Source organism: Calonectris borealis, chromosome 8 (assembly GCF_964195595.1).
Source record: "Calonectris borealis chromosome 8, bCalBor7.hap1.2, whole genome shotgun sequence".
NCBI classification, from domain to species: Eukaryota; Metazoa; Chordata; class Aves; order Procellariiformes; family Procellariidae; genus Calonectris; species Calonectris borealis.
In genome coordinates, this window is record NC_134319.1 from 20,683,147 (window position 1) to 20,805,042 (window position 121,896).

At 38.9% G+C, this 121,896-nt stretch overlaps 1 protein-coding gene and 1 long non-coding RNA gene across 11 annotated transcripts; both read left to right on the forward strand.

The window, feature by feature from the left end:
- The first annotated feature begins 47,177 nt into the window (after positions 1 to 47,177).
- PTBP2 (polypyrimidine tract binding protein 2) lies at positions 47,178 to 101,766 on the forward strand. Of its 10 annotated transcripts, none has more exons than XM_075156355.1 (14): positions 47,203 to 47,375; positions 49,024 to 49,054; positions 63,303 to 63,378; positions 75,949 to 76,121; positions 76,546 to 76,689; positions 80,073 to 80,237; positions 80,314 to 80,424; positions 89,355 to 89,550; positions 97,176 to 97,315; positions 98,763 to 98,796; positions 99,242 to 99,334; positions 99,717 to 99,933; positions 100,036 to 100,113; positions 100,262 to 101,766. In XM_075156355.1, exons 1-14 carry the CDS (start codon positions 47,368 to 47,370, stop codon positions 100,392 to 100,394), a joined length of 1,599 nt encoding a protein of 532 aa, XP_075012456.1. In that variant the 5' UTR covers positions 47,203 to 47,367; the 3' UTR covers positions 100,395 to 101,766. The 10 variants fall into 10 exon arrangements, with proteins under 10 accessions (XP_075012461.1, XP_075012456.1, XP_075012460.1 ...); XM_075156359.1 differs by having other exon boundaries at positions 47,204 to 47,375; positions 100,265 to 101,766; XM_075156360.1 differs by lacking the exon at positions 63,303 to 63,378 and having other exon boundaries at positions 47,178 to 47,375; positions 97,161 to 97,315.
- Positions 101,767 to 103,969: 2,203 nt separating this feature from the next.
- Positions 103,970 to 120,028, forward strand: LOC142084982 (uncharacterized). Its single transcript, XR_012674511.1, has 4 exons — positions 103,970 to 106,761; positions 110,610 to 110,741; positions 112,420 to 112,771; positions 118,272 to 120,028. It is a non-coding gene; the product is annotated as an uncharacterized LOC142084982 (long non-coding RNA).
- Positions 120,029 to 121,896: the final 1,868 nt, after the last annotated feature.

Consider the following 121,896-nt stretch of genomic DNA (forward strand, 5'->3'; position numbering starts at 1 on the left):
CACCATGTAGTTACCCAGTGTGTGTCACAAATGCTCCATAGTAGGAGCGAGTGGCATTTAGCGCGCTTGTGTAGATATCTGTGGAGGCTTTAGACTGCTGGAGACTTACAGAAGTATGGTTTCCTTTTCAACTTAGAAGGTAAAGCCTGTGATGCCTGCAGGAAGAGGGGCTGCTGGAGGGAGCAGCTGATGGCATGTTTTCTCCCCTTGCTTTTCCTTCCTGGGCTCTAGTTGCGTGAAGCGTGGGTTCTGCTCTTGCTCGAAACAACAGAGCTCCCCCCAGCTATTTTTTTTTTCCAAAGATACCTTTGGAAGATGAAAAGGATAGTCAGACCTTTTCCAAGGCTCAAGATGAGTTTGGAGCTGGCAGTGTCAGGCTTGGAGGGAGCTTGCTGCTTCTTCCCAGCTTGCTCCCGTTGCAGCGAGGACAGGAGCTGGGGAGGGACCTGGTGGGGTTCTGCTCGTGTGCCTGTGAGCCGCCTCCCGCAGCTGCCCGTGTCCTGCCCAGTCCTGGCTGCCATATCACTGGAGGCACGGGGTGGTCCTGGCTGTCGGTCAAAGGCTCTCAGAGGCAGGGGAAACGCCTGGGGCGAGTGCGGCTGAGTCACTGCTGTGCTCCCAGTAGTGCTGGTCCTCCAAAAAATGGTCTGGTCTATCCCTGGAAGCAGCAGCACGCTGCCTGCCTCCGGCAGGTCCAGAGTTAATTCAGGGCTACCGTACCTATCTCCAAATGTAACAACAAATGCAACAAAGCTCATTTAAAAGAATAGGAAAATAACCTCCCAAAATGTTTTTCTTCTCTTAATATTTTCCTCTTGTTATTAAAACAAATCTATTGAGGATGAAGTAGAGTATATCAAGCAGTGAGAAATTCATCACTGGTACCTAGTCTTAAACACTTGATTTTCTTCTTTTTTTTTTTTTGAGACTGTCTTGAAAAAGTTGTCATAAACACCAACAAATGCAAAGCAGCTTTCAAGATGACTTTTTGTTATAGGCATATTCCTGAACTATTCATCTGTGTTAAATGCATTTTGCCTTGAATCATATGTCATGTTGCCAGAAAAGAGTTGTTTCCATGCCAACTCATTTGCAACATGGGGGAAAAAAATCAAAGCTACTAACATCTGCAAGATGTCAGTACTGATATAAGCCACTTGCAATGAAAAACACAGAACTGCAGGAGGGTTTGCCAAATAGGCACTATATATAGGGCAGAATGTCATAAACTAATCGCCAAACAGTGCATTTCCATTCCTTTTTTGGCTGTATTCTCGATCTAATCTCTTCGCCAGAAAAGGCTTGCAGCAAAAGGAGCATCAGTGTCTTCCACGTGCATTTCTCTTGTAAAGCAGGAATTACTTGGATTTTTTTTTTTTACTCAAGCCTCCACAAAAGCCACTTAATTTAAAACACATAAGAACTAGTACAAGAAACTGCTGCTTCACTTTCCATACTATTTCCTTTCAATTCTCTCGACTGCGGGGTCTCCTTTTATAAAGATCCTATTCATCAGCAAGATTAATGAGACCTGGTGTCTGAAACTGTGGATTCCATTTCACAGCTACTATTTCCTCTGCATTCTTTTTTTTTTGCCCCCTTTCTTTATTTTTTTGATAAAAGAAGATTGTTCGTTTGTTATCTAAGTGTTATGAAATGCCAGAGGCTGACGCTCTAAAGCCTGAGCAGTTCAAATATCAAGATATATTTAATTTTGAGATGATCCAGGCATTGCTGTATTGGGAGAGCCGTGTGAGGTGGCAGCACCCTTTTTTTGCTTGGAGGTATTGAAACAGTTCTAATTTTCAAAACTTTTCTTTAATACGATGATGCAAATCCATTATTTTATATCTAGAGAGTGTGTCAGATGCTGAAGTTGCCTGTTGCATGTGTTACACACCACGGGCATTGTCATCTTACCTCTGGCAATACTGTGTCATGGCATTTGCTTGTTGAGATACACGTGGTTTGGTTTCCAGGGTGGTGTGTGTCGGGACAGGACTGAATGCAGCCGCACCAGCGGACGGTCCTCCACAAACAAGTGTCCTGGGGAACACCTTGAGTTGGGGTGCCCCATACATACCTGCGCCAGGTCCCTGCAGCGGGCCCGTGCCTGCCCTCCCCGCTAGTCTTGAGCGTGAGCAAATGAGAAGATAGTCGCCTCACTGGCAAGGCTGCCAGCCAGCACCCTCCGCGTGCCGTGGGGCCGGTTGCCAGGCTGGTGCGGGGTGGCACGTCGCTTCCAAATGGCCGTTTGCAAAGCCTGTCCCCATGGCGCGGTGCTGGTGATCATGCGACGCGAGCCTTCCAGTTATGTGTAATTGCTAAATTTCACAAAGGAATATTCATGCTTTCTGAGTATTGCTTACTCCGTGAAAGCAATTACCAGAGTTGTCATGGCGGCGTTACACGGCGGTGAACGGAGAGGAGTTAATTTCATGGGAGTCGTCTTTGCATAAGAGAGATTTGAAATATCAAATTGAAACATTTATGGTAAAACCGTTTGTACAGGGAAGGTCCTGACTAGATATACTTGCTGGTAAGGTAGAGGGCAGTGGGAAATAACTGATCTGCTGTATTTCAGATACTTCCGTAATTTCACTTCTACTATTTTTAGAATGATAAAATTCTTATACGGATAATTTTTATACTTCATAAAGATCTCAATTCAAACTTGTATAACTTTGCTTTAATAAAATGCTTCTGCTGAGTCTTTAATAGAAGGTTATCACAGGCAAGCAGAATTGACAGCAAATGCAGGAATTGATTCCTACAGCGCACTATTTATTTCACTGAGTTTTGAAAGTTAAACCATAAGTAAGACTACTTAAGGATATACAAAATTACCCAGATTTTTTTTTTAATGACAATGAAATGCCATGAGCTTTGCTATTACTGAGCAGAAGTTAATGTTACAGCACCAGGGCCATATAGCACACACCTCATAATATTGGTTTTCTGTGCAACTTTTGTGTGTGTATATATTTGTATGTATATATGCACACACGTATCTTGCATGTATATTAATAAGCATATTAATATATGTAATAGGTTGGGTAAACAATGTGAAATTGGCTTCTGTCTGAAATACACTGTAGTTAAATCTTTGAGACAACTGTAATTGAAAGAGATTAGAGGGTATTTACTTTCTGCTTCTTAAAACGTATGTGCTTTGTACGTTGACAATAGCATCCTTATAACTAAGCAGTTGCTTTTTTTTCCTGTGTGTGTACTACCTCAGCAGAGCAGGGAAACATCTTTAGAAGAGGAAAATATGACTGTAAAATGATTCTTAAGAGTTCATTTGAACTCAGTCAGGCACAACACCTAGAAATGCTTTAAATTGGATTTTTTTTTTAAATCAGATTTCAGGTTGACAGTGTCCTATAGTGTTATGTTGAGAATTATAACCTGGAATTCTGTCGCACTTTGCCTGTTGCTGCTCTCAAACAAGTGCTGCATCTCTTTCCGTTTGCACAAACATTAATGCAACAAGAGTAGCTCAGTTTGAATACGCTGAGCCTTGAAGAAGATTGAGTATATTTTAAACAGGGTTTCAGCTTCAAGAAACTACATGACGAGATAATCTTTATAAAGAAGGGCTGAGCGCACTGTGTCAGTTTAAAAGGAGGACCAGCTCGGCGGGTACGTCAGGGAGAGCCCGTGAACTCCTGCCTTGCTTGTTACTCCCCAGGCGGGAGGAAACCAGCCCTTCATCTTCTCACCCTTCAGCCCCCACTAACCACGGCGTGGGTGAGGCGAGGTCGTGCTGCGACAAGAACAGCGCTGGCCTTTCCACGGCGGGGCTCAGGGTGCTCCTTGTGGGATAATTGGCACAGTTCTGTAATTACGGACACTTAGCATGAGGATGCATGTGCTCTTGACCAAAGGGGTTGATTGTGCCATGCTTCTCACTCAAAATAAATATTCAATACTGCTTAACTATACTTCTCAGGGAAAATGGCTTGCTGTAGGAACCCGAAGACACAAGTTTCCAGATTAGTATCCCATATGGGCTCAAAACGTAGAAATGTGTGCAGGGAAATGCACATTAGCAAAAGTGCATGTTCTTGAGATTCCCCAGCCTGTGCTATAGCTTCTGACACGTGCCACTGTACCTGTAGCACCCTCCGTTCTCGCTGCGGGTTTGGCTATGAATAATGTTGACCCAAAACATAAGTTACAGCATTAGGACACAGTCGTGCCCTAACAGACTATTCTGGTAGCTAGGATTTCTGTAGAGAGGAGCAACTCTCTCTTCTTGATTTTTCGGAAAGATGAATAAAGCAAATCTGCCATTGACTGTCTTCAGCCTTTTGCTTCATCTGAACTCCTGTGGTTTTCCCTGTCTGAATGTCAGATGGGAGTCTGTTGAATAACAACGGCAGTGCCGTTGTCCAGGTCCCGCTGTATCGCTGTGTTGAGCATTCACCCTTTATCTGATTCATCACAGTAATGTTTCATCTGAATTTGAGATATGAGCTGCTGGCTTTACTGCTTTGTCACGGCCGTCGCTAATTTGGAGTGACTTGCATTGTGGTAGGCTATTCAGTCTCTGTTTTTTCCTTTTAAGAGTTTTGATCCTGTGCCTGTCTGCTGGGTAGGACATTGTCCTCACTTAGCAGCAGCGCTTTACTGATTTTGCTGTGTTGTGATCACAGGGTTAGTTTTCAAATAACATTTGTGTCTACTACCTGCATTTCCTGAGGATTGCTACTAGGCTCTTTTACTGGAAGTACCTTCCTCGCTCTTGGCTGTAGGAGGGAGAATCTAAATGGGCTTGCTCTACTTTTAAAAAAAAAAGAAAAAAAAAAATTCCAAGGTAGTTTGATTTTTTTATCAAGGAATGTTTTTTGTTTCTATAAATCAGTTGCTTGTTCTAAAGATCTTTGATCCACCAGTAAGAGACGTTATTGTGGTTTTGATGTTTCCTGTGTGGGGAGAGCATGACGGTAAGGTCGGCAGGTGATGTATGTTGGTGCTCTTTTCCAGGAAGACTGTGGGCCTGTGATACCGGTTTGGTTTTGAGGACAGGTTGCATCCACAGCTATCCGATCCTGCTCTTTGGTGTCGCCCTTAAGTCTTTCTTCTCTTAGCATATTGCCACGGTTAAATTAATGTTGGTTTCTGTGATCTTTTATGGCTCCTTTTTATAATAAGAAAGTTTCATTATGCTTTCACCTGATAATTTAATATTTTTGATCTATTTCTGAAATCACCTTTGAACTTGGAGCCTGTGAGCATGTTTCTGTGACTTGGATGAGCTTTCAGGTACAGACTTCAAGAAAATACTTTTCAGAGGGTTTCAAGCCAATCATTCAAACGAGGTCTTTGCAAAATTGCTAATTCATCACTTATTTGAAACTGGAATGGCTTTTATACCAGACCAATGGTCTCAACATAACTGAGCCCAGGGTGAGCACCCTGTAACTGTCCTCTTTAGTCTCCCAATGGACGGCACACTGTAATCTTTGTGAGCTTATATTTCTGTATGTCTTTTTTTCTGTTGCTTCAAGTGAAGGAGTTGCTCCTTTTCCTTTAGAGAAAACATGCATATTCCTCAAGTTTTTGTGTTGCGCTTTTTACTCTCTTCGCTGAATATACCAGCTATTACTGCCAGTACTGAATCTGAGTTTCCTTACCATTTAAGGGCCCAGGATGTCAGGTATTATCCCAGGATATCATTACTCTTATTGACAGTATTTTTTGCTAGAATTCTTTCTGAATAATTATTTAAAAAAAAAAAAAAAGGCATTTCAGTCTCCAAGAACGGCGTTCAAATCTTGGCCCTTGCTTTTTTATTCCTAGTAAATCCTGTTTCTTTAAGTCTTAATTTGATCCTGATGAGCATCAATGGGAGAAGATTCCTGCTATAGACTTCAGTGGGTTGCACAGAGCTCTTGCTTGTGAAGCCATCAAGACCTCTCTCATCTTTATGTTCTAGTACTGATGTTAGTGTTTAAAACAAACAAACAAAAAAACCCCAGTAGATCAGGTTGTCATTAGCAATATACTTTTTCAAGGTGACTGCAGTGAGGTTTCTGTACCCATAACTTTTCAATTAAATTTTAGTTTAAAATAATCAAGGCACATGTTGCTCTTCCAGCTCTTTCTCACCATTCTGGCAGTTTTGAAGGAGTTCACCTACTATTTTCTTCTTTTTGTTCCCCCCCCGCAATCACCTTGTGCTATAGGAGCTGTGCACCTATATTTTGGATCAGCTGTGCTCCCTCCATCTCTAGTAGATAAGCAGCAGCTCTTGCATGTCTGCTCAGATGGGTTTGCTTTATAAGAAAGTTAAATATATTTGGTTAAATAAAAAAGTACAACACCAACAGTTCAAACATTATTTTTGCATGAGTTGCCCCTCCAAGATGTTTCTGAGATACTAAGCCTCCAAATACTGAGTTGAAAGAGTATTTGCTTGTACCATGATGAAATGAGGCTCTCGCTTCCTGATGGAACTCATCATCACACCGTAAATAGCGTCGTTCTGCAGAGACGCTAAAAGCACCGGCTTTGCCTCCTTCACGCAAAACCAGTGTTGTTCCAGCAGGCTATCTGCTACATGTAGAGGAGCCCCTACAGTAACAATAAATGTCATGCCACTTTCTGCTTGCAAATGGAAGTGTATTTGCTTTAATTTCTCTAGAACTCTGTGTAAATGCTTTGTTCTGTATCATTTCAGCACATTTCAACCTTCCTACCCTGTGTTAGCAGTTTAAATTTTCAGATTGGAGCACGGGTGTTATGGGGAGGGGGGGGAGGGCTAGAATTAATTCTGTGCTAAAAGAGCTGTTCTAAACAGAAATACTGCTGATGCACTTTCCCTTTTCACCTTACAGGGGGAGATTATGTATGCATCACCTTGGTTTTACTGTAGTCTGCGCAAATATCACTCTTGCAACAACTTGAGGCTATGCATGCCATATTTTAATGCTACAAATATGCAGTTGTTATGAGCATGCTTTACTGACGTGAAATGCTTTGATCAAAAGTGTGCTAGATATTGTGACTGAGCAGCACAGGATCACACAAAACATTAGTTGATATTGCTAGTGAAAAACAGAACCAAACAAAGCCAACATTATGCAGTACAGTCTACTCTGGAGATAGCATTCCTATTAAGATTGTGGCTATTAAGTTTAAAAAGACCAAATACATATACATCTTTAAAGTTTAATCGGGTCCTTGAGAACCTTATATGAGGCCATTAACGCTAAGAAGAAATCTACTGTCAAGAAATTGCAGTAAGGGACTAAATTGAAAGCAGAATGGGAGAGTCTTACTGCTACACTGCACCAATTATATCGCCACTTTTGTTTCTTCACTGCAAGACTGATAGGGACCTACAAATGCTTAGATCCCAAGGGATTCGAGCATGTCTGGTGAAAATTGGAAATCAATAGGAGTCTATAATCACAAGCAAACTGCATCATTTTCATTGGAGTGAGTGATGGCAGCCATCCACAGAGATGCCATGGACGTGGGTCCATCAAGCGTATTTGTTGGAGCCTTCTGCTCAATGTGAGAAGTACAAGGACCCGGGTTCTTGGCAAATTAAGCATATTACTTGCCTCTTAATTAGCAAGGGAAGAGGAAAATATTCACTGACCTTTCCATTCAGATGAGTATTTTGTAGCTTAAGAGGAAAGAGGAGGATTCATTTTCTGGATGTGGATTTTAAATGTATTGGCAGTCCTGCTGAGGAGGCGAACGTTGTTTAGTTTTCAGTCCTGTCCGTAGACTGCAAATTCATCTCAGGTCCGGCTTAAAGCAAGCTTCATCTCCAAAGCTGAGAGGTAATTTAATCTCCAGGGTTATTCTGTCCTGGCCTTTGCTTAAGCAAAGGCTACCAATTCAATGTGACAATGAGAATTACTATCCACTAGGGGCCAAACTATGCCCACCAAATGCTTGATTTCCTTTCTGAAGCACTTTTCTTCCCCAGTCATTGAAATCGCATCCTTTTTTTCTTCAGGTGTGGTTGGTTTTTTTTTTTTCTGAGCCCAGTACTTGATGTATTCAATTCCAGACTGTCCTTGAGCTCTCCAAGTCTCAGGCTGAATCCACAAGATACAGTTCACTTGTTCCAGAGAAATATGCAGCAATTATGAATATTATGACTGTATTTGTCTATAGGGCAGGCAGGCAAGATATAAAAGTCAGTCTATTGATGATGAACATAAGAGATGTCAGTTTTCAGAGACGGGGGAAATTATGTCTATTGAAGGCTCAAAACCAATTTTTTCAATGTATGTAATAGCTGAAATGATCGTGCTCACTGTGTTGAAGAAGGGATTGTGAAAGGTCTCAACAGGAGATGACTCGCTAAAGGTCTGATTCAAAGCTCAATGAAGTCAGTGGGCAGCCATTCAAGCTAGACGTGCTCCTAGACCATGTGCCCCTTGTATATCTCTGCTTCTTTAGTGTTTGAGAAAGCTGACAAATGGAGGAAAGCACTACTGAGATGCACCAAGCACACACCTGTTTAAATGTAGATGTTCTTTGTGGTCATTGGCAAATAAACACCAATGCTGTAGGCTTTTAACGGGAATTTGGCATAACCAGCATCCTATATCTCTCCACAGACTCCAAAAACAAGAAGTCTGAGGTTGTTCTTGAGCTTTTCTTTCTCCCACAAGGTACTAACAAATGAGCTATTGGATTAGTTACAGCTTTCATTAAAATGTAATTAAAAGATGTCATACTTTTATAGTTGGACTCAGCTGTAGCCAAACATATGGGCATAGTAAAACATTTCACAGAGCTGAAAGATTTTGTGGTCCTGCTGAGAAAATGATAGCCTTACAACTTCTCACTTAATTATTCTAAAATTAATAATAACAATTGTTAAAGTTCCCCTCATTCTAACAGAGTAGCTTTTAATATTCCTGGCTGAAATGCTCTGTGGTGAAGGTAGTTACTCTGCGGCTACGGAGAGACTCCAGAGCAGCTCAGAGTCCTCGCTCCTGCTCAGTGTTTATGAAGAGGTACCTTGCCGCTCTAAGAACATACATGAAACATTGCATGTGTTCAGGGGAAGGGACCTGAACCTCTGCCACCTCCAGCCTGGGAAGAACATGCTGGCTGCCAGGTCTGTTGTGCTTTGCTGCATTCTCTGCTGCTGGAGATGTGCTGTTGGCAAATTACTCTGGGATGGGGACAGGCTGGGAGGCTGCATATTTAGGTTGCTTCCCTGGAACAGGGAAATATGTCTGGGGCTTTATTCCAGTAATTTGAAGTTAGTTGTACAAAATCAAGTAGCTGCAAGAGGGGGGAAATCCATGCTAACAACCCAGTCCCCATGCAGTCAGGGCACAGGATCTTCAGTTCAGGTCATTGCTCAAGAGAGGGATCTGAGCAGGGGCTCCCCCATGCCACAGCAGTGCCCGCGAGGTTGTAGGTTTATACAGTTTTCGATGCTGGCTTTGTGCCTTTGCTGTGGATGCATAAATACCAGGGCCTGGGTGGTGAGGAGGGTGTTTCTGTGTTGGCGAGTCTTGCTCTGGGCTTCTCGTTAGCCGCAGCTCAGCGTGGCTGCATGGTCCAGCCCTGCCCGGCAGCAGGCGTGCAGGTCCCTGCCGAGGCAGGAGCGGCCGGGTTACTGTTTTGAGGGCGTTGGCAAGCCCTGAACAGTGGGGCCCACATGTGTATAAAGAAGTGGGTAAACGCTGCTGCCCATCCAGGCTGCTCCTCTCCGCAGAGTGGCTTTAGGCATAAACAAATGGTGCAAAGTTGCTTGGGGAAACTAAGCGTCGGTGAGGCAAGGGCCTCGGCGCTGATGAGTAACTTGCCTCCCCTGGCCTGGGCACCGGAGCGGGAGAGCCAGGCTGCCGCTGCCCCGGTTCGGCACTGGGGAGGAGGTGACGCTGGCAGCGGGGGGGTGCTGCAGCTGCCCCCACCTTGGGGTGCAGAGGCACCCAGCGTGGCTGCCTGCAGCACCCCTGCCCTGCCCTCTCCTCTGCACTGCCCCGCATGCCAGCCAGGGAGGGGGACACCTGGGAGGGACGCCTTGGGGATGGAGGCTTTGTTCCCTTCATTTTTCAGAAGACAATAATATTTCAGCTCCTCTGAAGATCTTATCTGTATGCAATGTCCTCTGTACTCTGTCCTGGGATCCAGCTAGGGTATTTTGAATTATAAATGCAGAGAGAGTTCATTCTCTGAAAGTATTCGGGGGGATGCTTGTTTATTCTAAAAGCTTCACAAATTTTAACATGGATCCAAAAATTTCATTTAAATATGCATTACTTATTGTTATTCACTTTTTCCACTTGCTTGTAAAACTTGTTCAGAAATGCGAAATCATATCATGTACCCATAGCAGGTGGAGGAAAAAAAAAACCAAACAGCCTCACTGCAATCTATTTGCATGGATTACCTGAAAATCTATAAGTAACTAATCTGTTCAGAGGAACCAGAATCAGCCTGTGTACATGAAAAATGCAGAAGTTGCAAAATATAATTTGAGATGGAATTAACGACTCTCCAGTAGCATTACATATTGCTAGTCTCAGGAAAAAAGACTTTGTCACCTTGTATATAATACTGGGATATTGAAAGCACTTGCTCAGCGTGGACACTGCAGTTGGTATGTGTGCAGCAAACAAGCCCTACTCTTATTAGTGTTAATATTAATTAATTGGCATTAATTGCTGGGTCACAAAGCAATGAGAACAAGGTAGAGGGGGCTCCTCAGCGCCAGCAGCTCCAGCACACGTGCATGCACCCGCGCACCCGGGACCTCACAGTGCCCGCGCCAAAGTCCTGGCCATCAGGTCCTCGGCTCGGCCGGGAGCCAGCAGCCCTGCTCTCCCTACCTGCGCACAGCTGGATGGCGCGAGAGCGAGACTGTCGCTGCTCGGGGCCAAGATAAAGGTTTTGGTGGGAGAGTAAGATCAGTAGTGTTGGCAGGATTTGAAACAGCAGGAGAAAGGAGTACATTTCTGCATGTTTGTGACTGGTACATGGAAAATGTTTCCACTTCACAAGAGCTGCTCTCCTGAAGAAAGCTATCAAAGTATTGCTTTAAACAAACTTTCTTATTCGAAGGACTGTACCAAACCTATTTCATCATGAGTGTGTGGTTTCCGAAGGGCCTGACTGTGAGCCCGAGCCCTCCAAACACTGTGAACCAGGGAAGGCTAGAACGTAAAAATGGCTAAAATATGCAGAAGTTAGAAATTAAACAAGTTGTAGTAAGGTCAGTTGTATTTGGGGTACGAATTCCAAATAAATGATACAGTGTGGGACTGACTGTTCAGATATCACGGACATCTGTCTGGAGATTATTCCCTAACAAAAGAGTCTCAGAAATCATTCATATAGTTTGTATTCATGTCAGGTTTTGGTCACAGACAAATTCACACATTCAGCAATGTAGTTAATCTCCTAGATACCCACCACAGAAGAATAGGGATTAATACATTTATCTTGTAAAACAATGCAGTCCTCCTCTGAATTACAACCAGAAATTAGACTGTAGTTATCAAATATGCTCAGTCAGGTTATGAATCAAGTCACCACGTTGTTAAAATTCCCGTCTCTTATCGCCTCCCATTTTGAAGGCTGCAGCCATCGGAACGTCAGCTGCCGACTGGATTTGCTGGAGGCAGGGAAGTGCCTTCTCCAGCAGAGAATTTCTGCGTGAGGGCAGAGAGAGGGCTTTGCCTTGCAAATGTCATCCAGAAGTCCAGAAAAGATATTGGGAGACGCCCCTGGACTCGGTGATCCATAAAACCTTCATGAAAGTCAATGAGTGTTCTGGCAAGGATTGAAGCCATCGTTTACATGGCATGCCAACGGTGATAAATCTGTCCCGCAGACACACGCAGGACGAGTGGGTGTCATGCTGCACGCCTGCTGAAGTCTCTCTTAAGCTCAGAAAAACTTATACTAATCTCAATCTAAAAAAAACCCAACCCAAAATAGAAATTAAAAAGCCACTGCTAGCTGTAAGGGAAGAAAATCTCCTAGCTTGTAGTTTTGGAGAGGGAAGAGAGGAAGGGCTCTCTCATTTCCTATTCCTTCTAAATGTATGTGGCGCATACATTTGTAAGTTAATGTTACCTTTGAGGAAATGCAACTCTTGCAGTGATTAACAGAATATTTATTTTCTACAAGCAGTGTTATAAAATCCACATAGTTCCTGCCTCCTAAATGATAATTAATCTGCTGGTGTGCGTTGCCCATCTCAAGACTTCAGCAGTGCAACGCTGGCATTTCTCATTAAAATGAATCCTGGAGGCACTTTGTTATTGTTTAGATAGTGAAAACCACTGGGTTTTTTTTTCCCCCGTCTGTATTTGTAAGTGTTAAATGCAGAAGGAATCTAGCACGTTCTTTAAAGGACTGCACATTAATAATACATTCTCGACCACAAAAAGAAAGTCAAATTGCTGAACAGTAGTTGTATAAGTCAACAGCGTTCAGGAAAAGGCGCTTTCCCTTTAATCTTTGCTACAAAGAGATGCCCTCGTAGTCGAGACAGTATCATCTAGAAGTCGACCGATTCTTGCTTTATGTGCTGCTCTGTTGTGCCTTTCAACAGTGCTTTAGGGGGTTATTTCAACAGCATTGTAGATGACAAGGCTTGGATTAGTGAAACTTTTCAATTCCATCTTTGTTTTTTAAAAGGCTGCCTGCTGTACGAGAGCGCTTGTATGGCCTTTTTATGCATCTCTGTCTCTTGCCATAGGTAATTATTTATTAATGTAAACGCTGCAAGAAAGATTGACTGTGTCAAGAGGAGAGCAAGGAAATAATAATCTAATAAAATTCTATCCTGATGCCCTTGTCTGATCCCAATATGAGAGTCAGTAGTTCTGTTTTTTACCACATTGCATCAGCTAATTCCCAAATTCAAAAGCAGTTTTGTTCAGCAGTGCTAAGACTATACCAAATCGTGCCGGCTATTAGGATCTTCTTTCTGTTAATTGATCAGAGTTGATAACATTAGTGCTGTTCTGCATAGAAGCCCGTGGCAATGCTGCAGTATTTACACAATGCGGAGGATTAGGGTTAGCGGAGCCGCGGGTAGTTGTCTGAAATCAGCTGTTGCATGAACGAAATGAACAGGGGAACGCACACTAGGAAAGTGGGTTTACTTTGGGCTTAGGTTTTGCTTTCACTCCTAACCCCATCAGTGCTGTAGGCTCCTATCACAAGTTTCTTGATTGGAGGACTACGATCTTCTGTCTAGGCTCTGGTACCTGTTGTCCATGATTTCTTGAACACTTCTTGCCTCCGCTGATATGGTCCTTCTCCAAGCTCCTGTGGCGGCAGCTTCCAGAATTTTGCCACTCGCCCTGTAAAGAAGCACTTTCTTTCACCTCTTTTAAATGACCTTCTTCATCTCCCACCAGGTGCCTCCCTCTCACACCGCAGGGATAAATTCTGAATAAATCCGAGATGCTGCTTTGCACCTGTTCCACCCACAAGCAGTTGACAGGCTTTATTAAAAACCAAATTTAAATCTTACAGCTCTGTGGAGAGCGAAGGAACAGTGAGGTTTGCGTAGAGTGGTGAAAGGTGGGGAGGTTTTGAGCTGTCAGGAAGCTTTGCAAAAGCCCTTAAATTACATATAAATTTTCAGTTTCAAATGGCTGAATATGGCTGCTTTTGGTCATTTCGGGAGGGTTGCTCAGATCATACAAAGCATCAGCTTCTTAATTTTACTTTGTCTTAAAATAACTGGCGAGTCCGTTGTCTCCTCAGTCACGCTGTACGGCAGAGGGACAGTGCGGTTTCATCAGGCAAAGTTTTCCTGATACGTGAAAAACTTTGGGTTAGTTACAAAGCAAAACTTCATTAATTCCTTCTTAGGTTTTAAATTTTTTTTTATTTTCTCCCCCAATGGCAAGATGCCCAGTGCAAATCAAATCCTTCAATTCAGTTTCCAAAAAAGAAGAAACTATCCTGTATGCCTGAAATATTAATTAAAAAGAAGCAAAAAAAGAAAGATTTGGACAGATCCCAAACCAGCTACTCAAATATAAACGTCTGCAACTGTCATATGAACGTCTCAGTAAATGAGACTATAATCCTTCCTTCCTAAAGTGGCAATACTACTTGATTAGCCCAATTAAGAGCGGATTTCTGACACAATATTACTTTAGGGTGTAGTTTCCTAAAGGATGAAAAGGTGCCAGTTTAGAAACAACTGTATGTTACTCACGTTATTAAAAAATAGAAACAAGGAATGACATAGTAAATTAACCACTGGCATTACACTGGCTTGAGTTTCCCTTCAAAGTAATATTAAAGATGTAGAGCAATTAAGCTATTTTTACACAGAATGAATTGGTAAATCAATATCCACCATTAAGCTTTTAATTTGCACAAGTAATGATTTGCACATGATCCCTGATGATGTATTTTGGTTTGTTTGGTGGTGGGTTGGTTGGTTGGTTGGTTTTACTGCTTTGTTTTAAGACCTTCTCTAAGCACGTTCTGCTTAGAGAGTGGACAGAGCGGTGACCCTTTCCTCCCAGCACATCCTTCCCCAGCAGGCTCTGGCATTCAGAAACACGTTTTCCTCCTTGAATGACGGAATATTGCAACATGGCACAGAACAGCTCAAAGCTAGAGCCCTTCTCCCATTGCAATAAAGAAATGCACAATTTCTAATATTATGTTATCAGGCCAAGGGGAAACAGTTCATTCGAACAAAACCCCTGGTAACCTCTAGTTCTTACGTATTAATTTGGTTTTGCTGCCACAGAGGTCCATTCGTTGATGAGAGTTGTTTTAAGAGGTCTGTGTGTTTAATTTTGGTGAATGTGCAGGTAAGCATCTCTGAGCTGTCTACTTACCCAGCTACCTGCATGTGGAAGACTGGGATCATTACTGATCCGAGCTCCCGTGTTTCAGTTTGTTTATTTTAAATACCCTACTTTGCTTCCCCATTACCACGTTAGCTTGAGGTCTCCTTGCAAGTACTCTTGAATTCTGCTTACGGCCAGAGAAAACCTCCGGGGAAGCCGTGCCCGTTTGAAACGCGGCGTACCAGCCCCGGGCAGTGCTGCGGGGCTGCCAGGGCTCCCTTTGGGGCGAAGCAGAGGATGGTGCCAGGCAGTGCCGGCAGCCCGGGGAAGTGCCAGGCAGCCGCAGGGTGAGCGCCGGCGGGAGGCACTCTGCTCTTGCCCCGGGCACGGCAAAGCTCCCGTCTGCGGTGTGGGGAGCTGATTTCAAAACCTTTCTTGTTTTGTGCAATATAGTGTAAACATTTTACAGGGTTGCTTAAAGTTCTCCATGTTTGTTTAACTTCATCAAGGCAAGGAACATTAATTTTCTGGGAAGATTTCTGCTCTGCACGATCCACAGAATTTCATATTGAAAGATTGTCTATCCGCGCAGCCACGCTTATTTTCCAGTTGCCCAAATTAAGACAATCTATAAAGAAATGTTCATTTATTAGCAACTGGTGTTTGACAGTTTATTTCATGTAAGCCTCCAGCTTTCCTTGGCAAGCTTATTTGCATAATGTGTTATTATGTCTAAATGGAAAACTAAATGCCTCCATGTGGTCTTTAAATGACAAGTGCTTGTCAGCTTCATGCAATATTCAGAAGTAATAGATCTAAATCACAACAGCACTCACTATGATGTACAAGGAGAAAAAGAAACAAAGCCCAAAAAACTTGTTGCATATCCTTCCCTGACAAATTTACACTTTGGTACAGAGTTGTCAATTAGAGTTTTCATGTGTTAAACAGTTGAGTTCAACTGTGAAGGCATTTACTATAGCTTTATTCTGCACTGCTTTTGAGTAATTACAATTCACGCTGCTTCCCCCCCCCCCCCCCCCCCCCCCCCCCGTTTTTCTCCCCTGCCTCTCAAACAGTGCAGCTCAGGGAATAATCTTCAGAGGACCTTGGCAAGATATACCCAAGAATTTCTGCCTTAATTACTTCTGAAAACATGAATGCTCCCTGATAATGGTTATAATAGCTTTGGAAGATCTGTCATGAAGTTCACATCTGAAGTAGTCCTTGGGTCTGAAATTTGCAGAGTTACATATTGAATTAATGTTTTCTTGAAATAGAAAACTGGCGCGTTTGTGTGTGGTTCACAACGCACACAGGTTATGAGAGGCTTCAAGAATGAAAGGTCTCTGACTCAATGCTCACGTACATATCCTCTTTACGCACTTCCCTTGCATGCATGCGGCGTGCTGCTCAGTCCCTCGCAGCCCCCTTCTAGTTGAGCACACCTGAAACATCGAAGCGGCTTCCACAAAAGAAGGAAAAGTCTAAACTCTGCGTTTTACGCCAGGGCGGAGCGTGCTGTGCTGGTACAATGAAGGGCTGGGGTTCAGCCCAGGAAAAAACCCTGGTAACAATTAATGGAACAACATGATACCATCTAGGGCAGTTCTGTGCTTTATCAGTGCTGCATCTCCTTTTGATAAATACTATTATTTTCATCTCCTGTTAAAGGTTAGAAAAAGTACACAGTATTTTACATATCAGATTAATTTTTAACTTTTAAAATAAATTGATATCTTGTTTCCCATTCATTGAGCTACATAGAATATTTTCAGTTGGGTTTGACCATTAACATATGCTTTTCAAGATAGCATTAACTGATTGAAATGTTTTGGAGCGGTTTGGTTACACAAGTTCTGTCTTTTTTTTTTTCTCTTTATACAACAAAAATCCAGAATGAAGATAAGGAGAAACAGAAAAATGTTAGAAAGAATTTGCTGTCTCTGGGATAAATCTGATGGGGGGAAAGAAAGAAAAAAGACCAGACACTGCACACAATTTTAGCACTAGTCTAAGACTCAGGAAAGATGTATTAATGTTGGACTGTTGAGTTTGGTGCTTCTAACTGCCCTTTCTGGTTGCTCAGTGTTGCAGGGCAAGGAGATAAGGAGATGTGGCTAAAAAAGGACAGAAGGAGAAGAGAGGAGACGTAAGCTGATAGAAGGAACACGTCACGTGCGGGGCAGGGCAAGTAGCAAGGACTTGTGTCACATGTCCCAGGCCAACTTTGGGTACCATCAGTCACTACCATCTGGTCATTTTGCCTCTTAGAAGCTGAACAATGAAGGCTCAAAGAAATGCCTGATGGTGCGTGTTTTAGGTTTTGGGAAACGATGGAGGTAGTAAACAGGCAAGCAAAAAATAATGACTGTGTTTCCCATGTGCTATCCCTTCTAGCCATCACTCTAGGCACTGTGGCCAAACAAGTTGTTACCAGCCACACACCATTAACATCAGCTACTCAAAAGTTTGGGGTTTGTTTATGCCTCTCCTCTCTGCACGTGCTGGGTTACCCTTGTGCACCGCATTCAAGAAAAAGGGACCAAGTTCTGGTTCCAGAAGCCAAGAGGGGCTGGAAACGCTCTGGGTTCGGGCCTGGCGTGGGATACTTGGCAGCGGTGAGCAGCCGGGGGCTGGCGGGGCTCCTGAGCAAGCCCTCGTTAGGGCAGCAAGAGGAGCTGCAGTTAATGAGGAGGTGGGAGCTCCCGGCTCGGCAGCGTGTCTGGCGGTGTGCGGGTAATTCCCTTCGGGAGGTCAGGGACAGACAAAAGGTAAGGGAACAGTTCATCAGTTTTACTAAAAAATATTTCAGTCCTAGGCCACGGCTCCACTCGATAATTTCACCAGCAGCTCTGATTGATGCAATCAGCGTAATTAAAGTGATCGTGTCACTCATAGCAGGCCTGGTGTCAGCGGGGCAAGAGGCGTTTCCAGTGCCGTGACCTGTGCCTTGCGCTGCCTTTGGCTGCCCGAGCTCAACTGGCAGCCGGCAGAAAGCTGCTGGGACGCCTCGCGCCGGGTTTCAGTCACGAAGGCACTTAAATAGGCAGCGTTCTGTGCTCCGGTGACCTGTCTTGATGAGGACACTCTGTCATTTGCTTCTCCTCGGGTTAAAACCTTCACTCACCCAGTGAAGGAGAAGCAAAAACGCCAGTCGCGAACGGCCAGGAAGGTTAAGCTGGTTTTGACCCGTCCTCCACCCGGCGCTCTCGTTAACCCCCGGCGGCAGCTCCCCACGGCAGGCCCCGGGGAAGATGGCGCCCGGGGGTGTCTCCCCGTGGGCTGTGACGAAGCGGGGTCCCCTGGCTGCGGCGGGGCTGCATCACCCCGATGCGTCTCGTGCCGTGGGCGGGCAAAGCGGGCAGGCGATCGGGCACCTTGGCCGATGGGAACCGTTGGGGGAATGCTCAGATGTTCTGAACAGCACACGCGTTAACTGGGAAAATCCAGACTGGCTCAGAAATAAGTGACAAGTAGCCAAAAAGGTATTCATAATGAATAACTTCATTAGCTGTATGACCATGCAAATAACACTATTTGCTGCAAAAATTAGAAGTAGATTGCAGACTTTGACAGCAGGTGAGTTGTGTGCTCCGTTTCCAGTTGTTCTTTCAGATCTTTGACTCAGAATACCGTCCAGCATTATGTTCTTCTGCAGCTTATGTCCCTGGGTACTTTCCACAGCTCTTTTAAAAAGTAACGTAAGAGTTATCATCTCATCTCAGTGTGAACGATGTTTGTAGGTGCATGAAAATGAGGATAAACTGCCTGATGTTAGAAAACAATAAAATACAAAGCTTTCTACTGCATCAGTATGTACCTTTCCCTTGCCAAAAAAATAGGTAAAATTATCTGAAGGAAATGGCAATCAGACTGGATCTCAGAGTAAAGTGTCCAACAGGGTGAACTTTTCAAAGCACCACTACTGATTTTACAGCTATTAAAACCCAAGGCATTTCTTAAAAAAACCTCACCTTTTTTATGGTACCCTTATTTGCGATTAATTATGTATGTAAAATTCTCAATAAAGAATGCAGCATTCAAGGAATTCATGTTGAGTTTCAGTAGTTAGTCCAGTGATATCAAAATGAAACAGGACCAACTTTGTAGGGGGCAATTATAACACATTACGGTGTGAATTGCACACTGTGATTAAACTCATAGGAGGTACTCAGCAGCAGCATTTGCTTTGAAAGGGGCACTGATTACCATTTGTACTATGCATTTTGGTAATCAAAAATCATTATGGAAAATATTACATCAACTAAACAAATACCCCCTTAGCAGCATGAAAGATACAGAATTTTTTTTTTTTAGAGTAGCCTTACGCATGTAAATAAATAATTTTTTTCTGCACGGGACTAGCACTTCATCAGCACATCAAACCAGTATGCTGTCAGGCTACGGCAGGACCACGTGCTGCAGAATGAACGGTTTGAAGTTAAAACACCTCCTGGGGTTGGGTTTGTCTTTCGTGTCTTAACTTCAGGCTGGGTGCAGTTATATTATAAACCATCATTTACTTGTGATTTATGAAAATAGTCTTGTGAAAGAATTAAACTAACAAGAGGTGTTAACGTTTACTTTGGAAGTCCCGAGTTATTTCTATTAAATGGCTTTCCCTAGGATTTAAGGTAGGGGAGTCTTAAGGTTTTTACTGCCTATAAAATACTAATGGGCCAGTGTTGCAAAGGTACTGTATTTTTCCGGCATGTTTTGACACCTAATATTTTAAGGGATTTGGAGAGAGCTTTTGTATCATGGCATTAACCAGTTTTATTAAGGTATTTTTGCCACTCGTTTCTGAGGGCATTTCAAACGTGCACACGCAGAAGCATGTGGCTTTTGCAGGACCGCGTGCCCCTCCCGGCCCGGGGCCGCGTCTCCCCAAATGCGGTGGGTTTCATTGCAAAGCAGCAGAGAAGAGTCAGGCTGACCACAGATCCCACCTGCAATTCCTCAAAGCAAAACTTTGTCGCAAGCTAAGAGAAACCGGATAGCTGCTCCCTCAGGGATTTCTTTCTTTCTTCTTCTCTTCGATAGGATGTAATCTAGAGAAAGTGTAATGTTAATCTTACAACATTTCTGGCAGTCGGGGACTATGTGATTGTTTTAAAGATGTAAACTCATCTTCACTGTATCTTGATCATCTTCCCTCCTTTTCATCCTGCCATACCATTTTGATTGCTTAACATAAGGTCTAATGTCAAGTAATAATAAAGCAATTACAAGAAACACAATTCATTCTAAAATGCATTAAGCAAGAACTAAATTAAGGCACATAATTAACAACAACAAAAAAAAGATACATTCAGGACAAAATGTTTTAACCCCTATATTTCTTCCAGCATTAACTACCTTGGCAGGGGAAAAAATATAGATTATATGCACAGACGCAGTAGGGCTTTTAGTGATTTATGTAGGGAAATTCACAGATCTGTCACGCACGATCCTTTCTATATAGTAATATACTCAGTTTAAACTGTCATGTTAATTTTTTTTTTCTTGTCCATCTGGTCCAATTATTAGAAAATTGTACTCGAGAAGGCTCCAATAACAAACATGAAACAGCTCAATATTTCAAGTTGCCAGTATTTTTCTCATATTTGTTCTTTTTAATTAGAGAGCATACCAAGTTCCAACCGCAGGACCCAGGCATTTATTAAGTGATAGAGAAGCAGCACCATTTTATTGACTAATTCCCCAGGCTTTTATTATGTTTCCTAGCAAAATGTGATTTATAGGAAAGTTAATAAAGGTACCCTCACCTACTGCACCTGGAGACAGGACATCTACAAGGGGAAGACATTTAGACTAATAAGTGAAATCACAAATCTGGGAGCTGAAATTGGATTTTATTTCTGGGAGTGCAGCAGAGAACTGATGCTGGCTTGGGCATTTAACATCTCCATTCTTAGCTGGCTTTGCCTATAAAATGAAACTAATAGTTTCTCTGGATTTTCAGAAACATTATGCTAACTGATTACAGAGTACTTAAAAATTTTTAAAGTTTTAACGCTGAAAAGCATCATTAAAGTATTGTTTCCTCTATATTACTTTTCATTTCCTCCCCGCAAATTTTTTTTTTGTTATTTAAGTCCTGAATTGAAAGTAATTACTTGAAAACTGTATGCTGTTCCCAAATTCATGTCAGATCTTGACTGATTTTTTCCCTTTTTACGGCATTTCCTTCGTCGTTTGTGTAGAAGCCGAGCGCTGTGCGTGGGGGCCTTCTGCGGGCTCTGCTGGCGCCTGCAGGGTGGCACCAGGACAGAGGCACGCTGGAAAGCTGGTCGCCGCTACGTACGTCAGTTCCAAACCCAGCTATGACAAAAATCATAGTACAACAGAATTGGACAAATGCAATTTAAAATAAATGCATTGACTCTGATTCTTAATAAGGTTAGGCATGCAATTGTGTGATGACTAATTTGTGTGCCTAATTACCATGATTGTATGTGCAAATCAAGTAATTATGGAAGTAAATAACCATAATCAGTTATTTTCATGGGTAATTATTCAATTTTATGCACAATGGCAATAATTGGGTGTGCAAATTAAGCATGCAATTGTGCATGCATATTCAACACACACTTGTGTGTCTAATCTTTTCATAAATCATCCTTTTTTTCTGAGGATTTTTCTCATTTTCTATCCGTTAATCTGGCGTAGCGTTACTGGGACATTATTGGTAGGGGTAAGGATTTGGAAACTCTTCTATTCCGAACTTTCCTGGCTTTTTAGTGGTTAATAATTCTCCACTGCAAATGGACTGCTCTCCTGAAAGGTGGCTCTTTCATTCTTGTTCATAGCGCGGGTGCACTTTTTTCCTAATTGGGCGGGGAATTTCTGAAGAGGAGACTGAAATAGATACATTCCATCTTTTCTTAAAACTTCAAATATGTAATTTTGTAACCTATTAAGAACGCTTCAAATTGAGGTTTTTTTGCACTCTTATACCCGATTACCTTGGGTTTTTAGACATAAACAATAGCGTCTTTGTCATCAAGAGGGACTTCATGCTGCACTGCATCAGAGGAGATGTCCCTAAACTGTCATTAAAGGCAAGGAACATGCTGTACCTGCTTGCTTACCACACGAGTCTGATTTACAAAAGCACTGTGGCACTGACCTAATTCAGTTCCCACTTAAGACGTGTAGAAAGAAATCCCATTGACCTCGATACAAGCGAAGTTTATCACTGCCGAGCGCTTCTAAAAATGTCACCCCATTTTTCTCTCTTAAGACCTGAATTTGTAGGCATATAATTATCTTTAAGCATATATGCTGAAATTCTTCCAGCTTCAGGAGCCTGAGACATTGTTGACCGTGATACGCCGATCCCCAGGCACCAGGTTGGCTGTTTCAGCGTCGCTCCAGTGAAGGTCTATCCCAAGCGAAGTTGCTGGGCTGCCCCCAAGTCCTGCCTGCCGTCAGGACACAGCACATGCAGCTCAGCCCCGACTGACAGCGGCTACTTAGGGATCTTGGCCATTTAGGGATCTAGACGGCTCCGGTGCCAAAGGAGCTGTTATTTATCAATATCTTTCCTCCCCATCTCTGCCTGGCAGGGAGGCAGAGGAAGCACCCTGACTTCAGTCTGCCTCAGGAAGAGTGTCTCACTGCTCTGTTTAACCAAGGGATTTAATTTCCATTGTTTGTCTTTTGTGTCCCTTTTTGTTCCCAATAGATTTCCCCAGCCTCATTGATACTAATCTCATTGTTCAGGAATCAGCAAAGGGTAATTAGCCGCTGCAATAATGATCTATCTGTCACAAGATCATGGCCTTTCATCACACACCATCCCAGATGTTTTCCAACTAAGCGCAGGAATCACTGTCGAAAAGGAGCACGACCGTCTCATGGTGTTCAGTGTCAACCACAGAGGCTCGGCGTGGCACGTGGGAGCGATTCCCACCACCGGTCCTGGGGGCATCCAGCCAGCACGGCCTCCCAGTCCCAGCCCGACTTGTCATCAAACCAGAAAGGGTTTCCTAGTGGGCAGAACCTGATCTTCTTTGTGGTTAAAAAAGGTGACAACAACAATCAAAAAAAAAAACCCTCAACCTGTTTTGATATTTCAAAGGAAAAGCTTTTTAATTTTATTTTTTAGCTATCAACTGACTTTTCTCAGCACGGTATGGTTTCCTACGGTAAAAGGCTAGAAAGGTCAAAACCAGAAGACATCTTGTTTTCATTGAAATGAAACCTCTTGTTCATGTGCAAAGCATTTCTCCCGGCTGTTTCATTTCATAGGGAATTTTTAAATTTTAGGTTTTGAAGCATTCTGAAATGAAAAAAGAAAGGCTGAAAAGCAGAACTTTGTATAAACCAAAACTGGTTTGCTGCGTGTTTTCCTGGCAGCAGTGTCACACCAGTGTCACAACTGGGCTTCCCAGCTTGGGATGAAACCTGCTGCCTCGTGTAGCACGTTCTGCTCCTGCCTCAGAGGCTGAACCGTCTCAACTCTACATGGTGTCATGCCCTACCGTGCTGATTTTTCCAGGCAACTGTGAGCACTTTCTGAGCTCTTTCTCTACAGAAGAGGTACAGAGGTGCCCAGATGTTTCTTGGTGTGTCTTCTTTAATTGCCAGACTAACCTGGCTTCCTACTTGATGAGCCCATCAGAAGGTTGCCTGCTCAGTTCTGCATTTCACATCATTGAGAAGCTATGTAATCTATTCTCTAAAAATATAAAGAACGAGAAACTTCCTTGTCATAAAAAGTTTAGTTACACCTTCAGGGAAGGGCTGTTATTTTTAAATTATATATATCCTACCCATAATATTACCACCTTTAAATATACCTATAGGCACACAAAATAATTTTGAATTGTAATCTCTAGGAGAAGATAGTTTTCAAAATATCCATAAATGAGGATAATTGTGCTAGGTTCCTACATAGTAATACGGCCACTGAAGTCGAAGTGGAGCGATAAATCACTAATTATAAACAATAAACACTGGATGTTGTCATTTTACAATTCTGCTGACTTCACAGAGCTGCAGCTGCCTTATGGAAAGTCTTGCTAAATGTTTCTTTGTGTCAGAACAATTCTACTTATATAGCCTGTATTTCCCATATTTCCTTATCCTTATTCTGAGTTACTGGAAGCATTTGCATTAAAAAAGTATCTTTGTTTCTTAAGAGTTCATCTGGCTTTGCTTATCATGCACATGCCGAGCAAATGAGATCCGCAGCAACAAGAAGCGCCTGTTTCCCAGGTTAAGAAGCCTTCTGCCATAATGAACAGGAGCGACCTGGAGATCATACCTGACCTGCTGCCCTGCCTTCTGCTTTTTCAGACAGATTCAGTCAGAGATATTGCTCCAGCCTGACAGTATGTGACCTTGGGGAATGCCGGAGAATTCAGGACAAATTGGAATTCCACGTAATTTATTTGGAGTTAAAATATTACTCTGGCCATTCATAGAAATCTTCCCTTTGAAAGAGGTATTGATCTCCAATAATGGCAGAATAAACAGTTGAACAAGAATCCTACAAAGCCAGTTTCAAATGTAGTTCTTCCTTAGAAATGGGGAGGTAGGGTGAGCTTATGCTTGTTCAGGAGCCTTTTCTGAATCACCTCGGTGTGAGGAGGCTGGGCTACGGTTCTCACACAGCAATTCGGGGATGCTGCTGTGTATAACTGCACTGCACAAAAACGTGTGCATTGCTGCTGTTTCTATTGAGGGGACACTCCCAAAGTCCAGAGAGAGACAGTTCAACGCAGTTCCAGACTAACAATGAATGCAATCAAAAGCAACACTGTAAACGGAGAGTGTTTGGCCTTTTAACTGACGCGAGGGTGGCTCTCACAGAAGTCCTGGCGAGCCAGGGGGGCCGGCGGGTGCTCCGTGCATGGGCAGCCCTGGGCAAACCTCCACCAGTAGCAGTTGTGCAGGAGGCGGCAGGTCCCCAGCGATGCTCCGGGCCCTGCATCGTGCCTCGGGGCAGAGGACTCCTGCTTCCTCTTTGTAGTGGAGGAGGAGTGGGGCCAGTTCAGTCCTGGCTTAGATGCAGCACCAACCATCCCTGCGGGGAGCTGGATCTGTCGGTCTCGGGCAGATGTGGTCCAGTGAAGTTAGGCAGCTGGGCAGCTGATGTCGGCTGTAGGGCAAGGGCTGAAACCTCACGGTAGACACTCTTTTTTTACAGCTCTTCTGTTGAAATTTAGTCTCTTCTTCCCTGATGCACCATCTCCAGAGAGTTACATATAGCTGGTACATATAGCCTAAAACCCCTGTCCGCCTAACAGGCGCTGATGCTGCGGGAAAGCAAGGAGCAGCCTGCCACTGCGCTGCCCGCTGAGCCCCCGCACCACAGCTGGCTTGGCAGGATAGGAACAGCGAGGAGCTCGAGGAGCAGCCACCTCTAAGGAGAGGCTCAAAATAATGTGATTGCATTAGTCGTTTCTCTGTTAAGGAACCAACGCCTGAACAGGAGATGATTTTGTTGCGAGCAGCACAGGAAAGGCAGGTGATTTCTCCTGGTGAGGTCGGGACCTTTTCTTTCTCCATAGCTTAACCAAAAGGAAACAAAATTATTTGCTGGAGAAGCAAGGATGTTGCCCCACACGTTTGGAAACAGAAATACAAAATAGAGCATTCACTAGGAAACAAAACCAATGTTAATTTAGTGAAAATGTTTTTAAATGCCTTTCTCTGAGAGGCAGCTAAAACCACTGTCATATGCCTTGAAAATTACTACTAATCAAATCATGCCCTTTTTTCCCCAGTAAAATGCTTTGCGTCCTGCTGTTTGTCACACTTGTCTTGTTACTCTTGATTATACCTGTTTGAGACTTCTGCTTTGACTTAAATAGAACAATGCTGTTGTCTCAGTGAAGACCTTACTTACTTCTTACGGCCACTTAATGCCATCCTGTGGTGCAAGATCATTCTTTTGTTTGTACGTTGCTCAGCTCAGCTTATGTGGTTGATACTGATGTCTTGGACAGCAGAGAGGAGGGTGACCGCTGAGAGAACCATGCTAAGACCAGTTAAATCTATCTGCAGTGGGTTTCTACTTCATGTGCATTTGAAAAGTTAGCCTCTGTCAGCAGCTAATTGTGCTACCTACTTCTTTTTTTATGTAAATGACTTCTCCATTTGCAGTGGCTGTGTTTCAGGTAAGGTGTGTACTGCAGAGGGCCCTGGAGCGGGCGTCTGTAGGTCACCAGGAGGTGCCACAAAGCAGAGCAATGAGAACAAGTACAACAATAAGAGCAATGTAAGTAATGAGTTAACCTAGAAAACTGGAAAACCATGAACTTGTCACTTGCCTGTGCTTATGGTACAGTCTCTGAAACCACGTAAGACACGTGGAATGTGAAGCTATGTAAAAGAAAACCTGTAATCTTTGGCTCACCCAAGAAATCTTAATTTCAAGACAGTAGAATTAGCTTCCATGTTTACTCCTTATTTCACTTGTGGTGGGGAGAACTTTAAAAATATGGAAATGGGAATTTTTAAGTTACTTAAGACCAGAGGTGCATTTGTAGCCGCTAGCGTGCTGTCTGGTAATGCACATGGAGAAGCAGGGGGGAAAGTCCTAGCCTTCAGACTGCGGAGCTGCTGAGGCAGGTAGCACATCCGTGGGGGTGTGCTCCCGCCGGCAGCGCAGGAGGGGAGGCAGCTGCAGAACCTCTGCCTCCTGCTTTACCAGGCTCCTGTTTCCTTCCCCCGGGTGCCTCGGAGAAGAGCCCAGCTCCTTAGTATTGAAAGCTAGAGCATCTTCCTCTTGTTCCTCACCTATAAAATAAATTCAGAGTGCTGCTTGGAGAGTAGCGCTGTACTGGTAAGGCAGTGAGGAGACTCTCTGTGACCATTTGCTTGAGGGCAGGATTTGCCTCTGTATTTCTCTTGCTATCATTTAGCTATAAAACACAGGAAGTAATCTTTTCCTATGTCAGAGGGATATAGGCAGCTCAATTAAAGTTTATGAAGCATGATCTGAGATCCTTGGAGCCAGAGCATTATAGATATGCAAAGCAAGACTTTAAGATATTCATTACTGTTTATGATACTTTGCATCTTATTTTTTCAAGCAGAACAGGAGCTTGATCAGGAAATAGGTCTGATTTCATGGGAAGGAACATGATTTTGAGGAGGAGAGAAATGTGGTAATTATTAATTATATATTGTAGCTTCCCTAGACCACCATTTCATCCACATACCTGGAATACGCTACATGGACTGGATAGTAGGACTTTATACTAGGATTTCTCTGTTTCAAAAAACGTAATGTTCATGTACACTTGTCCGTTGAAATATGCTTGAAAGTATTTTGTGATGTAACATCTGATTTTTCTGTTGACAGGGATCTGCTTGTGGTCACATAAAATACCTCTTAGCTTAGATCTGACAATGAACACTGAGGATTTGTTTACAAATGGTTTAGAAAAGAAGATTTACTTTAAGGGCAGCTGGGAAGACTCATTTGATTGGATTACAGAAAGTGAGAGCAGTAAATAAAACCTGATCCCCAATATTTAATATATCAGTGTCATGAAAGAAGAAAAGATTAACTGTCATGTCAAGATGCAGTAACTCTAAGTCCAGTGGCTGGCTATTTAACTGGTAGAATTAAAGGAGGAGCAAACAGAATCCATCTGCCCTCCCTTTGCCTTTCAGAAAACCCAGAAATGGAAGCTTTGAATTTTGACAGGTGGAATGTTTTCTGCTTATTTGCCAGCTCTTTCTCATCTCACTGATTTGAGTGGTCCTGCCAAGTTTCATGAAAACAGTATCTTTAAACTGTCTCCAGACACTCTGCTAGATCATTGCAGCTCCATTATTTCAACAGAGCTGTGTAATTTTGCATCATCAGAGCACTGTTCCTCTTTATTTATGCTCATCATTAAGCCAGGAAATCCTTATCTAACGTATCTGGCTGCATAGCACTCATGACATTATTAGGAGCAGGTGAAGCATCTCCAGCCTACTCTCATCCCCTAAATTGAATCTGAGTTTTCTGGTTCATACTTTGTACAGATTGTAATGCTAATGCTCTTTTTCTAACTTGATTTGAGCCTCTATCACAGCCCTGAATCAGTTGTGGAGCCCCTGTAGCAATGAATAAGGTAAATTACGTACATGGACTCAAAATAACAGGGTGATACACTATGACCTGTCACAAATTCTTTCTGCATTTATATGAACCAAAATACATTAGCAGTGAATAACATCCTGTTATAGAACTCTAAGAAGTGATATAAAACCAGTTTTGTTGGCACGTCACAGTAAGAAGCGGGATCACGACAGCCTATTTGATAGCACAGCAGATACGGTGGAAAAGTTCAGCATTCTGCCTCAGAACCTCCTGTCGTTTTCCTGAGATAACCTCATGTCTGCGACTTGAAAAAAACCCAACATTTCAATCTGCTTTTGGCTTGCATCAGTAAGTCCTGGTAATGAATGAATATTTGTTATTTTGCTTAAATATCAGGCATTTACAAAAATGTAGGAGCATGGTCATAATTACATTATAACTACATTTTTCTGCCATCTTTTCTTGGACTCTGTCAACAGTCTCCATACAAAAGAACTGCTAAAGGCACTTTGGTTGCAGGCTTGGTGCCGCCACCTCAGCTTTCCGGCTTTTGAGCTAAGATTTAATCACAAAGCACCGGTTGAACTTTGTGGCTATGTACTTAAAAGATGATCAGGCACCTTTAAATCAGTTCAGCCCATGGGCCCAGAGGAGAGAAAAGTCAGCTCGGAGTGCACACAGAGGCGCTGAAGCTTTTTCATCTGCATGTGGGCAAACTTTTATGCTGAAGCTATATTAAATTGCTAAAGGCAAACAAAGCTACTTTGTTAGGTAGTCTTAAAGTTTATTTTTACCTGATGATGACATTTGCATTGGGAGTGAGGTACAGCAGCAGAAAGCCCACAAGGGCAGCATCAATGGAACAGAGACTGAAAAGAACAAAAAGCCCCCATTCTTTTTAAGTCCTCCATACTTGTAAATGTGAGACCTATTCCTGCGATAAATGAAAGGGCCGTGAGCAAATGCACTAGGGGATGATGAAATAGCATAGGTGTATGAAATACAAGACTGAGTTTCCGAAGTTTGTTTAAAGCCAGGGCAGCCCGCCCAGCCTGGTCTGGCCTTGCCCAGCGTTTACCTAGGGAAGGGTGCCTCTCGCACTGCCCTGAGCGGCTCCGCAGGTCTTGCTGTCCGGTATGGTCTTTTCATAATCAATGGTGTATTAATAACTATACATCTCACTGCCTGCCCTACCCTGGGGCCCGCAGCCCCAGCTCCCCACCCCTTCCCATCCTTTCCCACCCCTTCCTGCTGCCATGGGAGGTGGAGCAGGTTCTCCTTCCCGATCTCCGTCCCAGATGGCCTGTTCACAACCAAGTGTAAAACACCAGTGTGGGTCCCGCCGCACAGGGGCTGTCTGTGGGCGACGGGGAGTGTGCGCTGGCTCCCCCGCGCTCGCAGGGGCACTTCTGGAGAGAGGTGTGAGAAAAACCAGGGAGCAGCAATGGAGGATTAGCTGCAGCTACAGGACTGCTGTCAAAGTATCCGAAAAGCTTGTTTTAAAAATCAATCTGATTGCACATAGGAGTAATTTCAGTCGCCTGCACTTCTTAGCTCTTATTTCGTGTATTGTGGTATGTGTCAGTGAGCAGAACTTAATAATACTTCACCCATATGAACCTCGGTGATTGCATGCAGCTTCAGCAGAATAACAAAATTAATTCTCTGATGACTTCACAGTAGTTTTGGGGGATAATAAGCTGACCTTTTGCATTTATTTTGTACATAGAAAACACTACTAATGCATTAAGACAGGGCTCTGCAGATTAACATTTTAAGTGTTATTACAAACAACAAATTCTGTTATTTATAAAGATTTAAAATGCTACCTACTTGAACCTGTTAGTGCACAAAATTTAAAACACAAGTATAAAAATATGTCATATAAGATTCAAATATTACAGGCTTCTAAAATTTACATGCTATGAATAGCAACTACAAATAACGTCAGTGAAAAATACAGATGATGTAAACCGCCATTGGTTTCTATTCTGATGATAAATCATTCATTAATCACTGTTAGTCTATTGCCTCATCTAAAAATCAGCTTATTTAGTAGCTAAACATAACAAATATCATTCTAGGTAGATCAAAACTTAATTTCCACCAGAGCTACAGTAGAGCCTTGTCCTAAGACTCAGTATTGCTTCTTATTTTCACTATTAAAGAATTGTTATAGCTTCAGAGAGAAATTTCTATGGATGTGAGTTACATGACTTGTTATAATCAACTGCACACGCTCGTCATTGCCTGCTCTGGGATATTTTCGTCCTCAGAGAGAGATTACGGCCAATGCTTGTACTATTATCTCAATTGCTTGAATTCTCTGGCACACTCTTTCTATTAGAAAAAGGTCTAAGTACACAAAAACACAGTCCATTTGTAACTCAGACGAAGAGACTAGTCGGGAGGTTTGCTGACAGCAAATTTCATTTAGCTAGTTTTACTATAAGCAACTTACTCTACATGTGCATTTTGCATTCAGATTGTTCTTTATTAAGATCCTTCCCTAATAATATGAAAATGCATTTATAAAGCCTGTAAGTGGTTTCTATAATAAGATTTTTAATGAGTTGGAATATTAAATTAAGTTTTGTAGAAATGCTTGAGGTGTTGTTATAACTAACTTACAAACTGTACACCATTAAGTTTATCATAAAGAGTAATTTTAGCTTCTCTTCACGCAACAATATACAGCTCTGAAGTAGTAACTATCAGCTGCTTTGCACTGCAAATTGTGTTTTGTTGGCTATTTAGCACTAATGTCTGTGGTTGTGATATCTGAGCCCTGCTGCAAGAGTCATCCAGCTGTTCAGTCAATCCGCCATCGTTTTATTCTTGGCTGGTCCTGAACTGCATTTTCAGGCCTGTGCCCTTTGCTGCATGACACAAATGACAGCAGCCCAGTGGCACCGCAGCCTGGTCTGCTGGAGACCGGTTGAGATCAGTTCTCTGTCCAGTGCGAGCTCGGAGATTCACATTCTCTCTCCTTTGCTTGTAGCTGAGATTCCTTAAAAATAAGAAACTGTGGAAATGTCCCCACGTTTGCTGTCTGAATGGCAGTGCCCAGTAGATGAAACACGTCTTAACCTTACACAGCTCCTGTGTAAATTAAAATGATTGATGTGATTGCATAGCAAGCAGCAAGTCAGAGTTTTACAGAAGTATTTTTGCATTCTGAGTTAATACTGAAGTGTCTGACATTAGATGTATAACTTAGATTGCCCTTTCATTACCATCTACTGGCGGTATGGGAAACCTATGCTCCTAACTTTTAAAAAGCAGGGAAAACCCTACCTCAGGGTCTTCCAGAGCAATTAATCCTGCTTGGGAGTTGCTGCCCTCTTTGCTCCTGGCAAAAATGCCATGTGTTACTGCACGATGATTGCATGCCTGGTCATCTAACTAGGACTCCATCTATGTCCTATCATTTGACCAAATGGGTCTTTCCTGTAATGGGGAATATTTCTCATTACCTGGTGGGTGATGGAATGGACTGTGCTCCACTGTTTGGGTAAGAGGCCAACAGTAGACAAGGGGTAAAACAATCTGCATCGGACCTAATTTGGATGCCAGAAGTTGTCTAAAACAGATGATGTGAGTTCCTTTCTTAGAGGTCTTCTAACTCATTTGTAAACCTATGGACACTTTCTGTTTGTTATTCACATTTCACTTCACTTCATATGCTCTTCATTTGTCTTCTCACTTCTTCTGTCTGAGGTTTGTCATACCTCAAAGTGGCAGGCCACTGAAAAATCTCCCAGTGAGTTGCAAGCATAACATATGTTTTGTCTTGATTTTGATTTTTTACTCCAAGAAGCTTGAGATGGTATAAGAAAAGCTTTATTCCTCCAAATCCCTATGCTGTGACAGTGGGCCAGTCACAACAGCTTACCCTGTCTCAACTCCTTCAGCTACCAAATGATGGTAATGATATGTACCTCTGTCAAGTGCTAGAACAGCATTATAAATAAAAACAAAGCATTACAATGATCTATTACATAGATTTAGCACCCAGCATTAGTTGAAGTTTCTAACCCCAGGGAAGCGAGGAGCTGTTGGCTATGCAGGCTTGGAAGTGTAATGCTATGTGTCACTCTGGCAAGATCTACGCCCTAAGCAGAGAAAACAACAGCTAGAAAAGGAAAAGATGCTTCATGCCATAGGGATGGCAATGGCTTTCTCACTCCAAACAAAAAAGAAAATCAAACATTTTTTATTGATAACATTTGGTTAAGGTATATTGTTACTGCCGCTCGCTTTTAATTAAAAGATATTAAATGCTGCCAGTGAACTGGCAGTGCTAAGGAACACAGAGCTGCTGCTGAATATTCAGCAAGGCTAACTGCAGCTATCGAGGCACCTACCGTTGCAGCAAATGGGCTGCAACATCAGATTTTAACATATAGGGGCAATGCTCTTAAACTGTGGTGTAGCTCAGCCGTACTGCCGCTCTTCATGAGATTGATGGGGATTCTGCTGCGCTTGCCACACTCCAGTGCAGAGCACTGGAGGGCATTCAGCGTGTTGAGAAAGGTCAAAACAAGACTACATCAGCTTCTGAACCTCAAAACTCTGAACTCTTTGCTACCTATTAGGACGAATGAAGAAAAGCTGTGTTTTGATGTGTGGCATCCCAAAGAATTGCTTGGGGCAGATGAGAAAGTTACTGCTACTTAAAGGAAGGAGCCGTTGTCTGCAAGCTAGATCTCTCAAAGCAAGTACCACAGCACAGCTCCAGCAAGGTGCCACTTCAAACAATAACCATGTCCTCAGTGAACTGGCTGGAGGTTCGGTAATGAACTGCTCATCTCAACAGTCATTAAAATTTTGCCACCCTTTAATTTGGTTAAAGGAAAAAAAGCTCACTGTTACGGAAGCTGGAATAAACAATGTTTAAAGAAATACACCATGGCCTGACATGTGCTCCCCGTAAATCACACTTTCTACACTTCAAAAGCTTGTAACATGCATTGTTCTAGCGTGTTGAGAGATATGAGAATCTCTCTTGGCAGAACATCGAAATAAACCTAAAATAAAGACAGCTCGATATGCAAAACTTCAGCTGCAGAGCAGGGGCTGCAGCGGTAGGGAAGGCAGAGTCTCCCAGACCTGGGCTGGGTCATGCATCAGCTGCAGGGAGGTTCTTCACTGTTTGGGGAGCATTCAGATACTAATTAAGTAGCTTGTTTACTCCTAGCTAGGGAACTTCTCTTCTCCTCAGAGCTTTGGATTGAGTGTCACCACAGCTGGGCTCCAGTCTCACCTGTGTTACCACTTGCTGGATGAGCCACTTCAACTCCCCAAGCCTGACTGGTTCTTTCCTGCGCCAAGGGCTTTGGGAGGACCCCACCTCGACTGTGAGCCTCGATTGCACCCAGTACTGTCACTGCAGCTTCAGCAGCTGTCTCTAATGCAAAGATGGGTAATATACACTCTTGACCTACACTTATTTGTGAATATTTTAATTTTTTGCAGGTCACTAACTGCCCTGTTTGACTTCGAAAAAATATTTTCCTTGTCTTTCTTTCTCACATAAAAATGGTATTCTAGACCCTGGCTTCTAATATCCTGGCTATATGTTATCAGCACTGATGTATTTAAAAATACGTAGAAAAAAGGCAAAATAAATGTTTAGCTATTTGCTTGTGTCCTCATCCATGCATGTTCATTCTGATAACTCTGATACAGTATTTGTACAAGCTATATTCTTCTTTTTATATCACATTAAATGAAGAGTGCTCCGAGAAAAAGGAAGACCTGTCCTGGTCTGGGAGGAAGGTGGTGCACAACAAGCCAGGGATTGACCCTCTTAATGTTATGTTGCTATTGATGATATACTTAAGTACTGCTTCTTTCTTTATAAGGATGTAGGCTGGGGCAAGGCAGTAATGTGAAAGACTGCCACAGAGTGTGACTCAGGAGATAAGTATGTAACTAAAAGCTTGCTGCATCGCAGCTATGGTCAGCATTACACCCGCCAGGAATTTCTTCTGGCAGGTCTACCAGGTTGTGAAAGAAAAATATTGTGGAAAGTTTCTGTTCCCCAGCTTTCCCTCTCACCTGATCAGAAATCCCATTGCATAAATGTAACAGTTTCAGAGAGGGGCTTCTGTAGTTGCTTTTCTTCTCGGTCTTTTCAGGAGTGCCGTTTTCTAGTTTTTGTTAAAATTTTAATGAAGGATGAATTAATACAGTGTATAATGTTTTTCAGTTACAAGTCATGTTAGAATTTATGCTCCAATTACATTTAAATTAAGTAAAAAGCTGAACATAAGAGCAGCTCTCCCTGTCTTCAAACTACTTTACTCTTGTGACTTTATTAAAGGTCCTGTGTATCCAGAATTAAGAACAACTTAAATTCTGCAGCTGGATCTGTGGAGTCAGTGCTGCTCTGTACTGACTTTCAGCTTAATTAAAATCTGCATGCTTTTATTAATAAGCTATGATAATTGCAAATGTAGAGACTAAACCAGAACATAGTTCTTTTCCAGCACTCCTCTCTCTTGCATCACCATCGCTTAAACTGTGCAGCTCGCCTTTCAATACCTAGGGAAATGGAGAGTGGGCACTGCAAAAGGGTTCCAGTAACCTGGATTTATGGATCATTACAGCTACAGAGATGGAATGGTGTGATTTTAGCCCCCAACCAATCTTCTCTCTCCTCTGCTTTGCCTCATGTATTAGCTAATTTAGGAGGCAATTTCAAAGTTCTCCTTCTGGATGATTAACAGCCTCTACTTTTTTGGAGATGCTTATTTCCCTTTGGTAGACTTGGCGCCAAAATCCCCTGTACTTAATGAGACTACTTAAAAATCACGACAATTGAGAAGTGATACACTTTCTTCGTAGGACAATGTCCAAATCTGCACTGAATCTATAAATGTGTCACACTTTATACAAGCCTATAATGGAGATTAATGCTTGTGGCTTATTTTTGGCTCCTGATAGACACTATGCATGATAGTAATCAACCATTTTAGGATGATAATAGATTTGGGGTGTTTGCCTTCATGTCCTACCTTTTAGAGATACTCTGGTAGTCTCTAAAACAGTAAAAAATCTTGATACTTGTATCGCTAAGCTGATGTTTCAGCTTCAGTTTGGTAAGGCAGCTCACACACCTCAAACAGCTAATATGTCAGGCTCCAGGAGTGAAATGGCTTAAAAATTATCTTTCTGACCTTAACAGTTGGGATAATTATATTTTTCATTGAAAGCTGAGCATATAGAGTGTAATACCACCGCAGAGGAAGGAGTCTGTAGCTGATCAGAATCTAGGCATTCTTGAATACTTGGGAATTCAAAATACAATTTTTCTAAGTCCCATAAAATTTGCTTTTTAATTTGTTTCTTTATGGAGTATTTTATTGTTGCAGATATGAAATTCAAAGTTATGACTGTCCTGTTACCAAAGAATCCCGCTATGGGTATTACAGTTTTGAAGGTACTGTTGTGGTTACAATGAGAGACTCGGGACTCAACCCTAAACCTCTATTTCTTCCCCTGCTACCACGCTGCTGCTCTGTGATTTGAAATGAATCAGTCTGTCCCACAATAAAAACATGTAATAATAATTATTATTATATGTCTTACAGAGGACTTGTGAGACTTAATTTATACTGGTACAGCATTTGTGATCTTTGGATGAAAGGTGCTTATGACATCTAGGTGCAGTGTGTTATTAAATCTTCACATCTTGTTGCAAACCTCTCCAGAATAGAGTGCTCCAGTCAAGCCTTCACTGTACGTGCCTGGGCACCTTCACTTTGACTAATACTCAGACTAGTTTGCTTCAAGAAGAATAAGCCCTAACACATGAATGCTATTAACTAGTTAATTCTGGGGAACCCCAGCCTGCTTTGTTTTACTTGTGTCCTTACACAAGAAAAATAGAAAGAGAAAAATAGAGCAAAACCAACTGAAAATGAAGAAGGCAAAAGAGTGTGAGAATTAGTCCTGAAGTTGTTGTTGACTTTGTATTTTTGTTACTCTCAACCTGCACTATTAATGCATTGTCCAGCTGAGTATGGTTTTAACAGGCCACTGCATAGGGTGTTGCATCTAATTCCAAAAGTGACAGGCTGAGGAAGCACGCTGCAAGTAAGGAGCAAGCTGAGGAGCAGACATACCTTGGATACTATAATGATAGCCTGGTGTTTTATTCTGTTGTTTACCAGTAATAAAAATGTGATGTCTGAATAAGAATATTTTGTATACTAAAACTTTTCAACTGAGCACGTATGCCTGCTGTTTCTCTACCATTAAGAACATGCCTTCAGCACTGTTAGACAATCAAAAGCCAGAGTTTGTAAGGTCTGGTGGTCCCTATGATTAGGTCTGGGATGATCTCAGCAACATTTTGAAATATAAATACAACTAAGAATGAAAATCAGTGCAGGGCAATTTGTGTCTGAACTAATAATACAGAGCTGAAAAAGGAGTCTAGAGATACGGAAACAGAGTCTCTACAGCTTTAGGACCGTGTTTGTGCAGAGCCGTATTTTGTTCAGCAGTGCATGTCTTTAATTGGAGGGAGCCGCATTGCCTCAGGTTGGGTTGGAGCTATGAGATATTTTGTGCCTCTGAATACCTCGTTCATCCTGATGAGCACTTGTATGTGTCAGTGGCCTTCATCCCTTCTCACTCACACCAGCGAGTTCCTATGCCCCGAGGCCAAGGCTTAACTCTGCCTGCCCTTGTGCAGAAAGCAGGAGGGATATGACTACCCTGTCAGTCCAATCTCTTTGAAAACCTGCACCAGGACGGCAGCAATACAGTATTTTGGTCACTTATCACAGGATGATGACTTCTACTTTACATGCTCTGTGTCTATAATGGTTGTAAATTACCAGTTTTGCCCTTTTAAAATAATATTTTACATCAGCTAAGTCACCACATTAGACAGCAAGCACAATATTGGACTGATATCTGAACTAAAAAATAAGTAAAGAACTATAGACATGTAAATTTGACATAAAGACGATTGCTATGGTCCAAGTCTTGAAGAGTGAACATATCACTGGACTGCATCTCATACTGCTGATGGTATTTGTTAAAAGTTGCTGCTGTTCATGGGGGGAGTTGAGATGATAGCTGCTGTTTATTCTCAAAATGCAGATATCTTTGTTGGGTTCAGACATTGCAAGAGGTTAATGAGATATTATGTCACACGTGGCCAGAAATTCTCTGAAGTTTGCAAGCAGACGGTTAGTAATGCAGTGTGACAAGCTGCTCTTGTTCTCCAGCTACATCAGCACTCCTAAAGGACAGCAGACTACACAGAAGATTACTCTCAAAATTATAAAGTACGTTAGTTTTGGGGATAGCAAACTGAAGTTTTTTTTTTTAAAAAAAAAATCCATTCTGGGAACATAATGAATTTAAGAACAGGATTATTTCTGACTTCCATCTCTAATCTGTTGCTCTTCTATTCAGCACCCATTTTCAGATTTCCAGAGTGAGTTGATGTGCCTTTTACCACGTAACGTTTCTGAAACTGTTTATGCTACATAAGAAAGAAAACTGTATCTGCTTTGTATGGTTGATAGAGCAAATTACAATTTTCAAATGGAAAATACCATTTAGTCTACAGAGGAATATTTGCGACCTCAGAAACATTTGGATTTTTCTATTATTTCCAAATTACAAAGACGAGAAGAGTTAGGTTTGACAAGGAAAATTACTGAGGTGCCCCTGATCTGTTGTCCCTACTTCGCCATAAGTGAGATTTTTGTTTGCTGTAGCAGGTCAGCTTTAAATTACAGCTAACATAGCATGAAATTCCCATGGAGCATGAGGACTTGAAAAAAACCCCAAAACATTAGCTTATGGATTGCTTTCTGGTGCTTTTTTTGCCTTGCAGCCTAAGGCACAGCAGAAGTCACTAGTTCTACTTGTGACAGTGAAGTCTCGTCTTAAGTTTACTCAGGCATTCATGCTCGTGACACCACAGCTCCGCGCTCACCAGACCAGACGTGCCATACCAGAGCTGCAGGGGTACCCACCTCTCCGAAAATCTTGTTTGGAGGGTGGGAGTAAATTTACCAGTCCGAGCTTGAGCAAGACCCTGGGAAGGAGCTTTGGTATTTTCTCACGGATTGATGTGAAGCACTGGATACAATGCCAGGAGAGTGTTAGATGCAGAAAAGCTCGACAGTGGCTGCAGTTAAGGACCCAGACTACAGCAGCTCTGGGGGCTCTCTGGGGGCTGCATGTTGGCTGCAGGAGGTGGGAGAACACTGCCGGCGCCGGCAGCATGGGCTGCTCTCTGCTTTGGTGCCCACGAAGGCAGGGCACTGCATCTACGCTGGCTTCGTGGGTGGCGGAGGAAGCCTGCAGCCTAGTTCAGGAGTTTTGGTGTTTGGAGAGGCATTGCCACAGAAGGTTTTTATGTGCAGCTGTTTCGGGCAGATTGTCTTCAAATGGTCTCACAAGGTATTTGTAGCTTTTTCTTAAATTCTCTAAGTGTTGACAGCTGCATTGGCTGTATTTATTCAGTGACTGAAAAGACTGTAATAGCAACTGAACGCTGTAATTGGTCCTCGCAATCTGGATTTTTTTTTCTGATATTAGCAAAAACACTATTCATGTCTACCATCTAGCATGCCAACAACTTCTACTTTTTGTGGTTGTCTGTTTTTCTAAAACTCAAAACTGGATCCCAGTTATAAGCTATCATTAAAGAACTCTGCCTTATAGGGTATGCCATTCGGGTCAAATTTGCCTTCTATGGATACATATTGAATCTCCCATGCTGCACGCCTCAGGAATCACAGTTCTGTGAAATTGATAAAAAGTATTTCAGCTGAGTAGACCTGAAAGAATAATTTCATCTAGAATATTTAATACAGAAAGATGTTTAAGTGATCCCAGTTAAACTGCTGCTAGACAAACAGAGTAGAAGAGTATGTAGAGTAAAGCAATTAAAAACCAGAATGCCACAATGCGTCACCTTAGCTGCATTTTCCTAAGAGTGTTTATGATACCCAAATCCTGAAGTGAGGAGTGTGTGAGGACAGCATGAGAAGATAATAAGGAAGAGTGGGGGAGAAGCTATGCTGTTTGATAACCACCGTATTTTTGAGTGTAGGAACTGTGTGAAGGTGGTTGGCAGTGTTGTAGGTTCACACAGCCAGGAGCAGAAGCTGACTAGAACGCTGCTTCCATGAGCCTCATGGGTAAGAGAGAAAGCGGCCACTCAGGCCGGCAAATATGCATTTTATCTTCTAACTTGTGAATTTCTCAGTTCAAAAGAGACTGTGTCTCTCTAGGCTGCTTTAAACGCCAATGTCTTGCCCCGAAAATAATTTTGGCTTGCCCTTGGCTTTGGGTCAGCTGCAGTTCAATCACACTCCAATAGCTAGTCTAGTGCCACAGCAGTCAGCCTCTTTAAATGATACTATGGATCCTTCTCCTTGCATTGCTCAAAGAAATGCCTCAACAGCAGTCATCTTAAAGGCCATTACGATTTAGCGTGGCACAATGAACAAATTGTCTTTTCATTGTTTCCTTTCTAACCTATATATAGGCTATTTACTTTGCTTTGTTGTCACATCCATGCTTCTACATCTCTTCCCTGTGAAGCTTTTAACCAGAAATGACTCCATGGACTGTGCTAGTTGGAAAAAAATTGGAAATGGATTCCCGTCCCGGAAAAATAGTCCAGATTCCAAAAACCCATACTAATCTGAACTGGAAAATATACTGCAAAGCTGCCATTTTCTGTGAAAAGTCCTACTTTTACAAAAAAGGTGTTACTCCATGGGAATATAATTCACAGAAATATTTCCAACAGCCTCCACTCCATGAACTCTCTTACTAATATCTTCAAAAATGAAGAAGCTGTTTCCAAGTCAGCAGTGTATATGAAATTGCCTGTCCAGTGATGAAGAAGATATTGCCACCAATACTTTTTATTATTAAAAATATTGTAATAATGTAGTTTAATAACTTTATGATTATGATAAAAGGTTTAAAAAAATCTTTATTCCTTCTTGTAAGAGAAGTAGTGGTTGATCGCCTCTGTAGTTAACAATGGTGCAGTCATTTCTCCCTTTAAGAACACCTTATACTCTGCCAAGGAAATACTGCCTTCAATGTTAGGAATGGTTTATTGCTTTCAAAGTTTTCATATCAGTTAAGAGATTTCATTTTCAAAGATTCTCACCCTGGAGGAATGCCCCTTTGAGGATTTCCTCACAGAAAGAGGTGCCTGCTTTGAAGATTTTCATTTTTTAAACAACAGTCACATTTCTGGGGTGTCCTCTTTGAAGACATTTTTCTGTAACACTTAAAAGGTTTCCATTTTTAATATCTTTCACCATGGACAGCATCCATTTGAAAATATTCTTCCTCTATGATATTCCTTTTGATAATTTAAACAGTCTTGTAGGAGTCCATAAAATAATCCCTATTAAAAAAGCCGAGGAACATAATGCTGTTCCTACATCAAGTGCAAAAGGGTTTGGAAGCACTTCTGTATGATGGGAAGGTATGAGAGCACAGTTTTGGAAAAATTGGACAAAAATAATTCCATTTTCTAACATCAAAGAGTAAAGTGGAAAGGTGAGCTCATCTGTCACTTACATGACCTTTTAAAAATTACTGTGAGACACTTTTTACTCCTTTTAAATTATTTGAGTTCAGAGTTCAAGTTCTGGTATTCCTGAAATCAATAGCAGAAGTCCCATTTCAGTCCAGCTGTGCAAAGAACATTCTTTGAAATTGTTGTGAGCTTTCTTTGTTTGAGAACGTATTGCTTTAATTTACTATGTTATTGGGGATTCGGAGTCTTTTCCTTGCTGGTGTGAGTTTTTTAAAAAATGTATGTTTTCTCCATTTCTTTTTTGTCACCTTTTTAGTAATCATAATTATCATGTCTGTAAAACTAGGCAACCTCAGACCTTGTACAAGACTGGGCTTACTGTGTATGTTACATAAAGTCTTCTGTCCGATGCTGGTCTGTGAGTTAGACAAAGGGTGAGTCAAAATACATCTAAGCAGCCCCTTAAGCCCACATCTAAGCCTAGTTTTGGGATATTTCCTCAGGCTGTGGCTTAAACCTCTGGCCTGAGCTTGTTCCTGTCTGCAGGGCGCAGAGCAGGAAGGGCTCTCAGGCTGCAAATGAGCAGCTGGAAGCAGGAGGGTTGGGGTCTTGAGGCTCTCTGATAAAAATGACTGTGAGTCCATCTAGATAGCTTCAGTGCAAAGTCAAGCCAGATGAGTTTAGATCACCTGCAGCAGTGGATTTGCTTTATTTTGCACTGGAACAGAAGAAAAGTCCCTCCTGCCAAAGCAGGCGTCTCGTATGAGGAGGTTAATCATTGCCACCTCTCAGCTACCAGTCACCACCCACCTGCTGAGACATTATGCCAGACTGGGCACTAATTTATACAAAGCAACAGCTTGCCAGGGAGTCACTGGGCTAAATGCTTGAGCTCCGTTAAGTTAGCCATACCCTTACGTAAGAGTACCATTACCCAAAATTGAGGTATCTTTACTTCAGCTCAAAAATAAAAATCATCTTGAAGTCCCTAAATTTGTACTTTGTTGGATCCTCAAATGGAGAGCCTTTGTTACCTGCAATACTGACTGGCAAAAGCTATTGTAATAATAAGGGAGTCTCCAAGAATTAGAGCCACTCTTGTCTGATTGTGCGTCTTTTATGTAACCCATATATAAAAATAAACATCAAATAGTGATTTTAAAAGTATTGTGCTTAGAGATTTTTTAATGGGTTGTATGACTGTCCAGTAGGTGGGACAGCTATGCTGTCTGCAATGTAAAGATCTAGGCTGGTAAAATCACATATCATTAAGGGAGCAGTCCTCATCAGTACTGGTCAGCCATATTACAGTCAGGCAAAAATTAGGTTCTCACAACTGATTTAATTACTTTACTAACATACCTGGATAGCAATCATAGCTTTAGTGTTGGACTATTTCACCTGTGTCTTGTAGAGTGCCAGGCCACACCTGTTTGTGATTACAGAAGGATCTTTAATTTTTTTTAGGTCAAGAAGCAGAGAATTTCCTAGGCTTCATTTTATAACCTCAACAGACAACTTTGCATTCAGAAAAAAATTATTCATTTCACTTATTTTCCATGACAGAATACAGCACTGTCTTCCCAGAGCTCCAGCCCTGGCTGTACACGACCCACAACATGATCTTCACTCCACTACCAGTCAGCTGAGGCAAAACCCAAGAAAACCCTATGGTATGAAAGATGTTTGCAATCACCACTGGCATATAATGTTTGTAATAAAAAGTAAAACTGGTCTCCAGCCCTGAAGAAAGTAAACATACGTGTATTTAATCACAGTGGTAGAAAAAGGTGAATTTACTCTGGAAAACAAATTTCCAGGTGGATATACTACAAGCAAGAGAGGGAAAGTGGGCAGGCAAATAATAATCTAGTTGTCAAGAACGGACCTGTGGACCTGTATGAATTTTTACTGATGTACAGTATGAGCTATGTGACATGTTTTGGTGTTTGGGATGGTAGAGAGCAGTAACAGTCCCAGCCCACCCAAGATAAGCTGTCTTTCTAGCAAGGGTGCTAGAAATGAAATGCTGGAGAGCAGCCTGTAGGATTCAGACCAGCAAGACACGTTCTGAGCTGAACTTGAAAAAGAGACATTTAGTTAGGGCACTGTGCTTTAAAGAGCTACTCGATACCTTCGAAACTTAGTTCAATAAAACAAAGTAAATCAACACAGACTGCTGGGAAGAAATGTTGATTAAGGATATTGTTTACAGGAGCACAAAAAGATGAATAGCTACTAATAAATGTTGGGACTTTGCTCAAAGGCATCTGGGGAATTTATGAAGTTGATAAGAACTGGCTTAAGATAGAATAATGTGGTTTAATATAACAAAGACTGGTAAACTGAATGATCAACCTTTCCCATAATATCCAGAGGATCTGTTGTACTAAGCAACACCATTCAATGACACTACTGTTAATAATATGAGGAAACTAAAGAGACAGGGCTATTTAGTTTGGTGATAGGGACAAATGAAGAGTTTTTACCGTGTAAATGCATCTAATAGCAAAAAGTATCATATTCTTTGAAGGAGTCACTAAGTTTGAGTTTTAGCATAGTCTGATTGAAACAGCAAGATATAATTTCAAAAAAAGAATTTGATGAAATTCTCTGCCCAAAGCTCTTGAGAGAAACTAAGCTGATAGAAGATTAACAGGTACATTCTTTGATATATTAATAACTTATTAATTATTAGTTATTAATACTAGATTATTAAAAGATATTAAATGAAAGGCAGGAAAAAATGGTCTATTTTTTACAGTAGAGGGAGGTCACTGTTAGTATACCATTGGGACCTGTGCTGTTCAGCATATTCTTAAACGATCTGGAAAAAAGAGTGATTATCGAGCTGACCAAGTTTGCTGATGATGCTGAATTATTCATGGTAATAAAAACAAAAGCTGACCGTGAAGAATTGTGGAAAGCTCTCATGATACTGTGTGACTGAATGATAAAATGGCAAGTTAAATTCTGTGCTGAAAAATGGAAGTAATATGCAAGGAAACAAGCCAAACTATACATGCAAAATCCTGGAATCTAAATGAACAACTTCCACACAACAAAGAGTGCTTGAGTTGTGGGGGGTTCTGTGAAAACATCCGCTTATGACTTAGCAGCATTTAAACATGCAAATGAGATTGGTATGATCAGAAAAAAAAAGAATATAAACCCAGAAATAAACCAGAAAGCATTTATTATGCACCTATATAAAGCCATTGGATTTGTAACTTGAATAATGAGGACCATTATGGTCTTCTCGAATAGGATTAGGAAAGGTGTAGAAAAAGGCAAAAAAAATTATTGAAAATATGGAATGATTTCTAATAGAGGAGACATTAAATTTACTAGGACTCTTGAAATATAACTGAAGATGATATGATGAAGGTATATGCATTCATGAACGGTATGGTTAGGTGAACACGGAAAATTATCTATCTTTTTTTTTTTAAGAAAAGAACTGATGGACATTGAAGGAAATTACCAGGCACTGGGTTTTAAACAAAAAAAAAGAAAATATTTTTCACACAATGATTTCTTAAATTGTGTAACTTGTTGCCCTAGAATGCTGTGGATGTCAAAAAGTGCTCCGGGAAATTCTTGGACAAGATATTCTCTGAGTGTGGATGCTATTTTTTTTTCCCAGCAACTCCAGGGACTCAATTTGGGACAATGTACTGCAGAAAATATCTTTGTGTGCTCCCTAATTCCTACAATCTTTCACTAAGCATACACCACTAACTACTCATACTGCTGCTGAACTACACAGACTATTATTTATTATCTGTTCTTGAAATAAAAAGGAAACAACCAATGAAAGTGAAATATCTAAATATATCAATGATCAATGGAAATTATTTTGGGAAACAAAATATTATTGCAGCAATAACATTACCAGGATTTAAAAAGTGTGGAACTTTTGTACAGCTAATAATAATATCTACACTTAAATTTTGGTTAGAATAAAATGGATAGAGGATATAATCCCTCATGTTTCATAATATAACAACTGAATGTGGAGGGTTTTGTTAGAGGTGTTTTACTGAATGGTTGCCTATTACTGGACATTTTAGCCGCCTTCTGAAACATCTGGTGCAGGATTTCAGCAGAAGGTTCACAGGTCCTAAGGACAAGGGGGTGTTTTTGGCGACAATTTTTTTATGACCTTCTAAAACCTTTGCTGAAAGACAAAGCAAAGACATACTCTAGCAACAGAGAAAACAGATGACCAAGTCATTGTTTATACTATCACAATGTCCAAAATATGGTAGACATTTTACAAGGCATCCAAAAGCATACTAAAAAAATTTAATAGGCAATCTAAAAGGCAAAGCTACATGTAGAGGAAAGAGGAATACCACACTGAACAAACAAATGAGCAGGAGGATGCTATGGTATTTTATTAGTAACATGTGGATTGTCGGTATCTTTTTTTCCCTTCTAAAATTAAATGCTCTAGGTAAAATCCTGATTGATTAATTATCACTTTTATTAATAGGGGGACCAGAGTTTTGCTCTATAAAGTCACATCCATTATTTCACCAAGATTTGCAAACTCAGTTCTAGTGTCTTTTCTGCTATAAACACTCAACACACGCTCCTCAGTCTCCCTTATATGGAAAAGCATCTAACTCAGAGAATAAACAGAATGAGTATTAGCTCACTTAATCAGATGGATTCTGGTAGGTGTCATGAAAGAAGGAGAAAACAGGAATATTACAAAAGAGATGAGAAACACAGGTTTGAAGATGGCATTCCTATAAATGCAAAGGAGGTAAGCAAGACAGGTGGTGAGATAGATAAATTAGATGGAAAGACAGATTTTCTACTAATTGCTAAGAAGTAGAAGGATCAGTACTTCTACCAATACAAAACCAGACAAGATGTATTTAGATTTATAAGGGGGGGAGGAAAGACAAAAAAATCCCCAATACAATGTGGCAGCGAACAGGAGTGAAGGCAGTGGCAAATGAGAGAAACCAACTATAACCCCTACCTCCAATGGTGCAAAGCCTACTAAACATGTCAGAATCTACAAAAATGATATATACATGGAGTAAATATATAAAAATGCACTGGATTTATAGAGATGGTTATAAGCAATTCTAAATCTCTGAAGTCCTTGATGTTACTTTCAAGCATAGTACTTCTTCAACACATGCAATCAGTAAAGAATGCTACAACCAGATACCTTTTTTTTTAAAATGTAATAATGTTGAAAGCAAAGAAGTGAAGAATAGCATTTGGCATGATGAACTTTATATACAATCGAAGCAAATGAAATGTTTAAGAGGGATTTTATAAGAATGAGAATAACAAATCATTTAGTCAAGTGCTCAGTGATGGGTGCTGAAGACAGTCGCTGAGAGAGAAGGTAGTTGCAGATATCCAAACGATATTGGCATTTGGGAGAAGCAATATTAGTTATTTTCCACCTAGTAAATTGATTGCTGCAGAGAACCAGAGTGACTTTTCCAGAACAGAACAACAAAAAGTCACAGAGTAGAATGAGAATTTGCATGTGCTCCTAATTGTTAAGTTAGTTACTGGGCTACTCATGGAGTCAGTTAGGAGGGTAAGACAGGGGTAGTAAAGCATAGTGAAAATTTTCTAGTTATGGAGATATGCATAGTTTTTTGGCTCTTAAATTCTTTATCAGGCTTCATTGCAATAGTTTCAGTGATGGACTCCAAGGGACTTACACTAATCTGAAAAAATTAAAGTGCAATCAAGTAATGGGCTACCTCCTCAAGATGTATTTTTGAAACCAGTATTGCCAGATCAAGATATAGAAAATACAGAAGATGTTTTGAATACTTTTTAGTATCCTTCTGGGTTTGGATCTTTTAGGAACATTTGGATGACATTTTCAAATTTTCCTTCATAGGTACAAAATCTTTAGTTTGACTTTTTGTTTGAATGCAATCCAGGATTGTCCCATGAACAGCTCTTTCTAGAAACTCTGTACCAAACATTGTAAGATTTGTGATGAAATATTAAGACCTGGCAAAAAATAATGGGGGGGCGGGGAAGCATATTTCCTAATGGCCAAGTACAGCAAAGAGTTTGTATCCTGATATGGTAGTTTACCATACCAGAGAACCACAGCTACACCAATCTCTGTGAAGAAACAGCCTAACTCACTGCAATAGTTAATTTGTACGTTCATCTTAATTATTTTTTGAAACAGCATTAGTGGTCAGCTATGTAGTCAACAGGTTGTTTCCTTATAAATTACTGTGTAGCCGAAGGCACCGAGCGATCAGGACAGGGCTCCCTGTCAGGGCTGGGCCCTCTGAAGGGGCGGGCTGCGCGGGGGTGCCCGGGCCCGGCGCGGCCTCTCTGAACGTCCTCCGTGACAAGAAGGGACAGGCTCCCGGCGCTGGGAACTGCTGGCACCAAGTGCGGAAAGTCTCTCCGCGCAACAAGTGCGGTCCGGCGGGTCAGTTGCGGCCCCGGGCGGGGCGGCAGAGACCGCCGATGGACTAAGCAGCCCGCGGAGCGGGCCCGCCCCCACAGCCGCCAGCGGCCTCGGGCGCTCTCCCCGGCCAGGACCGTGAGCCGAGCTCCTCTGAGGCGACCTCTCTCCCTCGCACACACAGAAACACTCGTGAAGCGGTGCAGTTGAGGCAGGAGAAGCGGGAGCCCCCGCCTCGCCGCACGGCGGGCGCCGCCGCGTGAGGAACCCACGATCGCGCCCCGCCGCGCTCCCCTTCCCCCTCCCCGCTTCCCGCCCCAGGCGGGGCAGGCTCGCGCCGCCTCACGAGCCGGCTCGGCCCGGGCAGCTGATGGCAAGAACTTCAGCGGCGCCGACGGCGCATGCCCAGTGGGCTGGCGCATGCTCTGTAGTGGCGAGGGACGAGGAGCGGAATCCGGCACTCGGCAACATTCGGCGGTTTTCGTGCAGGCCAGGCCGCCATTTTCTCACAGTCTCCCCGTACGCGTTGCCTGCGCGGCTGTCTGTCCCGCTTGTCCGCGCTTTGTCCTGCTCGGCGATGGACGGGTGAGTAATGGCCGGGGCGGGGGGGGCGAAGGCACTGCCGCGATTGTGCCGCCGGTCGGTGGTGGGACCTGTCCCACTGCTGGGGGCTCGCTCCTCGCCGCGGCTGCGGGCGGGCGTCTCTGAGGGTGTGGGGAGCGGCCGCTGCCCCCGCGGCAGTGGGGACAGGCGGGCTTCCCGTCGTGGGACAGCTGAAGCCTGAGGCCCAGTACGGAGTGGGGGAGATAGAGGGGACTCAGCCTCTCCGTAACGCGGGCCCCTCGGTAGGGTCTTCCGTTTAAATTGCCGAGAGCTTTGGGCCGCCCCTTAATTAGTGTAGTGCCCGAGACGCCGGATCTCGCTGTAAAGAGGGAGCGCGATCTACCCCCATCCGTCCCCTCCAGAGCCTCTTGTTCTCTTCTTCTCCCCCGCCTGTGCCTTCTCTCCCCCCCCCAGCCGTGGGGTGAGGAGGGGCGATCTGTAGGGCTCGGGTTTGTTTTGGAGCTGGCTGGAGGGGAGGAGCAATACCAGCTGGAGCCAGATGTCGAGCTCTTTTGTTTTCAGAAACTGCCTAATAAGCCCTCTGGCTTCCCCCCGTCCCCAGGTAGAAAGATGCCTTTGTGTATGCTGGAGGCTGGCTGTAAAAGCCGAAGAAGGGAAGGTTTTGAAGGAGTCAGCCATAGTGGACAGCGAGGGCCGTCGGTCCTGGCCGGGAGCTGGGGTGGGCAGTCCCTATACACAAGGCCTTCTCTTTTTGTTGGACCTGGAAAATGAGGCTAGTGGTTGTAGCCTTCGTCACTGTGAATACAACATCTTCCAGCTTCCAAATTTCCTATTAAGTTGTTTACTCTGCTTCAAACAGAGAAGCTATCTTTTTGGTATGCTTTAAGCATATAACCTTTCAACTGTGAGAGTTCTAAAGGCTTTTTATGGTTAGTTGTGATTATAATGTTGGGAGTTACGAATCCTGTCTAAGAAAGTCTTGTCATTAATGAGTATTACATTGTGGAATGCTTTCACATATTCATGTTTTGCTTTCATTTTTTCTGGTGGGGACTTAAGTTTCTTTTGGGATTGTGTTGCACACTGTGAGTTATGATCTCACAACCTCTAAGAAAAAGATGTACCTTGACATACCTGTTGCAGAGTTTCATATAGGTGTACCTCATTAAATTTTATTAAATTTCATATAGGTGTACCTGCCAATGCATTCTTTTTTTTAAGCTAATTTCAAAAAATGTGTTCATTGCTTTCTGCTGTAAGATGATCTGTAGGGTAGGCTGTGTTGCTGAACTAGCTGTCTAGTTAGTAGGGGTGTCTGAGAAAAGTTCTGTACTTATATTTAAATTCTTTTATTTTCACCCTATGATCTCATATAGTCCAGAAAACCGAGTTTCCTAAATAAATTTCCTGTCAGTGCTGCTTTGGAGTAATGTTTACTTGAAACTTTGGACTCTTTTGGAGAAACCTATAAACTGGGGGAGCTCAGTGGCTTTTGTAGGTTTCTTTTTTTTACTTCCCCTCAGTCCTGAGTGTTCTTTGAACATTTTTTTTAATTGGGGAAGTTGTTGGCTATTTCTATTCCTCATTATTTTGGCATTGCAATACATTGAAAAGTTGGTTTTATGAGGATAAATTGGTTGACTTGTGTTCTTTTTTTCTTCTTTTACAGCATTGTCACTGATGTTGCAGTTGGTGTGAAGGTAGGATGTACACTTAGCAAATAAGGGGGCAAATTGTTGATACAAAATAAACTACTTTGAGTATCAGTAATTTCAAGTTGTAAGATTTTAACTAGTCATTGTCAGCTGATATTTAGTCAGCAGTACATGCTTTATTAACCAAAAATCCCTAGAGGTAAATTGGAGGCTTTATGTGAAAGACTTTTCTAGGCACTGAACTGTAAACAGTGGTTCTAGATTAATGTAGTGGTGTCAGCTTCTTATTTTAAAGCTTAATTTTGCAGATTTTTTTCAAAACAACACTTTCTCATTGTTGCATGGAGACTATAAAAGACATGTTTTCTTCTCTCCCCCCGTCCCATCCTTTTTTCAAAACAGTTACCACTGAAGTTAAAAAAGAAGTGACTGTCTGTAATAGGACACAAAAATATGCGAGGTAGAATTTGTTATGTAGACAGAGAAGTGGGCATTTGCTTTGCTTTACTTTTTATTTTTCAAGTTCAGTTATGAATTTATCATATTTGTTATAACAAGGGAGGAGCTTCCAAATGATTGTTAATTTACTATTTATTTCACTTTTGTGTTCAAATCTGTTGCAGGAATTAGATCAGTACTTCATAGAAGCAGACTGAGAAATAATGAGAATGCAAAGATATATGGGACAAGGGAACTTTAGATTATGTTAATGAATGCATGCAACCAATTCTATTTCAGTGGTAGAAGTGTAGAAATTTTCTAGTTAAGTCTCCACATTTGTCCAGGGACTTTGTAGCTATACTACGTAGCTGCCTTTTCACCTGAAGCTGATCTGTGTTAACTGCTTGGTAAGCCAGGTTTTGTCTAGTAAAGCTCTTTGGCTCAGATTCAGTATTGGTCCTGCTGGATTTGGGCTAGCTCTTATATAACACAGCTAGCCTGTAGATACAGCAGCTATTCTGTCAGATGTACCTGTATTATATTTCTGAGCAAGCTTGCTTCTAGGAGGAGCTGTAAGAAGTGAGTTATATAGATTCTGGACCCATCTGGCTCCACATGTTCATGCAGTGTTGGAGGCAAGCTTAAAATGACTCTCTGAATCAAGAGGAAAGTGTAGTTATTAAAGTACTTCTGTGGGAGCTAATCCCAATCAGAAATACAAACTGGCATGATTGTTTCTCTGTTGCCTGCCTCTGTTGTCCTCCTCTGGGAGGACAAAGTGTTGATTAAAACTTCAGGAATGTATTTAATAGTTTGGAGGAATACTAAAGGAAGTTCAAGTCTTTCAGAAGTAAACTGCCCCACGTGAATAGCTTTGGGGCAAAACAATTTATAAATTGCCCTCAATCATGTCTAATGAAGAAGCAATGTCAGGTAGACCACATATTGCTTGAACCTTAAATTCTGACATTCTTACTTCAGGAGAAGTAAATGGATTCAGTATTCCTTTCATTCTTAACTATGAGTGACTTAGAATCTTATGAGAATTTGAGCGTTCATGAAATATGTTGTGTGTAGTGCAATTCTGGAACCATATTTTCAGATACTAGCCAGACAATGAAATAAAGATACTTCAGATGACATAAATGCTTCTTTCTGTTGATTGTAGAAGTTATATTATGAATATAATATAAGAAAGAAGGCAAGACAGGTGTATCAGAGATAGTGATTAAAATAAATACAAGGAAAGGCACAGAAGTGTCAAAAAGGTATGCTCTTTACCTTGTAACTCTGGATTTTAAAAGGAAACAATGCATTTGTGCACAGAAATAGCGGGAATAAATAAAAAGGATGACAGTTTTCTGAAGAAATCTGTTAATTATGGGAGGAGTAAACTGGATTGTATTCTGGAGCTTCTGTAATTATCTCAAGATACTAATAAGAATGGAAAAAGGAATTTCTTACTAATTGCTATATGTGGTTTGGGTAGCAGTCTAATGCTAGCTTCAGTCATGTTTTGTGGAAGGCCATGTGAAATACTTGTCCTGTATGTTTTCTGGTGACTGTTTGTTGCTCTTGCTGAACTGATGTTTTAAAGTTGAGGAATGCTTTACCTATAGGTGGTATATAAACATCTGGGAACATTCATCTGGCCTTTCCTTGGCTGTTATCTTTTCTTTGTAGTGCTTTGGGAATGTGTAGGGAGCAAGTTTTGAGTCCAGGGAGTTGCATCAGCATTTTTAATGCTCTTTTGACACTTCTATTGTGACTGGATAGCCGTTGGAAGTGGGCAGGGATTTACCTGTGTGAAATCAACTTTTCCAGGATAGTTGTTTGACTTGATGCTTTCTTGAGATTTTGCACCTACTGTATATATGCTGGTCAGTTATTCAATTACACTTGGAGAAAGGGTTTGTGACGTATGACCGGGATTGTGACATACGATCCTTCTGTTTGGAAAATTTGCTTTATTTTATCATCATCGGTCATGTCGATGCAAATTGGAAAATTATTAACTGGTCTGGCTGGTTTCTCTCTTAAATAGAAAAGTGAACATGTTAGTTATATTTTTAAACCCATTTGTGAAAGAGTAATAGTAGAAGTTAACTACTGTAATCTGGGAATTGTCTTTGATTTTAAAAAGGGCTTTTGAGCTTTGGGGACTGCATGTGGGCAAGGCAAGTAAAAAGTAAAAAGAATACTTGCTTATAATGTTTTATTAACAGTTTTATAGTCTCAGAGTTACCTGCTAACGAGGCTGCTAAATTTGAAGCTATTACCATTTACTTGTGCTGTATGCTTGGATTTGATTTAAAACATTTTTGTTCATTAAACTGTCGAATGTTCAATCTTGATTTTATTTACTTATTGAGTCACCAAAAATTAAGACCAAAAGCCGAGGAAAACATAAAACTCCAAATGGAGGTGGAAAAAATGACAAATACTGTTTGAAAACTTGGTTTACATAGAGTAAATATGGGGATTTGCGCAACTCAAAATATGCGGTGGGAGCATGCTTCCCAGCTAAAATCTGTCAGAGGAGCAGTGTGCTTTAATTTCTGAAAGCGTTAGAACATGTCAAAACCCAGTCATCTTGTAAGTACATATGAAATAATTCGGATTTGATTTGGCCTGCAATGTCTTGTTTTGCTTACCTAGAATTCCTGGAGGCAAGGAAATGTCACTCTGCACACAGTTCACCCCTTACGTTACAATTTACAAAATAATACAAAAAGAGTGAACTTTAGCTCTGATGTTACTTTGTGAACTCCCATTGTATATAAGAAGTTTGTGTAAAGTATTTTTGAATAGAACAGAGCTAAGGATTCCGGTAATGATATTATATTACATAGTTCATAGATTTTTTTTTTTTTTAATTTTCAGTTTCTTGAAGAAATTCTATATATTTTAAATGTATAGATTTCTTCATGCATGGTTTTAAAAATTGCCATATTACATAAAATGTTTGCTTTTTTGTTTTAAAAAGGTACGTCTCAGTTGCTGTGTTCTTATTACATGATGTCCTTAGTCACTAAAAATGAAATGGCCTGCTAGTTAGCTTCTAGTCTCAAACTTCTCATTGCTCACTGGCTATATAGATTTGAGTATCAGAATCTAATAACTGTAGTTTGAAATGTTGTCTTGTGTTCTCTTTACAGTTATGGTTTAATCTGGATATGTAAACTGATTTGGCACTTGGAGTGATAGAGCCTTTTTCAACTGTTGAAGTGAATGTATGAAATATATAATGTATCTTTTCTCTGGAGTAATTAAAAGAATCTTCGGAGGGATATAAAATGTGATGTAACGAATATACATCACACAGGTGCAGGGAATAACTTAGGTGAACTTATGGTGCATATTGAAGAGCATAGTTCTCTTTTACTGTATTTCAGTATGTGCCACTTCAGTCTAATGTGTCGTCTTTCTCCTGGATGGCATGCGTAGCTGTGCAGTAAGTGGGGCCTGAACAATTGAGTGACTCATTTTGTGTATGTGCATTGCACATTTCAGAATGGCTGAGGTGTACTTCTACCTGATGGGAGAAAAGAAGCAGTCATTCCTTCATGGATGTGTTATTTGGTACAAAGCATTTGGGAATTTGTGACGATGTTGACACTGCTTTGGGCTACACTGGCCAAAAACTGAGCTTCAGCTGCCAATTGTGGACAGCCCCAGTTATACCTAGGAGGGTAAACTCATATATTCATGTAAACATAGTTTTGTAATGTTTAAAGATGTGGGAATGGCCTTTTTCCCCAAAAGTCAGCGCATTAGCCTTTGCAGTATGCTTAAGAAAAGAGGGCATTCTTGGTGTGTATTTAGTTGGTTATGTTAGGGTTGGGTAGAACATGCTAAGAAGCACTGTCCTAGTACTTTCTAATAATTTTCCAAACAGTAATGTGCCACAAAGTCCCCCTTTTTCCTAGTTGCTGAAATTTAACATGGGGGAATACAGTAGTGTGGGGGAAGGGCAGTAGCTAAAAGCAGAAGAGGTATGAGCTTATGGAGAAAAGGAAGAGAGCACAAAGTAGCAGTGTTTGTAAGTACTCTTGAGGCATTGTCCACTCTTTTTTAATAACTCAAGTTCTGAGGGGTAATCTCTTCACTTAAAAAGTTATAGAACACTGACACTTTTTCGCTACTAATAACTTGAGAGTTTCCTTGTGGTGGAAACAAATATTGTAGATATATTGTGACTTTTTATTTGAACTGTACACTGTATAATGAAAATATGTGTTGAAAAAAATCAGTTAGAAATTCTAGCAAGTTGTCAGAAGATAAGTTTAGCCTAAACTTCAGAAATGAGAAAATGTATTTAAATAGCTTTTTCCTGTCAGCTGCTTCTTCTTTTTCTGAAATCTAATTTGCCTTCACTGTCGTCATTCTAGATACTTATATAAAAGGAAGGGAGTGGTAGGATAAAAAACTGTTGGACGCATTCATACAGATAAATGCCATGTGATGGTCTGTTTTATTGTATTTAAAATATCAGAATGATAGTTTTGAGCTATCTTTGCATGTCTAATATAATTGCTGGTAGATTGCTAGTAGATTAGACAAAGAGTCTGCTAAGGGCAGTGATATGAGAAAAATGGGTTGTTTGTGAATTGGAGGAACTGTTTTAATTTTTAGCTAGGATAATGTTTTTAAATCAACTTTTGTGTTCAATAATACTTAGTCATAGCAACAGTAGACAGCAAAAAATGTGCAGAACATTCTAGCAGTGAAGTAAGCATGAAGTGTGACCATGTTCAGAAGTTTAGCACTGGCATCTGGATTTGTCTTCTCAGCAGTGGTATGGGGAACATTTCCTTGGTGCCAAAAAAATAACTTCTTACAATGAAAGACATCTGCTCTCTTTTTAACAGTAACTTCTGTAAATTGACCCTGTTTGAAATGACTTTCATATTTATTCCCAGAACAGCCTACTGCAATTCTTTTTTCTTTGTAACTTTGTTTTTTTTCTTAGTGCTCATTCTGCCACCGTAATATATGTGGGAAAATAAGGAGAGCTGAAAACGGAGAGAAAGGAGAAATGTTGAAAATTAGTTTGTGCTCTGTAGCAAGTATGCATCAATGTAAGGAAGGCTTAGTATACCTATTTGATATGTTTTGATGTCTGTCGCTAATTGGAAATCACCTATTTTTCATTTGTAACAGAACACCTATATTTGCATCTTAATTGAGGGGGTTGTAGGAAGAGAAATGTGATCACTTGCACCATCTGAAAACTATGAGCCAATACCAGCATGAAAATACCTTTCCCATTTCTTAGAGCTTTGGGCCATGTTTTCACAAGCAAATCAAGCTGCATTCCAGTTTTCTCTATCACTGTAATACTTGTGCAACAAATGTTTGGGTAGCCATTTCACAAACCTCTCTTGGGAACTTAACCAGGATAAAGCTAAGCTGACACAGTGAGTTACATCTTTTTAGTCAGATTTGTACCAAAGCGTGTGGTTGCATAAATGCTTGTAGCTGTATAGAATTGGGGAGGACAGAATAGGAACAAGTTTCTGGGGCCAGGGAAAAGGTAGGACTGTTGCTTTTGGTGGTAGTTGGTTCAAATGAGGTTGTGGTTTCACAAGCTGTTAATGGGACTGTGATGTTTGATTTAGGGGTTTGGGTGTTTTTTATAGCTGCAAGAACATACAGCCATTTTTAGCTTTTCATAAAATCAGTTTTTCTATGAATGTGTAACATGAGTATTGAGTTATAGACAAGATAGCACTAGCACTTCTAATTTATTGCAAAATAGCAGAGAATCAAGTAAAAATGCCTTCCTTGTGGATCTTATTTTGAGATGTAGAAACTGCTACTGAAGGACCAAATCTGTACGTCTAGGTGCCATCATCCTCTAACCAGAAAGCTAAGAAAACATCCAGGTAGTAGCTCTAGCGAGTTGTTCTTACCTATTCTAATTTACTACCAGTTATGTACAGCTGCTTCAGAGTAACACTTTCTTTCCCACTGACTGGAAAAGGGGAAACATAACCCCCATTTTTAAAAAGGGAAAAAAGGAAGACCTGGGGAACTACAGGCCAGTCAGTCTCACCTCTGTGCCTAGGAAGATCATGGAACAGATCCTCCTGGAAGCTATGCTAAGGCACATGGAGGACAGGGGTGTGATTCGAGACAGCCAGCTCGGCTTCACCAAGGGCAAGTCCTGCCTGACCAACCTAGTGGCCTTCTATGATGGAGTGACTACATCAGCGGACATGGGAAGAGCTACAGATGTCGTCTGTCTGGACCTTTGTAAGGCCTTTGACACGGTCCCCCACAACATCCTTCTCTCTAAACTGGAGAGATATGGATTTGATGGGTGGACTGTCCGGTGGGTGAGGAATTGGTTGGATCCAGAGGGTAGTGGTCAACGGCTCAATGTCCAGATGGAGATCGGGGACGAGTGGTGTCCCGCAGAGGTCTGTATTGGGACCGCTGTTTAATATCTTCATCAAAGACATAGACAGTGGGATCGAGTGCACCCTCAGCAGGTCTGCAGACGACTCCAAGCTGAGTGGTGTGGTCGACACGCCTGAGGGACGGGATGCCATCTAGAGGGACCTGGACAAGTTCGAGAAGTGGGCCCGTGTGAACCTCATGAGGTTCAACAAGGCCAAGTGCAGGGTCCTGCACCTGGGTCAGGGCAACCCCTGGTATCAATACAGGCTGGGGGATGAAGGGAATGAGAGCAGCCCTGCTGAGAAGGACTTGGGGATACGGTGGATGAAAAGCTAGACATCAGCCAACAATGTGCGCTCGCAGCCCAGAAGGCCAGCCCCTCTACTCTGCCCTGGTGAGACCCCACCTGGAGTACTGCGTCCAGCCCTGGAACCCTCAGCACAGGAGAGACATGGACCTGTTGGAGCGGTCCAGAGGAGGCCCACGAAAATGATCAGGGGATTGGAACGCCTGTCCTATGAAGAAAGGCTGAGAGAGTTGGGGTTGTTCAGCCTGGAGAGGAGAAGGCTTTGGGGAGACCTTATTGCAGCCTTTCAGTACTTAAACGGGGCTTATAAGAAAGATTTGGACAGACTTTTTAGCAGGGCCTGTTGCGACAGGACAAGGGGTAATGGTTTTAAGCTAAAAGAGGGTAGATTGAGACTAGATATAAGGAAGAAATTTTTTACAATGAGGGTGGTGAAACACTGGAACAGGTTGCCCAGAGATGCCTCATCCCTGGAACCATTCAAGGTCAGGTTGGACGGGGCTCTGAGCAACCTGATCTGGTTGAAGATGTCCCTGCCCACAGCAAGGGAGTTGGACTAGATGACCTGTAAAGGTCCCTTCCAACCCAAACTATTCTGTGATTCTATGAAAAGTGCAATAGAAAGTCTGAAATGCTGGGATAAATTACCTTGTTTGTGTACTTCCTCCTAGATGTTTGAAGCGTCGACTGGTGTTGGACAAGACTCTTGCCTGCAGTCTTTCATTACAATTGAAAGTTTGAGGGTTTCCAAATGACGCTGGGTGGCGTGGTTTAAGTGGAGATTTGATTCTTTACTCTTCAGCTTTCTGGTTTAATAGTTCATCTTGATCTTCAGATGCTTTGAGAAATTTGACTCTTTTCCACATTGTATTTTGAGAACCTGGAGGCTTTTCAGAGGAATTGAGACTTGTCTCCTTTCAGTCTTAAAAGACTTTTCATATTCCCTTGGTCGGTCACTCTCAATTTCTACAAACTTCGTGTGTTTTCATAAATTATGTACATGGCATATACCATGTTGCAAGAAAAAAAGAATAAAGGCTTAATTTTCTCCTAGATCCTTCCTTACTGAAAAAATACGAGTGTAAAAATAGTGAAGTTAGTTGTTAGGATATATAAACAATATATGGTTGGTTGAGGACAGCATGAAAAAGAATTGAAGTGGGGAAAAAAGAGAATATAGAGAGTAAGTATGGAAAGGTGGTCATATTATATCCAGTTAACTTCATACTGAATTAAAAGCAAGTGGTGTTATAAGTGAGTTATTAAGCACCCATGGAGTTCATGGCATTATTTGATAAGACTTCATGTTAATATAGTTAAATAGTGTAGTCTTTTAAAAAAAAAATCAAGTAGACGTACTCCTTGTATGTAAGATTGTGATGAAGTGATAACAAGCTTACAGTTTAAACTGTATGCTTTGTAAAATACCTGTGAACCTGCATGGAATTTCTTTTGGATTGTATATTTGGACTTGGCTTGTCCTGTCCTGAATGAGTCTTCTGTGATCCTGTACGTATGAGAGGCGTAACAGTCTATTAATTAGGTAATTTGAATTACATGTTTTACAGTAGTGCATCTAGTCAGAGCATAAGGCGGATCAAATACTTCTTCTTCACTAAAGAGCAGTGTTTCATTAAAAATGTATCCTGTTAAAAATGAAGCATTCATTAAATTCTGATCCATCACATGTAAACTGAACGAAGTTTATAAATGCTGTGTTTGGGGGGTTTAAGTGTGTTGTCCTGTTGTTTCCAACATCGAGTCCCCAAAGTTAATTCAGACATTGAATATTGAAGCGGTGTGTTTACAAGTGTGTATCTGTTAGAGGGGAATGTTTAATGTCTGGGTTGGAATTCTCATATGCTTTTATTCTTCTCCCATACCGTCAGGTTTCTGGCTTTTTCTTTTAAATTGTTCCCAGATGTTGTTAGAAATGAAGTGTTTTACAATGCTGTTGGATTTCTTTAAATCATGAGATCTGTCTCCTGGCTTGTCATACCCCTTGGGAAATTCATGCCTGTAGGCTGAGAATGACTGTGGTAAATGCGCAGTACAGCTAAAGTTCTCCTCTTTTCTTTCATCTGGGTGAGGAGGGGGGGAGAGAGGGAAGTGGAGGGGGGCAAAAGCGTCCTGTTCTTGAGAGAGGTTTGTAATATCAGCACACTCGAATACCACAAATGGGAGGATTTATCAGAAAATGTATTTTTCAGTATCTTTGAGTGTATTCTTTATCTTTTCTAGTGGGAATTTAAGAAATTATTTTAGATGGTGCTGTTGACTTTTTAAAAAGTACAGTTTTGTCACTTGTTTACTGTTTCTTGTAGTATTGGTTTAGTGTTCTTGTAGTATTGTAGTGCATCTACACATGTTTCTAATAAGTCTTCTGCAATACACTCTGTTATGTTAGGTTCAGCCATAACTTCCGATCAGAGTCTCCATAGCCCTGAATTATTGGGAAAAGAGCCGATAATGTTTCTCTTTCATAAATAGTTGTCAAAAAGTACTTTGATGCTTAAAAGACTAAACCTCTTTGGTAACTCTCAAGCCAAAGTTGTTACTCTTTGGCTGTTTTTTTTACCTTGGGTGTAATAAACTGAGGAATGTTTGAAATATTTAAAGCCCTATCTGGAATGTGAGGAAAACAGTTGGCAAAGACTTCTAAGGAGTATATTTTAGATTAGCCTGGAAGGATAGTATGACTGTAATGACTTCCTGAAATTACATAGCTACTTAATATAACCTGTGATAGCATGAAGCTTTATAGTAGTCTGTTATGGTGGGGGGAGGGGAATTTGAAATCCTGCTATGTAAATCCAGCTTGTGTAGTGAGGGATTCTGAGTTAGCTGTGACTGTTAAAGCAAGGAGCTAGGAGATTAATGTGCTAAGCTAGGAGCTTTTTCTTTCTCTTTGTATAATTGATTTTGTAAATTGTAGAAGAGACAGTATATGCAATAACTGTGTTCACTTACAGAAATTAAGTGAAATATCGAAGTGGTATCTTCAATTTACAGTATATAAAATAATTTTTGTATATATAATTTTTAAGTTTCTCTGAAATACGTATTCAAAGTCCAAGTTGGTATATTTTTTATCTTTTTCTGAAAGTGATCCTACATGTCAGTTTTACGTAATTCCATTGGCTGAAGCATACATTAACATGCTGTTTTCACACCACAGATGGAAATGCAGAGGTGGGGGCAAGGGTGTGGTAGCATGGGCTTCATAGAAAGGACGGTATTGATGCTGCAACAAATTTAAGCTTCACTCACTGCAAGAAGTTAGTTTGGCAATTCCCTTGTTTATTTTGTGTAATAGTATCTTGGCAGATGCTTGTTTCATGAAGAAACGTTCTAGATATTTCTGATTTGAATAGTTTGTGGTTTAGCTTTTATGGAAGATTAATATAGATAAATGTTCTTGACATTGGTAGGAATAGAAATATGGCATTGAAAACTTGTGCTGTTGAGGACTAGCTGTCAGAAGATGACCTATAAATGGTATAATAGCAGTTTGTACTTCTTATTTTGTCCTTTATAGTCTCCTTCCTTCATGCTAAAATGGATATTCAGTTAGTCTCTACCATGTTGCTATTATAGGAACTTTGCAGTCTATGATGAAATAAAGTCATTGTGGTGGTTTTTGTTTGTTTGTTATTTTAACTTAGATTTGGACATTTCTGTGATCTATGTGTTTGTGATCTTCAGTCCTGTTATACAATCTCAAACTTGCTTTGATTCTTTAGAACACAGCAGTTTGCACAGATGGGGAAAAGAGTTAAGTGAACGTTGCTCTTGGATCTTCCATTCTTCATTGAATCTGATTCGCTATGTTCTTCAAAGATCTGAGTTTAGTTTCCTTATCTCTGAAACATTCAATAGAATTTACCTAAATTAGTTTAAAGGTTTCTTTGCTTTGCATGATTTGCCTAGCAGAACTGACGTGCTTGAGAATAAGACTAGCGAATGTTCAAGATGCTTGGGAAATGGGTTATAATTCTGAAATTCATGTGTGAGATAGCGGAGTGATGAAGAGCTTTGGCCTTGGAGCAAAATGCCAGTCCTTTTTGGCTTAGCACCCTCTAAAAGAAGATGCACGTAAAAACAAAGCCAAGCACCCCAAATGACAAATTGAATAAAGTCTTATCTCTGCTGAGTAAATGTAAGTAAAATAAGTATTTATGTCTATGCTGTAATTCAGGAGGTGCTTGTGTCACATAGTAGTGCCGGTCGAAGAGTACGCATTGGTTTACTTGAAATGCTATATTAAATTGCTTTACTAGACAACTGTCATCTTAAGATAACCCTTTTGAAGTAAATGACAATTATCAGGCAGTTACTGCTTTTGATTTTGTAATTTAGCCACTCTGTGTCCAAGTACATCATAAGTCTTTTGCTGCATAGGTGGTTTTAAAGTTACATACTGAATGAAGTGCAGAGGTGTCTAGGCTGCCTAAGAACCAATAAGGAAAAATAACCATGTATATGTAATAAGATGATTACTCACACAGTAAGAGATACCTTTTTCTTTTACCAAAAGCTTGGCAAGTATGTATGGGAATGATTAGCAGACGTTTGCTATACATTTGTGACTTCATGGTGAACTGCAAGAACATTCCATATACAAACCTGTACATCTGTGAATCAGACTTGTAAACACTGATTTATGAGAATAAAACAAATGTAGAATTCATGATACGTGCCGATATTAGGAATTCACAATTACTTGTTCTTCTGAAGCAAAACTGTTAAAACTTTTTCAAGTGTAATAACAAAATCTTGTGATTGACTCTGAATGTATTCATGTAATGCAAAATGATATGTTTCAAAATGAAAACTCTTTTAACTGTTAATGAAACACAAATACAGTAACTGAATATCCACTCTATTGAGTAATTTGTGCTCCTTTTGGATTTTTCTGCTGTGGATTAAGAAATTAACAGCTTTTTGAAAGCCTGATTTACTAGGAACCAGAAGTTTATGTAATCACTCTTGCATTCTGCTAGTCAGCAGTTGCTGATGTAAGTAACTTTTTGAAGCTGAAGACAACTCAAATTTGAGATATTTCAGAATTGTAAAGTTCCTGCAGATTTTGGGAAGAGTGTTCGTTTGGTACTGGGGATGCTTCAGCTGTTTACATAGTAACTGCTGTACCGTTACAAATTAACACCTGGCATATTAAGGAAAAAAAAAATTGCTGCTAAATTATCTTAATATGCCTGACTATGAACTGATGCAGTCTCTGGTGCTACTTCTGCCTATTCAGTTGAGCTGTCCAGGCTACAGACAAGGGCTTCCAAGCAAGGCAAGGTGGATGGATAGCTGCGAGCAGAAATAACTGCAGTTATCACTGAGTGAGATAATACTGCTAGTAATCTTGAACTTTGCAATATCCTACCCATGTAAATATTACGGTAGAAAAATAGAACATTAAAGAGAAAGAAGGAATGTTTATGTTTCAACTTATACTGAGTGCCTGAGTTAGTGTATTATATTTACAGTAGAAAGCAATGTGGTTTGAATAATGGAGAGTTTCCATAACTTCTCTAACTTGTTTCTCAGTTTTGTCCAGCTAAATTTTTCCTTAGTTATATCTGATTACAGATCTGTTTTTGTATTGAGAAGGACAAGATGTGGTCCTTCTCATGGTCCTACCTAATCTAGGTATTAGGCATTACTCAATTTTAAAGGAAATCTGTTGTTGATTTGATAGGCACAGCTTTGTTGATTGCTATGTACCCTTACGAGCTTAGAGTATTCAATAAACTGTATAAAGATTCTTCAGAGCTGATGCTGAAAACTAAGTAAACTTTAATGGCTCTATGTGTGCATACACATATATACTATTTTTAAGAGCTTCTGGATTTCAGATGTGGATTAAACAAACTTTAACATACTGTTCTGTGTATGGACACACATACAGTGCACTATGATAAAATGGTAAAGGTTTGATTTTATGCATCTTGCAATCGTGCTGCCTAGAAAGGTGATATCCTCGGGTTATTTTAGTATGCAGTATTGAGGTGCCCTGTAAAACATATTCACTAACTATTCTTGAGATTCTATTGTAGACTCCACAACAGAATTAAAAACAGTTATTTTTATAAAGATGGGTAGTAACTGTTTTCTTTCTTCATTTCCATTTTAGCAGTGACCTGAATTAGTGTTAAGGGTGCTGGGGAAATACTTCTGAAGTGGGGAAAGAACCAATAAGAAATTAAAGATAATCTTCTAAAGATGTCAGGTTTATTCCCTTTTAAAATTTTTTTTAATGAAAGATCACCTAAATATTTTGTGGGCTTTTTGAGAGGTGAAGTCTTGAGGGATGGAGGGGGCCAGGGGGATAAAAGAAAAAAGAAAAAAAAAAAAAGGCATGAAAAGAAGCAAAGGCCTCTTCAGCTATGTCAAATGCCCATCTTGCAAATAATTTGAGAGGAAAAGATTATCTTATACATTTTCAATATAAACCCTCCTCTGATTTTTGCAAAAAAAAAAAATTTCAAAAAGACCATTTAATTGATATTTGTCATGTTTTAAGACTTACAATGAAGATATAATTTCCTGCCCTAAATTGTGTTTTGCAGGACAAATGGATGTCCCCAAAATGAAAATTGATCATTTCCTATGAAGACAAGTCTTTTTTTTTTCTTTTTTTTTTTAATAGGGGTGTTAGAATTGAGCTAAACTCCGTATTTCTATTTGTATAGATTTCCCTTGTAGATTCAGCTAGATATAATAATTTAATATATGCGTATATTAAAATATTAATATTTTAATTTAAATGGTATTGAAATAGACTAAATATATTTAATTATTATAAATATTTTAACTTGAAATGCTGGACAAAATTATTGTTCAGCAGTTCTCATTGTATCTGGAGGTGACTACATTTCAGTGGTGGATGAAACAACTGTGCTTAAGCTGCTCTTATTTCAAAGATTGCCATGTAAATATACTGCTTTACTTAGGTTTCAAGTTGTTGCACTTATCTGAATAGAGGAAGTCTGCCAAATCTGAATAGGTTTGGTTATGCTTGCTTAAGTTTCTCTAAAGGTTTTCCCTGTCAAACTGACATTTTTAATATCATCTTTAAAAATCACAAAATAGAGGAAAAAAAATCTCTTACTGTCTCTTTCTTTTTAGAGAGGATCTGACGAACTTCTTTCAGGCAGTGTACTCAATAGCCCGAACTCTAACATGAGCAGCATGGTAGTTACTGGTAAGTGATGCCCTTTCAAAGGAGAAATCTGTCATTTATACTTGGACTCATTTCCTGTTTACAAGGGGAAGACACTGAAACAAGAATCCGTTGTGCTATAGAGGGATAAACTGTTGGCATGCATTAGATTCTAGTGACTTTGTATATACTCACAAACCTTGGGTATCTGAGAAGAATAATCCTATTAAACAAGAGGCAACTTTCAGATGTCTGTACACTAAATTGTTGGTGGGTGATGGGAAGAAAAATTATGCTTGTCTTGTACAGCTGCCTTCAAAGTAAGGAATCAGAACTACCAAGCAAAGGTAAACAGCTGTATGACATGAGCTTTTTCACACATAGACATCTGTGAGTCTGGGCATTACAGGGAAGAACACGGTGCCAGTTTCATAATATAGAATGGATTCAGGAAAACAGAGTTTTGCTGTGTTCTGGTTTAGACTGCTAAAGCAGGAAACTTCACTTTGCTACTTCAGTCTGAGATCGCAGCAGTAGAATCTCAGAATGTCAGTGCAAGTGAGCGTGGTTGTTCTTTAGTCAAATTTCTGGCAATGCTAGATGGAAGGGCTTTTCATGAATTGGCACATACTAAAATGCCTTCTATTGCAGTTATTGCTTCTGCATGTTGAATGTGCATTGAGTTCCCTTGGAGGGCTCACTTCAGAGGTCTTGCTTTTTCTCTTTTTTCTCTGCCCCCCTTCCCCCCCCGGCATTTTTTTGTTTCTTTCCTCAGAGATGTGGAGGAATTGTTCATGGCATCAGAGCGTTGCTGGGCTTTCCAAACAGTTGCCTGGTTCACTGCTTTAAAGTGCGTGATCAATTTTTCTGTATTTATGTGCTGAGCAGTATAGTCACTGATATTAGTAGCAGACTCTTTCCTTTTAATCTAGTAGTAAAAGATTGGGATTCAGGGTGCAATTTCACATGACATTTAGGGTGCTGTGGTGGCAGCTGTTGCCAGAACGGGTAGTTCTGTGCTTTCTCATCTTACATCCTTAGCACAAACAGAAAAAAAAAACCCAACTCCACATGTTCCTGCTCCACTCTCTATGTTGGAGTGCTCATACACTTGCAGAATGAGCATTAAACTGTACTGCTAAAAAGTGTAGTTTTCCCTTGGAGCAATTTACTGATCAGTCGGGTGGCTGCACAATTGCTAGATTCAGTGCAATGTGGGATAGTATGGCAACAGAAGAGAGAATAGAACTGGTTATAGAACTGCGTTGGCAGTTCTATAACCAAAGGTGAGGATCTTTGGAATAGATGAAAAATGCAGTGTAGTGCATTCATAGCCATTTTAGAACCTCAGAACATTTGTTTATTTCCCCTGCTTTTCTTACTTCTTTCTGGTTCTGAAAGAGGTCCCTCTTCTTGTTTTCTTTTTCTTGATGTCCTCTGCAGTCCTGGATATTAGTGCTTCAGCAGCTTGCTTTACTTAAATGAGAAACTAGAATGAAAAGGAGTTTGGGTTGTATGTGTGAGGGTTTGGATTTGGGCAGTGGGAGGGGGAGGGAGAGCACTGTTACCAGGATAAAGTCCTGAATATTACCAAATTTTCCATATATTTTCAGATAAACTTTTAGTTCAGGAAAACTAAACGCAAGTTAATTTATCAAAGGAAAGAAAATTAAAAGCTAAGGGGAAAAAATTGAAATAATTATTATAATTTTGAGTTTTCAGAAGAAAAAATACAGGAGCTTGTCTAAGAAGCCTCAAACTTTAATTAGAAATTATTTTCTCCTCAAAAAGGTCTTAAAATGGAAGAGGGTGCTTTGATTCCCTTATGTGGACTTGGGAGTTTGATGTATTTAACAAATACAGATTCTCCTCCCCACCTTGTTTTTGTTTCCTGCCTTTTTAAGCTGATTTAGGGTTTGGATTTTGTGTTGTTGTTTGGTTTGGTGTTTTTTTGTTACCAAAGAATAAGCATTGTGAGAGAGTTTTCAAATTAATTGAGTCTTTACATTTTATACAAGTAAGACCTCTTGATATGTCTCTAGGCATCCAGAACCATAAATGACTTCTCAGAAACGATCTCATTAACAAGGAACAGTGGTCTGAGTAGTGGCCTGGTTTCTGTGGTATCAGTTGCCGGTTATAAAAGTTTTCATATTAATTGTGTAATATATAAAGGAGGTTGGTGGAAAGATAATCCCAAACAAAAAACCCCAATCTGAATGCAGTATTATAATTCAAACCATTCTCTATCGAGGTCAGTGGAAAGGGGACTAGTTTGGTTTGGGTTTTTTGTTTGTTTTTAAGCAGTTTCTTGGGACTGTGTTCAAATTTCTCTTCTGCCTGCCTTTGTTATATAGCATTAAAAAATCTGTAGAATAGGCTAAATCCACAGTTCAGTGTTATTTCTGAATATATCTTCCTATGGCTGTCTTGCTTATTGTGAGCCTGGAAGTTTTTTTTCCAGACTTGCACAGTTTACAAGTTCAGATTGTAGACTCAGAAGTAATTAGATCTGAAATGGAAACCCATATGTTAATTTTTCTGTACCCATCTCCTGAAGCCAAATGAGTTCAAGTATTCTTTATGTCCAAATTAATGTCCTCCTTTTACTTTAGTACTGTTGTTACTTTTCTCTTTAGAAGAATTTAAAACTTTTGTGAACAGAGTTTTTTTGCTGTAGCCAGGGCATGATAGTGATGAATCTTCCTCAGATTTTCTGGGGCTTAAGAGAATCTGTAATAATTGATTAAGTTCTTTGTAAAGGAGACATGTTGTAGAAATCGGCCTACTCTGTAACTCTCAAAATTAATACTCGTTCTTGCCCTTTCATTCTTAGAGTTTGGAAGTGTCATGATTTTATGAGACCTGGTCATTGTTTTCTGGAGTAAACCTATTCTGCTTTTGACCTTGGTATTTTCAACATCTGATCCCATGATACTTTTCCTAGATGAACAGAAGAAAGAGGCAGTTTGTCTTTGTAATCCTCTGAGCCTTATTGGTAAAAGTATACATATACAATCAAAAAACCAGTTGTCACTAGCAATGCCCTAGCAAGCCTAAACTTAGAGCAAAAAGATGTGAATCACAGCGTCATTTCTTTCTAAACCTCTGCTATAGAAATATTAACCTAAACCAAATTGCCTAAGTTGTCAAAAAAATGACCTGTTCATGGAAGTGGGTGTTTTTGGTAGAACTGGGGGCTGTGTCTTTAGGGGTAAGATTGGAGATGAGGTTTTTAAAAATGATCATCCTACCCTTTTATGGTGGTAACAGTTCCATTAGCTTTTTTTGGTATTCAGCTGCCATTCAGTTAGAATACTGTAATATTTTAATGCTTTTATGAATACTCTTGCTCTAATTCTTTCTTAGTCAGAGAAAGGCATGAAAGATTCATGCTTTCTCTGCCCTGTAGGGCGTCTTACATATGAACCCCTCCCTATTTTTTTGTGAAAGAAACTTGCAAAATTGTTGGGCAAATGTTTGATTTGCATTCTTACTGATTATTTGAACCACTGGTAATTTGATAAACAATATGGAATTAAGGCAAATACTAGCATGTTGGCCTGCTGTCCAAAGGATGTTGCTCAAAACAAAAGGCTTGATCCTTGAGCATTTTCTAACAGCTTTGTCATCAGTATCCATCTTCAAGACTGCACAGATGAAAGGAAATTGACAGTATGTTATATTAACATTCACTACAAGTCAGGTTACTGTCTTAGTACTGTGTGTGTCTTTTGTAAAAGAACAGCCTTAAAAGAAAGTTAGGCTTGGATATTGAGGATGACTTCTGTGTGAGTTCTTTTACCACTTAATTCTGAACCCTTGTATTTTCTGTTTTGGACATAATTTGATTACTGTCCTTATTGTTGTGGAATTTCATTTCAGTTAAGTATTTATATTTAAATATGCAAGAATTGGTCGGACTCGAAGATCTTAGAGGTCTTTTCCAACCTTAATGATTCTATGATTCTAATTTCTTTTTTTCCTGAATTAGTTTGAGCAGTATGGCAGAACATCATTCTGTAAACATTGAGGGAAGAATCCTATCTACTAGATCAGAATTTGTTGCAAGGGAGTACAGCTTGTAAGGTTCCAGGTCAGCAAATATCTAAGCTTTTCTAAGAAGTTCTCTTTTTGATGTTAGATGTTTAAGTTTCTGAGTTTTTTAGCACCAGCTGACATGGATATGTTGAAGTTGTATTGTCAGGCCACAGGCCTTCTACTGCTTGAACTACTACTAGTGTTTTCCTTCAGCTTTTCTGAAAATATTGTCAAAGTCTATTCTTATTTTCTATCATAATCTTGTTTGGTTCCAATGTCTTTGGAGAGCATAACCCTCTCAAAAAGATCTGTGAATTCATTTTTCTTCGTGTTGATGCACAGCAGAAAATTACTAGAAAGGCAGTTTGGGTAAACTAAAATACGATTTGGTAAGAGGATTCTGAGAAACCAGAGCTGAAGCCAGGATATTTAAAAAATATTTTTGACTCTGGATGTTTTTAAAGACATTGGTTATGCACATTGTAAATGATTGTACATAAATAACTTTTTTCACCTTTCAGTGCTGTACGTTCAGTAAATACGTAAGTGCAGTTGCTTATTCTGCAGCTTTTAAACCTAAGAAAAAAAGTCCCTTCTGTTTAAGAACTAGAAAAGCCATTTCCTCTGTGATGGGTTACTTTTATGCCAAACTTCTTGTGGGGCTTTTTTCTTTTCAGGTGGAGGACTTCTTAATGGAAGTTGTATGAAGATGCTCGTGCCATGAACTGTATTGCTGAAATCCACACAAAAAAATTAAAATTTTTAAGGGATGTAGATAAAAAGTGAAAGATGTTGGTTAAAGTGTTATGAAAATTGGCTTGTCAAAGACAAGGGATTGCAGCAGAATTGGCACGTTTTTTTACTTAGCTGCCACCAATTTCATTGTTCACATTTGTGTGTTTAAGTTCAATTAGTAAAAACATTTCAAAAATCATTTTGCAACTGAGCTAACCAAACTCCTGGATCTTTAAACGATACCATTAATCTTGATCTTGTTTTTACTTCATTAGCGGGAAATGTTAGCAGTGACATCGGTAGGTAATTCATTGTATTAACAGAATACTTAGCACTGAGGCATACAAGGTAACAATATTTCAAGTACTGCGTTTAACTTGGAAAATAAACATAGATGTGCTGTTTTTGATGGCACATAAAGTAAAATTGGTTATTAGTTAACATTAATGATGCCTAAACATAGGTAATTTATTTCTGAAGTTTGCAAATTGATTACAATTAATAGTAATTGGAAAGATTTGAAATACAGCACATGTGATTGGAAAGTATCATAATTTAATAATAGACTATAATTTACATTTTTCTAGAGTTACACATCGGCATGTGCATCAACTAAATTTTAGTGCTCTGAATGCCTGAACAATATATCTTTTAATAAATTAAGAAACTTAAAAAAAACCCAAAAGAAAACAAAAACAAACCCCAAAAAACCAAACCCCTCAAAAAGCCTCAGGATGGGAGAAACAAAATGTGGCTATTATTATTAATTTAGTTAATTTGTGTCTGTGTCACTATGCCGTGGTAATTCATTTTTGTTCCACTTCAGTTGCATTTCACTCTAGCCCTTAAATATTTTAAAGGCCAAAGGGAAGTGCATTAGTTTTGGACTGTGCAACATTGAACAGTCACTATACCAGATTGTAAGTGTGTTATCATAGTTGCTTAGAAAACTTGCTCAGTGGGTTTTGAAACAGAGGTGCAGCCTATGTGCAGATGTGCCAGTTAAAAGCTGTGTAGTTAATTTTTTAATTGCTTGACCATGTTTACTTATTTAAGCTCAAATTCCTGATAGGCAGTATTCTTTGTACTATGAGGTAGTTTTATTATTGATTGGTCAAGGTTTTCCTTGCACATGGCCCATGTCCATGGTAAAAATCCCCCCTATTACTACTGGTTAATGCTTTATTTCAAGTGGTAAGACTTCTACAATGTAGTAGTGGCCCAGCAAGGCAAGGATAATGGGGTGTAAAGTACTTTGAAGTACGAAATCTTGCAGAACACACTCCCCCCCCAGCCCCAAAACAACAACAAAACCCCCCCAGCGACCAAACGAGCATAATTAACACTGAACATGTAACCTTTAATTTTAAGGTTAACAAATGCAGATGTCAGAGAACTTCACATTCTTCATGTTTTTATATTATTTTTGAGTGTAGTATCTCCTTTTTTGTTCTTTCTCTCAAACATTTTAAATTCCAGATTTTATCTTTAGCTTGAACTTTTGAAGATGTCTGTACTAAAACAAAGGTCCTGTTTTTCTTGTTTTGGGAACCTGTTGGCACCTGTGGGAAGAGTTTGTCACCGGATCAGACCAAAGGTCGTCTCTTCCTGCATTCTATCTGTGACATCAGGCAGGGTGTATATATTTAAGGAAAGAACCTCAGAAACGAAACCACAATGATCTATGTTACACCCTCCCAATTTGTGGTTGTCTTGTGGTTTCCTTAGATGGTTGTTTTATGCAGATGATTGTGTTTGGTAGCCACTGCAATATTTAATCTTTCTGTCTGGTCGTAATGCACAATTTTACACTAGGTCTCTTTATAATTCCATTGCCTTTCTCTTATTCAGATACTTCCTGTGTGGATATATGTCCTATGTTCTACTTGTTGATAACATTAAATGTCATATATTTAGCTAATGTGAAACAAGAAGTACTTTCTACATTAGCGACAACAATGAATAATACTGTTAGTAAGCATCTTGTCTTTAATGTATAAACTGATTGTATTGGAGCATGAAATAAGTGTTTCAGGAAAGCCTATTTACACTTTTTTTTTTGTAGTTGGTTGTTGGTGTATACTGACCAACAGTTGTGAAACAGAGATTGACACCTGCACAAAGGATGTTTATTTATCAATTATTTCACTACTGCAGATATGCAGAGATTTATAATCAGCATCTTGTGATGATTTTTTAACATTTTTTCCCCTTATTTCCAGGAAATAATAGGTGAAAGCAACTTTTTATTGTATGCAAAATCTTTGCCCATAGCTACATAGTTGCATTTCTATATTAGGAGAATGTGTGAATATGAAAGAAGGTTATTGTAAAGGAAAAGTACACATTTAAAATAAAGGCTTCATATGTTTTCAAAGTAAATTATGTACTTTTGGCCTCAGAACACTTTAGGTTGTACTTATTTATTTCTCGAAAAATAAAAAAAATTGTGTGCAGGGAAAAACTCCTCTAGGATGAAATCTTATTAAAATATGTTTTCAAAAATAGTTATCAGCAGGAATTAAGTTATTCACTGTTCGCTAGGAGTTATGCTGAACTTTAAGATCTGTTTTTCTGCAAAAACTACTTGGGAGTATTGAATCTTCAGAACTTGAACAATTGAATGTCACAGACTTACAGTATGCCTTGTGTACATTGCACTTCATTCTGTTGCTTTTATATATAGGTTTCTATTTCTGTGTTTAATAAAATAGGAGTTTCTAACTAAAAATGCCAGGGACCCAAGTTGTTTAGATAATGGCCATTTATAGGCTTTGTCAAATCTTTAGCATTCAATTTCAACAACTTGATTTATGCTAAATTGAAGGAACTCTGTGCAACAGGGATGTTGTATGGCTTAGGTACCAATTACATTTAGACTGTAGTACCCTATTTAAATGGGAGAATAATGCTTTGATTGCCATTTGTGGAGATGAGATTTTGTTTAGAAGTAGACAACTGATGTAATACGGAAAAGGGATTTTTCTTCTCCTTGGTGGAGAGCCAAAGAGGGCTCACATCAGTGCAGTGGCTGCTATGGAACAGTGTTTTTTTGGTAGTCTGAATTGAATATTCAGGGTTAGATTTCGGATTTTTTTTTTTTAATTATTTTTTTAACTATATATTTAAGGCTGTAACTTGATTAGTAAATGAACTAATACTAACACTGTGTTTTAGTCATGCTATTATCACGGTGATTCCCCCCATTTCCCCTCCCCGCCTCGATGTAGATACTGTAGCATTATGTTCTTCAGTGCATCTTTATATTTAAAGTGCTAGTGGCAAGAGGTTTGAATTGGACAGGCTTTTCAAGTCTGGTGAAAGCCAAACTACCTGATGAAATAGCTACTTGCCAATAAGCTTCCGATTTAATAGCAGTTCCTCAGCAGTAGTTACTAGTTGGCTTGTGAGTTTTCCCCCTCCAACATCCCCTTGCCCCCTGCGATTTTCTGCAATTTTGTCTTTCTCCTGCTGTATCGGGAAGGATCTTTTGGGTTGCTTGTTTATCTCCATAGACTCCATTTCTACCACAAGACAATGTTATTCTTTTAGTACCTTGCTTTTCTTGACTTACCTTTTAACCTTTATGGACACTGATTGTGCTGATACAGTTTGTTAGAGAATGAAGGTGTTTTAACAGTAGCTAAATTTACCTTTCAATGGCTCTGAACAAGTTGTGTTCCCATGTTTTAAACGTTGTAGTTTTCTATTCCAACTGCAGTTTAATGATGTGTCTCCAGCTGAAAAGGACCATTTAAAATGGCAAATAAGAGACTAAAGTTAGGGAGAAAGGTTTCGTACAGTGCCAAAACCTCTTAATAATTGTTCTTAAAGCTAAATTTCATTTGTTCCACAAATGTTTTGAAAAATTCACTTGTGTATGTGCATGCATATTTAGTATATGACACACACACTTTATTACTGCCATTACTGAAATAGTAAATTAGTGTTAGGCTCTGCTGGCTGGATAATCAAAACTAGAAACAGTACATGTTCTCTTGGCTTTCAAGAAAAGCAGTAATAATGGATGTTGTGTTAATTTCTTCCATCTTAAAATCCAGTGTTAAATATTTTGGGATAAATTTTACTTTAAGAAAGTGGCCTTCATTTGTTATGAATGTTACCAGTTCAACTTTCATTGTGCAAGGTATGCTTCTGCCAATAAGTAATAAACAACTTTTGTCATGGTTGCTTGCTCTACTGCTGAAAACTTTTTTGGGCATTTACATAGCATTGAGAATGCTTGTTGCCAGTCCCCCCATCCTGTCATCCCTCCCCCCCGCCCCTTTTCTGATTGCCGTACATTCTTCAGTGCATAATTCTGTATCTTTTTGTGTATATCATTTTAATATATTTATATATCTACTTTCTCACTTAAACATTTTAGCACAGGCACTTGTCTATATAGCTCTTTCTTACAGTAAGTAAAAAAAGTTTAAAGAATAGCTTAGTAGATGTTTCGTTTAAGATAGTTTAAAAAATAAAGTTGTGTGAGAGGCTTGTATACCTGAGTTAAGTTAAAGCTGTTAACTGCACTTTAGGAAAAGATATATAGATAGAGATATATAGTATAACAAAGTATTTCTTTTAAATTTGTTCTTTAAACCTACTGCAGCAAAAGTTGAAAAACTGTGTAAAATGCAAATACTAGATAGCAATGCTAATAGATGGGAAAACAATTTATTTAGGTAATACAATAATTATTAAAGGAACATTTCTTTGCAAATACATATATGTGAGTGATTATATACTGGCCAGTGATACTTTTACTAGCAACATTGGGATTACCTAAAGCCTAATCCAAATACAAGCTTTAGTTTAAAAGAAAAAAAAAATCTTGGCATTATTGTGTGGAAAAGTTAGTATGTCAAAATTATATGTTGAAAACCACACAAAAAACAAAACAGCTCTGTAAGTACTGATCTGAGCATTCATGGTGCATACTTTTCTGGTGATGTAATAAAAACAGAGGTTTCTTATCAGTTTCAGAAAATCTTAGTATAAAAACTTTATTTTCACTTTCATATTTCTCATTGTTAATGTTTCATATTTAATTTTTGAAACTTGTAATGATCAGATTATTTAGAAAGCTTAAGTATGAAGGGCATTGGAAATCTAGTTTCAGTATCACTGTAATTCTTTTATTCTTTGCAAGCTTATTTGTAATGTGTTGTTTGTAATACATTGTTAAGCCTGTCACACTTTATAATGTTTTCTTCTACTTTTTTGTAGAGATTTAAATTCAGAACTAGGGAAGACTATTGTGTAATGAGCTTCAGGTGAAAAATAAAAGTACTTTTTCATAAACTTTGGCTGTCTGTCGCTTTGAGGATAAAGTGCTATATTGTGTAATTTTGAACAGGTGAAATCTGGCTACCTGGAAGCCCGGTCTCACCATGTTTTCTAAAATGATACAGATTAGAGCCTTGTGTAGACTAAGGATGGACTTCAGATCCTAGTTCAGTGTGTATTTTTGAAATTTTGCTCTTCTGTGTTCCATTAAAATTTGTTCTTCTGTGCAGCAGACCAAAATAAAATACATACTATTGCATGGATTTGACCCCTTCTAGCATTGTCAGTTCGAGATACTGCTAGCTGAATTTTGACCAGTTCTGATGTTGTTAGGTTTTTGTTGTTTTCTCTGCTATAGTAAGTTGGAAAAGACTTAGAAAGTGTTCCTCAGTGCAAGAACTTTCTGAAAAGCTCGGTCCTGGAATATATTGGGGGGGGCAGGAGCAGGAGCAGGAGGAAGTTAAGGGATGACCTGCCTCTAAGGCATACTATTTTTAACTAAGATAATGTCTTGAATTTTAGATTTAGCTAAATCTAAAGATTGATAGCTGAAGAGGAAGGTAGAAACATTAAAATTAGAATTAAGAGGTTTAGCTGTTAGAAAAAGATATAAGGGAGTGATGGAAACAGTTCCTGAAGTATAGATTTATCCTTTTTCCATCAATTCCTTTAATGGAAGTATGGAGAATGACCTTATTTTTGAAAAGTAAAAAGTATGTTCATAGGTTTGGTCAGAGAGCCCGAGTTTGCCAATTTTCCTAATGGCATTGGAAAGGTAGTTAAATGTTGTACCTAGTTTGACTTTTCAAATCCAGATCTGGAGTGTGGATGTTCTTGACTTGTAAAAATAAGAGTCCATTTCATTCTGTGTTTTTAATCTTGAGTAAGTTGGCTTGGTTTAGGCAAACTGAGTTAAGAACTTGAATTCTTGATTATGATTTGGGCATACCCTCAGCAAAACTTTCTGTGCTCAAGTCTGTCATAAATGAATGCAATATTTTATGCAGGGAATCAGATTAGGTGTAAATTACTTTCCTGGCACAAATTCAGAATTATATTCTGTAGTTACAGCTGAGTGATAATTGAGGACTTCTTTATTCTCTTCCCTCTGGAAATCGCAGCCATCAGCTTTCTTACGAAGACGAGGCTTTTGGAGGATTTAACATAATAAATGCTTCCTATTGATTCCCCTCCCCCCCATTTATTATTTCTACTTTTTTAGTGAGTAAATAAAAGTAGTCTTGTTCATAATTTATTTTTTTTTTTTAAATCCTCTTTGGTATAAGCCCTCAACCCATGAATTTGAACCCTAATAATTACAAATATTTTTCTACTAGTCGTAATTTGTGTGTTTTTTGGAAATACAGGTAGCTATTGAACTGCTCTTCTAACATGAAATCAGAGGTTGAATAGCTCACACACTTGCATGTTTTATAGCCAGAAGTAGAAGAAAGGAAGTCTTAACATGTGCTTCTCTCATATCTAAATGCATTCGGATTTCCAGCATTGATTATTCATTAATATCCATATATCTTATGACAGTGTTGTTCTTTAGCTTATCACTTTCTGATGTTGACTCCACTGACATATTTGTAGGCAGTGGTTTTACTACCTTTTAACCAAAGCAAATATTTTTTTTTTCTGGGCTTCTTTCCAAAGCAAGACTTCTTCCATCCAACTGGCTAGCTCTTTATTGCATATGTTCAAGAAAAAGGAACTCAAGCTGGAATTTTGCTGGAATTCTGGACAATATTCCAAAGAATATCTTTCTGGTGCTTTGTACAATGATGTTAATGCTTCCCTGCCTCTGCTAGGAAAATCTTGCCTGGCTCTCCCCCTCCTCCCGACCCAATCCATGTTGGCTGCATCATGTTTATTAGTTGATTTTTCCTTTTCTATGGGTGAGCTCATAGTTCGTAATGGACGTTTTTGTACTTGGTCCTTAAATTCTGACATTGTGGATTTCATTAGACTTCTGTGATGTCAGTCCTCTGGGTCATCCCCTTTCTTCAGTGTGATGCTTCTCAGCTTTAATAATGCTTCCTGTCTTGCTTTGATACTTTCCTACTTTTTGTGTCTGGTTCCTTAGTGAAACAATGCTTAAAACTTTCCTTTAGGAGCTCTTCTAGTAACTATTCACCATTCTTCTCCTCAAAAAAAACCTGGGTAACCTCTAATTGTTTTTCTTATGTACTTCAGAGTTCTTATGTGAGCCCTTCTGAGTCATAATTAATATTCTTACATGGTATCATATGAGATGCTTCACTGAAAATGAGATGAAAAGGATTTGCTGTGGTTTTTGTCTTGTTTAGAAAATGAGTTATCACAGAGGGCTATTGAGTTAGTCTTGAACAGTCCACCTTTCATGAAACTATGTAACATTTGTCTCTTCAGAATTTGTTCTGAAACCTTGAATTTTATTTAAATCAAACTAAGAGATGGCTTACTTAAAAATTATCTCATATTTATAATTAAAGGCATTTTTTAATAAAGCACTAATAACATCAATAAACTTTTCAAATAGAGTCTGAATATGTCTTTCAGCCAATGGTAATGACAGCAAGAAATTCAAAGGTGACGATAAAATGGATGGGGCTCCTTCTCGTGTTCTTCATATCAGGAAATTGCCTGGGGAAGTGACAGAAACAGAAGTTATTGCTTTAGGTTTACCTTTTGGTAAGGTAACCAACATTCTGATGCTGAAAGGGAAAAATCAGGTAATTTGTTGCTTTCCATTTTTTAGTATGCTTACTGTCTAATTTCAAGATATGCTGTTAAAATGCTATTGAAATAAGTCATATAACAGTAAGGATTAAAAAAAAAAGAGCCTTTGTTAGTTTAATTTTTTTTATGAACTTATACTGTCTTTCAGTAAATTTTTTTGGGGGGGAACAGGAGATGGTTGGCAGCTACATAAAGCAAAAAGTTAGCTGTAAGATAAATATTTAGTCCTGCATCTTCACAGATGAATTTTTGGAGATGAAGTAGCTTAGCAAATGAAGTTGGTATGTAGAGAATGACATCTTCTGAAGACTGATATTTGTTAAAATGTGTTATCAAACCCTTTAAGTGTTTTTTATAAGCTGCTAATATGAAGATTATCTGCTTTGTATGTACTGAAAATTAACTGTTTAATTACAGGCGTTTTTGGAACTTGCTACAGAAGAAGCAGCTATCACTATGGTTAATTACTACTCTGCTGTGACGCCTCATCTTCGCAACCAACCTATCTATATCCAGTATTCCAATCATAAAGAACTAAAGACTGATAACACACTTAACCAGGTATATTTACTGTTATGTAGTATTACAAATGCAGACAGTAGAAAATGAGGCATGGCATGTATTCTCGGCTCATGTGGCATATGTTTAAATCATTTGGTTTTGTCCACATTCTAACACTACTGTAGTCTTACCTATGATCATTCCATTTTGTGACATTGAAGGGGATTTGCTTTCTGTGTGATCTATCTATTACGATTAATTTTCTTAGTGTTTCCTTAATGTAAAAAGAAAAAGATTCTGAAGTGTCTTTTAATTTTAAATTTTTCATAGAATAAGTTTTCATCTTAGAGACTATAGGATGAAAAAATTAACTTTCTAATTCTGACACCTGAGATTAATGCCAATTTGAATTTCCCTAGAGATAATGACTAATGCCAATGCCTACGTTTCAGTGCTTTGAATGATCGCTCTGGTTGCACTGAGCTTATGTGATCTGCTGTTCCTGGAGAAGAATACCTTAATGATCACTGTAGAGACAAATACAGTTAATAACAAAAAAATGTTTTGCTCTTGCCTCTGCAGAACCTATTTCACAATAAATATAGATATATATGTCTGTTTTTAATAGAACAGGAAAATTAGCAAAAGTAAGGTGGTGACCATTTTGTACAAATTATGGGGAGGAAGGAGATATCAACTTACCACAAGTCAAATGATTATTTTAAGGTTAATTTCTTATATTTTCTTTTTGATGTTACAAAAAATAGTGTCAGTACTAAGTTACAGTTTCTGTTACTTGTGCCCTGTCTTAGGTAAGGTATGTAAATAGTAAAATTATAGCTGTTACCTTTAAAAACAATTTCAGGGTAATCTGTTGGAAGACATCTTGGTTCAGATCAAGTCTAGTGTTGATTTTTCCTGTTGATCTTTCTAAACATTCCAGTTCCTTAGAATCTTTTGATAGTTTGTCTACTAAAGGTACTTTTTAAAAATTGAGATTGATTCCCCCCCCCCCCCCCAAATGTCGGTTATAAAGAAAAATAAATACCTTTATTTACTTTTGAAAAAAGAGATTAGAGGGTGAATTCTGTCTGCACGTATAGTGGATGTACATACTCCCTTAAGAAGCTTTCTCTTACATTGTCCTCTGGCTTCTGTGGTGATACTGTTTTTGTACTTCACGTGTCCACCTTTTCAATATATAGGATGTGCTGACTTCTCAGCAGCTTTTGTGCCACCATACACATTAATACCCAATTTTAACATATTCCCAGTCTTTCAGGTCTCTATTTCTTTAATTTAGAACTAAATAATATAAATAAGTACTTAGCAGTAAGTATTCTGTAACTAGTACCTCATGAGGCATTCTATAAAACACAAGATGGTTGGATATTCTTTTTTCTGTAAGGAAAAATATAGGTGGTGCAGATATTGCTTGTAGTCTTTTTTTTTTTTTTTTTTTTTTTTTTGGAGACTCAAATTTTTAATCTGTATTTGAAAGCTTTCTCATCCAGCCAAATTCATTTTGAAATTGTCTTTTTCTGGATGTTCTAGCAGGAAGATATGAAGAAGTCAGGATGTTAGTACATGTAACTGGAAAGATAGGATAAAAAAAATTGGAGAAAAGTACAAGTATCTTAGTTATAAAGAAGAGCGGGAAAAAAAATGTATTTAACCAAGGGGTACTTTAAACAGCCAGGCCTTTAGAAATGATGAAAGTAGGAAAGGTTCCATTAAGCTATGCTATTCTGAATTTCTCAATAACAGTAGCTTCAAAGATTATTTTTAGTTATGTCCTCAGAATGAGTTGGCTCTGAATAAACAGATTCAAAAGGGACCGTTTAAGTTTTCATCTCAGCTTTATAATTCTATGAAAATCCTTTTCTGTGAGACATCAAAACACTATGAGAGAAGCATTTAACTCAGATTTAAAACAGACATCTCTTACCTTGTTTCATACAGTATCTAGACTCAGAAGAATTGAGAATCGAACGACCTCTGTAACTGTAATTCTCTTTAATCATCAGCCTGTCGTAAATGCATGGTTTTAGTCTTTCTGCACAGACATTGCAACATTTAGAAATAAATTAATGTTACACATTCTGAGTGGTGTAGCTGATCTTTTAAAATTCATTTCAATTTTGCAAAAATAAGAAAAAAGCTTTATGTACTACTCAAGTGTCTTCAAAAGTGGCTATTTATATATGATACTAAATGTTATTTTGAACTTGTTTGACAAAATACTCAGTGTCGTAATAATTTTATTTCATACATTAGGGAAAAAAGAACGTGTTGTTATCAAAAGACATTTTTACAGAGTTACAGTAATTAATGTTAAACATAGAGGTAAATTTTGTTTTCCCAACTAGTGTTCACCAGGTCTTTTTTTTTTTTTCCCCACTTTCCTTACTCATTGATTCGTTTCAGTATGAGGAGTATCATGTAAGTTGTGAGACATGAAATTGTGTAGTAGCTCTAATACCTTTAAAATATGCAGTATGCGTTAATATGGTGGTTATTATTTTTACCTGGCATGCTCACTTGTCTCTCTGTTTTGTATCGTTTTGCTTCATAAGGCTACTGTAATGAAAGTATTAAATGGAAACCCTTTTTTCTGCACTTTCTCAGAAAAAGACATCTAATCTTTCTGATACTGTCAGTTTTGGCATTGGAAGTAGTTACATAGATGTGTGTTCTTGTGATGTCGTCATCTGGTTACCTTTGAATTTCTAAAACCCTGCCTGTGTTTAAAAACCAAAAAATCCCCACACATGAGAGGATTTTGTTTTTCTTTTTATGAAAGAGGGTGGATAACAGACACCAGTTTGTTTACCTCTCTGTGGATACTACTTTCTGACACTTTCAGTCTTGTGTATTATTTCATTGTGTTAAAACTGAGAAGTTTGGAAGTGTTAGTTTAGCATTATCCCTTCCTATCAGAGCCTTCTACGTAATTAAAATGGCAGTGAAATGTTAACTGTAATACAATCTCTTGAAAAATAGGATAAATACTTCTGGTTTCTGTATGCTTGGGATTTTTTGTTGGTTGGTTTGGTTTTGGTTTTTGGTTTTTTGTTTGTTTTTTTTTTTTCTTTAAAGGAAAGGGAAAAGTCTGTAAAGAGTCTTGAAACCTACAAATCTTCACTTTCCTTATCCTTATTAGTAGAACAATAAGCTTGCAACCAGAAAGATTGATATTGGTGCCGTTTGAAGCCCCTCCTTACTGTGACATAAGGATTAATTGATGTTTTCATTTTTATTGTTTCTTCTCACAGTCGGACTGCATTGCACTTCTGTTGTGTTATGTCTGTAGCTCTGACTTTTAAATAAGTGGACTATTTTATGTTTCTGAAGTTAACTATATTAATACTGCTACTTAATTTCTAGATATCATCTTGAAGTATTAAAAAATTTGTCTTCTATCCTTTTTTTTTTTTTTTTAGCGGGCCCAAGCTGTTCTTCAGGCAGTGACAGCTGTGCAGGCAACAAATGCTCCCATTAGCGGGACCACTGTTAGTGAGAGTGCAGTGACTCCAGCTCAGAGTCCAGTACTTAGAATAATTATTGATAATATGTACTATCCGGTAACCCTGGATGTTCTTCATCAGGTAAGCCAGATTTCATTTTAACTTGAGCTATGATTGGGAGGAAATTGTGTGTAAAACTTTACAATGTTTTTGGCAGATATTCTCTAAATTTGGTGCTGTATTGAAGATAATCACATTCACAAAGAATAACCAGTTTCAAGCTTTACTGCAGTATGGCGATCCAGTAAACGCACAGCAAGCAAAACTAGTAAGTATAGTTCTCTTCTGAGGCCGGAGACCTTCCTGTGCTCTAAACATTTGTAAACTGTTAACGTAACAGAGTACTGACCATAATAATGTGTCATACTCCTCCACCACTTGTGTGAGTTTTTTGAGACCAAAAAATAACTGGGAGTTATTATATAATGTTGTTACATTGTGTAGAATTGGTGTTTAAGGATACTATGTCTAAAGAATTTTATACATCTATAATTATGAACAAATATTTTAATAAGACTGCACAGAGATTATATAATATGCAAGACTGCAATAGTGAAAATGTCAACCAGAAGTAAAAATGTAGGATGTAATATTGATGCATAATTAATTCACTGTAAGCAGCAAATTTAGTAAGCCCATTGGATCATTGTTGGTAGATATTTTCTAAGCATCAAAACAAAGGTGTGATTTGTGGATTGAATATAAGTTTGTGAAAGTATTTAATTATAGTATCCTAAAAAATAATATCTAGACTTCATTATAACCATAAATGCCCAGAAGAGAAGAGTGCAATCTTACTCATGGGACCAGACTATGAAGAAGCTTTGCGGCAGTGACAGATGAGAGCAGGATCTTACTTTTGTTTTATTGGAAACTCCTATCCTAGGTAGGAAAGGCAAGAACAGGTAACTGGTTTTATTCATTATAGCAGGAGAGAGCCTACGGATAAATTATGACAAAGATCAACGGTATGTTATCTAGACCAGGTGTTTTGAATTAATTGAATGGGATATGTCCACATCTGTGTCAGTAGGAAAGTTGAACCAAAGGGAAAGGCTAGATTTTTTATTTTTACTATTTTTCTTTTTTTTCAAGAGATAAATGGAATGAATTTATATTTTCAAACCTTCACATGCAGTCTGAGTTTGTGGAAGGCTGATTAAAATTGATGTGCTGGTTAAGTGTTGCTTGGCAGCATAGAAAGTGCTTATTGCCCATAGATGACGGAATAGCTCAGAATTTCAGGAAAAAGTGAAAAGCTCGGACCTCAGACTAAGTTGGCAATGCGTATCTCTTAGTAGAGGAAAGAAAAAAATAGGCTTAGTTTTCTGTTGTAAAGAATGATGACTATATTGAAATAAAGACCTTCATTAAATGGTGGAGGATGGTCATTTTTATCCTCATCACTAAAGGAATTACTGGGTATTGATTAAAAAACTGTGAGGTGGTCAAGACAGGGAATCACAAAAAATAAGAGACATGTTTTCAAAAAGCAGAGTGTAAATTTTCATGCTATTGAGAAAAATAAATTTAGCCATCGACAAGAAGATTTGCAACTTGATTTATGATGATCTACTCCTGAAAAGCAGTCTGGAAATATTTGTAGGTTTGGAGTACAATTTAAATTAGGGATATCCTTTTCAGAGATAAATAGTATCAATTATTCGATTGTGTCTCAGAGTAGAGGGAGATGCAGATATGTCACTGTAATATGTAAAAATTTGCTTGGATGGGATACACCTTTCAGGTTTTAAGTAGGTTTAAAATAGTAATACAGAAACTAGATCTTTAACCTACAGTTGCTGCAGAAAGTGACTGTAGTAATATTTGAAATATTTGATAAACAGTTGGATGCTAATGTGTTTGTTGCAGAATGTTGTAATTCAATCTTGATTCGTGTTTGGAAAGTTATTTTTCAGTAATAGATGTTAATGCTGCTTTGAAAGTGCATTTTTGAAGCAAAATATGACATCAAGTGATAAATCTTTTGACTTCGTTTTTTGAGTCTTACATATATTATCAGAAGATTTAATGGAAAGATGGCATCTGTGAAATGGACTGTAGTGATTTGGAAATTATCAGTGTAATTCTAGGAATATATTATAAAGAAGTGACAAAATAACAAAAGGATGAGGTATGTAAAAGTATGAAAGGAACCTGAGAATCTCTTGCTGTTGTTGACTTCTGACAAACTGATACTAGCTTGTGGGATACTGTATTGGTCATAATTTTTAAAAAAAAGCATGTATTTGTTTCTCCAGTTTTGCATGTTTTGATTAGGGTAGCTGTTCACTAGTGGTAGCTCATGTGTGAATGACTAAACTTCATTGAATAACAGTGACTCCTGCATGTAGTCATTGTCAGAGTGATCTTGGAGCCTATCTTAGTGACAAATTGAAACGGTCTTAGGTTTATAGTTTCATATTTTAACCAATCTATACATAAATAGACAAAATGCTAAGAGTAATACCAACTGCAAGTATGGAAGAATGCTAAATTTGAAGGAAGATTTGATTTCCCCACTAGCCTCCCAAGCTGAATAGAGTAAAATAATTACAGTTCTTGTGGTTGTGCTACTGTGGAAAACATGAAGTGCCACCAAAACAAAAATATCTAAAGGAAAAAAACAGTCAGATGGTAGGAGAAAACCCTCCAGTTTAAATACATCTGGAAATACAGTGGAAGCAAGAGGATGTGGTGGCTACATGTAAGTTGCATGGAGTTCAAAATTAAAAGCATGGTAAAAGAGTAAAGAAGTTTTCGATTTGTTTTCCATCAGTTGTTACCATAGAAGATAATGGGGAAATTTAATTTTCCACTGGCACTCTTCACAGGAAATCAGAATGTGGCCTTAATAGAAATTGAAGACTTATTAAGGAAGTTAAAGAGCAATTTGAAAAACTCAAGTGATGTAAGTACCAAGGAGAGATGCTATTCATTTGAAGGTTCTGAGAAAATAGTGACACTGACAGGAATGTACAATACGAAGCCTCTAGCCCTACGGGACCACTTTCGCTATTTGAATGAGCAAGTAGTGAAAAATTGCATTCCTGTTCCACTTGCTTTGTGAGAAACTCATTTCCTGTAAAAGTAAATTATGGCTACATTGATTCATGTTTCATCACCACCCTTAGATTGGATCATTATAGCTCGTTATACCGCAAGTAAAGGTGAAGACGACAAACTTCAGGTTCTGTGCAATGCAGCAGTCTAGCCATGGGTTGGAAAAAGTACTGAGAATGTGCAACAGTGGAGCACATTGAACTACTGTGCCTCTCCTAATGAAACAGAAGGTGATGTCCTGGAGATGTCTGTATGCATAAGGAGATATTCTAAGCATCAAAAATAACTCATTTTCATAGTAAATGATCAGTACGCTCAGCATAAGCAGCATATTAAATATTTGAATACCAGTAATCTGGTATACCATAGAAAGATTAGAGTGCCAGTGTTTCTGTCTGAACAGATGGGTAATCCAGAATGTTGTCTTTGTGTAAGTGCACCAAAAGTACTCTTGCCAAATCTTAGATATTGACAGTTATTAATGCCTCGTCTATGGAGGATTAACTGAGATTCTTACGTAGCACGTGACAGTCATCTTGACCCAACATGGGTTAAAAATATCACAAGTCTAATTGAGAGTTTCTGTTATAGTTGGCCCTTAGGTGATTCAGAGTACCTCTACAGAGATTCTGTTGAGGTTTGACTCTATGTTCAAGATGTCTTCTTTCCAGTTGTTTTGAGTGACAGCTTCAGGGTGGCTCTGCACTGGTGGCAGTCTGCAAAAGATCTCTGCTAGGGTACATTGCCCATGTACTAGGGTACATTACCCATGATTATTGCATTAAGGATTTTCGGGCTTGAATCCTAAAGAGCATAATTTGTGCTCAGAAATGATAAGTAGTGTTCAGAAGAGTGCTGGATTGCATCCATTGTATCAGAAGGCCCAGGAAGTGCAGCAACTGTGTTTGTGTCCTGGATTTTCCAATTTTGTAGAAAAGAGTAAGATATGCAACTGGTCCTTCAGTCAAGGAACTACACATAAAAAAAAAAATGTTATTTTTGGGGAATGGAATGTGTTTTACATACACTTTTTAGCAATAGAAACTTCTTGTATCCAAGACACTTGTGTCAAAAGAAATTAATTTCATTCAAATGCATATCCGTAGGATGCACTTGGGACACATCTCTCCCAAGAGGTACTTACCATATGACCTTCAGTTACTTTGAGGTACTTGTTTGATCTGGAGTATGTTTTGTAAGGGTTACTTCTTTTTTTTTAATGCCTTAAATTGTTACGCCCTTCAGGGGATCTTGTTTCTCCTGCTTTGTGTGCCTTGCGAAGAGAGTAGGGACTAAATCTCTCTCTCTCTTTTTTTCTCTTTATGAGTTTGGAGAGAAGGCAATGGTTTTGTTGTGTTGCCTCTCTCTGCCACTTTTTTCTCTCCACTCTAATTTGATTTTTCTTTATCGGACCTTGGTAAATGCTTTCAAGCTATCCTCATCCTGCAAGAGATCTATTTCTTGGTTTGGATCTTACAAAGAGAGTGCTAGATACATTATTTGTTGTGGCTTGAAGCCACATGTCTCCAGAAATATCTGCTAGCTAAATGTCTGGGCTCTGTTTTTGAACTGGGAAATGAGAATATCAAAACGTCAAATCATTTTCTGTCTCCCAAACTGTGTTCTTGTCTGTCTTCTAGGTACCGTATGTGAATTAGCTAAAGAATATTGTAAGTGGCATATCTCTTCCTGCTTTTTAGAGGGCTACTGTGACCATCTCCTGTAGGAGTTTTCATTCCACAGGTTCATGGTCTACGCAGGCCTTAGGAGAAGCTCATCAAAGCATAGTTCCTATGAATATAGCACTTCTCAAGGGACTCTTCTTTCACGGGGATTTTCAGGCATCTTGAACCCTGAAAGTAAAAAGAAGAGCAGTGAATTCTATGCATTACATCAGAAAGCCCTTCATTCAGGTAAGGAAATCCTGAGACAAGAAAAGATTCTAGGAATGTTCTTCCTCTGCTTCAGAGCCTACCGATAGCCTACCTGCACCTGCGTAGAGCTGCATCAGTCATTCAGGATGTTACAACATTTTGTAACTCTGTAGAGTACTTTTGCCATCTGAGACCACCTTTGCTGCTGTGTCTCTCCAACATCCACAATCACACTGGGAAATGAGACATCCTGGTGTCATGAGGCCGTGTTGAATAGATAGAAATTCTTACTGTCCTTTTGCAGAAAAGCTTGCGTATGGTTGATTACATCAGGAGCAGGAGAAAATACTGTTTATTGAACTCTTTTTTTTTTTTTCCCTTTTCTTTTTTTTGCCATTGGAACAGTCTCTTGTCTCACCTCTTAATCTGTGGGATCTTTTCTCAGTCAGCAGTTTTCATCTTTTCATCCTCCTGGCTGCTATGAACAAAAAGAAAGGGTGGTTTGATATTTTTAAGAAATGGGAGAGTGTTGTGTTTTGTGGTGCAGATCTCTATTTCGTTGATATTCCCTGTACGGTCATTTTTATGGTCTGTGACAGACAGTCATAGCGCTCTGTTCTGGATCCTTATGACTTCCCAGGATATTTCTGCTATTTTCTGTGGTGTTAGGCTTGCTTGCTTATTCTTGCCTTCAGTGAAAGGTGCTGCCTTGAGGCACGAGCAGATTTTGGATTCTTTGTGAATATAATCCTGGTTGTTAAGTTCCTTTCTAAATATTTTGAATGTTTCTACTGTAGCAGTTGTCTAGGAATACTAGCTTCTTTCCAGCAAACTCTACTATTTTGGAACTTTCACTAGTATTGGGGATTGTGATTTTCTTTATTTCTGGTTTGCTCCCTTTCATTAACTACTGTAGCTGATGCAGCATACTTAATTATTAGGAGTCATCTTTGGTTGGTTGGTGTGGGGCTTTTTTTGGTTTGGATTTTTTTTTTGTTGGTGGTGGTTTTTTCCCCTTCCAAAAACAACCTAAGTGGCTGTAGAGAAACTTGTATGGATGATAATGTGTTTGCACTGTGGAGTTGAGGTCATGCGCAGGAGTACACTGTGGAGTTGAGGTCATTGTGTCAGTTCAGGCATATGCCTCTCTCCTTGGGTTATGTGTCAGTCTGAATTGAGAAAGGAATTTTTGTTTGTTCTTTTACCACTGTTTTCTGTTGGTCTTCTGTGTGTTCTTACTAGCCGTCTTGTTTGTGTGCTCCTAAGTACCACAGCGTGTTTTTTCAGGAATCTGTCTGCTGACAAGCTCTTGGCAGGAGGTGAGCCACTCATCAGAATCATTTTCCCCCCCGGGAAAGTCAAAGAGGAGGGTACTCCTTATTAACAAGGGGGAGGGAGGGAAGGCAGGGGCCTGGAAAAGATTCAGTATCATTACACTCTTAGTATCACATGATGACGTAAGTTTTGATACTTCTGTTGTTGAGGCTTAAGTAATGGGTTTGCTGGCACAGGCAAGATAAAGAATGATACTCACATTTTGTAGAAGGGTCCCATGATACTTGATCTCCTTGGTCTGGCACGTGTGTGGTGTGGTACTGTGTCACATGTAAATGTATGTATAGTTAAAGGCTCAAAGAAAGAGAAGTTTCTTAGCAGTAACTGGAGTTCTTTGAGATGATATCTGTATGTACATTCACTAACAGTATAGCTACTGTCTTCTCATTTTTTTCAGGATGTCTGTCTGAGAGGAACAGGGTTTGAGGGTTTTTTGCACATTCTTTTATTGCCATATAAGAAGGAGCTCAAGGACATACACATTCACAGTTGTGACTTTATATGTGAATAGTTAATCTTGAAAAAACCCTAGTTGCTGGTAATCTTTCTTGCATTGTTGGAGGTGTGTGATGCTGCAGGTAGAGGTGGGCGGGGTGAGGTTTTTTGATTTTGATCTGTTGCAAGGAGCCTTTCCCAGAGTGTGACTACAGTGCTCATTAAGTGTGCGTCTCCTTCCTTTCCGGTTCAGGGTATTCTTTCAGACTGTCTGCGTCCCAACTGCAAGGGATTTCTCTTGTGAGGTATTCTTTTGTATGTAGTTTTGGTCACTTTGAATTTGTCAGAAAGAGGAGTTTTTGCTGTTTCAGTATAAGTTTTAGTTACTTATGCAGCTCCCTTTAAACATTGACTACTCTGGAAACTACGAACACAGGTATATTTTGATTTGTTTTAAGACTAAAAAATTTTCATCAACTTCACAGCCTTCTGCCAGGCATAAATCAGTGTGTCTACAGAGGTATAATATGAATATTGATTGTGTTTCAAAGACTTAGAGCTTTGCGTCATGGTCCTGTGATTGGACAAAGCTAAAGGATCCCGCCTTTTGGTCTCATTCATACCTAATTTTCTTCATTATGTGAATGGGTATTTCCTTGATGGCAATGGCATTGTCTTTGACCATAAGTAAGCTCTAGCTGCGTAAACTGGACCTACCTTTAATCCATGTCTTAGTAGATTTTAGAAGGTAAGAAGTCTTCTAAAAGTGATGACTGATTCTCAGTGTATACTTTTTTAAATGTAAGTGTTCAAGTGAGATTCTTTTCCCAAATATCAACATTGGGAGTCTTGGATTCTGCTTTGCCACTGTGTATAAAAGAGCTAGCAAATTCTGTATTCTGTAATGGTGACGCCCACCACCACCCCAACAATACAGAATTAATCCTCAGCTTGTACTCTGTGAATCAGGACAGTAGATTTTGCTTTGCCAATATTGTGTAAAGCATTGTTTAAGCTGAGTTGCAAGCGCAGGAGTTTCTCTTTAATTGCTAAGTATTTGTTGAGACAATGTCTAGATTGTCAGGTTTCTATACTTTTTTTTGTTGTATTATTTGATTTTCCCATTACTTGGAAGTTTAATAATACTGACTTACTTATTCTTGTACATTGAGTACCAATGGTGGTAATTCTTTTAAGTGATTTCATGAGCCCTGGAGGTGTCAGCTGTGATAATACATTTTGTACGCAGGGACAGCGTTGCTGGCCCAGACCTAGCAGAGGGGTGTCTGCAAGATATTCGGCTTCCAGATGCATCGCTGTATGAAAATAGCTATGTTGCTTCCATACCCAGCAGGCACACTAGGTTCATGCAGTGCTTGGCTCAATATACTAAGTCCTACCAGAACTTGAATGTGTTGGAAAGTGCATTGCAGAGGTAACCAAGCTAGCTGTGCAAGAGCTAGCTCAGGTCCAGAAGTGGTACATTTCAGTCCAGCATTAATCAAGAGAAACAAAAGATCTGATTTTTGTGTTTGAAAGTGTGATTTATTTGTTTTTTTCACCATGTGTATATATAAGGTAGTTTTATATTTAACATAATAATGTAACTGAATGGATTAATTTTTAAGATGAGCTGTATCTTCACTTCCTAGCATTTCTTCAGAATATAAACCAACTTAGTTACAAAAGTTTCCATTTTTTAATCTCTCATATGTAGCTGTTAGTACTTCAAGTGAAAGGAAGGTATGCTCAAAATGTAAATGGAATAAAATCCAGGTATATCAATTTGCCTGGTGTATAATAAAGATGGACAAAACATATATAATTAGACCTTTTTAGAGAGTGTTTTCATAGAGTTTTAAGTGGTATCATGTTAAGAGTTCATGTGAATTTCACTGTTAATAGGCATCCTTTCAGAAGTACCAATTAATTGTGAAAATAGGATTTTTTTTAAAAAGTGTTAGTAACATTAGGTTAGCAGATAAAGTTGCTTTTCTTTCAATTTTGGCACTAATTACCTTTAAGGGGAGAAGGAAAACATGCAGGAACAATGTAAATATTCTGCTTTAACAGATAGCTGTCTAACATGGTATTTAAGTCTAGATTTTTTTTTTTTCCTCAGGTCAACTTTCCGTGTAAAAGAGTACTTTTTTTTTTTTGAGAAATCTATTTGGCATTATGTCTGAATTAAAGCTGTACTATAGAATACAGGTTAATTAACTATATTCAACAGACACTTTTAAGTTTGACTGCATTAAAATGTCTCTTGCCATTTTGGTGCATAAACAGTTTCTAGGTAAGAGAAGTAAACATCGAGCTTCCTGGAATCATGTTAAGAGAGGTTAATGCATTTTAATCTTAATTGGTTTTAAGCTAGACAGTAAGACGGATAAATATCTATACGCTGACCTTGTTTTTAAAAAAAAAAAAAAAAAGTTGTGCAACCAACCTGTATTGTGTATTTTTTAAATAAATTGACTCCCTTTTCCAGGCCTTAGATGGTCAAAATATTTATAATGCTTGCTGTACCCTACGGATTGATTTTTCCAAATTGGTGAATTTGAATGTCAAGTACAACAACGATAAAAGCAGGGACTACACTCGTCCTGATCTTCCATCTGGTGATGGACAGCCAGCGCTGGACCCAGCTATTGCTGCAGCATTTGCAAAGGAGACCTCTCTTCTAGGTATGATTCTAACATTGTTCTTTTGTATTGCAAAGTCACTTGATGAAAATGTTTATTAATCCTTCTAACAATTAAAGATCTTAAATTGCAATAGTGTCCAAAGGCCCATTCAGGGTTCAGTCTATTTTGTGATCTGAATTGTAGTAACACGATTATATTGTCTTTAGAAGTCCTGCTTAAACAAATGAGAGAATGAATGAGAAAATGAGAAATGCACAAAGTATAAGGAAAAGTCAAGTTAGTTCTACTTTTATTCCCAAATCTGTTCTCCCCTCTTTCGTATGTTCCTGTCAGCTGCTACTGCCCACCTTGCCCGCCCTCCCACCCAAGTTACAGACTTAACAATTTGCATGTTTCATTCATGCTAATGCTTATTTGTAACATCAGATTATGAAAATAACATTTTGTTGGTTTCCTTCAATGAGGAAAGATCACGCTCTTTGCTTAAAAAAAAAAAAAAAGGTGCTAGTCTGTGGTTTCTGTAAATAAAAGGAGAAAAATCTGTAGTTGCACTTCTAGTGCTATGGTACAGAGTTCTAATATCTTGTCAGCTTTTGAGTTCATCAGAAGTAGTAGGTGAAATGCTCTGAGAAAGATACAGATATATCTTCTGACTATTAGCAAAATATTTAATCTATGCTTTGGGAGAAATTTCTAATTTTTTTTTAATTTATCACAATTCATTGCATAAGTTTCACTCCTACTTCTGTCAAGTTGCTGTTCTATGGTGAGAACACTTTTCACTCTTCAAAATTTAATGGTACTCAAACATAATCTCATGACTTTTAAAAAATCTGATTTATTATGTTGTGATCATTGTTCTTCCCACTTAGTCTTTTTTCTTATTTTTTCCTTTCATCTTTTCCCATTTTTCTTCTAAAGAAAACTTAAGAACAACATAGATTTCATCCCTTGTTTTTTGTACAGGATGGGCCAGCTTGGAGTAAGTCAGAGTTAATGCATTAAAGAGGGGCCTCTGCTCTCTGTGTGTTACAGAAGTTAGAAGGCACTTAGTGAATGATGTGAGCCCAGGAAAAGGGTGAATATTCGAGTTAAGGCTACTGAATGCTCTGCTATATCTGCCCTTTTCTGAAATCAGATTACTTGAAAGATACATTTCATATCTAGTTGTAAATTCCACACACACCCACCTCCCACAAATTTTGGAGTGCTTGACTTCAGCTCCTCCAGTATGACTTGCAAAATGGTGTATCACTTGTAGCTGCAGAAGTAGTTTTGGAAAGTAAAAAATACTGTAAGAATCTAAAGTCTCTGAAGAACCTGTAGCTAAAGTTTATTTTCTTTTTTTTCTCTTTTAACTTCCCAGTGTTTAAAAATTGAAATCTCTCATTTCATGGATTGATAGGGAAGATGGATGACTGTTTGTGAAGAAGTCTGACACTGTAGACGTGAATGCTGTAGAAAAGCCCTTGAGGCAGTTAGTAATTCTTTTGTTGGCACATAATGACTAGAACATAGACTAGGGGCTGCAGTATGAGTAGTAAGGAGACAAAAACAGAGTAAAGAAGTTGCTTATTAATGTAAGACCCATCATATTAGGTCTGTGAGGCAGAGATTTAGGAGAGGAGAGAGTTAAAGATTCATGATTTATAAAACAGTGCTAAATGCAGCGTTACTTAGGTAACTCTAATTCTGTCATTTTCCTAAAGCCTGAGAAGTTGCTTTCCAGTCTCAGGCTTACTAACATATTCCTTTGTATATAATGCTTACAGTGTGCATCAAATTAACAGGTTTAATTTGCTTAGCGTAGTGGAATCACACTCTAAGGATGCTTGGATCCTTGTATCACTTTGGATATGTTTAATAATTGGGGTTACTATACTTTTTATAGTTATCCAAGTGACTTCAGCTTTAGCGGACTTTATGTTCTAGTGTTTTAGGCTTGGAAGTCACTTAGATGCTTTTCTAATTTTTGTATACAAAACTATGTAAGTTTTCTAACCTTTTGATTTTAATCAGACTCATTCTTTTGTGTATATTAAAGGTTTTTGCTAGTAAAATTATGAAGATGACAGTCATATTAGCTAATTAAATATTTTAATTCTTACTCTCTGGATAGTCCTCTTTAAATGCACTGTTTTTCCAAGCAGTGGGAAAATAAAAGGTACATGACATGAGTAACTTTCAGTAACATTGCAGCTGTGAAACATTTTCAGAGCATCAGTGAAGTCAATCATGTTTATTTTGATAAGTAGTGGAGATTATATATTGTGGTGGTTTTTTTCCTTTTTAAAAGCATTAATCGTTTTGAAAGAGACTTAAGGGAGCTGGGTACATTTTCTAACTCTGCTCATGGCCAGTTGGGTGAGCTTGATATATTGTAACTGCATCATCTGTCAAATGGGGATGATTATACAGTGATTTTTTTTTTTGTTGTTGTTTGGATTTTGTTTTTTTTATTTCCTAGTTGCCTTTTATGTTTGTTTTTACAGAATTTGAGCTCTACAGCTGAAAAACTTTGCAAAAAGGCTCCATAGTACTGTTGGTGCCTTAGACATTTGGATAGTTGTCAAAATAGGAATGGTGCTTGTTTGAATACGGAAGAACAGGGTTCTCATTCGGGGCTGCTTACTGTGCAAAAAGGCACAAAACATAAGTGACATAAATAAGAAAGGACAAAGGATAAAAAAAAGTCAAAAGCCTAAATGGATGCTTGTGCATGCAATTTATAGCTGCATTTTTATTCAGATACTCAAAAGGAGAAGGGTGAGAACACTTAAAAGTTCAGAGAGTTATAAGATGGAGGTTGGCAAACTATGACGTGTGAAATACAGCAGAATGATAGCAGCGACCTTCCTTCTGCTTCTTTCTTTTATCTTAATATTTTATTTCCTTTTATTTGCTTTGAGTTCTTATTTCTGTAATGTCGATAAAGATGTCTTCAGAGTCTACTCAGTCAGTGTTTGCCATGCCCTATTCGCAAATGGTTCCCAAAGGGCATGTTTCTCCATGAAAGAGTGGCGCTCCATTTTGAGCTTAACGTGATGCTCTTCAGGTTCTTTTGCGTGCTCAAAAAGAATATCGTAAGTTGAACCTGTGGCATTCTTGTTAAAATTCTTGCTGTAGCTGTTCTCTTATATGTATATAATGACATCACTAACAGAAAATGTGGTAAGGACTCAGTTCTGACTTTTGCTTATGTTGTTCTGTTATATGCTGGATAGTTGTACAACTTGGGTGCCTTTTTGTTGTTGGCTTTTTAACAGTATACTGTAATTCATACGGCAGAAGTGAGGTTTAAGTTTAACATAATTTTGTGACTTGAGTTTTAGTGACAAGATGTGAGTCTCATTAGTCTTGGTGTTTAAATCTGTATTAATACTAAGCCATTACATATCTCAGTTTCCTTCTGGATGGATTAACCCTCTTCAGTAAATGTAACTTTATGATGTAGCGTAGTAACACTTGCAGCTTCATAAGCTGTTACGCAGAGATTTTAAAAGAACCTACTATCTCCCTCAAACCCATTCAGGCTAAGTATAAGAAGCAGGCAAGTACAAAAAAGATGGTGGTTACTTGACATAAAGCCACAAAAAAGGTTCATAACAGGACTAGGGACTAAATCCAGTTCTCAGTCTCAGTCTCTTATGCATACCTGCATTAAGATGACTACTCCTACTGCCTATGGTTTTCACACATAAATTCATCGTATATTTTTAGAATAGTTTTAATTTGCGGCTTATTAAAATGGCATTACTAATTTGCATTTCAGAAGTCATGCAAAAAGACACACTGAAGGGGAATAAATAATGTGACATGCTGTGTTTAAACTTCATTGAGGAAGAAAACTTCAAAAGGCTAGGAAAAAGGTGTATAATATTTGTATGTTTTCATTAATATCCGTAAAAAGCAAAAAGCTGTTGTCTGTAATTGTTGGAAGCCAAAATAAAGCTTTCTAATACTGGTTGATCATGTTGACAAAGTAGCTAACATTTCTAGTTTCAGATAAGTGCTCAAATCTTAAACAGTATGTTGCATGATAACTAATAATCATAATACAAGTTGTTCTTATTTTTATTTCTTAAAAATTTTTTCACTTGCTTAAATCAGAATGGCAAATCACAGTGCAGTGGAGACCTACAGAACAAGAATTGTGTTTTCTGTGGGGTTGTAATTTCTCTGACCTTTCCAAGAAATGAGGTCTATGTGTGCTATGTAATCGGTTAGAAACATATCAATCAAATAGATGATCCTAGCCTGCATGCATCGTTACTCATTCGTCTACTACATCCTCAGCTGTGATGAAATAAGGTGTCAGAAATCTTTGAGATTGTAAATTGGACATCTTTTCAATGAGCCTTGTTATCTTTTGGAAGAAGGAGAAAATCACTAATGGACAGAATGGGCTGGTTTCAAATGAATTATCAGAAGCAGATGGTTGATTCTTTTTTTTCTTTTTTTTTTCACCTCACATATGAAAAGATATACACATTCTCCCTCCCCTCCAAAAAAAAGTTACAGGAGATCTTACAGAAAAAAAACTTTGAATAAACAGCAACTCTATTGTATGGAACTGCAACAAACAAAAGATTTTAAGTAAGAACTACTTATAATTGCAAATACTAGTATGTAATAATACTTTAACTCCAGTTTAGATATTTGTTTAATATTACAGCTGGAAATATGTTGTTGTGGTTAGGGCTCCCACAGCTTTATCCCTTGCTGTCATCACTGGCTTGCTTTATTAGCACTTTCCACTAATGCCCCTTCTTAAGATTGTTACTAAATTAATCTATTTCAAAGGATAATAATTGAAAATATTTTTATATGAATGGTGTTGAATTAATCTTTGTTTTTAACTTCTTCAGTGGGACCAAAGAATGTCCTGTAGAGAGTCTGATGCTATGAAGAGTTTTGCCTTTTAAAGTATGAATTACTCAGCTATGCTCTGCCCAACTATGGAAAGAGCCATAAAACCTTCGCTAGTCATCTTTAGATTCCTTTTATTCCTAAAAATGCTGGACTGGCTTAAAGCTTCTAAGGTTAAGGAGAGGTGCCTAGATACACTAGAAGATTTGAAATGCTCTAGTATCTTGGCATTTTCTAATACCTAAATGATTGCTATTGACCTAGTATAAAATAAGTTGTTTCCCCTCAGGTGGACATCTGTCACACCTTACTGTCATTCTTCACATTTCTGTCTGTATGACCTCTACAGTAGTGTAAATAAATGTGACATTCAGCATATGCAATACAAAGCACTCAAAAGTACATTTCCAAAATGATTTTTTAGAATAGAACTGGATTTTTTAAAAGTTGTTTGAGGAGTTTAATTTGATATTCACAGGTTTCTGTGTGTATTACAGTCTAATTTTGGGAATAAACTTCTTTACTTCTTCCACAGGGGTACTTTCTTTAACTGCAACCTTTAAGTGTTTTTTCTTGAAAGTAAAGCTATATTCTTCAGCTTTAACCCAAGAGCAAAATATGCATCGTATTTATATTAGATTTTTGTCTTGCTATTAATATACGTAAGTATGTAGTATTGCACTTTCCTTTCACACAAAATGGATTCTGAGAAACAAAATTGCTATGCTTGGACTAGCCGTGGTCCATCTAATTTCATATCCTTTCTCTGACAGCAAGTGTTACTTCTGTGTTCTCTGATGGAAGACCTAGTGCAGTCCTCATAACAGTAGCATACTTGGGGGGAGTGCTTTCCTAACCCCCAGGTAGCTAGTACTTGTGTTACATGATGAAGCATATTATATGTCACTTTATTGCGTATTTAAAGTAACTGGCTGTTGTTTCCATAGACCATCTAATACAGTCTCAAATCTATTAAGTGTTTTTGCAGGGTGGAAGGGAGAAAGACAAGATAGGGTTTTTCCTTCTTTTTATGTATTACAGTCAATCCCACGAATACCACATATAATGCAATAAAAGATCATATTTGTTGCCTTTTGATTCAAGTAGGTTTTCCCTGTATCTTGTGGCATGAGAGATGGCTAGAATTGTCATTACTCAGAACTTTCTATTCCTCTGGTTTGACCCCTGAGTACTAACATTTTTAATCTTTTAAACTTTATCGGAAAGCATTCCATAGCTTTAATTTCCTTTCTTAGAACACTTACTGTGTTTTCTTCTGCATGTGCTTTGACAGGAAATGACCAGAAAATATTTTTCCATGCTTGATCAGTAATACTGTTAAGCACTGTCGCAAAGTAGTTATGGATGTCCTGTTCTCTTTGAGGGGTCATTTGTCCAGCCCAACAAAATATCTCTCTTTTTTTCTTTTTTTAATTATTTGTTTTTAACAAATTTGTGTAACAAAACATAAATAAAGAGTTGGAATGAAGATAGAAATCTTTTCTAGGAAATTTTAAAAAAAAAAGAAAAATTTGCAACCTTGCTTACTCCCCCCTTTTTGTCCCCTCGTGTGTTCCCTTTTGATACTAAATCTGGGATTATTCTTTTTTTAAATTAATGGTTGAATGTATTTACTATTATCTGCTTATTATCTGGGCATTGACTGAAACTGAAGAAATTTTCTTCTCTTATGACTTCCTTTAAAATAAAACTTAATGTGGGAAAGAAAGTAGTTTTAGGTACATAGTGTAAAGATTATATTTAGACTGTCTACCTGGCATACTGGAAGATTGGTCAAAAGTTGTGTTACCTTAGCATGATCATATAAACATTAGAAATTTTGCCAAAATACTGAAATCTGAGAACCCAACTGCAGTAAAAGAAAATAAAATACTGAAGTTATATTTCTTTATTGTTTTTTACACATTTTGCTACGTCAGTGTCCTTACTGAACTCTGTAAAATGTGCAAATAAAATTTTGATCAAATACAATAAAGCTGTTCCTATATAAACTATGTATAGCCCATATGTATCACAGGAACCTTTCACAGATCTTGGAAGTAGCATACTCGCCTAGTACCCCAGTGACTGGACCAGGCAAAACCAGCAGGTCTTTACAGGATCTGAGTTTCCTTGGAAGAAGAAAAATAAAAGCACAGCTGAAGGCTTAGCTAATGGTAACATGCTGCTTCAAAGAATTGGATTACGAAAGCCACAGAGCGTCATCAGCGGTGCTACCTTGAATCCTGAATTTTGAAGGTTGCCTCCTCACCTCATTTATGCTAAGGCTCTGAGAGATACATAGGCCTTTTCACATGACCAACTCCAGTGTTGTATATTTAGTCTGAAGCATCAAGTTGAAGTGAGAAATGCCTCTCAAAGGATGATGGAAAATAAGGATGTAATGTTGCAGAGAGCACAACGAGTGTTTATTCTTACTGATTTGATGAACATTTACTTTAGACCATTTTGATAAACTCACCACTTGAATCATTTTGGAGTACAGTCAAAACAGTTTTGGTGCACAAGAATGTGTATTTGAAAATAAAGTACTTTTTACAGCTCATCACTTCTTTGAAGACTTGATCTAAATCAAAAGAAAATATTTCACATTTCTCTCCCTTATGTTAATTTAACAACCCATTCACAACCCTTTGGATGACTTTAACAGTGGAATGGTCTGCTTTGTAGAGTGTTGTATGCAACACTTGTACTGATATAGGTACTTTTTTTAAACGACTTGTGTGTGTTTCGTAAAATATGCTTTATTTTAAAATTAGGGCTTCCTGTTGCAGCTGTTCCAGGAGCTCTGAGTCCTTTGGCTATTCCAAATGCTGCTGCTGCAGCTGCAGCTGCTGCTGCTGGCCGTGTGGGAATGCCTGGAGTTTCAGCTGGTGGCAATACAGTCCTCCTGGTTAGCAATTTAAATGAAGAGGTCAGTGAAACAATTCTACTTTTTTTTTCCTCTTTAGTCACACTTCATTTGTCAGTATTTTATAATTTCTTTGCATTTGGCCTCTTACATTTGCATTTTAAGCTCAAAGTATTTTTGCTGGTTTTTTAATAATCCCCAAAGTTAATTTTAAAGCCATTATTGTTAAATACTTTTGTTTTGCCAGGTAGCTAACAACTTAAAATGTCCTTTGATAGTCGGCTACCTATTTTTTCTAAGAAAAATGTGATAACTACTGCATGTTTGACATTTGAATTGAAAGCTTTATTTTTACAAAATAGCAACTATGCTTTCTTTTGCAATTATAATCACGTAAACTAGAATTTTTGTTTTGTTTCTTCTAATTGTTTGCTGTTTCATTTCATGCTTGTATCTCACATTTTAAGGTCTTAATTTATGTAAACTACTCTAACACATTTTTCTTTGAAGGTTCTCCCAAAGATCTTGACGAGGCACTCTTCCAGTCTCTCTTAGTAATTTTTTTCTTTGCAGTTACTCATTTGTCTTTAAAAAATAATAATAAAAAAATGGTGGCAAAGCATTTTCACCTTAACTGTATCTTTCTTGCTAACTCTGAAATCTAAAGGGGTTTATTTAGTTTTGCATTTTTACTGTCCTTTACATTTATTTTGATGGCTGTGAAAGCTGGTATGAAATGTGGGAAGTTTGTATCAGTCTAGCTGTTCCATTTTTAACTGGCCTCTGTCACTGTAAATCATTAAGCTTTTTTTATCGTCTGGTACTATTTTGTCATCCACAGTCTTGCATGTTAAAATGTTTTAGATCAGAGTGCCATTTTGAAAGATTTTTTGCCTGCATTTCATAACCAGCCATGCTTACGCAGTTAAAGTTCAAAGTTTAAAATTTCTATTGCATGCTTTTTTTTATTTATTTTCATGTTGAGATGAAATGCTGTAGTTTACTCTTGATATGAATGTACTTTACCCATATTTGTCTTGGGTGACTACATTTTACTCAGTTTTTCTTGTACAGTACATAAACCAACCATTTTCTGACCAAATTCCTGCATTTCCTATGTACTGACCTATATTTTATTTTTTTTTTTCCCCACTTCCTTATTTTTTTCTTCTGCATTGCTGTATTCCCTTCCCCATTTCATCCTTTTCCCTTTGTGTTCAACTTCCCTTTCCTTGTCTTTACCCAAATACCCATGCCCTTCCCTGTCTTACCCTTCTCCTCGTCTTTGTCTACGTTCCCTGTCTTCATTCCCTATGTTCATGCTTCTGTGCTTGAACAAAATGTTCCTCGGACCAACTTGCCCCAATTAACCGCCTTGAAACCATGATCCATGACCACCTCACCATTCTGCGGGAACCACCCTTCGTTATGGATGATCTGTTCATCTCCGCTCTTCCTCGACTCTTCTCTCTTCTTGTCTTACGCTGCTTGCTCTTCTCTCCTTCTAAAGATGGTTACGCCCCAAAGTCTGTTTACCCTCTTCGGTATGTTATTGTTAGCACTATACTTTTATTATTGATTTGATTTTGGTTTTGGTTTTTGTTTTGTTTTGGTTTTTTTTTGTTTCACCTTAATTCTTATTTGTAGCTAGCACTTTGGCTTAAAGTTGAATAGTAAATCTTTTGCTATTTTTCTTTTGCTGTTTAAAACTCTCCATAGACACAGATTTTCTTTTAATGCATGCTAATATATTTTGCATGGTCTTTAATTTAATATCATTCACATAGCTTTGAGGGTTTATCAGAAATTATTCTTTTCAAAATTCACTATTCAAAATCTTTATCTCCTTTATTCATTTGTGAGAGTGTTGAGTTTGGGTGAGTGATCTTGTTGCTGTCTGAATGTTCCATTGATATGTCAAAATATGTTACTTAGGTGACTGGCTTTAAAATGAACTTTTTCTTTTGGGTTACCTTTGACTTTGAAAAGGTGTTTATGGTGATGTGCAGCGTGTGAAGATTTTATACAATAAGAAAGACAGTGCTCTTATACAGATGGCTGATGGAAACCAGTCGCAGCTGGGTAAGATCAGTTTTCTGTTTATATTCCCATTAGTCTAAGTACTTGAAATTATGCTGTGTAAAATCAGGTGAACTAAGCATGTATACATTTGTCAGTTTATCTTGTATCCTGGTTATCCACAAGATCCAAAATCTTATTGCATGCACTTGTATTCCAGAACATCTGCACAATATCCTAAATGAGTTCAACAGCTGAATCACATGTCATGATCTTTAAATAAAATTAAATACTCATGCAGAATCTGCAGACCTAGTTCTTGATTCCAGTCTTTTAGCATACTGACCCTTTGATTTGCATGGGTGTTTTTCTTGTTTACTTGTGTGATATACCACAAGCTATTGAAAAGTAACACTGAATGGAGTAAACTTCTTGTCTTTTTCAGCCATGAGCCATCTTAATGGACAAAAAATGTATGGAAAGATTATTCGAGTTACCCTTTCTAAACATCAGACAGTACAACTACCTCGAGAGGGACTTGATGATCAAGGGCTGACTAAAGATTTTGGTAATTCACCTCTGCATCGCTTCAAGAAACCTGGTTCAAAAAACTTTCAAAATATATTCCCTCCTTCTGCAACACTTCATCTGTCCAATATTCCGTAAGTGTTGGCTGTCAGTAAGCCAGTAGTATTAATGTGAATCACAACGCACTGAATTGACTAATAATTTCTTGCTTATGCGTGTTTTCTTTCTGTCTGTAGACCATCAGTAGCAGAAGAGGATCTACGCACATTGTTTGCTAACACTGGAGGCACTGTGAAAGCATTTAAATTTTTTCAGTAAGTAACTTTTCTGTACATAGCTCTAACAAAAGACTGCCTAAGTGCGTTTTTGCAGCATGTCTTAAGGAAAAGTGCATAGAGGATAGAAAACATTAGGAGCAAGCCCTGTAGTGTTCGAGTTCCTAATGCCATTATTTTGTTTCAGAAGAGATCACAAGATGGCACTTCTTCAGATGTCAACAGTAGAAGAAGCTATTCAGGCTTTGATTGATCTTCACAATTACAATCTGGGAGAAAATCACCATCTGAGAGTTTCTTTTTCTAAGTCAACTATTTAAAAAGGCAGATTGAAAATGAGGGTGTGTTGCATTGTTTGGTGGTGTCACCTATTGACTGTTCAGGAAAGTGGGGACCAGAGTTTGTCTTCTCTTGTTTTTTTATTTTTTTTTCATGCTGTTATCATTCCTTGGTTGTTTAAAAAATAAAAAATAAAAAAAAATTTCAAAGCAGTGATACTAACTGCTGTTGTTCAACTGTTGTTTAGATAAACCATCATTTTGTTTAAAAGACTTCAAGTTAATACCACAGTTTTTCAACTTAGTTGACGTACGTGCCTTAAAAAGGAAAACTAGTACTGCTGGAATTGCATAACTAGTAAAAAGCAAATTTGGTTGTCTGGGGCACATTGTTACATGATAATTTAAATATGTTTAGGCAGGGGTGTGTAAAAAGGTTAAGCTTTTGTTTCTCCTGCTTGATAGATTTCTTTATCTGCTGGCTTGTCACTTACTTTTCTTTTTAATTGGATAAGATGCATTAAGCTGAAAGAGTAAAATGAAGTTATTTGATTTCTGCTACTTTTTGCTTTGTGCTCTTTTTTTAAAAAGGCCTTTTGTATTTCATGGTTCTGGTCTAGATTCAGTTATGAATGTAGGCATTAGTTTAAAATTAACAAGGTACAGAATATTAATTTCTTAAAGGACAAAAAGTGACTTCTGTGACTTTGAGCCCTATGTGAAAAGCATTGTGGAATCTTAACCTTTTTGTACACACTCTTGTGGGATGTATCATATAAATGTCAGCACTAAGTAATGTCTTGTTTGTGGCTGAATATTTTTCGTAGATGTTTTTGAAGTTGACATGACTTATGTGCATTTCAATATATATTGCCATCTTTAGTTTGTAATTAAGATATGGAACATGGTTGTGGATTTCTGAGCATGTACAGACTGGTCAAGCTAGTTCAGGAAATGGTGCATGTATTTTTCAATGATGAAGAAAGTTTGCTGCAAATGCTTGCAGGAAATTTTGTGGCAGTTTTCTAAAACTGACAACCAGGTGGGACCAAAGTTTATGTGCCTTTAGTCTTAATTTACCTTGCATTGTAATATTCAGTTTTAATAAATCTCTTCAAAATATTTTGTATTTAGAAATTGATCTGACTTTACTATAAACATGGCTCAGAATCTACAGATCCAGTTAATTTTAAAGCAGTTCTCTGTCAGTCTGAACTGTTACCTTGATTCTGTTTAAATGACCAATACTTTTTGAAATTGATGTACTTAGTTTCAAGATTCATAGATTCTGTTATCTATGTAGAAAAAAAAATGGTCATGTATATTTTCTATTAGTTGAGTTTTTACATCTTTAGAATTGTAAAATTCAGTATAGTTTGAAAGTGGCACAATTAAAAATTAATTTTCTAACAAAGTTGGGAGGTTTGACGGTTGTTTAATTTCATTTTGTGTGTACTCTGCTTACCTCTGTAGCATGCTCAATAAACACTTCTGCAGCTCTGTATTCACCTTTTCTGTCTTTCTCTGCTGCTTTCTATCTCTCTTCTTCTTTGTTTTTCACTTCTACTGTGCTTCTAAATTCATGTTTATTCTCTGCCAGGGTGGGAAAAGCATAATATTAAAACATACAATTTATGGCTTTTTACCATAAATCTGATGCTGTGAAAAATACCAGCTCTTTATTTTCAGAAATATAGTGACCCCTTTGCAGGCATATGTGCAAATTAAACATTTCCCACCCTGTTATAACTTACTGCTTTAAAGACATAACTTTTATTGTAGTTTGTTAGCTCTCTCTTTCTATCTTTTTAGTTTTTAAGCAGATTTATGCACTAATAGATCTCTCAGGTTTGCCATGCTCTCTTGCTGCAGTTTCATCTTTCATTTTTTTTGTGTCTGCTAAAGATTTTCTACTAATCATACAGTATACTCATGGGTTAAAGTAACAAAGTTTTTAACATTAGATTAGTGGACCATACATATTCCAGACCAGGATATTTCACCTTTTCAGAGACATGGGTTCAAATGAATGTAAAAACAGTTTGGGCGCTTTAATAGTGTTTCTTCATATTACTTTGAACTGATGTGGGGTTTTTTCCCCTCGATTAGAAATAGGATTAAAACTTTTACACAGTCCCCTTTTAAGAGTAACCGTATGATCCTGAAGCATTACATTGGTAAAAGCTGTCAGTGTTCAATGCAAAGCATTTTTCTGTCACTTCTCCAGTACAACTACTGTAGATTTATTGATGTCAGATTACTTTGTGACCTGATGTCTGTTCCTTGGCTTGGCTTTCAAATCAATAAATAGCTGTCAGCTTTTTTAAAGGTCATGGTATAATGTAGGGGGCTTGCATTAATCTTCAATACATTAAATATAATGCATTAGGTTCTTACCTGTTTTATCAGAAATACACTCAAGATATGACTTAAGTTATACTCCAGTACCGCAGTGATCACCCAATCTGAAATGCTAGTAGAATCAGATTCATCTATACATGAAACTTGTGAATCAACATTTTTTTTACAACTCAGGCACCCAAATACATTGATGTGGCTATCTCCCAATTCACTTGAACAGTAGTTAAGGGTCTGACTGAGATGATCTTTTAAATTTTTCATCTATATAGTATGATGTCCCATATTTTTAAAAGTAAAAATGTGTCAGATTTCCTTTTGCATATCAGGATGTGCTTGCATGTTTCAAATAGAAATGTGAATTGAAATTTACCATTCCATGGGTTTAGCTTGTGCCGAACTATTTCCACTCTAAAACGTCTGTATCAGATAGCATACAGTGATTGCCATATGTATATTTTTGAGATAACTTTAAACATCTGCAGTGCTTGAGTGTTTACAAATACAGGGTTTTCATAAAACTGTAACTTACTCATCTCTTGCCAGGCTTATTTCCTTAAAAAGAAGTTTCTGTACTTCTTTTCTCATTTTGAAAAGTTCTGTGGCAAAAACCTCAAGGGAAAAAATACATATTGAATTTGATTTGTTATAAATTCAGTAACTTTTATTACGAGGTTATATTTGTATCAGCCAAAATTAAAAGTAATGATAGTCATAATTGTCATGGAAGCGTTTTTTATTAACTCAGTGAAGAAAATCACTGTTCAGTTAATGATACTTAGTCTTTAAAATGGTATCTCTTCAGAAAATACAGGTTTAATGTCCTAACTGCTAGAACTTTCAAAAACTTGTTTTTCTTGAGATGGTACTGTGTTTTGTATAGTAATTTGTACATTTTTGTTGTTATAAAATGTAAATAAGTTTCTGTTGTATTTTTAGCTCTTCAGAATGTGAAAATGCAAAGCATCATTTTTATTAAAATTTTACTAAAAATAAGGTTTATGAATAACTTCTTACACTCCATGGGATGTGAGTTTTCAGATTACATTAGTAGAACTTTACCATAGGCATGTTGGTACTCCAAACTCAATTTCAGATCTTTAACATAATTCTAGTATTTTGACAGAAGGCGGTTGCTGATTTTATTTTTTTCTTTGTGAATTGTTAGATTTTTCTCTAATGGAGCAATGAAATTGGTTGGAGAAGTCCAAAAATGATTCTTTGATCAGGTAATGTCCACTGGCAAATACAATATGTAAATGAAGTAAAACAAAACCTGATAGCATTCGGACTAAAAATTGTGGCAAAACTTCAAAGTTAAGTGAATGCACTTAGAAGTATTTCTGTATATTGTGATTTAACGTGTTACTAAAAGGCACTTTTGCCCTGCAGGAATAACAGCTCATATGACTATTTGTAGATTGCCGTTTTTAATTAATTTTCAGTTTTATAAGCCATCTTACAAAAAAATCCCTTTGATTCATTGTATGTTTCCTTATGTCTATTATGGTATGTTACAGAATGAAAGCACCAATCAGACATTTATCTGCAGTATTTAAGGCACTACAATTTCATACCCTAGTTTACTCCAGATAATTTATCTAATTCTATGCTTAGATGATAAGTAGTTCTGCTGAAACACTAGAAAAAAGATAAGAATTTTGTCTTTCTCTGCAAACAGGTATATAATCCACTAGTCCATCTCAAGAAATGGTTTTCCCAGTATTAAATGTTTTACAGTGAGCAAGACTTCCTAAAAAGATTTGATTGTGTAAGTAGGGACGAAGCTGAAGTCTGTGTCTGTTAGATCTTATTCCATTCCAGAGACTGAGACAACCTAAAGTTCAGAGTTTTGCTGAGGCGAACAAATTTTCTTTTAAATAATTTGGCAAAATGTCCCATCTCCTGTAATCCTGATCTGTGTAGAAAGGGCTATGTAAGTTGTGAATGTGGTCAAGATTGTATTTGAAGATAGGTTTTCCCAGGTCTTGGTCATGCAACATCTGCAATATTTCTTACCCTCCTGGTCCCTTGGGCAGCAGCTGCAGCCTGCTAGTGCAGTTCTCATCCACACAGAGGAGAAGGAGAGAGACTGATTTTTCTGAAACAAAATAGCATTTGGCGTGCTATTTTCTATTTAATGGGCCTTGGTGAAAATCAGTGGACTGCAGTAATCTAACTGTAGAGAATGATAATCTATTATAAATTATTCTGTTAGTCCACAATTAGCTTGCTAGAACCAGTGACAAGATTGCTGCCTTGCTGAGGAATTATATGCCACAATAAATGAAGCTTTAGAGAATTTCTTTAACTTGGTTTTTTCTTTTAATGTAAGAATTTAGTTAGGATTACCTAATCTGAGCCTCCTGAGCTTTGGAAGTCTCTGCAGTGCATCTACACACATGCATGTGCGTGTTTGGTTTCTTCAGGATGGCTAACAAAAGGAGGTTGGTGAGTTCCTGCTTCACCTTAAAAAATGTCATTTTTACTGCATGATGTGCCTTTGTTGTAATTTTCTGAGTTTACTGAACTTTCCCCTGATCAACAAATTGAATTTAGAAGAGGATTATGTTGCTTTGTTTTTCCCCCTTCAAAGTTTACAGCATGTAATGTTTAAAATCTATATTCTTTCTTGATTAGTTCTGCACACAGGCAGCAAAGGAAAAGCAAAGGACTTTTCTTCCTCGGGAAAATGTGAATTAAATGCGGATTGGCTTAAATATCTCAAAAAAAAAAAAAAAAAAAAAAGAGCTCAAAATAGCACTCCTATTATTGAAGAGTTCTGCATGTTTTATGAGTTTTAGCCCAGTTTCATAAGGAAATGAGACATGCATAATTGCACTGTCTCCATGTGAATGTCCTGTTCCCTAGATAACCCCTGTCTCCTCCCTGACACTCCTGCACCCTTTGGCTGGTTTCCTGTCAGATGGGGGATGGAGGTCTCGCGTACTAAGGTGTTACTATTTCTATGCTCGTGATTAGTTGGCTTGCTAGGTCAAAGTCCTTAGTTCCAGTGCTATTGGAAAGGGAAGGAAAAAATCTGCTGCCTTCTCTTTTTTTTTGGCAGGAATTATCGAACGGGCATGCACATAGTTCTCTTTCTCTAACAGGCGGCAGCTTTTGAGGTAGCAAACGTGATGGGACCTGGGGATACTGGGTGGAGTACAGGAGAAATTGGAGAGAAGGGATGTTTTGCAGCAGGAACAGTATTGGACAGAGGAGCGTTGTGGGAGTTTCAGTAGGTTTCTTTAAATTGTTTTCATGCATAAATAGCCCTTAAAAATTGTTGGTAAGGGGAGAATTGTTGGTTGAATTATTTTGGGGGATTATTTTACAAATAGGTTTGCTCAAAATCAGTACAGCTTGTGAGGTATATGCGATATATTTTCACTTCCGCTCAACAGATACGGAGGTGTTGGAGCTTAGCAATTGCATGCAGACTGCTGTGGAAGCTGGTTTTCCCAGGATGAGTACTGATCATCCCTGGAAGCCAGCGAGACTGAAAGCCTGAAGCCTCTGGCCCTAGGATAGGCTACATGTCAGGGTAGTTTAGGATGATTGACACTGATGGCTTGCCAAAGAGCTAGATAAAGCAAGCTAGCAGGATCTAGTAAGAGATTTGTTAGAGGAGTCATCAAAAGTGACACATGTTGGAACTGGCGTTTTTTGATGAAAAAATGTCTACTGTAAAATTTCTGACCATCTGTATTCCATGGAACAGTGCTCCAGTATCCTTTGGGCTGACCCCATCCCCTTTAGTTCCTTAATGCCCTGGGCTTACCTCTCGCAGCATCAACATCCTTTGAAGATTTCAGTTGTGCAACCGAAATCATGCTGGACTAGTCTGTTCTTTTCTGAAGCAAGAGAGGTTTCTTGGCAGCTGCACCTGACAAGCACCAGTGATTTGCTGCATGTGGTGGGACACCAGCCTTGCTGCTGCTTGAAAGCATTGACAGTCCTCAGCTAGCCACAGTGCTGTGCCAACAAAATATTCTCTTCAGCATGCTGCGCTTTGTTGTCTGAGCATTAACCTTCAGGTATTGACTTCAAGGTAATTTTTTGTGAACAAGGGTTGTGTTTCAAAGTGTGGGGCCTTTTTCTTTCTTTTCCCCTCTCTTTTTAGAGAGAGAGAGGGATTTTCCTGTTGATGTTTCTAGACAATAGACCAGAGGTCACCTTCATTCCCAGTTCTTAAGCAAATTCAGGTAAACCTTAACCATTTTGGTCAGAGGTGTGTCTAACCTGTTCTTTAAACTCTGAAGGCAGAAGTTGCACAACTTCTCTAGTCAGTCTGCATCACTGCTTTGCTATACTTACTGTTAGACCTTCAGAAAAAAAAAAAATTCTTGACCTAAATCTCTTGCTGCAATTTAAGTCCACTTTGGTTTTTAGCAAGTGGTTATTTTCAAATTCCTCTGTTACATGTAGCTAAACCTCATCTTCTTTGGAGTATAGTTACTTCAGAATATATGGTTTTTCTCATAGGTGGCTCTTCACTCATGATAGTTCTTAAAAACCAAGGCGTTTGTGGTGCTGTCTTGTTACACAGAGGTGGGTGTACTTTGAATGAATCGCTTTTTTGATTGCAAAGGGAGGATGAGAATGGTAACACCAAGCACTTCTGCATTGCTGTGGATGAAATAGCTTTTTTCCTCCAGGTGGTGTACCTTGTTTAAGTCTACAGCACATTTTGGTCCACCAAGGGATGTGTTCTCAGCTGCGGCAATGGAAGAATTACCAAATCACCACCTATTATCACTAGCAAGTGACTGGCGTTACTCAGTAAAATTGAAGTCTATAGAATACAAATATTCTTACTAACAGATCAATATTGACATTTATTTGCAGTTTTCTTATGGATACCTGGAAATGGTTAAAGTAGTTCCCTTTTCAAAGCAAACGTTAAAGTATCGGAACTTTTTTTCACAGGAATGTAGACTGTTGGTTTGTATAGGCTGTGATCTATAAGCTTTACACTGGTCTTCTGAATAGGTTGTCGTAAGGAAAGGGATTCCACATTTCATTTCTGATTCCAACTTTTTCAAGTTTTGAGCCATAACTTGCATTTTTGCTGAGCTGAAAGAATACACCCCTTAACACCTTTCTTTAAGTCCACCACAGCTTCCTCATTTTCTAAAGAAGGGTATTCTATAAATCAGAGCTTTTTTCAAGGTGATTTGAAACAACATATACGACATATTCCTCCATAGCTAAAGAAGGGTACAGAGATTTTCTTCCTATGTTGGGAGTAGCTATCCAGCCACCTTGTACACTTAGAACTGCTTGGTAAGCTTCCAGACAGATTTACTGTAAAGTTGTGTTGGTGTACTTGCACAGTATTATAAAGCCTAAGCTTTCCTCAGTGAGACGTCGCACTTGAAGCAAAACCTGATTATCTACTGCAACTATTAGGTTTCTTGGGATCCAAGGCGTGCAGATTCAGTGGCTTCTAGGAGTCTTCAGTATTTTTGAGATCCTTCCGTGACCATAGCAAGTTGCATCCATGATTTCAGAACTTTCGGGGTATATGCTATAGAGCGAAATTAGAGCTGTATGCACTTCAGGCTGTTGGATTAAGATACTGAGTAGCCCTAGAAAAATCTGGGAGCCCTCTAGTCTGTTTTGAGACAGTTCCCTCATTGGAAATCCTTGGATCTTGTTAGTCAAATTAATTTCAGCTTCACTGAATATTTAGCACGTGCTAGAGTCCTGAGTAACGAACATCCTTGTTATACTAAAACAGAAACTCTTTAAATGCTTCACATTTTTTGAAATGTTTTAGGAACTCAACAATGTTATGCTCTGAATCATTCTTTTATCTTAAAAAAAAAATCTTATGTTACACTTGCCAGTTCCCTACTTTGTAATTTTTTTCGGTACGTCTGTCAGTAGATGTTACTTACTTTTACGTTAGTAGAACTCAATAATAGTCAATGTAGAACGCTGTGAACTTGCAGTAGGATTAGTGCTTGGAACAATAGGCATTAATTTTTGTGCTGAAAAAAAAGAGTCTAGACTTCTGCCATTTAGGAGGTTGTAGCTAGGCAACTGCAACTTAATGCTGAGATTTTCTCTTTTGCAGACATCTGCTCTGCCCTGCCAAAACCATGTTTCTAGGGAGAAGAAGTAGTTCATCCAGATGTAGTGACCGAGTATGCAAGTGAAAGGAAACTGAGAGAAAGTGATGTAAATACTGAATTGCTATACAAGAACTTCAGCTCTCCAGAGATGAGACAGTAGCTGAGAGCTTCCTCTGCACGTATCGGGTGAAAGACCACTACCTGCAGGGCAAGTGGTCTTAGAGCCGTACACTTTATCAGCCGGTTTCAGCCTATGTCCCTAAACTCCTTTTTAGAAGAATTCTTTTTCTTGCTTTTTCAATTTCAAGAATGAATTTGCAGTTTTTAAAATTGCAATGTTTTAAGTTTTTTAAATTTGTCAAGCAGCACTATGGAGATGAGCTGTGTATCATTGCGAGGCCGGGTGTGATTTACTTAAAAATGGAAATAATCTAAGACACTGTGAATTTAGCTGAGACTTTGCAGACTGTGGATTTTATTAAAATCTTTTATGGATTAATAATTGTCACAAATACAATTCTGATCTTTGAGCTGCCGTGATCTATAGTACAAAATCTTAATATATTTTTGTAAATCTATTGAGTGAGTACTTGTACATCAAGTTGTCTTTCTCTGTCAGGTAACAGAATGCTTCTTTACTACCGTTCTATTCTTCAGAGACACTAACTCCTTCCACTGATAAAGAGATGATGTTTTAAACTGCTTGATTTATATGAGTTACCAGGTTTGTTACTGACTTCCTTATTCTTCCCCTATATTTGGCGATTCTAGAAGTGTCAAAATGTCTTACATTTGTTAACATTTAACCTTCTTCTTTTGCAATAATTTCAAGCAGTAAGGAAGATGGAGCTGTTAGAAGATTCAAATATTTTGGATGTCAGCTTTGTTCCAAATTTAATTTTTGATGCTTGCACTTAGAAGGTAATCCCTAACATTGCCTCACTGCTGTAATGAATTTCTTTGTACTGGACAGAGAATAATCAAACTTACTTTATTATCACTGGAAATAAGTCATTGCTAAAATCTCCAATTCCTAATAATTCCAGTACAGAAGTAATTTAACATTAGTGAGGAAGACGTGCAGTTTCACATCCATATTCTGAGTATTTAGAAGCTGGTGTTAGGTTATCAGTAACTAAAACATTTGTGGCAGCTCCCGCATGTACTTGTCTTCTCCATTAGTTATCCACATGAAGGTGACACAGACTACTATCACCTGAATCTTTTTAACATTATTTTCATAAATGCTGATTCAGTGATGCTGAAAAATGTCCAGTTTGTGGATCTTGTACTAGTGAAACTGCAGGGATTATAGGAACTGATAAGTGGAAGGCAGAAGCAATATACTTAATTCTTGTAAAATTGTAACTGAATTTTTAAAGTCTCTAACACATAAAACTGCCTGATTCCTTGGAACAAAATACGATGTTATATGAAAGATTTAGCTACACACAATAGACATATCACCTTAAATATATTGATACTAACAACGTAACCTATTTCTCTCTCCTATCCCTTCGTTAATGTGGCTGTCAAGAACAGGAAAGTGTTCCAAATGCTCCTCTTGCACTGCAAGAAGTAGCCAGAAATCGTTCAGGAGGTGCTTTCACTTTACGGTTGGGCTGTTCTTATGGCTTGCTGCTGTTGAAGGGATTAGTCCTGCTCCTCCCGTTCTTAGCTAAGTGATCTTCTACCAGCTCTAATGCCTGTCTTGTTCTTGACCTTCATCTGGATGATTCAACTTACTAAATTGACAGTCTCCCTACCAAAAAAGTCAAACTTCTCCCTTCTCTTCTCCCTCTCCCCTTTTTGGTATTAGGTTTTGCCCTTTCGTGGACTGAACCTGGTCACTGGATGGTTAGAGAAATGCCAAAGTAGATGGAGCATTCTTCTGGGAGAAGGGGGAAGACAACACTGCCTGCTTCAACAGAAGTCAAATATCAACTAAAATGTAATGAAATCTCAGCTTTAAAACACTTTATGCTGATATAATTGTTCCAGCCCTAAAGGCTGAACTGGCATGGATTTTAGATCTAGGTGGAAATACTGAGCAGCCCTTGGATTTAAGCTAATACACACTGTCATGTTTGTTGACCTAAATGCCCATATGAACCTCTTTAGTTTCTAGACACTAATAATTATTAAAATACTGTATATTATAGAGAGATATAACATAAATTAACATAATAAACACATCACTTTACAACAGCATCTTATGAAATGGCTTGCCACATGCTGCCAAAATAGTGGATTACATCAGCTTCATGGGCTATGCTGAATGTTTTGCTTAAGTAAAGTTATTTAAATTCTTAATGTGTTCTTTCTTCAATGAGGCAGGAAAAAATCTTTGTAATAATAGATTAATGATGATGGTCTCTGGGATGCTGATTATTTTGCATGGGGTTTTTGGGGGTTTTGTGTGCATTTTTTTTCCCCCCCTACCTTTAGCCTATCTTGCCACTTTTGTGGTGTTCCTACCATTGCTGCATAGGTCTGAGCAGGATTCTCCAGGCACAACTTTTTTAAAGTCTCTGGCTGTCATCTCAGTGGGATTTTCCTGTTCTTCTTTCAGAAGCATTTCTTCCAGAAATGCTTTTTTGAAACAATGTGTTAGTTCCTTGTTAATCATGATGGGAATGATGTTTGCTTTTACCCGATGGAGTTCGGCTGACATTTATACCTTAAGTTTCTTGAGGCAAAGGCTCTCTTTTACTTTGAGATGTCAGTCATGTTGTAAAGGCCATAATAATTCTCAAAGAAACATAGCTGATTTTTGCCCCTCACTGTAGTGTAAGAGGAGAAAGGCAAGAAAACGGTGCTTCATGAGCCAGACTTTTACTGTTTTATGGTGACAGATTACGGTAATATTTACTACTTAGGAGCCATGCACATAAATCTACATATTTATGTAGTAACGAATAAAGTAAAATATTATGGCATTTTATGTTAGAATGTAATTGCCATGTATATTAACACAGATCTGGGATCTGGATGTCAAAGAAAGTGAGCCAAAAATAAGGCTGTTTTACCAAATTGGTTCAGTACTATGAGAGTATTTTAAGAAGCTGTAATAAGGGAGGTTCTCAAGGAATAGACTGAAATATTTCTGTTTATAGCTAATGACAAAGTAAAGGTGATAAGCAGTGTCATACTTACAGCTGATTACATGCTGCAAAGTTAACCATAGACTAGTTCCTGTACTAAATTTCTGAAGTGTATTAATAGCTCTGTTCTTTAGAGTCGAAGCGGACTGAACATTAAATTAAACGAAAGAAAAAGTTCTGCTAGACTCAGTCTACACCTTGTCTGAACTTCTGCACCTGTTTCCCCCTTACTTTCTCATCTCCTTTCCCATTTTCCCATCTAGCTCAGGCTAGATACACCAAACTTGAAATAAAATGAATGTTTTTCTCTTTCCTACCACAACACCTGCCTGTCATTGCCCCCTACCCCACCCCAACTGTAGAGCATTTACACTGTTTACATTCTGCTTGTTTTTCAAAGCTGCTCTCCGGATCTGTTCTCCATCCAGCGCTGCTTCCCTGTACCTTATTCCCCTGGTTTTGCTGCCTCCTTGTCCTCTGTGCACCATCTTTCCGCTGTGAATGGTCTCCACGCACTTCCTGCAGGCTGCCTGTGCTCGTTGGTGAAAACGTAATGGTCCTGTGGCAACCCTGACTTCCAAATTCTGTTGTTGGCCATCTGCAGGTGTAAGCACACTGGGAGCTGTTGGGTAAAGTTTCAGAAACTGCTTGTCTTCCCCAGCCAGAACTGACCTGGGGTGGGCTGAATAGATCTGAAGCTGAACCCAGAGAGCGCTACCTTCTGATGTGCCGTCTTCATCCTTCATTTCCCTTCTATGGCGTACTGGCCCCAGGAGACCTTATCTACAAGTACATCAGAAATTGTGTGATGGGAGACTTGAGAGCAAGACCCGTTGTGTGTGAGGAACGTTGCAAGATTTAGTGGCGAGGAGTCCAGGTAATGGGGATGGTCTTAATGCTGAAATGGGTGGTGGAAATGTTTGGGGTTATGCTTTACATGGATGTATATACAGGTTGAAAAGAGACTTTAAATTTTGCTGGATAATGTTACAATGGTGGTAGCAACACTTCAAAAAACACACTCCATTTTATTGATGTGCAAAGCCAAATGAGTTTTTTGGGGGTTCTGCCCCCCCCCTCCCATCTGCCTGGGCCTGTTTCTCAGGCAAGGTACCAATTGGATATGGCAGAATTGCTAGTTAGTTTGGGGTTTTTTAGATCACAAAAATCTACTGATGTACTAAAGGAAGAGCTAGCAACGTGAAAGGATCAGTTGACAGAAGAGAGGGTGATTGCTAGTGTCAAACAGGGAGGATGTATGTGCTGCTCCCAGGGTTTTCTGAAAACAGTTTCTTTCAGCATTAACGACCTTGAAGGTGAGGTTAATTTGATATTGATCAGATTAACAAATGTAAAATCTGGTAAATAAAAGCAATTAATTAAAAATAGTGAGGAGGACAGTAGTTTGTGGTTGAATGAAAGTGAGGGGAGCTTTAACATAAGAAAGAACAAGATGCTACAGAACTGCTAATGCTCCTGAATTTATGGACTAAGTTGTGACTCCTTGTTACTTGCTAGAGAGAACTTCAGTTCCTCTTTGTGCTTCAGCATTTGATGCTGTTCACCCTGAACTAACCACTGAAGCTTAGCAGAAAATAAGGTCTTGCCTCCCAGGATTTCTAGTTGGATTGCAGGTACCCAGACTTTCTTTGCAGGCTTGCATTTAATTGGGGGAAGGGAGCTCTGGAGCTGTCGTGTGTATCACACTTGCCAGACTTGCTTGAGATTCCTCTACCTACCAGAAGAGTACTAGAGAGATGGATTGTAGCAAAATGAGGATGACAAAACTGGAAACACGGAACTCCAGAGACCACAATGACACGTAACTGGCATTGAGGAAACCAAGGGCTCAGCTCCACAGCAGTTCTTCTTGAGAGCGCTGTCTCCTAGTCATGGCCTCTTTGAAACTTTGTTTAGTCCTAGAAGCCAAAAGTTTTAGGTGAATACACAGGTCTTAGTCCTAACATGGCCCAGGAAAGCAGAGGAGATTTTAAACTCACCCTATCTGTGTAATTTAAAGTACTATAATATTGTGTCATGTTCTAGGTTATTGAAAGAGGTAGACGCGGGTTAGGATTTAACAGCTCTGTTTGTGAGCCTTGGCTGCTAACTTGGGGGTCAGACACATGAATATCTCCATGTTTAATATTAGTATTAGTCTTTCTCTCTTCTCCCTGGCCTTCCTGGCAAATATTCTGCCGTCTTGCTGAAGATGCTCAATGTGAGGGCGGGATATGGGGCACATTCTCCTTTCCTTGACTCATGCAAATCCTGATTCATTCCTAATGAACACATCTCTCCAGAGATGCTGACAGGTCATGAGAGTAAACCTAGCAGCACACCCAATGTGCTCCCAACATCCTCCCAGTCCACGATCCTCTTCTCTTCCAAGACAAACCCTGTACTCTGTTCTTTAAAGCATGCTCTGTTCTGGGAGGTGCTGGGATTTATGGGAAGTTTCACAATCCTAACAGGAGGATGCTTCAGTTCGCATTGTGCCCTAACATCTGAGTGGAGGCTTTAGGCAAATGCTTTTTCCTGTTGCTGCTACTTCTTGTGTCCTTTACATATAAGAGAGAAGATGTGAGAAAATCAGCAAGTGAACCCAGATTTCATGCAGTGGGCAGAGAGAGAAAATAAAGTGCTGTTAACTGCCTACCTCACTGTCTTCCTCGCAGTCCATCCTTATCCCATGACACTGCTGAAAGGCCTTTCACATTTCTGTATTAGAAATAACATTAGCAGGGGAAAAAAAAAACCCACGCTCCACTCCATACATTGCAGTTGTATCATCCTTTCCCAGGTGCCTGTTTTGTTTTTAAGAAAAATGATAATAGAAACACTAGTGGGGAAAGACAAAGCACAAGCAATTCCCACTCTTCCGTTTGAAGTGAGCAGTTCAAAAATGGGCTTATTTTGTTAGAATTCAGTGTAAGTGCTTTTCAATAGATGAGATATACTTTTGCTCAGTTCCAACGGACTCCACCAAATCAACCTCCCACTCAATTCAATTAATTCCCTCCCCCCTGTGTGTGAGGAGCAAGGTTTGGATAGAAAAACACTGAATGTAAGATTAAAATGTCTACAGAGATGATCAGAAGGGAGTCTATTTTAATAACCCTCTCAGATTGCTGTGCATGAGATGTGGAAGTAGGAGGTTTAATCTCAGTGCAGTGCCTTTACAATTATAATCAGAATTGTGCAGAGTATTGGTCAATAGGAAATGTGCTCCTCAGGGTAGGGAGAGTACTGTAACAAGAATTAAGTCTCAGGATGTTAGTGAAGGAAACCATCTGAAAAGAATAATCAGCTGCAGTGGTATGGATCTCAGATTCACAGAAATAATTGTTCAAAACTAAACAAAAACCCATAACAAGAAGCAGCAGAAAATTCACGGAGACTTAGATCATCATTGTGCGAGCAGTAAAGAAACACCGATTCCAAGTGCATAATGCTTTCCTTTGGTGAATCTTTGCTTTGAGATATTTACAGCTGGTGCCAAGGTAAAAGGAAGAAGTTATTCACTCTATCTTTCCTTATGGCCAAGATTGGTTCCTATAAATCAGCGCAGGGTGCATGAAAGTTGTCATTAATTTTAGGCAGGTCATGGGTTGTGGAAACATACAAGGTGCTAATTGAAAATATCATTCTGCAGACCTTTTTCCTTCTTAATCTCTCAGGCTAAAAGTTTGCTGAATTTTTCCTCTTTTGTCACATAATGCGTGTCTAGTGTCTTTTAAATTAACTTTGGGCTGCTGGTGGCTGAGTTATTACATAGAAGCCAAGCTTAAGACCCGTTATTATAAAGTTTGTGATTGTTTGCCCTCTTTTCCTGTTCACATCTATTATGTGCATTACTTGGAATAAGAGATTAAATGTGATTAGCATGAGTTCACTACTCCTACTTAATACAATTGTGCTTTGTGATGAGAATCTTATAGTATCTTTTAAAACTCTTGAAGACTGAGGTAAGGTATAACTTTATAAGGTGCTAATTCTCTTCTCTACAGATGTCACTGGCTTAAGACACACTCTCACAAATTCAAACTGAATTATCATTTCTGAAGTCATCAGAGAGAACTGGAAAATTCAGCAGTGGAAGAGGAGTATTTGCAGTTTAATATCTTTTATTTAAATGTGTAAGATTAAAACAGAGAGCAAACGTTAAGATAAGAAATATAACCTCTATATACTCTTAACCTTATAATGGAGTATAGGCTCTGCAGGTACAATCTTGTGGAGTCCTGGAACATCCTAAATGTCTGATTAAAGGTATATGTATACAAGATGTGAAAAAGAGAGGAAAATTGTTGGTGCCCATCTCTTTATCTGCAAGCTCTTGCCAAGACGTGAATTCTGTTTACTGTATCTTTCGCTACCCTGTCGGCAGGGTCTATACTCAAAGGGAAGATGTAAATGATATAGTTGTCAGTTTTGACGAAAGGTGCTTGGATTTGTTCTTCATACTTAAAAGAGAGGAAATTATATTAGCAAAAGTCTAATTTGACAAAACAAAATTTACTTGAATTACTCATGAAAATATGGTTGCATTTCTGCAGGTTTTGACCATCCATAGTATTTAGCACTTCAAACTTTCACATCAATGTATAAATATTAACAATTCAGGATGCTCTCCATGCCAAGGCAATTTTCTGTGGGGATAAGCTATTGCCCTAATGCATTTCTAAAGCTGAAGGTTTTTTAATATTGGTCATTAGTCACAATTGTTAGTCCTTCATGATTTAAATTGTGCAGTACAGATGCCCATTTCTTATACAGAAGAGGCATTGTAGAGTGTGGAGTTTAGTCAGTGTTTCCTTAAGTCAAACCTTAGTCACACGATAAGATACTTGAAATTACCACTTCAATTACAAAGAGAATCTTTTTAATATATATATTTTATATATATATAATTATATATTTATATATATTACTATATATTTATAAAATTTATATTTATATTTATAAAATATATATATTTTATATTGTAGATATATATATTATTATATATATATTCGCTTCTGAATAATAAAATCACTCATTGGGCACAAGGAAGCGGGATCAGGCCTCATCTTTGAAAGCTGTCTCTGCTGGGGAACAGTCTTGTAAGGCCAACAGCAACTAGGTAACTCTGTCAGTCATACCACGTCAGGCTGGGATTGCCTAGGAAATGATGTCAGAAATACCAGACTGGGGCATAGAAACCAGAAAAACTGGTACTAAGGGGGGAAAAAGTCATTAGAGGCAGATTGTTTTTTATTTTGTGGGGGGGTGGGACAGAGAAAACAGGGTCAAATAATGGGAAGAGGTATGGTAAGGAATGCAAAACTCCTCCATCCTACTGCAGGCTGCAGGAATCACCTCCAAATATAAGAGCTGCAAGATGTAGCCAAAAACTTGTGAAGCTGAACACAATACGAATATTCTGGAGTGAAAGTAATCTAATTGTTTGAGAGTTCAGATATAGATGATACTAGTTTTGCTTAAAAATAGCACTGATCCTCTGGAATTCTTGAACAAGCTATTAAGGAATTACCATATTATAGGGAAATATTTTTTTATTAAATTTGCGTTCAGTGCAAAGGCGTATGGTGCCGCTATGTCTCAAGCAATAAATAAGCAGATGTCAGCAATGTAGCCTGACTGTGCTCAATGTTGCTTGAGCTGCCTCTGCTGCAGCCTGAAGCTGCAGCAAGTATCACGGTGCCTACCAGAGCCAAAGCACCCGCTTGCAATACCAGTGAGAGACTCTGTGGAGTGGTAGCGGGGAGAAGTGCCATAGGTCTCACCCGTGTGTCCACCAGAGCTAATCTGCCCTCTTGGTCATGAAGGTTTCCCTTCTTCAGACAAGAGAGCAGACCTGGCCAGCACTCCCGAGGGGTAGAAGGGGCCTGAGCTATACTTAGAGTCACTCTGACTATCCCCGCTGGATTATTTGGATGATTGCAGGATCATTTGGTGGCTGTCTCTCACAAGGCACCTTTGAACCCAGACTGCCTTAATCTAGTCCTGAATAGAAGTTAATTTGGAGCTATTCAGAAGCTAATTTAGAGAGGCATACTGAGCTCTCTTCAAAGGAGCAGTCTTTTAGGATTCCATTTCTAAATTGTGATTTTTCTTTTTACTGTGATTTCCAGGCTCTGCTTCAGGGAAGAATGTTCTGGTTACTATTGTAGCACATGAGATGGTGGTTACTTGATATCTTTCAAGCAGTGCGCAGTTCTTCTGGAAACACCGACTGTACACAGCACAGGACAATCTACGTGTGGCATGTCTGTGTGACTCTTGGCCTCACTAGTATAGCAAAGATACCAACACTAGCTTGCAGTGGACTCCTGGATTGCAGCAAACACCTAATCTTGTATATTTTTCCCCAGGATTCTCCCAGTCGCCATTCTTGTTACATACATCCTACCTCCTCTTTGTCATTTTGCCACCAAGCAAGCTCCTGAGACCCAGTGATGCTGTTCGGATGGACGCCTGGCCACCTTCCATCCAGGCCTGCAACTTTCTGATGAACACATGGGTTATGAACAGCATGTTCCTAGGAGGATAACAGGAGAGGGCTTACCTAGAGAGGGAACCAGATACTGTTTAAAAAAACCCCCAATATTTCCAATAAAAAAACTAAGAGCAACTGGGCACTGGGTTTTCTGGAATGCTTTTGATGCATCTTAATTGCCGGCTGTCTGAGGACTTTGGATGAACCTTATTCCAGACATCAGGCTTTTGTGTTTTGAGGCTGTCAGATGCACCAGGTGCTGAAGAACAAGCAGCAAACACATTTGAGGCCATGCAAGCACCACAGGATGGGCACCTGGTCTGTAAGTTGTCCATCCAGCTTGTGATTTCTTTCGTGAGCATAGGGCCTTTGGGCAAATTACTGTATCTCTGGTGAGTTCAGAACAAGGACTATATTGCATGAATTGTGGTGCAGTGTAGAAACAGGGAGAGACGAGTGTCCCCTGTGTTGTTACCTGGCTGCAAGGCAGGAAAGGTTACAAAAATACCCTCTGGGCATTGAGAGGACCACTGCTCTGGGGGATTAATGTATTTTCTTGCTGGTGCATCAGTGCTTTCTGACTGAAATTACTCTAAAATAATAATTCTTTATACTAATACAGGGTGAGAAAAGAAAGGATGCAGTAGTGAACCTGGGGTGAGCAAGCGTCAGGGCTTCCACCCTGCAGTCTGAAGTGCGGCACCAAGCTACTTTGGTCGCAGGAGCAACGTGCCGCTTAGCCCAGGGCAACTACCTTGCACAGAGCTCTTGTCCGCTGCAACTGAATTATATCTGCCACCTGATCCCACCTGCTCAAATGTGGCATGACCTATCAGTGGTATGATTTGTGCTGATCTTTAAACTACGATATTTTAATTTGTATTTAGTATGAGAAGCAGCAGGACCTTCATTGTTAATATGGCACACCTCGCTATGCCCATGCAACCCAGTCTGACCCTAAATCCCAACTGAACAGGACTGTGCTGCCGAGGCCAGCAAAAGAGGAGCACTAGCAGACTTGTCTCAGCTCTTGCAGGAGGGTAGGAGGAAGCAAGCCCAAGAGAGCACAGTAATGCTCTCAGATACATCAGGCTGGTGGGTCACCAGTTTGGGGAGCACTGCAAAGGCTGTGGGGTGGCACATGTCTACCTGAGTTTGGGTAGAGGCTTGAACACTGAGTTTCTGACTGTAAAAAGTGTTTAATTGCACTTGATAGGGGAGCATGCAGAAAACAGGATTTAGGCCTTTTTAAAAGCTGGTACAAACTTGTAGTGCATGGCTCTAGACTGGGAATTGCATTGGAAGGAAGACAATTAGATGGCTGATTCCCCCATGATATTTTTAACTCCTTCCTCACTTGTAGCAGTGTCCAGTGGGTGTCAAATTCTGTCTGGGTCTGAATTTGGCAGCATTTCACAGTGAGTGGTTCAGTTGTAAATACTGTACAAAACATGAGGCTGAGGTTATCCTGACCCAATGCACTTGTGAGACTTGTGCACTTTCGTGCTTGGGTTCAGTATTTTCCTGGGGTGTCGGTGGGAGCTCGATTCTTGTTTTCAGAGAGAACTTTCTAAAAAAGTGTGATTGGTGGAGAAGTTAACTTGGGCTGCGATATTCTCCTTCTCTGTTACTCCTTCCAATCAGATAACTAAATTGATTAAAAAGCTGTTTTTAAAACACTGGATTATTCAGTCTTTTGTAGTTCCTTTTACAAGAAAAACGTGCTAAATAAAGAGGAGCCTAAGGTTTCCAGTAGAGAGATGGGCCTGTAATCTTTGTGTCTATGCGTGGGAAGTACTTGAAAATTGCCTCCTACGGACAGATTAGTGACTTGTTAGTAGAGGGAAGTTTCTTAAAAATTATGCTTTGCATAAACTTTAAATTGCAGAAAACATCTACTTTCCTGTGAACTTCATTATTTAGGTACTATCTGAAACAAATGTCAGGCTGACACCTCACAAATTGCTTGCTACTGATTCTCCTATTACTTTACAGATGTTCCAAAAGTTTTCACACCAGCTTCTCCAGAAAATATCTAAAGACAAGGGCAGGTTTCATTCTGTAGCATCATTGTTTTGGCAGGTACGTAGAAAGTTGAGTGGGCTGATCACATGCTTCCCATCTGTCAGCTCATCGCTGTTAATAGGTGCTTGAAGGAAAATTGCAGTTATTTCACACAGCACTGGATGCTGAAAGTTCGTATGTCAAGAAAAGATGGACATGGAAAGAACAGAAAGTGTTTCATAACAGACTTTTTTATCTACAAAAGACATCCCTGGGCTGCCCTGTTGCGGGCAGTTATCTTTTGTGCAGATGTGATCTTGGCTTAATTTGGACTTGCTGATGCTCATGGAAAGGACATTACACTCAGTCTGGGCCTGCCTACCCTGAGACACTGAAACGCAGAGCAGGATTTTTTCCAGCAGTGTTGAAGTCCACCTAAAGGCTGACAGAGTACTACAGTGCACGTTTTCCTGATTTCCTGGAACTATAGCTCAGTCCTGAGTGCCAGCTATTGACACCTCTCTCTCAACCACTGTCTACATTGCTGTTTCTTATCCACAGAGTTGTGCTGTAAAGTACAGCAGTCCATAGGAGCAGCTCCGTATATCCACTATGGATACAGGTTCCTCTGAATGCAGGTTGGACTCTACAGCTCTACTGATTTTAATGACTAAACACAAACTTTCCTGGTTTTCCTTGTCTGAAAACCATTCTAACAACCCAGTCAAATTGCCCACATCAGTGGTTTCCTGGGCTGCAGTTTATCCGGGATGATAAATACAGAAAGCTCTGCTTAACCTGGATTAGAGGCATCCTGGAGTGTTTCAGACAGCTCAGTGCTTACAGGTTTTGGTACGGCATGTTACAGCACGACAGTAGCATGACTGTGTTGTGAAAATGGCCAGTTTGCCATTCATAATGCACCACTCAAATAAAACTTGTCTTCCTATTGATTTTTGACAGCAGCTAGGCAGGGTGTTTTGTGTGATTCATCCCCCTAAATTTAGCTGCCTAAATATTATTATTATTAATTATTAATTAATTATTATTAGACATGTCATCTGAACCAGTCATCTAGTGTAGTCTCAAAATTAGTCATCAGAGATAAGCAACAGGACAGTCCTCAACAGGACAGTCTGACCCATGTCAAGATGGGTTTCTAGCAGAGGTAGGAGGTGAAGTCGTCTCTGGAGGTAACTGTTTTTCTCCAGATTCTGACTTAATTTAGTGACTTTCGGCAGCGAGGTGAGGGAAGCTCCATCCTTTGCTCTGTTTTCCAAACTTCTTTTCAACTTCAGTTATCAATATCCTTCCTTTTAATCATGAAGAAATGTCTTTGTGTTTGAAGCACCAAACTGGATTTGCTGCCGTAATTTTTTGATTACTTCCTCTTATTTTCTTACTGTTTCTTCTGATTATGAATTAGAATAATTTCCAAGGCTGGGTGGAAAAGAGAAGAGAGATATTCTATATTCTTTATTTAAGCACATTTTTCC

What these genes read in the sequence shown, in the direction of transcription:
- PTBP2 (XM_075156356.1), top strand. Translation starts at nt 47,211, where the DNA reads ATGCTCTGTAGTGGCGAGGGACGAGGAGCGGAATCCGGCACTCGGCAA. An exon ending in TTAGCAATTTAAATGAAGAG is followed by an intron (nt 97,316 to 98,762) that starts GTCAGTGAAACA and finishes CTCCTTCTAAAG; the next exon opens with ATGGTTACGCCCCAAAGTCT. An exon ending in AAAGCATTTAAATTTTTTCA is followed by an intron (nt 100,114 to 100,261) that starts GTAAGTAACTTT and finishes ATTTTGTTTCAG; the next exon opens with AAGAGATCACAAGATGGCAC.